At 48.4% G+C, this 138953-nt stretch overlaps 1 protein-coding gene across 1 annotated transcript; it reads left to right on the forward strand.

Annotated features, from left to right (window-relative positions):
- The first annotated feature begins 26810 nt into the window (after positions 1-26810).
- On the forward strand, positions 26811-114237 carry ANKRD33B (ankyrin repeat domain 33B). Its single transcript, XM_021675375.2, has 4 exons — positions 26811-27164; positions 81488-81617; positions 103025-103165; positions 113333-114237. Exons 1-4 carry the CDS (start codon positions 26811-26813, stop codon positions 114175-114177), a joined length of 1470 nt encoding a protein of 489 aa, XP_021531050.2. The 3' UTR covers positions 114178-114237.
- Positions 114238-138953: the final 24716 nt, after the last annotated feature.

Here is a 138953-nt window from a genome sequence, read left to right on the forward strand (position 1 = left end):
GGATGTGAGTGTGTCAGGGTGTGTGCATGCATGAGCATGAGAGAGACCGAGTATGTGCCTGAGTGAGGGTGAGGGTGTGAGAGTGTGGGAGTCAGTATGGGTGTGTGAACACACAGTGGGCATGAACCCACACTTCTGAATGAATTGTATGTATTCTGGCGGGCTCCTGGTGCCTTGGTCAGAGGTCAGGATCTCTGGCTGTCCCCACCTCCACCTGGAAGAACCAGCCTTCTTCCTGACACTTTTCTGGGCTTCTGAGCATGGGCTTGGCATGCTCTCTGCAGCCTCCGAGGCTGGGCTTGGTGTCCTCGCTGCAGCCTGTGAGCCTGGGTTTGGTGTCCTCTCTGCAGCCTTCGAACCTGGGCTTGGCATGGTCTCTGCAGGCAGCCATCTGTGGTGGGGAAGGGGCAGGCAGCATGGAGACAGAGTGGGTGGTGGGCGCCCTGACTCCATGCCACACCCGCTATGAAATACTGATTCTAAGCTGGGAATAAATTCCTTGCTAGAAGAACATGCTGTGCAAGGTGGAAAAGGAACAAATAGAACCTCCCCACGCCTCCCACATGCGTGGGGCTCTGGCAGGGAAAGGGATGACTGATCGCTGCAGCAGAAGCGCAGATGCCAGGAGCAGCCCGACCCACACCTCCACGGCACGGCAGGCTAATTAACGTTTCTTCATGATGTCTTCTGTTGTGCTACTTCCTAGGAGTCACTGTAAACACTCGCTGTAGGATGACTCCATTCCCCCTCCCCGTGTAACACACCCAAACATGTACGATAAGTCATTTCAAAATTAGGCTGATAACATCCAGACTGAAGGAGGACACCCGTGCAAGTCAGCTTAGGCTGGTTTTATAGACGTGTATTCTTGTGAAACAGGTCCAACTCCGTTGACCCTTTCCGCAGGGAGAATCTAGTGGAGGCACGCCTGGAGTTGAGGCGTTCGCAGGCGAGGCTGCCTCGTGCTCCGGTCCACCGGCTGGAGTCCCAGCCCCACTTCCCCAGGTGTCATCTTGACAACCTGTGCCCTTGCTACGATGCGATACATGTGGAGCTTTGCCTCTGTGATCTTCTCCCCAGTCAAACCCACAGCCCTCATCTCATCATGAGAAAAAATCAGGCAAATTCTGATAGAGGAGCGTCCTACGATACCCCTGATCGGCCCTCTTGAAAACCGTCAAGATCATCCCAAACCAGGAAAGTCAGAAACTGTCACAGCCAAGAGGGATCTAAAGACACATGATGACTAGATGTCATGTGGGATCCTGGATGGGATTCTGGAACAGACAATGGATATTGCATAAAAGCTGAGGAAATCTGAATAATCTAGGGACTTCTGTTAATAATAATATATCAATATCGGTTCATTAATTATAACAAATTAATAACCAAGTTTTCAACTACTAATGTTGAAAGCTTGCTGGGTATGTTGGGTTGACCTGGAAGCCCGGCTGCTGGGAACGCCCACAGCCCTACCTCGAAGCCCACTCCCAGGCCCTTCTGACCCCCTTCTTGGCTTCAGCTGGGTTGGTCAAGAGTGGACGAGCTCCCAACCCCAGAGAAACTCACGTGGCTGCCTGCGAAACACACAGACACAGAGAGTGCTGAACAGCAAGGGAAGGACTGGGCTGATCGGCTTCCTGGCTTTGAGAACTCATCAGGTTGGAACAAAAGTTAAAGCTGCAACATGGTCAGCAGGTGCATCAGAGGCCTCGAGCGATCCCAGGCTCCTCAGAGTTGTGTGAGTGGGAGGATTCAGTGAGTTAGAGAAAGCGCTAAGCCTGCGCAGTGGAGCACCAGAGAGAACACTGCTGTCTTGGTCAGCTGGGCTGCCATGGCAAAATACCACAGACTGGGCGGCTTACACAACAGGAGTTTATTTCTGGAGTCCAGGATTGAGGGTCCAGCTGATTTGGTTCCTGCTGAGAGCTGTCTTCCTGGCTTGGAGGTGACGGCCTTCTTGCCCTGTCCTCGTAAGGTGGAGAAAGAGAGAGTGCTCTAGAGTCTCTTCTTAAGAGGGCACTTGTTTTATCGTGGGGGCCCCAGACTCATGGCTTCATCTGGAGCTGATCACCTCCCAGAAGCCCCACCTCCTAATACATCGCATCGCGGGTTAGAGCTTCAACGCAGGAATTGGTCGGGAGACAAACATTCGGTCACATCAGCAGACGGGGAAGACCTGACCCATGGCACCCACCGCCCTAGTTTGTTCCACCGTGCTTTGCACCCACGGATTCCCAGTTCCAGTGCTGCCAAGGCCTGTCTCAGCCACATGTCAGGATCTTGGGCATTAGGAAGTTTGGTCACCTCCTAATTTATTGCCCCTGTGACAGTAAACTCCACTCTCTAACTTTCAACTCTTGGGGGAGTCTGTGTTCCTTGGGGAAAGAGAAAAAATCCAGGCTGGGGGCGGTGGCTCACACCTATAATCCTAGCACTTTGGGAGGCTGAGGCAGGTGGATCACTTGAGGTCAGGAGTTCAAGACCAGCCTGGCCAATGTGGTGAAACCCCCTCTCTACTAAAAAAATTAAAACATTAAAAATTGGCTGGGCGTGGTGGCGTGCATCTATAATCCCAGCTACTAGAGAGATTGAGGCAGGTGAATCACTTGAACCCAGGAGGCGAAGGTTGCAGTGAGCTGAGATTGTGCTACTGCACTCCAGCCTGGGCAACAGAGTGAGAAAAAGAAAAGAAAAAAGAAAAAGATCCCAGTTAAGTAAGTCAGCCTTCTGCCAAGTAGGTTTCTATTTTCTTTTTCTTTTTTCCTTCTTTAAATAATAGAGATGGGGTCTTGCTATGTTGCCCAGGCTAGTCTCAAAGGCCTGGCCTCAAGTGATCGTGCCACCTTTGCCTCCCAAAGTGCTAAAATTGCAGAGGTGAGCCACCACACCTGGCCCCAAGTAGGTGTTTAAAATGCAGACGGTACAGGGTCCAGATGAGAGCTCTTGGCCTGGCCACTGCTCTGGTAGGAGTATTCAGCCAGCTATGTCCCTCTCTGCCCTGGTGGCCCTCACCCTCACTCATCTACCAGTAGCTTGTGAATGATATTCATTAACTATTAGACATCCAGTTCTATTCAAAGTTTTTAGAGATTTTTTTAAAGGCCTACTGTGTGCAGGGTACCATGTGGGGTCCCCTGGAGGACACATGATTGATGGAGACACAATGCCAGCCTTCCATCAGGAGAAGCACAGAAAGAATTATCAAGAAGCCAGCAGGGAGGATAGCTGACAGGAGGTCCTGGAAGGCTCTGTTAGTGATTAAGGCAATTATCTTTTACATTCCTCCAATGGGAGACTCTGGAAATAGACGAAGTGAACCCCTGCAGTGCATAGTGACTGCCCTCCAAAGAGCACAGCATAGGCAGGAGGAGGGCAAAGAGCAGCACTGCCATGGAAAGACCTGACCATCGCTGCCCGTCACATGGTCAAGGTCAAGCGTTAGTCGTCTTGACCATGTGTGCCCTTGCTGCAATGTGATACACGTGGAGCTGTGCCTCTGTGATCTTCTCCTGGGTAAAACCCACAGCCCTCATCTAAAACCCACAGCCCTCATCTAAAACCCACAGCCCTCATCTCATTGTGAGAAAAAAATCAGGCAAATTCTAATAGAGGAGCATCCTACAGTATCCCTGACAGCCCTTCTGAAAACTGTCAATATCGTCCCAAACCAGGAAAGTCAGAAACTGTCACACTCCAGAGGGGTCTAAAGGCACATGATGACTAGATGTCGTGTGGGACCCTGGATGGGATTCTGGAACAGAAAATTAATATTATGTAAAAACTAAGGAAATCTAAATAATCTAGGGACTTTCATTAATAATAATAAATCAATATTGGTTCATTATAACAAAATTACTAATGTTAAATATTAATAATAGGGGCATGGCATGTGGCAACTCTGAACTATATGCTTAATGTATCTGTAAATCTAAAGCTATTCTTTTAAATAGCATCTTTTTTTTAAACCCTGCAGCAATGAGCTTTGGGATAGACAGGCTGTGAACAGAATCTCCATCTCTCCAGGAAATTCAGTGAGCTATTCAGCATATTTTAAATTTCTTTCTTGCTTAAACTAGCTGCAGTGAGAGTTCTGTTGTCTGCAACCAAGAATCTAGACTAATACAAGCATATAGTTATTTACATACAGTGTTTAAAAAAGAGAGAGCTGCAGGAGATTTGGTGTCATTTTCCATTTTGAGCTGCGATCATTTAAAAAAGGCAGGATAATGTGTGTAAGGTACCTGGGGATAGAGTCAGGACTAATGAGATAATATCTGCAAAATGCTTTGAGCTCCCTGGAGCTGCTGAGAGACAAGGAACATGCATTATCATCGTTAGAAAAAAACAAGCTTTGAAAACTTTGGCAGGAAGGCGTATATAAGTGGAAATCAGTTCAATTACTCACAGCTTTCAAAATAGACAAGTTCTATAAAAGTTAAAGTAATTTTTTTTGTAAATCAAATTCCTCTTCATTTTCTCTGTCAAACATTACTGCTCTATGATCTTTCAATTATTTTTGGTTGGACTCCCTTTGACAATGTATCTGAGCAGCTTTCGTTTCTCTGCTTCCAGATTCTCTGGCAGAATATTCTCCAACTTCAAATCTATCTCCATTTTGAGAAAATACTCAAAGCATATGTTTTCTTTTAATGCTACTTGAAATTTCAAAACAACATGGTGACCAAAACTAAACCAATACAATGATAGGAATAGAAGAAAATATTATTTTTATCTCTAACATTTTTTATTTTATTTATTTACCAATTTATGTATTTTTTGAGACAGAGTCTTGCTCTGTTGCCCAGGCTGGAGGGCAGTGGCACAATCACGGCCTCAGCCTCCCAAGTAGCTGGGACCACAGGTGTGCACCACCATAATTAACTAATGTTTTATTTATTTTTGTTTTTCTTAGAGATGGGGTCTCCATCGGTTATCTAGGCTGGTCTCAAACTCCCAGGCTCAAACAATTCTCCTGCCCCGGCCTCCCAAATTGCTGGAATTTACAGGCATGAAGCCACTGCACTCGGCCATCTTTAAAGATACATTTAAAACATTTGTCAGTTTATATATGAGTAAGCTTTTGCTTTTGCATCTCCTGAAGAGGAGGGAGAACAGAGCTCATCGTGACCCTTTCAACATCTAACCTAACGTGCTGTTTTGTGTTCAAAGTCCATAGGAAGGAAAAATCAAATATAGATGGGTAAAAATAGAAAAACGGTAAGAATGCTTTCTCTCTTGTTTTAAGGATGGCAATTCTCCAAAGCATCTGTATCATTAAGACTCAGTCATGGTGAACAGGGTTATCAGCTCTGATTCTACTTGGGCTACCTTTGACCCAAGCTGTTTATGTTTTCTTCTAAAACCTTATGGAAGATCACAAGAATTAGCTAACACATTCTAAAACATTTCCTACCAAGTCCCCTAAAACTGTCATGCTAGATAAATGACCTATTTCCTAAGATATAATTGAAGACAATTTAACCATTTTGCAAACATGTAATAAGAATTGCTCGTTTCAAAACTGGGCTAGAGGCATCCTCACTGTTCTCTGGGCAGTTCAGCTTGTTAGTGTTTATGATTTGCAACACTTACCTCCTGGCACCAAATTCAGATTTAGCAAAGATTCTTTATGTGGCAAGTAATTAGAAACCCAACTTAAACTGACTTAGACGACAAAGGAGATTCATTGGTTCCCATTATAGAAGTCCAGAGGTGGGCAGATTTCCGGGCAGGTTGATGCAATGACTCAGTTATGTAATCTAGGAAGCCCGTCTGTCCTTTTTCTATTCCTTTAGTAGAGACAGTTTTATCTAGAGACCCATTTCCTTTATGGACTTGTAAAAGTCAAAGCCAAGCCTGGCACAGTGGCTCACGCCTGTAATCCCAGCACTTTGGGAGGCTGAGGTGGGTGGATCACCTGAGGTCAGGAGTTCAAGACCAGCCTGGACAACATGACGAAACCTCATCTCTACTAAAAATACAAAAATTAGCTTGGCATGGGTACACACCTATAATACCAGCTACTTAGGAGGCTGAGGCAGGAGAATCACTTGAACCCGGAAGATGGAGATTGCAGTGAGCTGCAGAGACTGTGCTACTGCACTCCAGCCTGGGCGACAGAATGAGACTTGGTCTCAAAAAAAAAAAAAAACAAATTCTTCTTGGTGGTGTTTCCTGGTACAGATAGAATATTAGGAGGAAGAGATTTCTTGATAAGCTCTGAAATAGGATTTTTCAGCCATGACATCTAAAAAATAGTCCCCAATTCAGCTTAAGCACGCACTAGGTAAAAGTTTACTTTTCCAGGAAATTCTTTTAAGAACATTGTGTTTGAAAGTTTTATGTCGAATCAAATAGACAATTTTAGTAATGATTCCTGACATCTGTGAATTGATTTGAGCTCTAAATGTTTTAACAAGGGGAAGTTCATATTCAATCTTTAAAACATAGTTGTCTAATATGATAAGCTTTGCTGGGAGACCTTTTAAGGAGCTTCATTTCTCTAGTATCCCAAACACAGGATACCCACCTCAACCCGCAGGTAAAAATGCTTATTTTCCTTTGACAACCAAGCAAGTCCAGTGCCCGGTGGAGCAGTGCTTTCTGATTGGCATTCAGATCTTCATCCAGAGCAAAGCGCATCATCTGGGGGTTGACACACAGCTTTTCATTTCATTGATCATCTTTAGTTGAAGTTTCTTTATCATTCCTGGGCAGTTTTGAAAGATACCGCTGATGGTGCATGGCACAGCACACACCAGAAATGAGTGCTTTCCTTTGATCTTCATTCAGTATCTGCAAACCCAAGCATATCTGGAGCACTATCACGACAAAACCCCATTAGGACTTTTTTTTTTTTTTTTTTTTTTTTTTTTTTTTTGCTATTTGGCAAACTTACCTGGAAGAATTTTCATACAGTGTTAAAAATATAAGGGGCTTGGTGCAGTGGGTCCTGCCTGTAATCCTAGCACTTTGGGAGGCTGAGGCAGGTGGATTGTCTGAGCTCAGGGGTTTGAGATCAGTCTGGGCAACACAGTGAAACCCTGGGTCTACTAAAATACAAAAAAAAAAAAAAAAAAAAAAAAACCTAGCTGGGAATGGTGGTGCATGCCTGTAGTCTCAGCTACTTGGGAGGTTAAGGCATGAGAATTGTTTGAACCCGGGAGGTGGAGGTTGCAGGGAGATGAGATTGAGCCACTGCACTCCAGTCTGGGTGACAGAGAGAGACTCTGTCCATCTGTCTCTCTCTCTAAATATCATATATATATTTAGAGAGAGAGAGAGAGAGAGAGAGAGAGAGAGAGAGAGAGAGTGTAAGGTTTTATGAGGATCTCCAAGGTGCCAGAAACCACAATTCTTTTCCAACAGAATCTCGAGCCATTGTGCCTAGACAAATGATCATGCTCAATTTCCTTTGTTTATCATAAGTAACAGGGACAAGAGGGGTGTTACATCAATCTTTTGCAAAACTTGAAGTCTCATGTCCTAAGCCAATTCAGCTAATCATTGTTCAATTAAAAAGTGGGACTGGCTTAAACAGCAATCTGAAAAATTCTGTCAGATTATTCTCCAAAGAAAACATTGACAGCTGTCAGAATGCAAGTTGTCACACGAGTTCCACTGCCATGAAAGGTGAGCTTTTGTTGTTAGTGTTGTTTTAATCCTGATGATGGAAAAAGCTAATTCATACGAAATCTACAGCACCTTGTCAATTCCCGAGAGTATGGTTTTGTTCCGTCCAATCTTCTGTGCTACCGAAAATGCTCCCTTGCCGGAAAAACAAATGTATAAACATACAAAAATGCCTCTTAAAATATTTTGACTAAAATATTATTTAAATCAAGAATTTCTGGCATAATTACACAACATTTTTGGAAATGCAGCATGCTGAAAGAAATGCTCCATTCTTTTACATGAATCCATACATGACAGTAAACATTGTCAAAAATGTTGATGACATCTTCAACCCTCCCCACACAAAACTATACAAAAACGAAAGGTTTTAGCATAAACACTTGGTCCCACACTTGTAGAATGACAATATTGTATGGACTTGTTTAGAGAAAAACCAATCCATCTTCAAGTTTGGTTGCTAGGAGCAGGAAAGTCTAATATGATGAAGGAAATACATTTGCTTCAGCGGAAAACTGTGCATTTTCTTAGTAGCTAGACCTCCAGGGTGTCTGATTTTAGCCTTTCATTGTCTTTGAGCTATTTCATATCTCAGTAAGTTGTAGGTAACTGTGTTAGTTACTTAGGGCTATTGTAACACAGTGCCACAAATTAGGTAACTCAGCACAACAGAAATTGATCACTGCACACAGTTCCAGAGGCTAGAAATCTGCAACTGAAGTATCAGCAAAGCCACGCCCTCTCTAACCGCTCTAGGAGAGGTTCCTTCCCGCCCTCCCCCAGCTGCTGGCAGTTGCTGTCAACGCTTGGTGCTTCCTGGCTTGTAGATCCATCATTCTAATTTCTGCCTGCATCTTCACATCGCCTTCTCCACTGTGTGTCTGCGTCTCTGGGTCCAAATTGCCCTCTTCTTCTAAAGATACTAGCCGTATTAGATTAGAGTCTACTTTTCCCCGGGATGACCTCACTTAACATTATTACACCTGCAAAACCCAATCTCCAAATAAGGTCACAGTCACAGGTTCTGGGTGGACAGGAGTTATCAGCGGACACTATTCAACCTACTACAGTAACTGATACCAATGAGAAATAATTATTGTTTATAGATAGGCAAATTCTGTCCTATTCAGAAGAGCTTCAATTGACTTCTTGCCCAGCCACCTTGGAAAACCAGTTTTGCCTGAATTTGCACAATCATTTCCATATTCCTGATCTAGAAACACATCTGCTCTTCAGCTTCTCTTTAAATTGGATGGAACACCTGCCTGCTTCCTTCATTTATGAAAGAAAATCTTTAATAAGCATTCATTTTTGTATCTGTAAGCGAGTCATGATTGTCCTTCGTTTTTTTTTTTCAATTATCTTTTAATAGTGAAAAGGGGAGGAAACAGGAAGCACAAGGGAATTCCCTTCCCTCCTCATGGGCCAGGGCCAGGTCTTAGCAAAGTGTGGCAGAAGGGCGAAGGTATCCTGAGCAACCTTGACCTCCTCCTCAATACCTGCTCCAGGCTGGGTGTGGTGTCATCCCAGCGCTTTGGGAGGTCGAGGCAGGAGGATCCCATGAGGCCAGGAGTTCCAGACCAGCCTAGGCAACGCAGTGAGACCTCCTCTGTACAACAAATAAAAAATTAGCCAGGCGTGGTGCTGCATGCCCGTAATCCCAGCTACTTGAGAGGCTGATGCGGGAGGATGCTTGAGCCCAGGAGGTGGAGGCTGCAGTGAGCTGTGATTGTGCCACTGTTCTTCAGCCTGGGCCAACACACACACACACACACACACACATGCACGCACACACGAAATGAACAAATCTGCTCTAATCTCCCAGTTCATCTTCTTGGGTTCTACGTCCTTCATCTCAAGTGGTTTGGGTCCTCACTTGGGGCCTGAGTCAAAGACTTTCTCCTGAATCGAACCCCCCATCCCCCATCCAAACGCTCACCGTCCCCCATCCAAACGCTCACCGTCCCCCATCCAAACGCTCACCGTCCCCATGGCTCCTCTGTGAGCCACAGTTGGAGATGTCTGACCCCTTTTTTCCGCCACACTCCCCCAGCACGCTGCTGCTGACCCAATTTCACCACTGCTCAGTGTGACTTCTAGTAATGAATAATAATTAGACTCTGCGTCTGTGTTCCTTCCCTTGCTTCATCCCGTGTAGCCTCTGAACTCATGTGATATGGAAACCTTTTTCTTTTTCTCTTTTTTGAGATGGGGTCTTACCATGTTGGCCAGGATGGTTTCAAACCCCTGATCTCAGGTGATCCACCTGCCTCGGCCTCCCAAAGTGCTGGGATTACAGGCATGAGCCACCGCGCCTGGCCAAAACCTTTCTTTTTTCTTAAACAATTTCGTCCTCTGGCATACCAACATAGAGATAGATAGAAAGCTCTGTAAATTGAGAAACTTTTCAAATAAATCATTATTTGTCTTTTTTGTCATTTATTTTTTTGAAATGGGCAAATTATTTGTTTAAAATGTGTCTTATTTGTACAGTTTTTCTTATTTGTCTCTTTAGTAGGCGATTTTTCCTAAGTTTTCAAAAGTATTTCAAAGATCTATGGAGCCAGGTATGGTGGCTTGCACCCGCAGTCCCAGCTACTCAGGAGGCCGAGGCAAGAGGATTGCTTGAGCCCAGGAGTTCGAGGCCAGCCTAGGCAACATAATGAGACCCTAAAACAAACAAACAAACAAACACAAAGCACAGGAACAACAAAGAGATACAAGAAAACTTTGAGAGGTGACGGGTATGTTTATCACCTCGGTTATGGTAACATGAGGATGTTTATATGGCCAGACTCACCAAGTTGTTTATATTAATTAGGTACAGTTTTTCATATACCAATTATGCATCAATAAAGCTGGAAAAATATATAAATAATTCTACTTATATAGAAATAATTATAAGCATATAAAAGACAGTTGAAAGCTGGGTGTGGTGACTCATGCCTGTAATCCCAGCACTTTGGGAGGCCAAGGTGGGCAGATCACGAGGTCAGGAGATTGAGACCATCCTGGATAACATGGTGAAACCCCGTCTCTACTACAAATACAAAAAATTAGCCGGTCTTGGTGGCATGCGCCTGTAATCCTAGCACTTTGGGAGGCCTAGGCAGGTGGATCCTGAGGTCAGGAGTTCAAGGTCAGCCTGGCCAATATGGTGAAACCTGGTCTCTACTAAAAATACAAAAATTAGCTGGGCATGGTGGTGCACACTTGTAATCCCAGTTACTGAGGAGGCTGAGGCAGAAGAATGGCTTGAACCCAGGAGGCGGAGGTTGCAGTGAGCCAAGATCGAGCCATTGCACTCCAGCCTGGGCGACAGAGCGAGACTCCGTCTCAAAAAAAAAAAAGTCTGCAGATGTGTGTGTTAGCATGTGTGTTGTTATTATGTGTGTTACCATGTGTGTTGTTACCATGTGTTGCCATGTGGGTTAGCGTGTGTGTTGTTAACATGTCAGCATGTGTTAGAATGTATTAGTATGTATGTTGTTAGTGTGTGTTAACATGTGTTGTTAGCATGTGTGCCAGCATGCATATCATGTGTGTTAGTGTGTGCACCAGCGTGTGTTATCATGTGTGTTGTTAGTGTGTGCTAGCATGTGTGTTGTTGGCATGTGTGGTGGCATGTGTGGAGCATGTGTGTTGTTAGCATGTGTGCCAGCATGTGTTAGCATGTGTGTTAAGTGTGCACCCGCATGTGTTAGCATGTGTGTTGTTAGTGTGTTGTTAGCATGTGTGTTGGTTTGCTAGGGCTGCCATAACAAAGTCTCAGAAACCAGGTATCTTAAAGCAATAGAAATGAGCAGTCTCACCGCCCTAAAGGCTAGAAGTTTGCAATCAAGGTATCTGCAGGGCAATGCAGGGGAGACTCCTTCCTGCCTCTTCCCACCTCTGGCGGCTCTCGGCAATCCTTGGTGTTCATTAGCTTCAAGCGGCATCACGTCAACCTCTGCCTGCATCTTCACACGTTCACACGGCCTTCTTTCTGTGTGTCTCTCTCATTCGCCTCCTCCTTCTTCTTCTCCTTCTCCTTCTCTTCTTCTTCTGACAGAGTTTCATTCTTGTCATCCAGGCTGGAGTGCAATGGCACGATCTCAGCTCACTGCAACTTCTGCCTCCCAGGTTCAAGCGATTCTCCTGCCTCAGCCTCCCAAGCAGCTGGGATTACAGGCCCCCATCACCACACCAGGCTAGTTTTGTATTTTTAGTAGATTTGGTCTTTCCCCATGTTGGTCAGGCTGCCCTTGAACTCTTGACCTCAGGTGATCCACCTGCCTCGGCCTCCTAAAGTGCTGGGATTACAGGCGTGAGCCACCGCGCCCCTCCCAAAGTGCTGGGATTACAGGTGTGAGCCACCGCGCCCCTCCCAAAGTGCTGGGATTACAGGCGTGAGCCACCGCGCCCCTCCCAAAGTGCTAGGATTACAGGCGTGAGCCACCGCACCCCGCCTTGCTTAGGTCCTTGCTTGCTTTCTGACTTCAGGGCTGGGAAGCAGCCACTCTGGTGGGAAAGATTAGCCCCTCCCATAGGAGAGACTGGCAGGAAATGGAGAAACCTTCCAGAAAAGGGAGAAGTCAATGGGTTTTCCAGGTGTTATGGTGAAAGGAGCTGGCAACTCGAGACCAGGCCTGTGGTTGCAGAAATCTGTGAGGTTCTGGAAACGCTTCCATGCTTGTTATATTTGTGCTCCTGTCCTGGGCCACAAGGAAAGAAGGCAGTCAGAGTGGAGGTGGCTGCATCCTACTACACAGCTAGAGAAGGGCTCAGGCGTGGCTGAGGAAGGAGGAAGTGCTGGAGGAAAAGGTCCCCGCAGCTGCTGAGACGCTGGACGGCGGCCCTGGTCTTGGCCGGGGGTGGGGGGTGGCCCCAAGCTGACTCTGCAGTGCCTCACCGTTTGGCACCTGGGGCATTGGAGGTGTGGACATGATATTGATGACCTCTCTGCCTGAGCCCTTCACCATCTTTCTCTGCTGCCATTTTTAATCTTCCAGTATTGCACCCAGCTCTCAAGTGGCTGGTACCCTTGCCAAGCTGCCATTGGCTTCTCCAGTGTGTCTTCTGGACTCTGGTATGATTCGAGGCTGCATGGAGCTGGGAGGACCCCACACGGCCCCAGGACACTTCAGCTGGAGAAGCGATGAGCTACGCTCTACCCACAACAGCAGGAAGGCCAACCCCAATGCTTACGCAATGCTTCTTATGTGCCAGGCACTGTTTTAAGAATTTTACATAAATTAGCTTATTTAATCCTCACAAAAAAACTCTGAGAGAGGCTTTATTCTCACTCCCAGCTTTATAGTTAGGAAAATAACCCTTTATTGAAGGGTTGCAAACATTCAGAAAAATCTCAAGTGTATGACTTGAGCATGAAGCATAAAGAGGTTAGACAGTAGCTGAAAGACTATTCTACTTGTCAAGAGAAGCTCATGCATTTCCTGAGCCTGGGGTGTCAAAATGACCCCCAGAAAAAGCCCATCTGAAAGCCAGTGCTTTTGTTTATTTGAGACAGAGCTTCACTCTTGTCACCCAGGCTGAAGTGCTGTGGCGTGATCTCTGCTCACTGCAACCTCTGCCTCCTGGGTTCAAGTGATTCTCCTATCTCAGCCTCCCAAATAGCTGGGATTACAGGTGCGTGCCACCATGCCCAGCTAATTTTTGTATTTTTAGTAGAGACAAGGTTTCACTCTTTTAGCAAGGCTGGTCTCAAACTCCTGACCTGCCCGCCTCAGCCTCCCAAAGTGCTGGGATTATAGGTGTGAGCCATAAGACCAGTGTTTATTTCTGATCTTGTGGTCTGGGAGCTAACGAGCACCTTCTTCATCATCAGTGGCACTCTCCGGACTAAAACATGCAGCAGTAGGTCTGAGGACACATGGGGTGGGCATTCCTAACCAGTGATCTGGCTCTGGGGAATTTGGGGTAAACAATGATATGAATCATAGTCAAGCTCAAGATCCAACAAGAAATGACTGAACTGTGAGTAGTACTACAAAGGATCCGATCCTGAAGTCCAACGGGCTGCTTGGAATCCCTTCCCTGAGGGGGTCTGGAACTGGGCCGAGGCCTTCCCCTCAGGGAGCAGGGCTAGGAATTCCATTCTCAGCGAGAGGCTGGAGGGCCCGGGGCACTAGCACAGAGGTGATTCCCAGGAGGGTCTTACAGGGGAGGGCCTACGGGAATCGAGGGCATTTCCGGGATGGGGAGAGAGCTGGGGCAGTGGGTTTAGCTTCCTTCCATATTTACTCAGGGCTAATTCATAACAATAGCTAATAGTAAGTGAGTGCTTGCTCAGTTACAGGCTCCACACTAGGTGTTTCTCATGCGTTGCTTTTCTCTGTCTTCCATTACACCTTATGAGGCAGGTGTGGTATTCCTGGAGAGGGATAAATAACTTACCCAACCTAAAAAGAGCTGAGTTTTTTTTTTTTTTTTTTTTTTAAAAAGGACTGGGCATGGTGGCTCATGGCTATTATCCCAGCACTTTGAGAGGTCCAGGCAGGAGGACTCTCTACCAAAAAAAATAATAATAATTATTGAAGGGTTGCAAACATTCGGAAAAGTCTTGTGTCTAGATTGATGAAACTATGTTAAAATGACTTCATCAGGACAACAGATAGGACATTCCTAGTGCCCCCCAAACCTCTCTTGTCGGTAAGATCTTTTAGGCCACCTGACTGCACCATCAATGGCATGATGACCTCTGTGACCTGCACGTACACTCCAGATGAGTTCCTAGAACTAGAAAGTCTGAAGGAACTGGAAGACCACAAAAGGAGAAGAAAGGATCAACCCCTGCACCACCTAATTAACTTTGAGACATTCTTCTGTTGTTCTTTATTCCTGCCTCAACTGATAAGGCAACCGGACTTTGTAACTGACCTTGGTCAACTCCAGGCCCTACTGGCCCCTCCCAGCTTGCAAAAACTGCCTGAACTGTAACTTCTGTAACTTTCCACTTCCTACCCCAAACCTATCAAAACGACTCCCATCCCACCATCCTCCGCTGACTCTCTTTGGATTCAGCCCACCCACACCCCAGTGAATAAACAGCCATGTTGCTCACACAAAGCCTGTTTGGGGGGTCTCTTCATTCAGAGTGTGCGTTTCAACATTGTCCCCTTCCGAATCACTACCCCCTCTTTCTCCCCAAAGATAGACACTACCCTGATTTCCCAACACTGGCTATTAGTTCAGCCTGACTTCTCGGCTTTCTATCAGTTGGACCGTACGGAATGTGCTCTTCCGTGCTTGGTTCCTTTTGGTCAACGCTACGTGGGCGACGCTCCTGTGTGTTGTTGCCGGCAGCTCACCTGCTTTCACTGCTGTACGGTGCTGCATTGACGGATGTACCACAACTGCTCTATCCAACCTACTGTCGGGGAACATTTGTTTCCTCTCTTTCTGTTTTTTTGTTTTTCTTTTCTTTTTTTTTTACTTAAGACAATGGCCTTCAGTTTCATCCACGTTGCTGCAAAAGTTATGATTTTATTCTTTTTTAGTTGAACAAGTAAATCTTCGGGAGATAAAATTGACAATGGGATGACTTCTTTTTTTTTTTTACATTTTTAAAAAAAATTTATTTTACTTTAGGTGCATACTATATCTGGCATTTCTCCCCATGTTATCCCTCCCAATCCTCCCCTCCCTCTCCACCCCCCCACTGTCTCTCCCCTACCCCCGCAACTGCCCCCAGTGTGTGATGCTCCTCTCCCTGAGTCCATGTGTTCTCGTTGTTCAACACCCACCTGTTAGTGAGAACATATGGTGTTTGCTTTTCTGTTCTTGTGTCAGTTTGCTGAGAATGACGGTTTCCAGATTCATCCAAGTCCCTACAAAGGACATGAACTCATCGTTTTTTATGGCTGCCTAGTATTCCATGGTGTATATGTGCCACATTTTCTTTGTCCAGTCTATCATTGATGGGCATTTGGGTTGTTCTTTTTCTTTTTTTTTGAGAAGGCGTCTCTCTCTGTTGCCAGGCTCGAGTGCAGTGGTGCAATCTGGGCTCACTGTTTCAAGTGATTCTCCTGCCTCAGCCTCCCGCGTAGCTGGGACTACAGGCGCACACCATCACGCACGCTCAGCTAATTTTTGTACTTTTAGTTGAGACCGAGTTTCACCATGTTGGCCAGCATGGTCTCGATCTCCTCACCTCGTGATCCGCCCTCCTCAGCCTCCCAAAGTGCTGGGATTACAGGCGTGAGCCACCGTACCTGGCCAACATTCTATATTTCTAGCTACTGAGTCTGGCATCTCTACCCACTGGGAAGCCTTCTACCCACCGTGGGTAAGAGTGATCCCAGTTCAGGGGGTGGAATTAAACGTGTGCATGATGGACAGTGGCCCCCCGTGGCCCTCTGATTGTGCAGTGATGTCTGGGAAGTCTGAGAATCAAGTCAGGGTGGAGTGAACTGGACGGATGGATGAGAGGCTGGGTTGGTGGGAAAGTGCAAGAGGAAGAAGTCGTGGGAAGAAGCTGCCAGGTGTTGGAGGCAGCGTGAGCGAAGCAGAGGGAGGGGCCCCCACAGAGTGCCCAAAGCAAGGGTCCCTGGAGTGCTGGAGTGGGGAAGAGGAAGCGTGTTCAGCTGAAGATATCATTAGGGCTTAGGAAAAAAGGACTTAAAAAAATACACTGATCGAGTCAGACACCTTCTTCAAAGCCTGGATGATCTGAACCTAAGGGATAGGTGAGATTTGGTTCCATTCCTCTGACAACATGGGGAAGGGCAATTTGGGCCCCAGAATCTGGAACTTAAAGAGAGAGAGTAGAGATTGAGTTGAGGTGCAGTAAAAAAATCATACGTAAGAGAGAGAAAGAGGCTGGACACAGGGATCACATCTGTGTTCCCTGCACTTAGGGAGGCCGAGGCGATCACCTGAGGTCAGGAGTTCAAGACCAGCTGGTCAACATGGTGAAACGCTGTCTCTACTATAAACATAAAAATTATCTGGGTGTGGTAGTGGGCGCCTGTAATCCCAGCTACTTGGGAGGCTGAGGCAGGAGAATCGTTTGAACCCAGAGGCAGAGGTTGCAGTGAACCGAGATTGTGCCACTGCACTCCAGCCTGGTCAATTAGAGTAAAATTCTGTCAAAAAAAAAAAAAAAAGAAAAGAAAAGAGAGAGAGAGAAAGAATTCTTTTTTTTTTTTTTTTTTAGATGGGGTCTTGCTCTGTCGCCAGGATGGAGTGCAGTGGCACAATCTCTGCTCACTGCAACCTCTGCCTCCCGGGTTCCAGCGATTCCTCTGCCTCAGCATCCCAAGTAGCTGGGACTATAGGCATGCACCACCACGCCAGGCTAGTTTTTTATATTTTAGTAGCGATGGGGTTTTACCACGTTGGCCAGGATAGTCTTGATCTCTTGACCTCGTGATCCACCCGCCTCAGACTCCCAAGAGGCTAGGATTACAGGTGTAAGCCACCATGCCTAGCCAGAAAGAATTCTTCTATGAAGTCAGAACTGGCTCTGTGCTCTGTCCTCTGAGGCGTGTGTCTGTGTGTGTGTGTGTGTGTGCGCGCGCGTACCAAGTCCCACACTGAAGCACTTCTGTTGAGAGGACCTGTGTGGGGTGGGGAGGGAAATCCCACTAGCCCCTATGCGACAGCCACAGTCAGAATGCCAACAGCCAGCTTCCCCTGTGCCCCACCCCCATCATCCTGATGCGCGCGTGCGCACACACACATTGTTAGGCTCTAAAGAAGACTGCAACGGGTTGAGCGACTGACTTTTATCTGCTCTTTCTGTTGTATTCAACTAGTCAGCAAGAGTTAGCCTTTGTCCACCCACCCTGCCTTGTGTTTGGGTCCTGAAGACTCCAGTCTGGTCTCCTCCCCTCAACAGACTATGCTTTCTGCTCCTGTTCTTTTTGGTGACATCCACCTCTTCGGCAACCCCTTCCCACCCTTGCAGTTGGAGCGCTCTGTAGCTGCACACCCTGTGAACAGGCTGCACACACAGGCATCTCATCAGTATGAATAACCGTAACCAGGACCGCGCCGGCTCCTCTTCTCTCTCTCCCAATGCCTGCAGTGGTGTCTGGACTACATATGAAAGCGATAAATCAGTACTTAGGAGATACTATTGAGGAAAACATTTGCAAGGGCTGGGAGGGGAAGAGGTCTATGCCAACAGAGACCAGAAGCCAGGTCTCAAAGGGGGCCAAGCCCTGAGGAGGGCGTTCTGGCAGGTCCTGGCTGTTGACACAGGGAACGTGTGCATGAGTCACGGGCGGGGGGGCTCTGAGGAGGAAATCCATGGCAAAATGTGCATATTGAGAAGCAGAGTGTGCATCTGCCGCACTCAGAAGCCAGTTGACTGAATAACTCCAGATTAGGAGGGAGAATAGAATTTGGGAATTTTTATCATTATAAACTTGAGATAGTTTTGGTTCTAAAAATAAAATACCAAAATGTTCTGGTGAATTGAGAAAATCTATACCCCATGCCTATCCAGCCATGGAACCAGGGGCAGTTGTATTCAAGGGCAAAAAAAAAAAGCATGCTAGTGAAAAGTAGTAAACACGGGTGCAGTGGCTTGCACCTGTAATCCCAGCGCTTTGGGAGGCCAAGCAGGAGGATCACTTGAGCCCAGGAGTTCAAAACCAGCCTAGGCAACATAGAGAGACCCTATCTCTACAAAAAATAAAAAAGTTAGCCGAGTATGATGATGCATGCCTGTGGTCCCAGCTACTTGGGAGGCTGAGATGGGAGGATTGCTTGAGCCCAGGAGTTGGAGACTGCAGTGAGTTATAACTGTATCACTGCATCCCAGTCTGGGCGATAGAGCAAGACCCTGAAAGAAAGAAAGAAAGAAAGAAAGAAAGAAGGAAAGAAAGAAAGAGAGAGAAGGCCGGGCATAGTGGTTCACGCCTGTAATCCCAGCACTTTGGGAGGCCGAGGTGGATGGATCACGAGATCAAGAGATCGAGACCATCCTGGCCAACACGGTGAAACCCTGTCTCTACTAAAAACACAAAAATTAGCTGGGTGTGGTGGTGCACGCCTATAGTCCCAGCTACTCCGGAGGCTGAGGCAGGAGAATTACTTGAATCCAGCAGGTGGAGGTTGCAGTGAGCCGAGATCACGCCACTGCACTCCAGACTAGCGCCTGGCAACCAAGCAAGACTCTGTCTCAATTAAAAAAAAAAAAAAAGAGAGAGAGAGAGAGAGAGAAAAGGCCAGGCAGGGTGGCTCACACCTGCAGTCCCAGCACTTTGGGAGGCTGAAGTGGGCAGATCACCTGAGGTCAGGAGTTTGAGACCAGCCTGGCCAACATGGTGAAAACCGTCTCTACTAAAAATACAAAAATTAGCAGGGTGTGGTGGTGCGCCCCTGTAATCCCAGATACTTGGGAGGCTGAGACAGGGGAAGCACTTGAACCAAGGAGGCAGAGGTTGCAGTGAGCTGAGATGGTGCCACTACATTCCAACCTGGGAGACAAAACAAGATTCCATCTCCAAAGAAAAAAAAAATGTAAAGTAGTAACCATCAGCTCCACTGCAGTCCACGTGTTAGGAGCATGGATTTTGTTGCCACACACTTTGTGCCAGGGTTGAGCTGAGCTTTGGCACTGCTAAGCACATTGCTTCCGGGGTAGGTAAGTGGAGTGGGTGGTTTTAGGTTTAGGGTCACAGGAGAGCGGGGCTGGCTCAGCCATCCCTCCTTCACTTAGTCATTGAACATGTTTCCCAGGCACTTAGGGCCTCGAGGTGCTTTAGGATACCACAGGGAACAGTCTCTGCTCCGGAGAATTCACAGTCCTCAGCCTTCCCCCTTTGCAAAGCTGTGAGCAGAACTCCAGGCTCCTCCCCCTTCCTGTGGCCTCAGGACTGCCAGGGGCGAGGAGTATGGGGACCCCTATTTTCCAGCTCTGTTAACAGTGCTAGGTTGACCACAGTATGGACAGCTGAAGGCAACCCAGAGGACCGTGTCTGTATTTTCTGGAGATGATCAGTGTTCAGGCAAAGTATGGGGCTCATGTAGTCATCGAATATGGCTCAGAGCTGGAAATGTCCACTGAATTTCACAGGAAAGAAACCCTTGTGGGATCCTTGGGGAAGCCAGGGACAGTGGGATGCGCGGGACAGGAGCAGATGGCAGCAATTCAAAGAGCAACAAGAGGAAATGAAAGTAAAGATGTTACCTTCTTTTAAAATATTTTATTTTATTTTATTTTTTGAGACAGGGTGTTGCTCTGTTACCCAGGTTGGAGTGCAGCGGTGTGATCATAGTTCACTATAGCCTCGACCTCTCAGGTTCAAGCTATCCTCCTTCCTCAGCCTCCCAAGTAGCTGGATGACAGGCGCAGCCCCCATGCCCGGCTGACGCTGCCTTCTTATTGTATAAAGCATAATGTCTGGGGGTTTTCCCAAGAAGCGTGGATTGCTTTTGTAATTTGCAATGATATGTATATACATACGTTAAATGAAGAAATGGAAGATGGAAAGTGCAGCTTGTGCAGATCTGTCTTGTAGAAGGTTCAGCTGTGAGCTGAGCTGGTGGCGCGGCGCGGGAGCGTGCGGTGGCGTAGAGTCTGCTGTGGAGATTTGAGTGGGCTGTGGATGCAGAAGCAGGTGCCACGCCATGACAGGAGGACCTCAGGAAGGGTGGGAGGATCCAGAGTCCCTGGGAAGGAGGGCTCAGGGTTCAGCTGCAGGGGAGGGGCCCCTTCTGCGTTACCAGAGATAAGAATGACAAGGTCAGGGATGCAGATGGCTGCGCCTCCTGCCATGCCGTCCCTGCTCAGCCTGAATTCTCCCTGCCTCTAACTTTGTCCCCATGTGCATATTTTGACCTGAAACCGATCCAAGAGAGAATAAGCTGAGTGACAAGGGTAAGCCAAACTGTGTGATTCACCACGGTAGTTTAAAATCCTGATTTAGGCTTTGCACTGCAGACTGAATTTATGCTCAGTTAGGGAGAGGGTGGGGTGGCAACTTGTAGACCTGGCATTAGGCACACTGTCCCCAGCTGAGAGTCGGGTGTGACACCCCGCCCCATCCCTCCTGCACACTGGTCCCAGCTGAGAGCCGCGGGACGCTCCCGTCCCTCCTGGTTCAAAAGGTGCTGCCTCTATTAGCACCGGCCCCCTTGCTCGGTGCCCCTGAAGTCTGAGTCTGGCAGTTACATGTGCTCAGCCATGAATCCAGCTTTACAGAGGGCTGCTGATCCTCAGAAGCGGACACAGAATCTGAATATTCCCCTGGGTCCCACATCTACCTACCTGTGGCAGGAGGTTTTTTAAAAAAAAATCCTGAAGATACAAAGGCTTTGAGGTGTAAGAGGCTAAAGAAAGCTCAGGTTCCTGGGGATGAGCGGCTCTGTGCTGACCTTGTGTACCTTCAGAAGGCTCCAAAATGCAGCAGGGCCGGGTCTAGCAGGCATCGCCTTCTCTTGTTTAACACGTTTTCGGCCACAAAGGCAGAGAACTTCCTTAAAAGAAGCTGAAGTTCTGAAATGGTCACATGAATTGAGATGATAACAGGAAGGATCTAATTGCTGTCAATGGAATGGAGCAAGGCCCAAACAGTAACTAATCTCATTAATAGAGAGATTCAGAAATACACAGAGACCTTTCTGTACATTCCTAAGCTGATCAGAAAGGTAATCTGGCTCAGCGATTTCGCGGATTGACTTCAGGACACTCTAGGCTGCTCCCACGAGAATGAGAATCAACTTAGGGAAATGTGCAAAAACTCCGAAACAAGTCATTCTGGTTTTTAGAAACCTGAGTGTTTTAAAACTGTTTCTAAAAAACGAGTGACTAAGAGATGTCTTGTTCCCCACTCACTTCTACTCTCGTAGGCAGTGGGAGAGCTGGAGGAGCCTGTTACAAACCTCAGCTCGTGAGCATCTCCCAGCTCGGTCTTTTGAGAAGATGATTGAGAGGAAGGTGGTATTGGGAAAACAAAGCACCCAGCCTTCGTGAAGCCAAGCCTGAAAGTCACTCTCCAGCCCAGGCGGGCCCCAGACCCTCGTTTTCTTCTCTGGCGTCCAACTCCAAGGATTGGCCCAATTCCCTTTAACCATAGCTACCACTCAGCCCGCTGCCCCAAGAAAGCAGGGCCCACGCCTCCCTGGCACAGTTTCCCCTCCGCCACCCAAGGGAAGCAAGAGAGTCTTTTTCATTGTAATGAGCTGTATTTCTCTCACTATGAACAACAGGGGCTAAACAAATTAATAAATATGCTCAGCTTTTCCTTCTTGATTTGTGAGTTCTCTCTGCATTTTGGCTATCATCCTACCACTTGTCACAAGTGGCATAATTAATGTTTTTTTCCTGCAATTAATGTTTTTCCCCAATTAGCTTTTTCCTTTCTTTTTTGGGTGCTGGGATTACAGGCATAAGCCACCACGCCCAGCCGAGCTTTTTTTCTTAACCTGCTGTTTTGTTGAATTGAGTTTTAGTTGCTAGTAACAGAAACCAACTGTGGAAAGCTTTAGTCAATGACAATGAAAACGACAGCAGCAAAAGAAAAGATCAGACGGTTGTTACCTCACGAGATCACTTCAGATCAGTGTTGTCTTGCTCCCCTCCAAGAATTCACTCAGGAATTTGGTCATGTCATTTCTAGAACAGTATGAGATGAGAAGGATCTCTACAGCCTAGTCTTCCTATCTGAGATCGAGGTGTTGCATTCCAAGTCTCACTCATTGAGAACAATTTTTACACGTTATACTGGGGCTGAAAAAGCTCAAGCCACTTGAGGTGGGACATTTTCCTAATGAAATACCTGGACAAGGGTGCATTTGTGTACACTAAGGAAAATGCTGGAAATACCCTAAACAGCAAGAAAAGGAGATCGGTACCCCCACAGTTACAGACATTCAAAATCTAGAACTGTATCATTGTAACTTATCAGTGGCAAAGCCATAATTGGAACCAGTCTGTCTGACATCACTATCTGGTCTTTACCCCAAGCTGCTGCCTTTTTTTTTTTTTTTGAGACGGAGTCTTGCACTGTCGCCTGGGCTGGAGTGCAATGACTTGATATTGGCTCATTGCAACCTCTGCCTCCTGGGTTCACGTGATTTTCCTGCCTCAGCCTCCCAAGTACCTGGGATTACAGGCACACACCACCACACCCAGCTCTTTTTTTTTTTTTTTCCATTTTTAGTAGAGATGGGTTTTCACTATGTTGGCCAGACTGATCTTGAACTCCTGACCTTGTGATCCACCTGCCTTGGCCTCCCAAAGTGCTGGGATTGCAGGCATGAGCCACCGCACCTGGCCACTGCTGTCTTCTATATGCATACATAAATATATACGTACATATATATATATATTTTTTTTTTTTTTTGAGTCGGCGTTTTGCTCTTGTTGCCTAGGCTGGAGTGCAATGGTGCGACCTTGGCTCACCGAAACCTCCGCCTCCCGGGTTTAAGCGACTCTCCTGCCTCAGCTTCCCAAGTAGCTGGGATTACAGGTATGTGCCACCATGCATGACTAATCTTGTATTTTTAGTAGAGATGGGGTTTCTCTGTTAGTCAGGCTGGTCTCGAACTCCTGACCTCAGATGATCCACCTGCCTCGGCCTCCCAAAGTGCTGGGATTACAGGCGTGAGCCACCGTGTGCAGCCTTCTATACACATTTCTCATTCACTTCATGTGAGCCAGTTCTCTCTGCAAATAAGGCAACGAATCTGGAGAAGCAGCTCCTACAGAACAATTTACATCAAGGTGAATGGATACTTTGATTTTCGTAATAAAAGAAGTTAACACTGTTGCTAGACTCCAGACCATGTGGGAAGGTTTTAAACCACTCTCTGGGTCAGTCATCCATTTAGCCTTGGGAGATAGGAGCTGGTTATTTTATTTTTGGGGTGGATAGTCTCGCTGAGTGCAGTGGCGCAATCTCGGCTCACTGCAATCTCCACCTGCCAGGTTCAAGCTATTCTCTTGCCTCAGCCTCCCTAGTAGCGGTGACTACAGGTGTGCGCCACCACACCTGGCTAATTTTTTGTATTTTTAGTAGAGTCGGGGGTTTCACCATGTTGGCCAGGCTGGTCTCGAACTCCTGATCTCAGGTGATCTGCCCACCTCAGCCTCCCAAAGTGCTGGAGCTGGTTACTTTATGAAGACTGTGGTGCACTGTGTGCTCCACCATTAGGTTTTCCCTGCCTCCCTCCTTCCAAACCAAGGTGGGGCAGGCACTATCAGTGCATGCAGTTTTCTCTCTCTTCAAGATAAACACATTGCTTGTAATTTTGAAAGGCATGTTACAGAAATATAACTGAGGTAGTGCTGAATTTTTTTAAATGGTCCAAAGGCAAATTATTCAACTAAATGAACAAATTGTATAATTGCTATGCGTATCTTTCAAAATCATAACAAAATAATTTATTGGAACTCGACAGTTGGATAAAATGCAGTTTCTCAGAGTTTTTCTTTTTGTTTTGAGGTAGGGCTTACTGCAGTCTTGACCTCTCAGGCTCAGGTGATCCTCCCACCTCATCCTCCCAAGTAGCTGGCACTGCAGGCGCACACCACCATGCTAGGCTATTTTTTGTACTTTTTGCAGACATGGGGTTTCACCATGCTGTCCAGACTGGTCTTGAACTCCTGGGACTCAAGGGATCCGCTAGACTCAACCTCCCGAAGTGTTGGAATTACAGGCGTGAGCCTGGCCTCAGAATGCTATTAATTTAAAAGTTATCCTGAGTGAGTCGGCAGTTTTGATAAGCTTCTTTCTCCTTCCTATGCAGATTTTGTGCATATAATAAATGTTGGCTTTACTAAAAATGCCTATGCCTGGTTTTGTGTTTCTTTTAGCCCATCTTATAGAAATGTCCAGACTCTACTGTCTTTGTTGTAAAAGGAGAATATTTTATTTTTTACTTATTGTTTCTTCTTAGTGGTTTATTTTTAAAAGACAGGAAAATGATCAGCTTGCATCCTGAATCGGACCACAACGACATTTTAGCTTATATTTAAGGGGAAACACATTCAAATGCTATTTGGACTCAAATTTCTAAGAAAGAAAAGAAGGAACTGGTAAACTCTGAAGATAGAGCCTCAATTCCCTTGCTGAGTGATGCGGTCAACGAGTACCGCTTGCCTGTAGGGGCCCAGAAAAGGCTGTGTGGTGCTCCCCTCTCAGGGCTCAAGACTGTCTGTCAACCTGGGCCCTGGCGAGGCGCAGCGGGGGGCTCTTGCTGTAAAGTGACGTAGTGCTCTCCCAGGGAGGACAGTGGGTCCAGGAAACCCACTTCGGCCCTCAGGGGGCACTTGAACTTGTAAATACCCCAGGCCTTTGGAAACAACCCTCAACCTTGAAAGGGGAAATTCCCAGTGGGAATCGATGCAAACTGTGGTCAGTTACACAAAAAGGTTGAGGGTAAACCGTAATCTTGGGGCTATTTTTGCTTTCAGAAAGAATCCCGAGTAGAGAAGGAGGCCAGCGAAGCTCAGTTCGCTGCTTGCTCAGAGCCGCTCAGGTGCGAGGGCGTCATCACCGGGAATCGCTGTTCTTGGGCGCCCAACCCTCCGGGGCGCGCAGATGCCAGGGTCCTGGGAGGGTCCTGGGCCGGAACCAGGCCCTTCCGATCCTGCTGGAGTCACTGGAGGACCAGGCCACCAGGACAGCGGGTCAGGCCAGTGCGGTGTGACTCCGGGGCTGGAGCGCCTTCGCAGTTTACACCTGTACGCAGCCCACACCTCTCATGGCTGTTTTGGATGCGGTGCTCTCCTGCCCCTCAGCTTGCCCAGCGGCACGTGGGCCACAAGCCTTGTCCCTAGCGGCCGCGCCCGCCTAGCTGTGTTCACCTTGGGGCCGCTAGGGCCTACCACCGGTGGCACCAGGTGGACGCACTGTCAACATCAGGGAAAGGAAGGAAGGAAGGAGGCTAGAGGGACACAGAGCTGGTGGCCTCCGCAGCCTCTGACCTGCGGTGGGCGCGCGCGGACCACCGCGCCTTTGCGCACAGACTTTCCCCAGAGATTGGCTCACGACGTCTCCCACCCCGAAGTCAAGGGCTCCCCGTGGCAAATCCCCGCACGCCCTCCTCCTCTCCATCAGTCCGCGGCGCCTGGACAGATGGGGAGAGGACAAGGCCGGGATGGAGGGGCGCTGGGCCTGAACTGCCGCTGTCGCCCGCGGTCCTGCTCTTTTGGGCAGCCAGCCGCGGGGTCAACGCCCGGTCGCAAACTCCGGGGGTGAATCCGCAGATCCCAGCACGAGACACAGGCTCCTCGCCGCTGGGGCTCCAGCAGTCCGTTCCCAGCCAGAGGCTCCCCCGAGGTTCCGGGACACCCTAATCCCAAGCCCAGGGTCCCATGAACCCGCAAGCCACAGCCGGCCCGGGTTCCGCGTGTCCGGGGGACTCTGAGGATCGTCCTTCCCTCCGGACTGGGACTCCCCCACGGCAGCGGACAGCCCCGCAGCGCTCCCTGGCCCCGGTCCCAGGTGAACGGATCCACTCCCGCGCCCGCCTCCTCTGCCAGCCGAGCGAGCGCCCCGGGGATTCCCCGGCCTCAAATCGGCCGCGGCCGAGTAGAGTCCGCCCCAGAGCCTGGGATCCCCCCGAGGTGAGAAAATCCGTTCGGCGCCTCCGAAGCGGCGGGAGAAACTGGCCCCATCCCGGCCCGACGCCCTCGGCAGGAGCCGGCTCCAGGGGTCCGAGGTTCCCGAAGCTGGAGGCCGGCTCCGCCCCGGCGCTCCTCCGCCGCCACATCCGCCCCCATCCCGCGGGTCGGCGAAGTGGGGGTGCTGGGCCGCTTGCCACCCACGACTCGAGTTCGGCTTCTTTAGAGATTTTGCTTCTGCTTCTCTTGAGCGAGCTGTCCGCAGCTCTGGGGTAACGCTGCCAGGTGCCCCGTGCCGGTGCTCGGGAGAGCGGACTGCGCCTGCCTGGCTCTCAACTCTGGCTAGGAACGGGCCCCCCGGGAGGCCCCTGAGGAGGCCCCGGGGGAGGGCGTGTCGCCGCGCCCCGCCCCGCCCCGCCCCGCGCCGCCTCGGAAAGCCCCCGCGGTCCCGCCCACCCCAGGGACTCGCTCAGCCTCCGCTGACTTTTTTCGCTGAGCGCAGCCGCCTGGCGCCGGTTTCCGCCAGGCTGGAGCGCGCGGGCCACGGCTTCTCTGGGGACGCAGCAGCGAGAAGTGGGGACCTCGGCGCGCGCCCCGCGCCCAGCTCTCCCGGCCCGCGCCCCGGCCCCCGGCCCGCGCCCCGGCCGCAGGCATGGTGCTGCTGGCCGGGACCGGGCCGGAGGGCGGCGGGGCGCGCTGCATGACCCCGCCACCGCCGTCCCCACCGCGGGGCGCGCAGGTCGAGGAGGACCCCGCTGACTACGAAGAGTTTGAGGACTTCTCGAGTCTGCCCGACACCCGCAGCATCGCCTCGGACGACTCTTTCTACCCTTTCGAGGACGAGGAGGAGCAAGGCGTCGAGAGCGCGGAGAGCGTCCCGGAGGGCGTCCCGGAGGCGGCGAGCCTCCTGCGCGCCGCCTGCGCCAACGACGTGGGGCTCCTGCGGGCACTGGTGCGGCGCGGGGTGAGCGTCGAGGAGGCGCAGGAGACAGACCGCAACGGCCGGGTAAGCGGACGGCCCCGCAGGATCTGAGTCCCCCCACTGCCCCTGCTCCCCTCCTCCCCACCACATCCCCGATCCTCGCAGGTCCTGGCTCTGGACTGGTCCCTCGGTCACTCTGCAGCGCCCCGGAGCGCCTTTTCCTGGCTGTTAGGGAGCGCTGTGCGCGGGGAGCCCTGTGCGGCCTCTCTGTCCCAGGCTGGGGGACGCGGTGCGGGGAGGGGGCAGTTTAAAATGCCCGATGTGGCAGCGCAGCAGGAAACGCTGCCAGTCCGGCATCCTCACCGCGTCCCCTCCTCGTTTACTGGCCCCCAGGGACCTCCTGACTCAGAATTCGCGCTGGCGGCTACCGCTGCAATCCAAGATTGGCTTCTTGTGGGGTCTCTTCAACCCGGTCCCCTCCTGACCGTTACCTTTTCCCGGGCCCCTGGCAGGGCACCATTACTCCTGGCCTACAGGCGACAACCCCTCCTGCCAGCTCCGCATTTGTCCCCTGGGCCCCCCGCGCCACCCTTGCCCTAACACGCCAGGGCACAGATGGGCTCCTCCAGCCGCGATGATTTGGAAGCAACAGTTTCCTCCCTCCCCACGACTGCTTGGTCCCCTGCCCACCTGCACTGAGCCTTGCGGCCCGCGGGCTGCGACCAGCCAACCTGATCTCTGGCTCTTCTGTCTGCACGGTCACCTCCGCGAGCCAGTGCTAGCCAGGGCTCCCCAGAGGCAGGGCCTGGGAGAGCAGCAGAGCCGCGGGCCTTTTCCCCGGGTAGGGCAGGCCGCGTGGAGGGAGGCACAGGCTATCCATCGGTTATGACAAGACTCAGAGAAAGCAAGAGATGTTTAGAAAAGGAAAGAAAAAGTTGGCCTAAGAAGGCTTGAGAAGGACTGGCTGGTGGAACACACGCCACCGAGCAAAGAGCTTCGAGGGGAAACTGCAGATGTCCACGGGGGCCAAGTCCCCTTTAGTCTGTGCTCAGTGGGCAAATGACAGCGTTCTCACCTGACTTTTATACTCCCCAATGTCCATGGTATCTGCAGAGGCAGCCTAGCAGAAAAGCAAATGCTTTGCTCAGGAGCCTGCAGCTGACAGAAAACATATGCTTTGACTTGGGAACCCGGGTGACCTTGTGACTTTGGCTTATCCTGTAGTGGGTGGGGCAGGTGGTCTGGGCTGCGCTTAGATGAACGGGAAGCCCTCGAATGTCACTTTCCTCTTGTACTACCTTGCCCCTGTGATTCGGTTACCTCCCACCGGGTCCCTCTCACAACACGTGGGAATTCCAGATGAGATTTGGGTGGAGACACAGCCAAGCCGTATCGCATAGCATGTGAATTTGGAGGAAGGGTCTGTGCTTGTCACGTTAAGCAGTGAGACCTGAGGTGGGGTCCCCGTGGGTAGCATCACCTGGAGTCCTTCTTCTTGCAGTACCCCCTCCCCCAGCCCAGGCCACAGATGCCCTGGCTGGCATGTGATTAGGGCTTGGAGTCCTCCCGAGGTCCTAGGGGCTGTTTCTTGAGTCCTACATTCGGTTGAACTGTGAGTTTTCAGGCCCAGGTGTGTATGTCAGAAACCTTGCTTTCTGAAAGCTGGTATGGGGGCCAGCTTTAAAGGAACCCCCACCAAGTTCAAGTTCATAAAGGGATAGGTGGGGTAGGTCTCTCCCCCTGTCCTGGGCAGCCTGGTGTTCTCCAGTGGGCTGGAATGGGCACAGGAGGGGCCTGGCTTGCCCAATCCCCACTCCAGGGCACCACTGGGCTCAGCTTTGTATGGTATTTCCTTTAGGGGCAAAACATAAATGTTTGAAAACAGCAGAGAGGCAGAGGGGGCTGTGGCACAGGAGGCTAGCTCCAGCCTCTCAGCAGCTTTCTGCCTCGGGTTCGTGGTCTGTAAAACAGGAATAACGGCAGCCGCTGCCTCCTAGGATGTGAGCGTAAACTGGCTTAGTGCACACACGGCTCTGAGAAGGCCTGGCCCAGGCCTGCGTGTGCCGTCTTGTCTAGTTTCTCATTCACCTGCCTTCTTCTCTTGGCTTAGAAGAGCGCACCTTCCACTTTTAGTTCTGTTTTGTTTTGTCTTCTGCCAGGCAAGGCTTTTTCTCTCTCTGCTTTTCTTCCCCCTTGATTACAGCAGAAATGAAGACTTTTTTGTTACTCTGTGTCACATAAAATAATGATGTAGCCCGGACGTAGGCTGCTAACTTCAAGACCCCTGGATTCTTTCATCTTTGGATCAGACTGAGCATGGCCTGTGTTCTATTCTCTGGGGGGCCAGAGCAGGGAGTGAGGCAGGAGCCTCCATTCTTTTCATTAGCTTCTCAAGGCTGTTGATCAAACAGCCTCTATCTTCCTGAAAAACAGCTGAAAGAATCAATGTGGCAAAACCCAAATGCCCCGCTCTGTGGTAAATGGAGTGAGTCATTGCCAAAGTGTTTACCGAAGACCTACCGTGCTCCTGCTAGGTACTTTAGCAGACTCAAAGCTGAATCCAGCAGTCCCTGCCTTTGAGAGTCCTAGCGTTTTTGTTTTTTTTTTTTTTTTTGAGATGGAGTCTTTCTGTTGCCCAGGCTGGAGTGCAATGGCACAATCTTGGCTCACTGCAACTTCTGTTTCCTGGAGTCAAGTGATTCTCCTGCTTTAGCTGAGACTACAGGCGTGTGCCACGATGCCTGGCAGATTTTTTTGTATTTTTAGTAGAGTCGGAGTTTCACCATGTTAGCCAGGATGTTTTCGATCTCCTGACCTCATGATTCGCATGCTTCGGCCTCCCAAAGTCCTGTGTTTACAGGCGTGAGACCTAGGAAATTGGGAAGCAGACTGCTCTCCGCAGGACGGTGTCCAGACTCCTTGATGGCAGCAAGCTACCCTCTCACGGCCTGCAGGATCCTGTTTTAAGGGCACCTTCCCTGGGAGGCTTCTGTGTCCCCTTGTCCAAGCCTACAGAACCTGGAGCCGAGCAAGGAGAATGCAGGCATTCAGATATTGAGAGCTGAAATTATAAGTAGGATGGTCATTTAGAGAGCAGGTGACGTTTGAGCAGAGAAGGTATCTGGGGGAAATAGCAGTTAGAAGGAACTGCTTGTGCAAAGACCCTGGGGCGGGAACCTTGCTGGAGCCTGGTCTCCAAGCTTGTCATGATTAGTGACAGTGCAAACCTTAAAGAAGGCCTGAGAGCTTTGGTGCAGTTGGAGGGGTGATTGCATTAATGACAGAATACCAGCTCATGGGTACCACCCACAGCCGGCTTTCCGGGAGGAAAATATCTCTAAAGAAGTCTAAACTTTTCTGGGACGTGCTTGTTGAGCTGTTCATCTCCGTGCATTTAAGAAGGGAGCTTTGCCTGAGCTAACAGGCTTTCCATTTGGTCTGGGTAACTAAGGGTCAGATGTGTTTTGTTTAAGAAAATGCATTCTCTCCTGCCTCATGAGATCGGTAGAATGTTGGATGTGGCTCAGCACACCATTTTCGTTCTCAAATATTTATTGCTCTAAAAGCGTTGTGTGATTTAATATGCAACATGTAAATATTTGTCAGATAATTGCTCTGTAATATTCAAAGGCTGCTCCTGATGCCTCCTGGATTTATGGTTGTTTTGTTCGCTCTGACTTGAGGCAGTGAAAGCTACCATAATTCTTTTTCTGAATTCTTCTGTTGCACTCATTATCACCTGAAGTTCACCTTTATGGCCTTGGTGGCTCTTGAGATGACAGTGAAAACAAAGAAAGTGTTTCTGCTGTTTTAATTGTCACAGAAGGGCAGTGTAAATGTCAGGCAGCTCTTGGACTGAATTAGGCCCAAGTATGTGCTACATTTAAAATACTGTACTCCTGTCTTGATGGGATTCTGCTTCTGCATGTTTGTGTTTGTTGGTTTGGGTTTTTTTGTTTGTTTGTTTGTTTGTTTGTTTTTTTGAGATTGAGTTTTGCTCTGTCGCCAGGCTGGAGTGCAGTTGCAAGAACTCTGCTCACTGCAACCTTCGCCTCCCGGGTTCAAGTGATTCTCCTGCTTCAGCCTCCCGAGTAGCTGGGACTACAGGTACACACCACCACGCCTGGCTAATTTTTGTATTTTTAGTAGAGATGGTTTCACCATGTTGTCCAGGATGGTCTCTATCTCTTGACCTCGTGATCCACCCTCCTCGGCCTCCCAAAGTGCTGGGATTACTGGTGTGAGCCACCGAGCCTGGCCATATATCAGGACTTTATCTTTGAAATGTACTTGAGAGAATTTTGTGGGTTTTTAATTTTTTTAAATGGTTCAGAAAGATTTATAAACTTCAGAATTACTTTTCCCCTAAAATGAGAATTGAGTAATTGAAACAGCCCTCCATCTTTACTGGGTTTTGTGTGCACAAAAACGGGACTGATTAGCATAGAAAGTGACTTCTCTGGTTCTTGTTACTTACTATAGAAAGTGAATTCTGGCCTCAGGCCTCTGTGTGCTTGTGGAGGGCCTTCAAGCACAAGAGGGAGGTTTGCTTTGCTTCTTAGAAATGTATGTTAGGCCGGACACAGTGGCTCACGCCTGTAATCCCAGCACTTTGGGAGGCCGAGGCAGGCAGATCACTTGAGTTTAGGTGTTTGAGAACAGCCTGGGCAACATGGTGAAACCCTGTCTCTACAAAAAAATAGCTGGGCATGGTGGTGGATGCCTGTAGTCCCAGCTACTAGGGAGACTGAGGCAGGAGAATTGCTTAAGCCCAAGAGGTAGAGACTGTAGTGAGCTGAGATCACGCCACCGCACTTCAGCCTGGGTGACAGAATGAGGCCTGTGTTTGCAAATAAATAAATAAAGGTATGTATACTAGTATTTTAGTTTCATCTCTGAATTCTGAACTGTGGGAAAGGGCTTAGAAGGGTGAATTGAGCAGAACGCTAGACCGGGAGTTGGAGGGGCTGGAGTCGGAGGAGGAGTCAGCTGAAGTGGGCTTGGCAGCGGGCAGGCTGGCAGATATCTGCCTCTTCCTCTTCTACTCACCATGGTCGGGGCACTCTGGGTCTAGCAGCAGTAGAGAGAACCATGTGTTTTTTGTTTGTTTTGTTTTGAGATGGAGTCTCGCTCTGTCACCCAGGCTGGAGTACAGTGGTGCAGTCTCAGCTCACTGCAGCCTCCACCTCCCAGTTTCAAGTGATTCTCCTGCCTCAGCCTCCTGAGTAGCTGCGACTACAGGCACACGCTACCATGCCCGGCTAATTTTTGTGTTTTTAGTAGAGATGGGGTTTCACCATGTTGGCCAGGCTGGTCTCGAACTCCTGAGCTCAAGTGATCCATCCGCTTCGGCCTCCCAAAGTGCTGGGATTACAGGCATGAGCCCCTGTGCCTGGTCCCCATGTGTTTTTGATGTAAGTGTGGCCTCAGTCATCTGTGGCCACAATCATGCTGCCTAACAAATAACTACAAAACCTCACGGGTGTTTGCAACTGTAAATGTTTTGCTGGGCTGGCCTGGCTCAGCTGATCGAGGCTGGTTTTGCTCATTCATCTGCATTCAGCTGGTGGTCAGCTGCGAGTGGCTGGAGGAAAATGGTCTTAACTGCGACGACTCATTGCTGCTCCGTTTGGTCTCTCATCCTCCAGCAGGCTGGCCCGGCTTGTTTTCCATGGCAGGGGCAGGTTCCAGGAAAGGAGGCTGAGCAAATAGGGCCTCATGATGCTTCAGCTTGGCTGAGGTTCAGCGTCACTTCTCCTGTAGCCAGCCGCAAGGCCAAGCCCAGATTCAAGGGGCAGGAAAATAGACTCTTCTCAATGCAAAGTCACATAACAAGAGGTGTGGAGAGAGGAAGGGAGGTGAACTGTGGCCATTTTTGCAGTCCATCTGCCAGAATAAGAATGAGACTTTGACAGGAATTCCCTGATGAGCTCTCCCCTGGGGCATCTCTAGCTGAACATGAGGACTGCAGTGTGCTTAGAGCTTTTGAGCTAGGGCTGGGGAGCTGGGGAGCCCCTGGAGAAGAGCCTGAGGTCTGAAGGAGCCAGTAGGTTTGCAGGAGTTTTCTGGCTGATGCAGTGTGGCTGCTTTGTCAGGTATTTCTTCCTTATTTTATTTTATATTATTTTGAGATAGGGTCTCACTCTGTTGCCCAGGCTGGAGTGCAGTGGCACAATCCTGCGCCTTGACCTCCTGGGCACAAATAAGCCTCCCACCTCAGCCTCTTGAGTAGCTGGGACTATAGGTGCATACCACCACACCAGTCCAATTTTTATTTATTTTTTGTAGAGATAAGATCTTGTTATGTTGCCCAGGCTGGTCTCGAACTCCTGGCCTCAAGCAGTCTTCCTGCTTCGGCCTCCCAAGGCACTGGGATTTTAGGCATGAGCTACTATGCCTGGCCTCCTTTATTCATCTTAATGAGATTCTTTAACAACGTGACTCAACCATCTTTTTTTTTTTCGGTCAGGATTCATTAAAGAAGAGAAAACAGGCATTGAGTTTTAAAAAAATCCTTGATATAAGTGTGTTTGTGTTTATAATATTATAATGATAATTATTATTGGTCAGCCGCCAACATGAAAACAAGCAGAGCAGTTAGAATAATCCGCTTGAAGCTGAACTTCCGGTGCTGCTTTCCCTCATAGTCTGTGACTTCGCCCCGATCTTCAGTCTGAAATGGAGAAGGGGGCTCTGCTGTGTTTTGGTTTCTTATTTATTTTAAAATTTTATTTTTATTTTTAAATTAAATTAAATTTTATTTTATTTTTTGAGACTGAGTCTTGCTGTGTGTCACCCAGGCTGGAATGCAATGGTATGATCTTGGCTCACTGTAACCTCCGCCTCCTGGGTTCAAGAAATTCTCCTGCCTCAGCCTCCCGAGTAGCTGTGATTACAGGTGTCTGCCACCCCACCTAGCTAATTTTTGTATTTTTAGTGGAGGTGGGGTTTCACCATGTTGGCCAGGCTGGTCTCGAACTCCTGACCTTGTTATCTGACTGCCTGGGCCTCCCAAAGTGCTGGGATTACAGGCGTGAACCACTGTGCCTGGCCTTATTTATTTTTTTGAGACAGATCTTGCTCTGTTGCCCAGGCTGGAGTGCAGTGGTGCGATCTCAGTCCATTGCAACTTCCACCTCCCAGGTTCAAACGATTCTCCTGCCTCAGCCTCCTGAGTAGCTGGGACTATAGGCATGCACCATGATGCCCAGCTAAATTTTGAATTTTGAGTAGAGACAGGGTTTCACCATGTTGACCAGGCTGGTCTCAAACTCCTGACCTCAGGTGATCTGCCCGCCTTTGCGAGGCAAAGTGCTGGAATTACAGGCATGAGCCACCACGCCCGGCCTCTTATTTATTTGAGCCAACAGATGTCCACACTGGGGCTTGTGCCTGGACCCGAGTGTGCTTTTGTTTCCTAGTCCTGATCTCCAGCTCGATTTTTTAGATTAAGGAAATATCCATCACTTCAAGGGGTTAATAGTTTTCTGAAACATTAAAAAAACACAATTTGGATGAATTTAAACAACAACGACAAAGTTTGAAAAAATGTGAGTCCAGATTTCTGAGATGTTTTGCACCAGGTAGTCTCCCAAAGGTGCTGGTTCCCAGCTTGGACTGTACATTAGAACCATCTGGAAAGTTCTATAAAAATCTAAGTACCCAGTCCGTATCTCAGAATTAAGTGAGAATCTCAGGGTGAGATAAAGCATCAGTATTTTCTAAAGCTCCCAGAGTCATTCCAATGTGCAGCCAATATTGACAACCACTGGTGCAGACTCTTGAACTCAGAGTGGGGTCCTCAGACCTGGAGCAGGGGGTTCCCGCTGGGGAACTTGTTAGGAATGCAGAATCCCAGCCCTCCTCCACCACACCTGCCCAGTCAGGGCCTCCTTTTCAGCAAAACCGCCAGGGGCTTTGGAGGCAATGGAGGCTTTGAGAAGCCTTAGCTCGGAGCATCTCATTCGACCCTTGGAGCCCTGTGATGTGGGTGTGGGTGTCTGTGGTTAGTGGATGAAGTCGCAGGTTCAGGGATGTGCCATAGGTGCTCCCGTGGCGGAGCCAGGAGGTAGTTCCAGTGCAGTCTGAGTCTGAAACTTACCATCCCCACAACACATGGCTTCATCCACTGCCCAGGCCACAGCGTTTGCATCAGGCAGCCCTATCTGGGCCTGTTCCCCAAGTGGACACTGGAATGAGACTTGTCTTTCCTTGTCTCAGAAAAAGTGTGCCACTATGAATGCATTTACCACCCTTCACTGGCACCTCTGCTGAGCACAGTTACGCCTGCCTCTTCCTGGGCTGCCTATGCCTCTAGCAGCTGGAAGGTCCCTTGCCGGAGGTGTGGGTCCTAATTCAAGAGCCAGATAAGCATCCCAGAAACAGAGGCCAGAGAGAAATGCTTCATTCTTCAATCCCATCCCATCAGATGACTACTTCTGGTCTGAGTGTCTTCAGACCTGACATAAATATGCCTCTGGAAGCATATATTGTAGTTTCTCTGTTCCTTTGAAATTGCTCTCAAAGACCACACTCCAATTCAGTCAGTTGCCGCTGAGCCAACTCTGACATGGGATTTCACTTCCACTTCAATTTCTGTATCTATGACGAGTAGAAATAAGTAAAATTCACCTTCAACTGTCCTTTATATTTTATTTATTTATTTTTGAGATAGAGTGTCAATCTGTCACCCAGGCTGGAGTGCAGTGTTATAATCTCAGCTCACTGCAACATCCGCCTCCTGGGTTCAAGCAATTCTCCTGCCTCAGCCTCCCAAGTAGCTGGGATTACAGATGCCTGCCACCATGCCTGGCTAATTTTTGTATTTTTAGTAGAGAAGGGGTTTCACCAGGTTGGCCAGACTGGTCTCAAACTCCTGACCTCGTGATCGACCCACCTCGGCCTCCAAAGTGGTGGGATTACAGGTGTGAGCCACCGCACCTGGCCAACTGTCCTTTAAATTCAGGCACATCATTTTAAAATAATCTCTTCCATTTCTTTTATAGACACACATACTGTATTAGTCTGTTTTCACACTGCTATAAAGAACTGCCTGGGACTGGGTAATTCATAAGAAAAGAGGTATAATTGGCTCACAGTTCCACATGGCTGGGGAGGCCTCAGGAAATTTACAGTCAAGGCAAAAGGCGAAGGGGAAACAAGGCATGTCTTACATGGCAGCAGGAGAGACAGCGAGCGAGGAGGGACGTGCCACATGAAAACCATCAGCTCTTGTGAGATGGTTCTCACTATCGTGAGAACAGCAAGGGGGAAATCCAACTCCGTGAGCCAATTGGCTCCCACCAGGCCCCCCTCTGATATGTGGGGATTACAGTTCAAGATGGGATTTGCGTGGGGACACAGAGGAAAACCATATCACATACTTAATGACTCAAGGATTCCTGAGACCTACTTCATCTTAAAATCTGGTATCATCAGATGTACAAACAGGTACCACCATCATGCACCTCCGCTCCTCATCACAGCTAAAAGGGGCATCTTCTCCGTCATACTGTTCACGTCTGTGTGGCTGCCATCAACCCCCTCCTTGCCCATGAGCTTTTATACACATGCACAAACATGTGTGCACACGTGTACACACACACACACACACACACACACACACACACATCATTCCACTGGCTGTCTGAAAGATTTCCAACTTTTATGAATGAAACATTTTCTTTCTTCACATATTTTAACAACTTCTCTACATTCTTATTTCTTTTAATTAAAAAGATTTATGTGTTCTTTTACATATGGAATTGTCTTGACTTAATTTGGAGAAATAATGTCACATGGTTATGATTTAGAATTATTGGCCCAGTAGGCTGTAACGTCAAGCTCAAGAAAGTTCAAAAAAGTGGTGTTATAAACAGCATGTTCTCTGAATTCAGTTCATTTTTTTTCTAAATGAAGCTTAAAAATATATTTTAAAATTTAACACAATTCTAAATAACTCCATAAAAGGGAAATCATAATGTAAATTAGAACTGACAAGTAATAAAAATACTACATATCAAAATGTGTGGGGAAAAGCAAAAGTGGCATCTTGAAGGAAAATTACAGGTAAAATAAAACTCAAGAAAGGAAATAATAAAATGAAAAGCAGAAGTTGTTGAAACGATGAAGATTATAGATCCAGGACAAAAACTGATTCTTTGAAAATAATAAAATAGATATTTTTGACAATAGTTGTCACAAGAAAGAGAAATAGCACAAATTTGAAAATACAGACTAACAGGTTATAGCACAATTATAGCAAAGGTTAAAAAGGATCCCTTTAAGAATGTCACCCTATAAAATTTTAAAACTGGCCAGGTGCAGTGGCTCATGCCTGTAATCCCAGCACTTTGGGAGGCCGAATCAAGAGGATTGCTTAAGGCCAGGAGCTCAAGACCAGTCTGGGCAACATAGCAAGACTATCTCTACAAAAAAAAAAAATTAAAACTTAGTCGGGTGTGGTGGCACATGCCTGTAGTCTCAGCTACTGGGAAGGCTGAGGTGGGAGGATCACTTGAGCCCCGGAATTCAAGGCTGTAGTGAGCTAGGATGGTGCCACTGCACTCAGCCTGGATGACACAATGAAACCCTGTTTCCAAAACAAAAACAAAACAACCAATTCCCACTTAAGAGTCTCGCTGGATTTATTACTCCTTCCCCATAGTCCTAATTCTGTGCCATCATTGGGCCTTACCTTTATGAATAAGTAAACAGGGCCTGGCAAACGGAACGAGTTTTCTGCCCTTTAGAGCTAGAGCTAAGGGTAAATGCGGCAGGCAGAGTCCCTTTCCTGTAAGTTCCCAGAGTATGGCCAGCACCATATCCAGAGCCCTTCTGCTGCACATCCAGGCACTTCCAGGCCACTGCTTCCCTTCACAGGGACACTGACTAACCCTTGCTGATTTAAAAGCAAAGGGAATGACACTGAGTAAAAAAGCCAGTCTCGGAAGGTGATAGGCTGTATGGTTCCATTGACGTCACAGGCTTGCAATAATGCAGTTTTGGAGATGAAGAACTGATTAGAGGCGGGTGGGGCCGCGGTGGGGAGGGGAGAGGGTTACTCTAAAGGGTAGCTGGAGGGGGCCTTTCAGTGCTGGAACCATTCTGCATCTTGATTGTGGTGGTTACAGGAAGCTACGTGGGGGTTAAAATTGCATAGACATATGTGTGTGCATGCAGGCACGCGCGTGCGCGCGCGCACACACACACTGGTGCAATCTGAATAAGCTCTGTGGATTGCAGCAATGTCAAGTTTATAGAATTGTTATTGTATGGTCATTGTGCAAGATGCCACCTTTGGGGAGGACAGGTGAAGGGTATGAGTTTTTGTGGGTCTGTAACTATTTCAAAATAAAAAGTTGAATGAGGCCAGGCACAGCGGCTCACGCCTGTAATCCCAGCACTTTGGGAGGCCGAGGCAGGTGGATCATGAGGTCAGGAGATCGAAACCATCCTGGCTAATGTGGTAAAACCCTGTCTCTAATAAAAATACAAAAAATTAATGTGCCTGTTGTCCCAGCTACTCAGGAAGCTGAGGCAGGAGAATCGCTTGAACCGGGGAGGCGAAGGTTGCCGTGAGCCAAGATGGTGCCACTGTACTCCAGCCTGGGCAACAGAGCAAGACTCTGTCTCAAAAAAAAAATGTTGAATGAATGTGAAAGTCTGCATTGATGACCTTTTTTCTATAACCTTACTTCCATGAATCAATCGGATTTTGGACATGAAAGCAGGCTCAGACCTAGTTACTCATAGGTAGGAAGAGGACTAACCAGAAATATTGGGCATCAGAACCTGGCTACTTTTATTTTGAGATGGAGTCTTGCTCTGTTGCCAGGCTGGAGTGCAGTGGCACCATCTCAGTTCACTGCATCTCTGCCTCCAGGGTTCAAGTGATTCCCCTGCCTCAGCCTCCTGAGTAGCTGGGACTACAGGTACGTGCCATAACACCCAGCTAAATTTTTTTTTTTTTTTGTATTTTTGGTAGAGATGGGGTTTTACCATGTTGTCCAGGATGGTCTTGATTTCCTAACCTCATGATCCACATGCCTCGACCTCCCAAAGTGCTGGGATTACAGGCGTGAGCCACCGCCCGGCCCAGAACCTGGCTACCTTAACTGTGGTTCATGGGCCAGCAGCATTGGCATCGCCTGGGAGCTTCTCCCAAATGCAGGATCTCAGGCCCCTGAGAATTTGCATTTTAAAGTCCTGAGATGATTTGCATGTACATTTAGGTTTCAAGAGCTCTGGAACTTTTCTTAAGAGTAGAAATTCAGTTCGGTGGTCAAAGATGCAGGCTTAGGTTGGTTACCTGATCCTGAGCAAGTCCCATGATCTTTCAATCTTCAATTTCCTTTAGATCCCTGTCTGGAAAACGGGACGCTTATTATGAGGATGATAACACCTCCTAGAGGTTCTAGGCAGAATTAACGCGTAAGTCACATAGAAAGTGCGTGTGCCATAATAGACACTCAGTAAACAGAGCTGTTGTTTCTATGGGCAAATGAATCTCCAGATGGTTTTCCAGTACTGCTAGTTCCATTTTAGCCAAGGGGAAAAGTGGAAGCAAAGTGAATGTTTAACCAAAGAGGAGTAGCTAAGAAAATAGCACGTCCACATGGTGAGGCCTCTTTTGTAACTGTTAGAAGTGGCAGCCGGTGCGGTAGGGAGAAGCCCAGAAGGGAGCAGAGGAGGGTGCTGGGGCTTCTGGCGTGTCTTGTGGGCACTTCTGATGACGCGAGGGTGGAAGTGGAACAGAAGCCTATTGCGGGTGGGAGGAGAATTGGAAGCAGCATAAGGAGAGGGTTTCAAGGACGGGGAGGAAGCTCGTTGTGCCAGGAATGGTCACAAGCCTTTCCCTTTCCTTTTCTTTTTTTTTGAGATGGAATCTCGCTCTGTCGCCCAGGCTGGAGTACAATGGTGCAGTCTCGGCTCACAGGAGTACAGTGGCGCAGTCTTGGCCACCTCTGCCTCCTGGGCTCAGGAGATTCTCCTGCCTCAGCCTTCCCAGTAGCTGGGACTACAGGCACCCACCACCACACCTGGCTAATTTTTGTATTTTTAGTAGAGATGGGGTTTTACCATGTTGGCTGGGCTTGTCTCGAACTCCTGACCTGAAGTGAACCACCTACCTCAGCCTCCCAAAGTGCTGGGATTACAGGCGCCCACCAGCACACCTGGCTAATTTTTATATTTTTAGTAGAGAAGGGATTTCACCATGTTGGCCAGGCTGGTCTCGAATTCCTGACCTCAGGTGATTTGCTCACCTCGGCCTCCCAAAGTGCTGGGATTACAGGTGTGAGCCACTGCGCCGGCCGCCTTTTCTCTTTTCTTCAGCATTTCCCTTGAGTACCGGTTACTGCAGAGACCCCCGGAGTCGGGGCCGTCCTGGGTCTTGGAGGGACTGATTGTGTCCAGTGCTGGGCTGTGCGCAGGCGGCTGTGGTGGAGTCCCAGGTTCTCCCCACAGCTGCTTCCCTTTAACTCTGACAAGGCAGCCATCCAAAGGGCCTGGCCTGCTCCACTTGTAGCGGGAGGGTCAGTCTGTATCACTTCCTTCTAGACCTTGCAGCTTTTGTATTTTAAAACTCTAGGGACAATAGTCATCTCCTAAAAATAGCAGCAGTGACATAGCTCTGCAGTCAGTTTTGCTGGCACTGGGACTTCAGCTTTTGTCTCTGGTGTTAGATAATGGGCAAGTTTCTAGGAAATGAATTCCATGTACAGTAGAGCCAGGTTCAGTTGACCTCACTGGAGACCTTGAGCCCGGCTCACTGCGCTTCGGGGTCCTTTAGTCATCTCTCAGCTGACCTCCACGCTTTGGAGGGTCCAGGTCTTTGGGGGACGTGTTTCCTTGGAAGCGCAAAGGCCCTAGGTGCATAAGAGTCACGTTTGAGGAAGCTGGCACTGGCTGTGATGGCCCCTGAGGAGTGGGGGATGGGGTAGTGCCTTGTCACCTGTATGTCCTTTGTTGAAGAGCGAGCTGCACCAGGCCATCTCTGAGGTCGTTCTCACACCGTGATGGGGGGAAGGCCACTCTCAGCTGGAAGTACAGGCCCTACAGGCGATCAGCTCATTCTGGTTTGCCTGGGACTTTCCAGTTTTTTGATTTTAGCACTGAAAGTCCTGCATCCTGGGAAACCCCTCTGTCCCCAGCAAACTGGGACGGTTAGTCACCTGACCTATGAACAAGACCCCCTGAGGCTGAGGCTGAGGCTGCATGCAGAGTGTTGCCTAAGAGAAGCTGAAGGACCCACCAACCGCAGAATTTTTCCTTTAGCACTATCTGGCCCCTGACTTTGGAGGAAAGCAGTGTGTTAAGTTCCATTATCTGGAAGGAAGCACTGGACTAAGCTTAGCCCCTTATACTGGGTTCTTTTATCACACAAGAAGGCCATCACCCAGCCAGGGGCAGGGCCCGCGTGGGGACACAGGACAGATAGATCTTCTTGGGGGGATTCTGGGAGATAGGAGATCCCATTGATCAGAGAGGCCCTGTGGAGTGGAGGGTGGGGGCTGGATTGGAGTTGGGGAAATGTAGATTAAATGCATTTCTTGAAAAAATTCACTTACTTAAAATACACTAGGGAAGCTACGACCAATTTCTTTTTAATAGAAATAATCATTTTTAAATTTTCTCTAGTGTAAATAAATCTGAACCACTGGGTCCGTTTGTGAGGCACAAATGTATTGAGTTGATTTTTCTTTTCTTTCTTTTTTTTTTTTTTAAGAGACAGGGTTTCACCATATTGATGTCAGGCTGGTCTTGAACTCCTGACCTCAGGTGATCCACCCGCCTTGGCCTCCCAAAGTGCTGGGATTACAGGCGTGAGCCACTGCGCCCAGCCGAGTTAATTTTTCAAAACCCCAAACCTATCTCATTTGTTAGAGGTAGTGACTTACAGTGACTCTATTAATAATTGTATTGGGTCTAAGAGTAACTAAGATACTCTTGGCTGGGCACAGTGGCTCATGCCTGCAATCCCTCAGCGCTTTAGCGGGCTGAGGTGGGTGGATTCCCTGAGCCCAGGAGTTCAATACTGGCCTGGGCAAGATGGCAAAACCCCATCTCTACAAAAAAGTACAAACATTTGCTGGTCATAGTGGCATGCACCTGTAATCCCAGCCACACAGGAGGCTGAGATTGCAGAATCACCTGAGCCCAGGAAGTTGAGGCTGCAGTGAGCCATTGTATTCTAGTCTAGTCTGGGCAAGGGAAGTGATAGTGTCTCCAGATAAAAAAATAAGTCTCAATTTTTTTTTTTTATTCAATGATTTTAATCTGGTAGAGGGACCTTGAAAATACTTAAATGCTCATATCATTCTTGTGGATTGGTTTGGGTGTGTGAGTTCTAACAGACAGCAAGGCTGTGTTTCCTATGGTAACATCCAACAAGCCTGTTAAGTAATGTTTTTTTCTGGAAAAGAATAGATTTTCCTGAACTTTATTAAAACACAGTATCAGGTGCTGAAGGGATAATTTTGAGATTCTGTATTTTTCCACTTACAGAAGAGGTATGGAGTTTTTTTAAATTTCTGAATGGAACTACTTGTGCATGACTTTGAAAAAGTCACTTGCACTCAAAAAATCCCAGAATCTTTACCTGGAAAATTAATTGATGCACCTATAAATAATTTCTAGCTCTAAAAATTGCTGGAATTCTATCTTGTGATTTAAAAAAATTAAATGAGTAGAATTAAATGATTAAAATACAGTAGTCACGGGATTACTAGGAACAGAGATTTTTTTTTAAAGAAACCTAATGAAAAAGGTCAAAGTAGTGGGAAATCCCCAAAAAGCATAAAGAGAAGCAATTTGCAAGGGAAAGTCAAGAAAAAGGAACCTTTTAAATAACAGCTGTATTGATATAGAATTCACATACTATACGATTCAACTGTTTAATGTCTACCAATCAGTAGTTTTTTTAGTATATTCACAGATTTGTGCAATTATCCCCACGGTTAATTTCAGAACGTTTTCATCAATTCAGAAAGAACTGCGTACCTTTCAGCTTTTACCCTCTACTCCCCAGCCTCTATAACCCTAAGCAACCATTAGTCTACTCTGTGTGCCTGTTTACGTGATTTATGGGAGGATTTTTATGAAAGAACTAGATCCTTGTAACTTTATGTCACCCTATCTTGACAATTTCCTCAGTGAGTGAGTAGGGCATTCACCCCCCCACCAGGAGTGGCTGCCACATGCAAGACATATGTGGGCTCTGTCTGCAAGACTCTCACCATAAATTACCTATCAATTACAGTGGAGGATGAGGGGCTGAGTTTTTAAAGTATGCAAAGCTCTAAGTCTGACTCATTACGTGTTGAGCGTTGGGCCGCGCTGTCTGCTCCCTGTCGCTGCAGAGGTCCTCAGAGTGTGTGGCCCCCGACCAGCGTGACCTGGGACCTCACCCTACATCCCTTGGATCCCAGGCGCTGGGGCAGGATCAGCACTCAGCGTTCAGCAAACCCTCCAGTGGATTCTGTTGTCTGCTCACCTTTGAGCACCGTGGATGGGCTGCTTTTAGGACATGGTCTGTTTTGATGTTTCTTACCCCCCCACCGGCCACCCCACCAGGTTTTCTCTTTCCACCTCAGCTTGTCCTGCATTCTTTTCTGAAGGGAAGGTTGCAGTGGGTTTCTTTTGGTGGTCTTGTCTGTTCCCTCCCTCTCTTTTCTTGCTCCTGTCTCGGCGGGATCGGGGGCAGCAGCTCTGCGGAGAGTAGGCTAGTTGGCTTTGCCCTTGGTGCAGTGTCTGGGGGCTTGGGAGGGGCTCGGGAGTGGACAGATGCTGACGGACATCTGCTTCTGCCAGTGGCCTTAGTCTGGACTCGCCCTGGACCAGGTCTTGTCAGTGGTCTCCTCCCACTGCTTCCTCCATCCTTCCCTCTTTGCTGCCTCCTCCATCTTTCCCTTCTTTTCATAAACATATTTGGATCCCTCCCGTCATAAAAACAAAAACAACCAAAAACCCCAAACTCACTTGCCAGTGGGTTGGGCTTCGGCAGGTCCTCAAAGTCTTCTGCTTCCCAAGGCCAAAGGCTGCCAGCCGGTGGGTCCCATGTCCTCATCCTGCCTCCAGCCTTGGGGTGGCTGGTTCTGCCCTTGCCAGCCCAGGGCTCCTGCCTTCTAGGCTGCTTGTCCTCAGTGTGTGCTTTATTGGTGGGCGTCATGAAAGCATCCGTGCCAGGGGCCTGGCCCTACCTCTGGAGTCCTCATCCCACCCACTGAAATTTCTCATGACCCTGGCAGGGCTGCCTCCTCCTCCCCAGAGCTTTGGGCACTATTGTCAGAATCGGAACATGACGGCAAACCTGCCTCAGGGGCTGGGATGCAAGGGCAGAGCCTCAGATTCCCTCGGCCCCGTGCCTCTCTGCCAGGTGTGCTGGGTGTGCGCAGCTTGTTCCAGGCACACGGTAGCCTGGCCTCTGGGGTCACCAACACTGTGGCTCCCAGGAACTGCTCTGCACCTGGGATCCTGCCACCACAGCCTGCACCCCGGACCCCTGGGAACCTCTCTTTGCTTCTTTACACTGCTCATTTGTTGGTCTCCCCTGCAGTTAGGGGAGATGGTCTGGTGTCCCTTCCTTTTTCCATGAGGCCCTTCTCACGGGCTGGCCTCTTTACTCCCTGTCATGGTTAGTTTCATGAGTCAGCTGGGCTAGGCTGCAGTATTCCATCCAACACTGGTCTAGGCATTTCTGTGCAGGTATTTTGTGGCTATGGTTAACATCTACAATTAGTTGACTTTAAGTCAAGGAGATTACTCTCTGTAATTTGGGTGGACCTCATCCAATCAACTGAACAAAAACGGAGGTTTCCTGGAGGAGAAGAAATTCTGCCTCAAAGCTTTAGCCTCAACTCCAGCCTGAGTTTCCAGCCTCCCTGCCTGCCCTGTCGATTTTGGACTTGCCAGCCCCCACAATCTGTGAGCCAGTTCCTTAAAATAAATCTCTTTATATCTGAGTCTCCTCTTGGTTCTGTCTCTCCAGAGAGCCCTGACTGATGCATTCCCCTAGGAACACTGTCTGCTGGCAGAGCTTCCCCGGGCTCGTGCAGCTGGTGCCAGCTCTCAGCCCTGTACCACTTTCCTGAGAGTCACATGTGCATTCAGGCTCACGTGCAGACTTCCTCCTGCCAGTCTTCTCCCAGCTTCTCCTTCTTAACGTGTTCCTGTTGCCTCCAGGGCCAGCTTCCTGGGCATACAGCCTGTGCAGTCCACAGGTCTGTGCTTAAAAGGGCCCCGTGTCTGGTGGAATGCTGTGCTGTTACTGTTTTGAAATTCTTAATGGTTTTGAAACAGAGCCTGCATTTTCATTTTGCACTGGGGCTCCAAAGTACAGAGCCGGTCCTGGCTGCCCCTGCGTTTCTGGCTACCCATATTTACAATCCTACGGTCAGCCTGGCCTTCCTTGTCTTCTGTATACAGTCACTTCCCAAGCAGGGGGAAGTCCACCACCATGGTCTCCCACGCTTCACTGGGGTCTCACTTAAACAAGTGCTGCACCTCACCCCGCAAGACTCTCACCAGTCTATTCTGCTGCTGCTTCTAGATTTATCTTCATGTGTGTGGCTTTTTTATTTTCTTTCTTTCTTTTTCTTTGAGACAGAGTTTTGCTCTTGTTTAGGCTAGTGTGCAGTGGCGCAGTCTCAGCTCACTGCCACCTCCGACTCTTTGGTTCAAGCGATTCTCCTGCCTCAGCCTCCCAAGTAGCTGGGATTACAGGCACACGCCTGTACACCACCACACCCAGCTAATTTTTGTATTTTTAGTAGAGACGGAGTTTCACCATGTTGGCCAGGATGGTCTCGATCTCCTGACCTTGTGATCCGCCCACTTTAGCCTCCCAAAGTGCTGGGATTACAGGTGCCATAGCCACTGCTCCCAGCCTTTTCTTTTTTACAGCAGTCAGCAGTATTGTCTTTGGAAACACTCCCTGCAGAGACCCTCACAGCAGTTCTCAGATGCTTCCCTCTCTGTCACAGAAGCTGGTGACTTGCTGTCCCCCAGCTGTTCACTGTGCTGCCTGCTCCCTGATCCACCGTGGTGGATCCTTCTTCCCCATGGAACACACATCTGTTCCTCCTTGGACTGCAGGGCCACTCAGGGGTCCCCTCCCGTGAACTTCCCATGGGCCCCTTTGCTGCATGGCTTCCCCAACTTCAGACCCTCATCACAGTTTGCAGCTTGGTACAGACTCCTTTCATTCTGCTTTATTTCATACCGATTGGTGGATATTTTCTCCTGAAGCTTGATCAGCTCCATGAGGGAGATGCTCAGCCTCATTTAGCTTCTGCCCTGTGCAGTTGGGCAGTTTGTTGCACATGGTTGGTGGATTGTCCCTGCTTGGTCCGCCAGGCTGGAGTGCAGTGCGGGGATCTCAGCTCACTGCAACCTCCGCCTCCAGGGTTCAAGCGATTATCCTGCCTCAGCCACCTGAATAGCTGCAACTACAGGCATGCATTACCATGCCTCGCTAATTTTTTGGTATTTTTAGTAGAGACGGTGTTTCCCCATGTTGGCCAGGCTGGTCTTGAACTTCTGACCTCAGGTGATCTGTCCGCTTCGGCCTCCCAAAGTGCTGGGATTACAGGTTCAAGCCACCATGCCCGGCTGTCCCTGCTTTTTGAATATGATTCGAGTACTGTGCCCTATTGACAGTTACCTACGTTATTTTGAAAATTCTTAAAAATAGGGCAGATCTCAGCACTGTGGACGTTTCGGTTCCAATAATCCTTTGCTGTGCGTGGCAAAGTGCTTAGTAGCATCCCTGGCCCCTGCCCACTGGATGCCAGCACCAGTGCCTTCCCCTCTGTGATGACCAAAGTCTTCAGACATTGCCAGTTTCCCCTGGGGGCACAGTCACCCCTGGTTGAAATCACTGGAATAGAGATGGAAAGGAGTAAGATCGTTGGAGTTATAAACCTGGGCGCCTTCTTTCCTGGAAGAATCTGTGGTATTTGGCATGCTTTGCTGCTCTCTCCTGCCTCTTTCTCACCAAGAGTTTTTTCAGGTATTTTTCACAGTTAAAGAATTGCTTTGGGGCTGGATGGGGTGGCTCATGCCTGTAATCCCAGAACTTTGGGAAGCCAAGGTGGGCGGATCACTTGAGGTCAGGAGTTCGAAACATGCTTGGCCAACATGGTGAAACTCCATCTCAACTAAAAATACGAAACAATTAGCTGGGCGTGGTAGCACGAACCTGTAATGCCAGCTACTTGGGAGGCTGAGGCAGGAGAACTGCTTGAACCCAGGATGTGGAGGTTGCAGCGAGCTGAGATTGTGCCACTGCACTCCAGCCTGGGCAACAGAGCAAGACGCCATCTCAAGAAAAAAAAAAAAAGAATTTACCTACTTTGTTAGGAAAATTGTATTTACCAGCTCCTCCACGGTGCACTTCTATTCTGTAAAATGGAAAATACCATAATTAGAGTTCCGGCTCTGAAACGCCTCTCTGGTTGTTATTTGGAGTGTTTGTTGTTGTTTGAATCTTAGCATTTGACCGGATTTTCCTCTTGGAGTCGTAATAGGACAAAGGAGCTTTTAAAAGTGTGATCTCAGGAGATTAGCCCCAGGAGGCAGGAAGCATCCCTCCGAAGTTCACGGTCGGTCTTTCGAGGACATCCATCACGTTTATCCAGTGCCCAGTGTGAGCAGCCTAGAGGACAAGTGAGGCCGCTGCCACCTGCCTGGTGAAAATGTAATTGACAGGAAGTTAATGAGGGGCAGAGACAACTGTTTTATGCCTAACAGAACCGCATGACACATGTTTTACCAAGAAACCATGCACTTGGCTTTGATTTTCAAAGTGATTTTTATGAACTAATAACACTTCAAGCAGGCACTTTCTGTGTTGGAATTCTCCCTTTGAAAAGAACTCTCAGCTGGGAGTGGGGGCTCATGCATGTAATTCCAGCACTTTGGGAGGCTGAGGCAGGCTGATCACTTGAGCTTGGGAGTTCGAGACCAGTCTGGGCAATATGGTGAGACCCTTGTCTCTACAAAACATGCAAAAATTATCCAGATGTGGTGGTGGATGCCTATAGTCCCAGCTACTTTGGAGGCTGAGGCAGGAGGATCATTTGAGCTGGAAAGCTGAAGCTGCCATGAGCCGTGATCAGGCCACTGCACCCCAGCCTGGGAGACAGAGCAAGACCCTATCTCAGAAAAATAAAAAAATAAGAATAAAATAAAAAGAAATGTCACAAAACAATTTGCATTAAATATACCTCTTGATTCAGTGTGAAGTTGCCTCTTTTTCAGTTTAATGTGTGTATTTATTTAGCAGATATTCACTGGACATGCGTACCTGTGCCAGGTGCTGTTCTAGGGGACAGAAATGGAGATTGCTGCAGAAATGGAGCTTGCGTGACTTTAGGGGAGAGAAACGATGACAAGCTCAAATACATGCAGCCCTTCTCAGGGGAGGGAGCAAGTGCTCAGAAGATGCGGTAAGGCAGGCAGGAAAGGGCTTTGCAGCACTGGGCTGATGCTGAAAATTTCTCTCCTCGCCAGGGAAGGAACCTTTGAGTAAAGACCTGGAAGGAAGTGAAAGTCTTGCTGTTTGGAGGTCTAGGAAAGAGGCTTCCAGGCTGGTGGAGCAGGTGGTAGAGCCTGGAATGTTCTAGAAGAGCCAGGAGGCCGGACGGGCTAGAGCAACGTGGGGAGAGGGCAGGAGATGAGGTCAGAAGCGACTGATGCTTAACTCACAGAGACGGGCAGACTCCGGTAAGGAGAGCTGGAGGCGAAGGAAGAAAACCCGACTCCAGGTGTAAGTGAGAGCTTTGCTAGCGTCCTGCTCAAGTTTGGTCCTCTTTCGAGTGGACGGTCTTCCAGGGCAGTCTTCTCAGGCACCGGTTGTGCTGAGCTTGTTTCTTACATTGTGCTTAATTAGATCAATGCCTTTTCAAAGTTTGTTTAACTGAATCAACAAGTGTTTTCCTGGATGCATACAGAGCTGGAAACTGAGGTCCCCTAAACATTGTCCTTGATGGACAAATCCATATTTGGGATGCTGATCTGTGGTCCTTAGCTTAGGGGTTTTAGGTCTGACTTTGAATCTTGGCGGTCATTTCCATTTGACAGAGGAGTTTAAGCTTGTGATTATATGGGGTCTGTTGAGCGTGTGACTTTGCTTGTTCAGGTGAAAAGAAACGCACTGAGAAACGCCTGAATTAGCAAGCACTTCCTGGGTGTTTGTGACTTCTTCTATCGGCCCCTGAGACGAGGCTGCCCCAAGCCCTGTGTGGCTAATAGACGTGCTGGCGACGTCTGGGTTGTAGCCTTGTTGGGCACCTGCATGAGAGACGAGGCCCTGGGCCCAGGTGTTCGATGGGTTGCCATGCTGGGTGAGGGTGCTGTGCCAACGGGCCTGTGTAAAGCAGAGCTGTGGGCCTAGGGTCCAACAGACGGGACTCACCGCAGGGCACCTCCTCTCTATCTTCATCTGAAGCAGATGCATCCATCAGTCCTTCGCCCATCCCAGAGTTTTGGCGATGGCTTCTCCATGCCAGGCTTTCCACAGGAGATTGGAGGCCAAGACAAGAACAAGCCATGGGGCTCTATCCTCAAAGACCCAGCAAGCGGCAACGCAGGCTATGGGGAAGACCCTGAATTCTAGGTTCGTGTGGGTCTTGAGAGTTTCTCTGTTGTCTCTCTGCTTGATGCCAATTGCATAGCATTTCTTTCTTCTGTTACGTAACACCGAGAAATAGAGTCATCGTTCAGGACGCGTGAGGAATTCGTTCCAGAACTCTCCCACCTATACCCAAATCTGCATATACTCAAGTTGCACAGTCCGCTTTGTGGAGCCCCTGGAAACAAAGAGTCAGCCCTCTGTAGGAGGTGGATTTCACTTCCCACGATTTGGTTGAAAATAATCTACGTGTAAGTGGACTCTGACAGTTCCAGGGTTGTTTAAGGGTCACCTGTAACGCAGCCCTGTGTGAAGAAGAGAGCAAGCGCTGGTGTTAGTGCCGCAGCCCGTGGCTCTTCACTTGATTGGAAATTCTTGTGTAGACCTGATGGACTGTAAGAATACGACATGCATTGGGTTCTTGTAACTCTGCGTGTGCGTGTGTGTGAGTGTGTGTGTGTGTGTGTACTGCTTTCTTCTCTTTATTTTCCATACAGTTTATAAGAGGACATTTAGACCAACCAACAGTTCTCATCTGCAGTCTTTAAGTGCTGAACAAGTTTTGCCGTGTGGCCTCTTAATGCATCATTTAGGAAATTGCTATTGGTATCTTGTAGTCAATATAATGGGAGAAGGATCTTTCCAGTGCAAACACGGCCTTTTCCAATACGTTTACATATCCCAGGACGTTGCTCATTTGTTTCCTGGCTTTTAACTTAACAGCACTGCAAATATGGGCCTTTTCCAATACATTTACATGTACCGGGGCATCTATCATTCGTGTGTTTCCTGCCTTTTAACTCAGCAGCAGTATTTGCTTAGCTAAGAAGTTGGGAGAATCTTTCGCCTACTGAATTTAAAAAAGCAATGAAGTTGGTGGTATGTGAAGTTTTCATTGTGGGAGAATGTTTCAGATTTTAGTGATTTCATTTTATTTATTTATTTTTTTGAGATGGAATCTTGCTCTGTCACCCAAGTTGGGGTGCAGTGGTGTGATCTCGGCTCACTGCAACCTCTGCCTCCTGGGTTCAAGGAATTCTTCCGCCTCAGCCTCCCAAGTAGCTGAGTACAGATGCCTGCCACCATGTCTGGCTAATTTTTATGCTTTTAGTAGGGATGGGGTTTCATCATGTTGGCCAGGTTGGTCTTGAACTCCTGACCTCGAGTGGTCTGCCTGCCTCAGCCTCCCAAAGTGCTGGGCTTACAAGTGTGAGCCTCTGCGCCCAGCGGATATGTTCATTTCTTTAACCTGTGACTTCCTAGTGGACATTGAGGTTATTTCTAGTTTGCAGTTTACACAGAGATTTGCACATCTTCATACAACAACCTACTGACTCTTAGGAAATTGTTAGATTTTGTTTGGATCTGTGTAGTAAGTTCTCTTATTTTTGAAAGTCAATCTGCCTTTCCCTGGGGTAGGATTAGACTTCCCTCCCTGTAACATCACACTTGACCACGTCGCTTGCTCTGGCCAAGTCAGTGAGAAGTGACTTGTGTAACTTTTGGCCAGAAGTTTGGAAATCCAGCATATGATTTGCTTTATCCTTTTCCCCTCTTGCAGAGCGGGAAACCCTCTGGAACCCACAATTTTCCAGGTAGAGTCTCCTCCATCAGCCTGAGTCCTGGAAGGGCAAACAATGTGGGAAAGAGCTGCGTGCCAACCATGTGACATGTGCAGGAAGCAGACATTCGTCATGTGCCACTGGGCTGTGGGGATTGCTTGTTCTCCTGCACAGCCTAACTTACCCTGACCCACCGAATGCATATTAGCCAGTGGCCCCCGAGTGAACCTGCTTATGGTCATCACTCAGGCATTTGAATATCGATGTCCATCTCTTGTCCTGTCCCTGGCTTGTCACCCTTGACTAACATACTCTGAGGCAGTCTTCACCTCAGATGTATGTATGTGATAGAAAATAGAAAACAGTTTCCTGTTTTCATATTCTAGGGAGATAAGGCCCCATACCCTGAGCTGCTTGACCACATGACTTCTGCTTTAAGCCTGGGGAACCCGATAGGGTTACCCCCGAGTTCCTGTGGTGAGTCTCATGCTCCCTTCAGATTAACTAATCCAACCGCACTGTGGGAAACCCACCTAGGTAACCCAATAAAGGATCCAACCCACAGGCCCCTCCGTTTCTCTCTTGTTCCCCACCTGCTGATGGAGGGAGCAGGTCCTGGATGGGTCCTCCCCTCTTCTCTTTGGTCCTGCCAGGGGTGCTGGCATCTTCTTTCCAGACCTGTGAGTAGTAAACTTCACTGTTTCATTTTCCGGTCTGAGTGTCCCGCACTGTGCTGCACCTGACTACATCAAGCCTCACCACCCCACTTAACAGATCATAACACTTCAGCTTACTAGTGAGGTAGGGGAGTACATTTCCTTCCATACTCTTGCCAACACCAATTAATTTGACTCTTTTTACTCTTTTACAACTTGTCAAAAAATGGTACCTCACTTTTATTTGTGTATTTTTGTTGATTAGTGAGGCTGAGACATGTTTCATATCACATTTACTAGCCCTTTGTATTTCTTTCTTTGAACTACTTTGCCAATTCCTTTGTCAATTTTTTGATTAATCTGTCTTGTCTTCTTGAGGTCCAAGGATGTTTTTTATATATGCTGAAGTTACTATATTCTGTCTTCTTTTTCTTTCTTTCTTTTTCTTTTTCTTTTTGAGACAGAGTTTCACTCTTGTTGCCCAGGCTAGAGTGCAATGGCGAGATCTTGGCTCACTGCAACTTCCACCTCGCAGGTTCAAGCGATTCTCCTGCCTCAGCCTCCCAAGTAGCTGGGATTACAGGCGCATGCCACCACACCTGGCTAATTTTTGTATTTTCAGTAGAGACAGGGTTTCACCATGCTGATCAGCCTGGTCTCAAACTCCTGACCTCAGGTGATTCTCCCACCTCGGCCTCCCAAAGTGCTGGGATTAACAGGCATGAGCCACTGCGCCTGGCCTCTGCCTTCTTTTACTAATTTGTCATTAAAAAAAAATCCCGTTCAAGGTTTATAGAATTTCCTGAATATGTGGCTTGATATCTGTTGCCAGTTTTGGAAAATTCTCTGCCATTATCTTGTCAAATACTGTTTTCTTCCAGTTCCTTTTTCGCCCTATTCTGTGACACCAAATTCACACACACCAGACCCTTTACACCATGCTGCCTGCATATTTTATGCTTTTCTTCCTGTCTTTTAAATCTTTTTAAAAAAAATTCTGGGCACTTTTGATTAAACTTATCTTTTGATTCACTAATTATATCTTTACCCTAATCTACTATTTGTTTTTTACATTCTTAATTTCAGTTATGTTGTATTTCTAAAATTTTTATTTGATTCTAGTTCTCTGATAAATTTCTTCGTTTGTCATTATTTGCTTTTACATATTAGTTATTTTAAAGTCTGATAATTCTAATGTCTGGATCCTCTGGGGATGTTTTCTGTTGCCTGTTCTGCTCTTGACCCCGTCTCCTGATACATCTGGTGAGTTTTGGAACGCTAGACCTTGTGTATGAAAATTGAAGTAGCATTAGATTGTGTTATCTTGTCCAGGGAGTATTTAATTTGCTTCTGGCAGACAGAGTGGGACAGAAGATTACAGTCTAGGCCGCAGTTTTTATAAGATCTGGTGTCTTTCCGACCTGTCTTGTAGGGGATAGCCCTTTTGGCTTCCTCTGAATATATGCCCTGGGAAGACTATGAATGCCACTTTTGTCTCCTTAAGCCAAGCTCATTCCTGTGGCCCTCGGGCTGCATGGAATGGCTTTGAATGCCCAGGATGGCTTTGAATGCAGCCCAACACAAATTTGTAAACTTTCTTAAAATATTGTGTGTTTGTTTTAGCTCATCAGCTATTGTTAATGTTAGTATATTTTATGTGTAGCCCAAGACAATTCTTCCACTGTGGCCCAGGGAAGCCAAAATGTTGGATACCCGTCCCTGCAAACTCTTTGAGAGTGTAACAGACTCTGCTTAATTCTTCTTACCCTTCACTACTGCTCTGTGCTTGGTTTCTCAGCACCCAGCCTTGGGACTCAGGAAATGCCCTTAGGGAAAGCTCATCTCAGGACTTCTGCCTTCTTCCGGGGATACAGTCAGGCCGGCAAGTCCTGGTTGTCTTGGAAACTGGATGCCTCCAAACGGATATTTAGGGAAAAAAAGTATTCAGTTGTTCTTGGGGGAAACGCACCTCTGATTGAAGCCAGTTTCTCAGAGCTGAAAGTGAGAGTCCCTGTCATTTGCCTTTTTACTTTGATTACACTGTTGTTTTGCTGAGAAGGTTTAAATTTTTGTGTAGTCAGATGTATCTATTTCTTTATGGTTTCTGGCCTTGCTATATTGCTTCAAAATGCTGTTTCTAAGCCAAGTTTCTAGAAATAGCCATGTAAAATTTTTTTAGTGTTTTTTTCTTTTTTCTTTTGAGATGGAATCTCGCTCTGTTGTCCAGGCTGGAGTGCAGTGGCGCAATCTTGGCTCACTGCAATCTCTGCCTCCCAGGTTCAAGTGATTCTCCCGCCTCAGCCTCCTGAATGGCTGGGATTACATGTGCCCGCCACCACACTCAGCTAATTTTTTCTGTATTTTTAGTAGAGATGGGGGTTTCACCATATTGGCCAGGTTAGTCTTGAACTCCTGACCTCATGATCTGCCAGCCTCGGCCTCCTGGAGTGCTGGGATTACAGGCATGAGCCTGTATTTTTTGGTTATTATACTCATTTCTTACCCTTGAAAATTGTACTGTCGGTGCATTTATGCTGATATTTAATACAATATTTCCGTTGATATTTAAATCATCCTGTGAAATGCCATTAATCCTGATTGCTCTTTTTCCTTTTTCTTTCAATTTTACTTATGATTTTGATATGAGAATATTATATTTATGTAGTAAAGTACATTTACATATTTATTGTTATCTTATTCATTATTTTTAGCTTTTGAATCTCTTATCTCGATCAGTAAACTATTTTAGGATATAAGTATGTGTGTATGCACAGATTTAGGTTTGCCCTTAACATTTTAGTCCTCTCGTATTATCTTTTGATTTATGGTGTGTGTGCTTACTGCTCAGTAATCAACTTTTCCAGCAATGTTGGTGAGTCACCCATCAGTGCCCAGATTGCTTCTGTAACATATGTTCTCCTTTAAAGACAGGGTCTTATTTTGGGCCATCTGCTTTATTTTTTTCTCACTAATTTGTGGTAAAACTTTATTCTTGTTAGTATTCTACTTTTCTTGTCTCTCATTTCTGTTAAACAGAGCATGTATGTGATAGAAAATAGAATCCTGGCCGGGTGAGGTGGCTCATGCCTGTAATCCCAGAACTTTGGGAGGCCAAGGCAGGCGGATCTCCTGAGGTCAGGAGTTCGAGACCAGCCTCTCCAACATGGCGAAACCCCATCTCTACAAAAAACACAATAAAATAAAATAAAATAAAATAATAAGCTGGGCGTGGTGGCAGGCGCCTGTAATCTCAGGTACTTGGGAGGCTGAGCATGAGAATCGCTTGAACCTGGGAGGTGGACGTTGCAATGAGCCAAGATTGCACCACTGCACTCCAGCCTGGGTGACAAAAAAAAGAAAAGAAAAGAAAAGAAATGAAAAGAAAATAGAATCCTGCAGATGAGCTTGAAGTGAGAGACCCCAGGCCTCCTGGCCACCCGTCTGCTTCTCAATGCCATCACTTGCCACTGTTCCTGCTCTCATTTTGTCTGGCGATCCCCTCCCTGCTGACTGCCACCTGATCATCTGGTTAGTCTTGATTTGTCCATTTGAGGCAGTGGGGATGATTCTGTGCCATGGCAGGTAGAGATCTTTGCCAACCCACCCTTTCACCCCTCTGATCAGACCCATCCACCCATAATTTTTTATATGTATTCTTCTATTTTCGTGTGTGTGTGTGTGTGTGTTTCTTTTTTGAGATGGGAGTTTCACTCTTGTTGCCCAGGCCGGAGTGCAGTGGTGCGATCTTGGCTCACCACAACCTCTGCCTCCCCATTTCAAGCAATTCTCCTGCCTCACCCTCCTGAGTAGCTGGGATTACAGGCATGTGCCACCATGCCCAGCTAATTTTGTATTTTTAGTAGAGACGGGGTTTGACCATGTTGGTCAGGCTGGTCTCGAACTCGTGACCTCAGGTGATCCGCCCGCCTCGGCCTCCCAAAGTGCTGGGATTACAGGCGTGAGCCACTGTGCCCTGCTTTTATATATTTTATTTCAACCCCAGTTCCTTTTCCATCAATTCCAGCTGGTATTTCCTGACTTCTCTGTTAGGTAAGGACCTTCCTAACCTTTTCCCATCGCCCTGCATTCACCCCTCATATTGTCTTCACTAGCCTTCCACTTACGAAGCTAACATTTTCTTGGATCTTAATTATTATCTTAGTTATTTCAACTTTATCTATAGTTTGATTCTAAAAGCAGAAACAAAGTAACACTTACATCGTTATAACACTACAACTGTTATTATTTGAAAAGTCACCTGGCACGCTAAGACTACCTTTTCTTTCTGTGCAATAACATATTTTAAATTATTATAGCAGATAATATGTTTTATTCTGTGTTTACTTTTTTTTTTAAAAAAGCATTAACTATTAACTCTTTTAAGAAAAAACAAAATAAAGCAAAAACCTGTACCGTCAGTGAATGTACTACCCCATCTGCAATGAGCGAATACTTTCCTTCCCTTTAGACACCGACTGTACCTGGAGAGCTCCTCGTGTGCATGGAGAGCTCCTCGTGTGCCTCCTCCCTATCTCAGTCCACACCCGACCCTGCTCATCCCAGACCCATCCTGGCTCAGCCTCCTGCTCACCACAACTCCAGCCCAACTTCCTCAACCCTCGCTCACCTCCAGAGCCCTGAGTCCCTCTCCAGCCCCCCTCCAAGTCACTACCTCCCGGGTAGGGGGGCTCACTTGAGATCCTGACTCAATGCCCCACTTACTCCCCAACCCTCTCACCCTGGCTCAACTCCCCTGACCCCGGCTCACCTGGATCCCCATTCCGGCACAAACCCCCACCCCTCCCAACACAACCCCTCCCAAGTCACTCACCCTCACCTCCCATGAACCTCTCCCATTTAAAGAGAGTTCATCTTTTCTGCTACAAGGCTACTCTTGGCCTGTTGAGCTACAGTTTTTTCAGACCCAAGGCCTGTGCTGGCTCTGAGCTAAATTGTGGTCCTGGGGCAAGGCAGAACCTGCTCCGGAGTCTCTGCAGAGAGCAAAGCCCAGAGACTCAACAGCGGGGAGCAACCATGTGTGGGAGCTGTCAGCTCATGGGGATTTTTCTCTCCTCTCCAGGGTCAGGAATTCTTGTCATTGTCACAGATCTATTCCGTATTTAAAGCTTTTTCTCACTTCTTATTCGGTGGGGAATGTTTAAAGATATGATGTATTTATTTATTGATCTCCAATGCTGCAGAAAATATGCATTTTAAAAACACACATCCTTCTTTCTACTTGTTCCCTTCGTGTGTGCACTCATCCCTATGCTACCAAGGGCATGTGTTCTGGAAGGTTCTGGGAGCCACCAGAGGTTCATGGCCTCAAAATTGAAGCCCTTAGAGGGTATTTGACCCATTAGGTGGGGTACGATGGGAACCTAAGGAGAATGACTCCTTGGCAGAAAATGAGGTAACAGGAGAGGAAGTCACTGATACATGCCAGGAACCCAGAGCTGCTTGTGACGTGGGTGGGATTCTGCATTGGGAAACCTGGCATGGGGACCTTAGGGGAAAGTAGGATTTGACTGCATGTGGGGGGATAGGAAAGTGCATTCCAGGTACGGGCAGCAGGAGTGGTGGTGGTCTTGGTAAAGGATGGGCGAACTGCAAATAGAGTTGAAGGAGCTGGGCTGAGCAGACGGGATTTCACTCCCCAGGTGATTGGTGGGACCCAGCAGGGCCAGTCCTGGGCTTTTCCTACGACAAGTCACTCAAGAGTTTCAGGAACGGATGTTTTTAAGCAGGAAGAAAACATCAAACATGGATCCCTGTCTCTAGATAGTGTGCCCTGTGAGTGTGGAGGGTGGAGGGGAGTCAGGCCAGAGGCAGGTGCCTGGTGGGGGCCAGCCCCGAGGGTGACGTCCTGAGCAGGAGAGGAGGGAGGAGGCCAGGTGGAGGACTGGCTTGCAGGACATGGGTGGTGTGGTGCTAGAGGAGGGGAGTCAGGCCAGAGGCAGGTGCCTGGTGGGGGCCAGCCCCGAGGGTGACGTCCTGAGCAGGAGAGGAGGGAGGAGGCCAGGTGGAGGACTGGCTTGCAGGACATGGGTAGTGTGGTGCTAGATGGGCAGCGGATTTTTTTCCTAAGGCTGCCGTGACAGATGACCACAAAGTAGACGGCTTAAATGTCAGAAATGGAGTCTCTCACAATTCTGGAGGCCAGATGTCTGAAGTCCAGGTGACGGCAGGGACTTGCTCCCTCTGCTGGAGCTGGGGATTCTGTGGTGTGTGGCAGCATTGCTCCAATCCCTGCCTCTGTCCTCATCTGTCCTCTCTGCACATCTGTGTCTCATCTCCAGGATGATCTCATCTTCACATCCTTAATTATGATCTGTAAAGATGCTGTTCCCCAACAGAGTCTCATTCACCGGGACTGGGGTTGGGATGTGGACATATCTTTTCTGGGGGATTCAGTTCCACCTACTACAGGCAGTTACTAGGTAACTGAAGGAGTGGGGCTCAGAATCCTCGAGTGGGGCCCGATGTGCAGAGGAGAGACCTGGACACCCCTTAAGAGACGAAACGAATCTTCAGAGGTTCAGTTGTTGCTTGCGATGCCATCTTCCTGGGCTCATCCCTGCATTGCAACCCTGGACATTTTCTCCGTCTTTTCTAGTGGCCGTCATCTGGATGATCATGACTCTGGAAATCTCTGTCCATCATCCATTTTTTGCCTCCTCTGTGAAGGAGCAGGTGTGATGGCTTGAAACCGGAGAGGGAGAAGGCTGAGTGTACCAGGGCAGGCGAAGCGCTTCCTGGAATTATGTGTCCCAGGACTCAAGTGAAACTGCCTTCGCTGACTCATGGAAAAGTTTGAAAAGATCATTTTCGCCTGTGCCTGGGGGATCTTAGTTTTTGGCATAAGCCGAACAGATTGTTCCAGTTCAGAAAAAAACCTAAGCCAAACCAAAACAACAGCATGACTTAATTATGTACCAGCACCATTTTAATTAATTATGCTTGCTTTCATTTTATTTCCTCAACTTTTAAGTTCTGAGTCACGTGCAGGATGTGCAGGTTTGGTACATAGGTGGTGTGCCAAGGCCATGGTGGTTTGCTGCACAGATCAACCCATCACCTAGGTATTAAGCCCAGCATTCTTGAGCCATTCTTCCTGATGCTCTCCCTCCCCCACCCCTGAATACTCCTGTGTGCATTCATCCTCCACTGTGTGTCCATGTGTTGTCATCATTCAGCTCCCATTTGTAAAGTGAGAACATAGAGTGTTTGTTTTTTTTTCCCTGCATTAGTTTACTGAGGATAATGACTTCCAGCGCCATCCATGTTCCTGCAAAGGACATGATCTTGTTCCTTTTTATGGCTGCATAGTATCCATGGTATATAGGATTATGTAAAGCGATTGAGCCTATAACTGACTGGGGTACCTGAAAGACATGGGAAGCATGGAACCAATTTGGAAAACATTCTTCAGGAAACCATCTGTGAGAACTTCCCCAGCCTAGCAAGACAGGCCAGTGTTCAAATTCAGGAAATGCAGAGAGACCCAGTAAGATGTCCCATGAGACAGTCAACCCCGAGACACATCATTATCAGATTCTCCCAGGCTGAAATGAAAGAAACAATGTTAAGGGCAGCCAGAGAGAAAGGCAAGGTTATCTACAAAGGGAAGCCCATTAGACTACAAGTGGATCTCTAAGCAGAAACCCCACAAGCCAGAAGAGATTGGGGGACAAGATTCAAGATTCCTAAAGAGAAAAAATTCCAACTCAGTTTCATATCCACCCAAACTAAGTATTCGTAAGTGAGGGAGAAATAAGATCCTTTTCAGACAAGCAAATGTTGAGGGAATTTGTCACATCAGGCCTGGATTGCGAGAGCTCCTGAAGGTAGCTCTTATGGAAAGGAAAAACCATTACCAGCCACCACAGAAACACACTGAAGTACACAGAGAAGTGACACTGTGAAGCAATGACATAAACAAGTCTGCAAATAACCAGCTGGCATCATGATGACAGGATCAAACTCACACATAGCAATACTAACCTTAAATGTAAATGGGCTAAATTCCCCAATTAAAAGACACGGAAGGCAAGCTGGATAAAGAGTCAAGACCCATGGCTCAAGCCTGTAATCCCAGCACTTTGGGAGGCCGAGGCGGGTGGATCACGAGGTCAAGAGATCGAGACCATCCTGGTCAACATGGTGAAACCCCGTCTCTACTAAAAATACAAAAATTAGTTGGGCATGGTGGCGCATGCCTGTAATCCCAGCTACTCAGGAGGCTGAGGCAGGAGAATTGCCTGAACCCAGGAGGTGGAGGTTGCGGTGAGCCGAGACCGCGCCATTGCACTCCAGCCTGGGTAACGAGACCGAAACTCCGTCTCAAAAAAAAAAAAAAAAAGAGTCAAGACCCATCAGTATGCTTACTTCAAGAGACCCACCTCACATGCACAGATGCACATAGGCTGAAAATAAAGGGATGGAGGAAAATTTACCAAGCAAATGAAAAACAGAAAAAAGCAGGGGCTGCAATTCTAGTTTCTGACAAAACAGGCTTTAAACCAACAAAGATCAAAAAAGACAAAGAAGGGCATTACATAATGGTAAAGGATTCAATTCAATAAGAAGACCTAACTATCCTAAATATATATGCACCCAACACAGAACACCCAGATTCATAAAGCAAGTTCTTAGAGACCTACAAAGAGAGTTAGACTTCCACACAATAAGAATGGGAGATTTTAACACCCCACTGACAATATTAGATCATCAAGACGGAAAATTAACAAATATTCAGGACGTGAACCCAGCTCTGGATCAAGCAGACCTGATAGATATCTACAGAATGCTCCACCCCAAAATTACAGAATATACATTTTTCTCATCACCACATGACACTTACTCTAAAATTGATCACATAATCAGGAGTAAAACACTCCTCAGCAAATGCAAAAAACTGAAATCATAACAGTCTCTCAGACAACAGCACAATCTAATTATGCTTTCTGATATGAACTTCTAATGCAAGTTGATTGTATCTTGTATATACATGTGATTTTTCTTTTAGTTTTGGATTTCCGGATCTTGACTTGTTTACCACTGCTAGACTTCTTGCTGTGTTCCTTTTCTTGGCATATGACTTTGATATCGTTTTGAGGGGCCCAAGTCAGAAGCCAATCACTACTACTTTTTCCTCCCGTCCCCCGCCCCAATCCAGGTGTCTCTTCTCCAGCCTCCATCTCTTCTAAGTTTGCTTTCTCCTCTCAGCACCTGGATGCAGCCACCCCATTTAGTGGTGTCATCTCTACCTGGTGACTCCTAGGAGGCTTCTGAGTACTTTCTGACTTCTAGCCTGCGCCTTCTGGCACTCTCAGTGCCTTGTTGCGTTTTAACCATATTTTACAGTGTTTTGTTTTGTTTTGTTTTTGAGGTGGAGTCTTGCTCTGTTGCCCAGGCTGGAGAACAATGGCACAATCTTGGCTCACTGCAACCTCTGCCTGTCTTCAGGTTCAAGCGATTCTTTTACCTCAGCCTCCCAAGTAGCTGGGATTACACGCATGCATTGCCACACCTGGCTAATTTTTGTATTTTTAGTAGAGATGGGGTTTCACCATGTTGGCCAGTCTGGTCTTGAACACCTGATCTCAGGTGATCTACCCGGCTCGGCCTCCCAAAGTGCTGGGATTACAGCCATGAGCCACTGCATCTGTCCACGGTTTTTATTTTTTTCAATTAAAAAAATTAAAAAACGTTTAGAGACAGAGTCCTACTATGTTGCACAGACTAGTTTCGGAACTCCTGGGCTCTGGCAATCCTCCTACCTCAGCCTCCCAAAGTTCTGGGATTACAGGCACGAGCCACTACACCTGGCCAATCATATTTTGTGTTAATGATACTTGGTTAGCCAGGCGTGGTAGCTCATGCTCATAATCCCAACACTTTGGGAGCCTGAGGTGGGTGAATCGCTTGAGTCCAGAAGTTTGAGAACAGCCTAAGCAACATGGAGAAATCCTGTCTTAAAGAAAAGGAAAAGAAAAAAAATACTTTGTTGAGGTATAATTGACATGTGATTAAGTACACAAATTCTAAATGACCACCTGTTTGATTTTGACAAATATATGCACCTGTGCAGTCATCCCCCCACTCAAGACATAGAGCATTTCCATCACCACAGTAAATTTCCCCTTGCCCCTTTCTACTCAGTCCCTGTCCCATGAGAGGCAAAGACCTGTTCAGATTTCTGTCACCATGGTTTAGTTTAGCCAGTGTTGAAACTTCGGTGGAATCACACGGTGTGTGCTCTGCAGCCTGGATCCTTTCACTCAACATAAAGGTTTTGGGATTTAGCCACGTTGTGTGTACCTCTAGGTTGCTTTTTTTCTGTCCATATTTAACAGCTTTATGGACGATTCATCCATTAAAGTATACAACTTGACAATTTGAGGCACATTCCATTATTAAGTTTAAAAATTGTGGTGAAATATATATAACATAAAACTGTTCATTTTAACCGTTGTAACCAGTGTACAATTCAGTGGCATTTGCAATGTTGTGCAAACGTTACCACTATTTCCAAAATGTTTTTATCATCCCTCTCCCTCTAGTTCCTCTTCCTCCTTCCCTTTTTCCCTCAGCCCCTGGCAACCTCTAACCTACCTTCTGTCTTTATGAATTTACCTATTCTAGATATTTGCATAAATAGAATCATAGAATATTTGTCTTTTTGTATCTGGGTTATATCACTTGGCATAATGTTCTCGGTGTTCATCTATGTTATAAAATGTATCAGCATTTTTCTTCTTCTTTAAAGGGTGAATAATGTTCCATCATATGTATACACCACATTTTGCTAATTCTTTTATCTGTTGATGGACATTTGGGTATTCCCTGTTTTCACTATTGGAGTGTACAAATCTCTGTTTCAGCCTCTGCTTTAAACTCATTTGGGAATATACCTAGGAGTGGAATTACTGGATCATATGGCAATTCTATGTTTAGCTTTCTGAGGAACAACCAAACTATTTTCCACAGTGGCTGCACCACATTAGACTCTGACCAGCAATTTACAAGGGTTTCAGTGTCTTCACATCCTTACCAAACACTTGTTATTTTCCGTGTATTGGTGTGTTGTAAATTGTAGCCATCCTAATGGGGTGAAGTGCATTTTCATCACCACCACAGGGGTGACGTGGTTTCTTATCTGGTTTAGATGAGCATTTTTCATGACTAAATGACTAATGATGTTGAACATTTTTTCATAGCCTTATTTACCATTTATGTATCTGCGTTGGCAAAGTTGCTTTTTCTGCTATCATTACTTCATTGAGAGATTGCATACAGTGAAATGTACAACTCTTAAGGGTATAGTTCAATGAATTTTCACAAATGAATAGGCACATGTAAATATCACTCAGATTAAGATATCATTCCATTACTCCAGAAAGTTCTCTTGTGCCACTTCCTAATAACCCTCTTCACTACTTTTTATTACCATGTACAGTATTAATCTTGCCTGTCCTTGGATTTCACTAAATGGAATCAAACAGCGTGCACTTTTTGGTGTTTAGGATATTTTGTTCAGTGTCATATGCGTGAGATTCACTGGTATTGCTGCGAGTATCAGGGTTTTGTTCTCCTTCTGCTGCTCCGTAGCATCCCAGGGTTGATTATAGCAGGCTTTGCTTAGCTAGTCTCTTGATGAATATTTGGGTTGTTTGCAATTTTTGGATGTTACAGATAAAGCTGTCCTGAACATTCTTGTGCACATCTTCATGTGGATATAGACTTTAATGTATTTTGAGAGTGTGTCTGTGAATGGAATTGCTGTGTTATAAGGTAGACATGTGTTAAACTTTAATAGAAACCACCAGTTTCCCAATGTGGTTCTTCCATTTTACACTCCCACCTGCTGGGAACATGAGAGTTCCACACCCTTGCCAACATTTGGCATTGTCAGTCTTTCTAATTTTAGCCATTCTGGTGGGTGTATGGTGGTATCTCATTGTGCGTTTAATTTGCATTTTTCTCTGACTAACAATGTCGAGCACTTTCACTTTTGGAAAAGGTTACAATTTAAATTTTGTACATTAAAAAAAATCAAGTTAGAAGACATCAATGAACACCTGCGAAATAGACGTCCCAAAGCCCAGAATGTCATGTGGAAGCCACCGCCTTGACAGCTATGAGTCAGACAGACAGATGTCAGTTTCAGTTACATCTTCAATCACAATGGGTTGCCAACTCAGTTTAAAAAGAATAGGGTCGGGGGGCATATATATATTTAAACAATGTTTTGAAAATAGAAGGAAATGGCAAGACTCTCTCCTCCCACACCAGCTCCCACCTGAGAGCCAGATATTTAGCAGGAAAATCCGATCACGATGCTTTCTAAGACCCTGCATGGCTCCCACCAGCTTTGGGTGCCCTTCAGCCTGCTCAGCCCTCTGTGGGAACCCATCATGACCCAGAATTCCCCACTTGTCAGCTCCACGCCTTTGCACACGCTTGCCTCCCGCCTGGGACACGGTCCCCACCCTCCCTGGCACTGTGGACCTCCTGCTGTTGTTTGGTTAAGAGGCTCAGCCTGGCTGGGTGCCAACTCCTCCCAGCCTGGGCCAGCCGCCAGTTGTCTGTGCTCTCACTGTCCCCTGGGCCGAGCCTGGCATCGTCATTGTTTACATCTCCGCCTCCTTCCCCAGACTGAATGTCCTGAGCAGAGGGACTCACATTTCAGCGGATCTTTGTATTTTCAGCACCCAGCCAGGGGCCAGTAAGCCTGCTGGATGGTGAATAATAAGTGCTCATGGGTGCTGACTACAGCCAACTGCAGGCTGTGCAGCCATCTCCCTGCAGGACACACTCTCCGTGGATGTGCTGGTTTAGTCACACATTTTAAGTGTGACCACACCTATATATGCTTAAATCTGTAAGACAAAGTACGAGTCACAATATCTCGAGATCTGCCCTTCTCCTTTTGGTCACTTCACCTCAGTCTATGTATGACAAGGAGCTGCCATGTCCCCCCGTGGGGCCAGGGATGATTCTCGGGTGGAGCACCCAGAGCTGGTGCAGATGAGAACAGACCAGTTAGGGGGCATGTGAGGAAGTGCTGTAGGCACCGAGGCCAGGACTAGGGAAGAATTTTTGGATTTGTGTATAGCAGAGACTGGGCGGGGCAAGAAGGAGGGTGCATTGCCCCACTGAGAGAAAGCCAATCAAATAAAAATGAACAAGAACACAAGCTGAGCTCTGTGTCCTGTGTTCCTAAGGGGAGACTGAGCAGCCTGGGCGCCTGGGTGTAGAGGTCACACCATCACTGCCCATCCCGGAGCGTCAGCACAGCGTGCTCACACTTTACGTCCTGCAGACAAAAGTAATTGCCGGCTCCCAGCCAGGAGCCTGGGCTGAGGCCTGAGATTCTGCATTTCTAACACGTTCCCAGGTGACACTGATGCCGCCGGTCCTGGGACTGTACTATATGGGGCTGAAGTCAAACCTGCGCCCAGCAGAAAATAGTAAACAGGTGGTTTGGCTCAATCATTAGCCAGGTTGTTAATTCTGCATCCATCGGGTTGGGTTGTACTAAATTGTGCCAGACGTTTTGTGAGGCAGGACCAGTATTTGTGCATAACAGGCCCAATATTTGGAAAACATTGCCTCGAAAATGGTTGGAGAGTTTTATTTCTCCTGAGTAGACCATGCTGTTGCCTGAGAGCCTGACGCAGAGCAGCGGGGCTGGGAGCCTCCGGAGTGGGAACCGCTCAGCAAAAAAAGGGTTTCAAATCTTTGAGTCTGAAATGAGTGAACAATTTAGACTCCTTTCTTGAAATTTCATGCAACGTTTGGCAAAGAACTTATAAAGCTGATCATAGTCTATAGATCCTGAAAGGCCCAATTTGCTTTTCATTGACTGCTTGTCATTTTTTTTTTTTGAGACAGTGTTTCAGTCTGTCACCCAGGTTGGAGTGCAGTGGCATGATCACAGCTCACTGCAGCCTTGACCTCCCAAACTCAAGCGATCCTCCTGATTGCTGGGACTGCAGGTGCACACCACCACACCTGGTTAATTTCATATTTTTAGTAGAGACGGGGTTTTGCCATGTTGGCCAGGCTGGTCTCAAAATTCTGACCTCGTGATTCACCCACCTCAGCCTCCAAAAGTGCTGGGATTACAGGTGTGAGCCACTGCACCTGGTTTTATTTTTTTATTTTTGTTTTTCAGACAGAGTCTTTCTCTGCTGCCCAGGCTGGAATGCAGTGGCACGATCTAGGCTCACTGCAACCTCTACTTCCTGGGTTCAAGCGATTCTCCTGCCTCAGCCTCCCAAGTAGCTGGGACTACAGACATGCACCACCATACCTGGCTAATTTTTGTACTTTTTGGTATAGATGGGGTTTCACTCTGTTGACCAGGCTGGCCTCAAACCCCTGACCTCAAGCGATCTGCTCACCTCAGCCTTCCAAAGTGCTGGGGTTCCAGGTGTGAGTCATTGCGCCCGGCCAAAAGAGAACATTTCTGAGAAAAATATAGCACTCTCCTGATGTCTTCTGGGAATATAGTAAAGCCAGAGAGGGATTTTCTTAGCTGATTTGTGGCATGAATTATATCTAATCTAGCTGCACCTAACATAACATCTAGTAGATGTCAATGGCTATAAAATCCTAATATGCTATATTATATATTTTCTTGTGTAAACATATATTCAACTTTAATGAATGATTCCATTCTCAAGACAGAAACATAGAATTATGTGTTAATATGACAGGCTTTGGAAGATTGTAACGGGAATTTGTCATTATTCTATCCTTATGACTTGTTGATATTTGTATTATCTAAAGCTACATTCATCACCCCAAAACATAGCGGCTTAAAATAATAATGATCATGTATTTTCTCTCACAGTGTCCATAGCTCTGGAATGTGGGAATGGCTCGGGAATGTGGGAACCTGGCTGGACAGTTCTGACTGAGGATTTCTCGTAAGTTGCAGTGGGATGCTGGCTATGCCTGTAGTTGTCTGAAGGCTTGACTGAGGCCAGAGGGTAGCCTTCCAAAGCGGCTCCTTCTCATGGCTGGCATATTGGTGCAGGCATTTGGCCGGGGGCCTCAGTTCCTCTCTCTGTGGGTCTCTCCACAGGGCTGCTCGAGTGTCCACAGGGCATGGCGGCCGGCTTCCTCAAGAGCCTGCAATCCAGGAGACAGGGTGAAAGCTGCAGGATCTCTTAGGATCTGGCCTTGGGAGGCACACACCATTACTCCTGCCATATGAGGCCAGCCCTGATTCAGCATGGGAGGTGATCACCAAGGGTGTGAATACCAGGAGGCAGCAAAGATCACTGGGGCCATCCAGGAGGCTGGCTAGTGCAATTGTGGTTGTGAATATTAAAAGTACAGGGTGTGGAATGAATAAGAAAAGTGTCCTCATGGCAGACATACATGGTACAAGGAAAGGGTCCATGCTTTTTGCTGTTGTAATTCATCCCCTGCATGAGCTCTTTCTCACTGAGTGACTTTCTTTCTTTCTTTCTCTCTTTTTTTTTTTTTTTTTTGAGATGGAGTTTCGCTCTTGTCGCTCAGGCTGGAGTGCAGTGGGCGATCTTGGCTCACCGCAACCTCCGCCTGCCGGGTTCAAGTGATTCTCCTGCCTCAGCCTCCCAAGTAGCTGGGATTATAGGCACCCATCACCATGCCTAGCTAATTTTTGTATTATTAGTAGCGACAGGGTTTCACCATGTTGGCCAGGCTGGTCCCAAACTCCTGACCTCAGGTGATCCACCCACCTTGGCCTCCCAAAGTGCTGGGATTACAGGCATGAGCCACCATGCCAGGCCGAGTGAGTTTCTATATTCTGCTCTTCTAGCCTTGCCATTTCCTTGAAGTTCTCTGCTGAGCTTTGTACATTCATTGTAAAAAATCCAAGCTTAATTTCAAAAAGATTAAATGAATCAATGGTCAGAAGAACATGTAATTGTTACTGACAGTCACTGCCTTCAGGTCAGCTGTTAATAGGCATAGTTTTCTTTCATCACAGAAAGCTTGTAAGATCACTGCATGGAAACCACTCCCAGTGTTGGGAAGATTAGACGGGCCTCTGAGATAGAAATAGATTAGGTATATACATGAACTTGGCAGAGGGAATACAGTTGAACAAAGTAGTAATTTCATACATTGCTAATCTAAAGTCATAAATCCAACATGTTATGTTGGTGAGAGCCACTGCGCCTGGCCTCCATAACATGTATTTCATTAGCCAGACATCTCTTGATGTATGTTTTATATTTGGGTGGTTTTTAGGCTTTGTGGTTACCAATCTTTATACGGATATAGATCTCTTGACCTCCTTTTCTTTTCTTTTTTTTTTTTTTTTTGAGACAGGGCGACAGGGCCTGTTGCCCAGGCTGGAGTGCAGTGGCATGATCATAGCTCACTGCAGCTCCCAACTCCTGGGCTCAAGTGATCCTCCCGCTTTAGCCTCCCAAATTGCTGGGAGTACACGTGTACACCATTGCACCTGGCTAGTTTTTAAAATTTTTTATAGAGATAAGTCTCATTGTGTTGTCCAGGCTGCTTTTGAAATCCTAGGCTCAAGCAATCTTGCTGCCTTGGCCTCCCAAAGCGCTGAGATTACAGGTGTGAGCTGCCACACCCAGCTTTTGGCATTGTTCATCCCCAGATCTGGGGGTGCCTACCGAGAGTGACACCATGCTGAAGGACAGCTGCTTCTTTGAGGTCCCTTGGGACGTGAAGTCATTTCCTGTCTTGACTGTAGAGGAAACACAAGCCCACATCACTGTGTGTCGGTCCTCAGTTCAGAGTAAACTGGGTACTATTCCGGGGCATGTGCCTTCATTCAGGAAATGCTTATTGAGTACCTTGTAGATGTCAGGTACTTGGGAAACAAAATTAAAAAGACACGATCTGCCGCCCCTTGGAGCTTATTGTTGAGTGTGGGCTGGTGTGTGAACGGCAGTCCCGTGACAGTGTGAGGAAATGGGCATTAAAGGGCTTGGCCCATACTGGCAGGAGACTCAGAAATGTGCAGGCCGACTCAGTGATGGGGCTGGGGCAGGGAGGAAGGGCATCCCAGGCGGAGGCCACTGCACCTGCAAAGGCTTGGAGGCCTGAAAACATGCAGCATGCACCAGGGAGAACCGAAGCCACCGGGAGCTGGTGTGGCCAAGAGGGAGTTGAGAAGCAATGGGTGCGGTACACAGGTGCTCAGTGGCGCCCAGGCTGCTGGGTTCACCTGGTATAAAATGGTTTTGGAATAGGTGGCATGACATAGTTGCCAAATTTTTGTTTTGCAAGCGAAGAAATAAATTAAAAAGTTATAAACTCATGTCCCCATCATTTTATTTATTTATTTAATTTTGAGACAGGGTCTCACTCTGTTCCCCAGGCTGGATTGGAGTTCAGGGCACGATCTCGGCTCACTGCAACCTCCACCTCCTGGGTTCAATCGATTCTCTGGCCTTAGCCTCCTGAGTAGCTAGGATTACAGGTGTGCGACACCACACCTGGCACTTTTTAAAATTTTTTTATTTTTGATGGAGACAGGATTTCGTCATGTTGGCCAGGCTGGTCTTGAACTCCTGACCTCAAGTGATCCACCCACCTTGGCCTCCCAAAGTGCTGGGGTTACAGGTGTGAGCCACCGCGCCCAGCCATTTTATGAGTACCTTTTGTGCCCAATCAAGTAGCAAAGAAATAATTTTAAAATAAAGGACAGTTCTTCCCAATGGAAAAAAAAACAACAGTAGGCAGCCATTGACACATGAATAGATGTACACTACTGTAACACACACACACACACACACACACACACACAGTCACTCAGAATAGACTGTGTTGCTGTGATAACCTACCACCTGAAGTCTCAGTGGCTTAAAATAACAAAGGTTTGCCTCTTGCTCATTCAGGCGCTTGTGCGCCGGCTGGAGGGGCAGGGCTCTGCTCTCTCTGTCCTCGCCTCAGAGGCCCAGGCTGAGAGCCATCGTCTCTGAGCTTCAAGGGCAGTCAAGGCAGAGAAAAGGGAAAGTGGCACATTGTACACTGTCTCTCAAAACTTCCTCCTGGAAGTGATACCTGCTATTTCACTTACATTTCATTACCCAAAGCAAGCCAGATGGTCAAGTCAGAATTCAGAAAGGGTGGGGAAATGCAATTTACCAAAAGGCAGGCGGAAATAGGTAATGGAAGAACGCCAGTGAGTACTGCAGGTGAATCCGGTGCAACTGAGTCGTCCTGGTTCAAACGATTAAAAAACACTTTGTGTGTGTGTGTGTCCGTTTACCAGCTTCTTCACAGACCGTCACCCATACTTGAATGACTCTTCCTCCCGGATGTGCTACTGTATAAGTGGAAGAGAAGGGAGGGTGTTGTCAGGGACATTTTGGGGGAATACTAAGGTCTACTTTGGACAGTGAAACACACTGGGCGATGAGCTTCCAGCTGCTTGTTTTCCTGCCGGACCCTCTGTAAGTTCTTCTTATTTATAGCTGCTTGCTTGTTGCTGAGTGCCTCCCAGCAGCGAATTCCTTTAGCCCTCTCTAGGATGAGCAGCAAATGCCTGTTCCTGGCAGCCTGAGAATAGCATCTTAGGTGTCCTCTGATGACCTGTGGTCTGGTGTTTTGCACAATCTTCTTTACCACTCCTTCTAGGAGGATTGAGAACTGAATTTGATTTTTAAAACAAAGCTTGATAATTAAGAACAGCCATGGCAGGCTGAGTGTCGTGGCTCATGCCTATAATCCCAGGACTTTGGGAGGGTGTGGTGGGCGGATCCTCTTAGGTCAGGAGTTCGAGACCAGCCTGACCAACGTGATGAAACCCCGTCTCTACTAAAAAAAATACAAAAAATAAAATAAAATTAGCTGAGCATGGTGGTGCTTGCCTGCAGTCCCAGCTACTCAGGAGGCTGAGGCAGGAGAATCACTTAAACCCAGGAGGCAGAGGTTGCAGTGAGCCGAGATGGTGCCACTGCATTCCAGCCTGGTGACAGAGCAAGACTTTGCCTCAAAAAGAAAAAAAAAAGAAAAAAAAAAAATAGCCACAGCAGTTCTAAACGGGAAAAGCAAGGAAGGTTTCTTCCCTGCAAAACACAGGGCTGCAGTAGGAATCAGGATTGCCTTGGGGCCAAGGCAGATTGCTAGACCAACGGAAGCAACTCTTAGGCGCGTTCATGTGTTTCTGGGAAGGTGGGACGGGCTTGAGCGTGGTGTGACTACCAGTGGGAAGGAATGGATGTGTTCATATAATTTCTATAATAAAAACCATGGTGGATTCAAGACCTCATTATGAAAAAATATATACTTTGAAACTTTTGGAATTAAATACAGAGGAATATCTTTATGGTTTCTGAATAGGATGGATTACTTAAACACCTGACAGAAAGCACTCCCGTAAAGGAAAACACAAATAGTATGACTGCATCGAAATGTGAAATGGGTGGTAAATGAAAAGCAGGTAGCGTAGAGAAAGCAATCGCAGCGCCCGTGACAGAGCCTCAGGTCCAGGGGCAGCATTTACAGAGCCACTGCCCTCTGCGGTGCCTGAGAGGGACTGCCGCTTTAAATTTGGTGCCCCAGGGCCTCCTTTGCCACATCTCAGTGCCAGCCTTGGGGGCCAGTGCCATCCTAGTGCCAGCTTTAGTGTCTAGGGTTGTGGTGCCCAGCAGTGTGGCCGGTAGCTCCAAGCGGCTGTTGAACACGGCGGCACTGAGGTTGCTGTAAGTGTAAAACATGCACTAGATTCATCCAAAAAAAGTAAAATGGCTCACTCACATTTTCCTATTGATTACATTTTGAAATGGTAATATTTTGGATATGTTGACTTAAATACAATATATTTATTAGGATTTCTTTTGGCTTTTATTAATTTGGCCACTAGAAAATTTCAAATTATCAGCCAGGGGCAGTAGCTCCTGCCTGTAATCTCTGTACTTTGGGAGGCAGAAGTGAGCAGATTGCTTGAGCCCTGGGTAACATGGCAAAACCCCATCTCTACAAAAATACAAAAATTAGCTGGATGTGGTGGTGCTCACCCATAGTCCCAGCTACTAGGGAGGCTGCTGGGGGAGGATTGTTTGAGCCTGGGAAGTGAAGGCTCCCGTGAGCCGTGATGCACTTCAGCCGGTCACAGACCAAGACCCTGTCTCCCCCCAAAATTTTTAAATTACATTTGTGCCTCCCCCTATATCCCCATTGGACAGCACTGACCTCGAGTATTATAAAGAATTCAAACTGGGCTGGGCACTGTGGCTCACTCCTGTAATCCCAGTACGTTGGGAGGCCGAGGCAGGTGGATCATTTGGAGTCAGGGGTTCGAGACCAGTCTGTCAGACATGGTGAAACCCCATCTCTATTAACAATACAAAAATTATCTGGGCATGGTGGCAGGCACCTCTAATCTCAGCTACTTGGGAGGCTGAGTGGGAGAATCGCTTGGACCTGGGAGATGGAGGCTGCAGTGAGCTGAGATTACGCCATTGCTCTCCAGCTTGGGTGACAGAGTGAGACTCCGTCTCACAAAAAAAAAAAAAAAAGAGAGAATTCAAACTGATCAATGAGTAGAAGACAAAGAAGCCAATGGGAAATGGACAAAGACAAAATTAAATCCTTTACCAAAGAGGAGATCCAGACGGCCAATAGATACGTGGGAAGACGGCCAGTCTTACTGGCAATCTGGAATGCGAAGTGAAAGCACAGTAACAGTGTTTACTCATCAGATTGGTGAAAATGAAAAGGTGTTGGGAATTGGTGGGACTGGACAGAAGCTGTTACTTTCGCCCATGGGTGGTGGAGTTGCAGCTGTAGCAGCCACTTCAGAGAGGACTTTGGCTCATGTTCTACCCCCAGCTTGTCCACTTAGAGCACCGGTTCTCTCCTGGGGCAATTTTGCTTCCCAGGGTGTATTTGGCAATGTCTGGAGGCATTTCGGGTTGTGATAAATGAGGGTAGAAGATGCTCCTGACATCTAATGGATAGAGGCCAGGGATTGTATAGTGCAGGGGACAGCCCCCCTCCAGAATAAAGAATTATCTGGCCCCACATGTCAATAGTGCTCTTTTTGAGAAACTGACGCAGATGAGGTTTCCAAGTAATTTCCAGTTCAGGTGCATCAGGAGATGCAGATCAAGGTTCTGATTTCAGTGCTTTGTATTTGTAATCACGGAACTTTGGAAACAGTATACATCAGTTTTAGGGGCGTGGATGAACATGCAGACACGCTATAGTAGTCACGATGCATTTGCCAGTGATTTGGCTAGATCACGTCCAGCACTGTGTGAATCAACCAAGTTTCAGGCTCATATGTACATGGAGAGCACTTTGTGTAAATATTTGAAATAGGAAATAATGCTGTCTATTCAATGTATTGCTTTTGGGCTGTGCATGGTGGCACACGTCTGTAATCCTGGCACTTTGGGAGGCCAATGCGGGTGGGTCACCTGAGGTCAGGAGTTTGAGACCAGCCTGGCCAAAAACCCCATCTCTACTAAAAATACAATAATTAGCTGGGCATGGTGGCGGGAGCCTGTAATCCCAGCTATCTGGGAGGCTGAGGCAGGAGAATCATTTGAACCTGAAGGGCGGAGGTTGCAGTGAACTGAGATTGTGCCACTGCACTCCAGCTTGGGCGGCAGAGCGCAACTCTGTTGCAAAAATAAATAAATAAATAAATAAAAATAAATACATTGCTTGTGGATACATGCATATGTAATAAAAATTCAAAAGCAAAATCAGAGCATGCACAGCAGCACCAAATAGTGACTGCCTCTGGGAGGGATGGGGAGGACAGCACAAAAAGGCATTTCAACTTTTTCTGTAATGTTGATTCCTTTAAGAAGTTTGAAGCAGTTGACCAGGCACGGTGGCTCATGTCTGTAATCCCAGCACTTTAAGAGGCCAAGGGGGGTGGATCACCTGAGGTCGAGAGTTCGAGACCAGCCTGGCCAACATGGAGAAACCTAGTCTGTACTAAAAATACAAAATTAGCCAGGCGTGGTGATGCATGCCTGTAATCCCAGCTACTCAGGACACTGAGGCAGGAGAATCACTTGAACTGGGGAGGCAGTCAGCTGAGATCTTGCCATTGCACTCCAACCTGGGCAACAAGAGCAAAACTCCGTCTCAAAAAAAAAAGTTTGAAGCAGTTATGACAAAAATATTGACCTTTGTTACTATAACCAATGAAGACATGGGTGTTTGTCTTTCTATTTTACTTTTCTCTCTATTTGGAATTTTTTTCGTAATAAACACTCACACGTGCATACCAAAGGGCCCTTGGAACAGGCGCTGCCTGAGTCCAAGCAGCTCAGTGGGGGTTGTCCCTGTTTCTCTGTGGTTCACCTGCTTTACCCAACACTGATCCTGGGTAAGAGTTTGGTACATGGAACGTTTCATGGGATTCTTTATTCTGAGCTGGCTTTGGAGAGGCAGTGAGTGAGGAGGTGGTGTGCGGCCTGCGGTGCTGGGGCCACACCTGTGGCCACTGACCCTGGGGCTGCCTCCTGCCCAGGTAGTCCTCTCCCCTGGCCACTTGCCACCCCTCTGCACTAGACCTGGACCTGACCTTTACCCTCCAAACTTCTAATGACACACCCCAGAAAGTGTCTGGTTTCAGATACTAAAACTCACACTTAGGGAGTGTATTTAAAGGAAAATGGATGTCATATCATATAAATTTCAGACAAATCTGAATTCCTGGGGAGACCCTTCAGGAAAAAAGTTTGCTGCTGGGCTTTGTGCTGAGTGCATTTGACAGACCTGAGACTTGATCGGGAAGGGTTTGCCTTGGATGCGTCGCGTGGTGTAGAATTTACGGCCAGCTGCGGCGGCTGATGTGCACACTTTGTCTTCTCTACAGGCCGCATGTGTTGAAGAGTCCCTGCCTTCCTGGGGTCTCCCTCTCATGCTCTTTCATTCATTTTAGGCCCAAGGAAAGGCTTCCTGCCTGTGGCACTGGGCTAGAGGCTACAGTACTCACCGTTTTCCTATGATACATTGAAGCAATGAACTGCTGTTGTGGGATCTTACAAATTTTTTGTTTTTTTTTTTTTGAGACGGAGTCTCTCTCTGTTGCTAGGCTGGAGTGCAGTAGCATGATCTCGGCTCACTGCAACCTCCACCTCCCAGGTTCAAGCGATTTTCCTACCTGAGCCTCCTGAGTAGCTGTGACTACAGGCATGTGCCACCACGCCCAGCTAATTTTTGTATTTTTTTTTTTAAGTAGAGACGGAGTTTCACCATGTTGGCCAGGATGGTCCCGATCTCTTGACCTCGTGATCCACCCGCCTCAGCCTCCCAAAGTGCTGGGATTACAGGTGTGAGCCACAGCGTCCAGCCAGATCTTAGAATTTTAAAGACTTGTGTGAAATATCCTTTCCCTTGGAACCCTGTTTGGTAGATAGTTTAATTAGATGATGTCTTAATTCATTCAGGCTGCTAGAGCGAAATAAGATAAACTAGGTGGCTCATAAACAATGGAAATTTACTTCTCAGCGTTCTGGAGGCCGGGATGTCCAAGATGAAGGGCCTGCTTTCTGGTTCCTAGACCACACCTTCTCACTGGGTCCCCACAGGGTGGAAAGGGCAAGCCGGCTCTCTGGATCTTCTTGTGTAAGGGCACCAATCCCATTTGTGCGGGCTCTGCCCTTATGACCTGGCTACCTCCCAGCGGTCCCATCCCCTAATACCATCCCCGCGAGGGCTGGGATTTCAACATGTGAATTTTGAAGGGACAGAAACGTTCAGTCCATGGCAGATAGTAAGGCTCAGTCTCCAGAAGACATTCAGAATGGAACATTTGAGTCAGTCTTCCCTTCACGCTGCCCGAGGATTCCTGCGTTACCTGTATAACTGAACCCGGAAGTCAGCCCCTCACGGGGAATTCATCTCTCTTGTGGCATCGCAGCTGCTGCGATCAAATGCTATCATTTATGTTTATCCTGGATGCCCACCCCTGTCCCCAGCACAAGAGTCACAAGATTCTTTTCTTATTGATGATTTTAATCTGCATTGTCTTCATACATCCTGAGATCATTGAAACTTGCCTAAAATAGTTTACCCGACAACCCACACATGTGTTAGCAGGGGCTCATGGCTGCCTTTTAGAAATATAGTCGCTCTTTAGAGGCCAGAATTCTTGCATTCTTTCAAAAAGCCTCATAGACATCTCCCCCGACCTATTGGTGGTATTATTCTGGGGTTTTACAGAAATCGATTTTTAAGCATCTGAACCATAATCTCTTGGTTCTTGGATTTTTTTTCTCACACTGGAGCTTGGTTACGTCCTTTTTCTCCCGGGTCATCAGGATGATGGCCCCCCTACTGTGGCTCTGGGGCTCCCTGGGGCTCTGGTGCCTCAGTCCCTCCCCCGGCTCTTGTCAGCTCCTGTTTCTTCTGCCGCAGACTGTGCTGGGCCTCACGCAGCATCTGGCCCTCCTTTTTCCTTCACAGACAGCTCTTGTTTTCATTTGTTTACAGTGGTTATTGTAAAACTATTTCTTAATGAGGATGTTATTAATGTAAACATTGTGTTTGCTTACTTTTTTCAATATTAATTAAAATGATATAATTTCCTCATGAATACAGATTCCTTTTATAAAAGAATTCTAACTGCACAGAATCATATGGGGTAAAGAGTGAAAGTAGTAGTGGGCAGGCACGGTGGCTCACGCCTGTAATCCCAGCACTTTGGGAGGCCGAGGTAGGCAGATCACCTGAGGTCGGGAGTTCGAGACCAGCCTAACCAACATGGAGAAAAGTGTCTCTACTAAAAATACAAAATTAGCTGGGTGAGGTGGCGCATGCCTGTAATCCCAGCTACTTGGGAGGCTGAGGCAGGAGAATGGCTTGAACCTGGGAGGCAGAGGTTACAGTAAGCCAAGATCTCACCATTGCACTCCAGCCTGGGCAACAAGAGCAAAACTCCGTCTCAAAATAAATATATGAATGAATGAATGAATGTGGTTCTTCCAAAGTGCTCCTTCCCCACCCCATCCACCCTGGATTAGTCAGGGGTCTCCAGAGAAAGAGTGTGTGTGTGTGTGTGTTTGTATGTGTGTGTGTGTGTGTGTGTGTGTGTGTGTACATATACGTAGAGAAAGAGAGAGATTTGTTTTAATGAATTGGAATGCATGATTGTAGGGGCTGGCAAGTTCAAAACCTGGAGATCTGGGGAAGAGTTGCAGTTTGACTCTGAAGGTAGCCCCGCTGGTCAAGTTTCTTCTTTCCAGGGTGTGGGGAGGCCAGCCTTTTTTCTAAGGTCTTCAACTGATTGGATGAGGCCCACTCACATGACAGAGGGCATCTACTCTACTCAAAGTCTGTGGATTTAAATATCAGTCTCATTTAAAGAATACCTTCACAGAAATATCTAGAATAATGTTTAACCAAATATCTAGGTACTGTGGCCTAGCCAAGTTGATACATGAAATTAATCATCACACGCCTCCCATTCATCTTCCTTCTGTTCTTAACACTTTGGTGTGGTTTTTCTAGATGTTTTCTGTGCACTTCCCTGTGTGTGCATGTGTATGTGTTGAGAGCTTTAATGCACTTAGATAATGATAACCTTCCCCCACCCCCAACTTTTTTTTGAGACAGGGTCTTGCTTTGTCACCCAGGCTGGAGTTCAGTGGCATGATCTCTGCTCACTGCAGCCTTGACCTCCCAGGCATGAACAATCCTCCCATCTCAGCCTGCTGAGTGGCTGGGGCTACAGATATGTGCTACCATGTCTGGCTAATTAAAAAAAATTTTTTTTGTAGAGATGGGGTCTCACTGTCTTGCTCAAGCTGGTCTCAAACTCCTGGCCTCAAGTGGTCCTCCCATCTTGGCCTCCCAAAGTACTGGAATTATAGACGTGAGCCACCACACCCGACCTGCCTCCCTCATTTAATTTGTTAAAATATTAAGTGATGTTCTGGCCAGGCACCATGGCTCACACGTATAATCCCAGCACTTTGGGAAGCTGAGGTGGGTGTATTATTCTAGGTCAGGAGTTCGAGATCAGCCTGGCCAACATGGTGAAACCCTGTCTCTACTAAAAATACAAAAATTAGCTGATCTTGGTAGTGGGGGTGCCTGTAGTCCAAGCTACTCTGGAGGCTGAGGAAGGAGAATCACTTGAACCTGGGAGGCGGAGGCTGCAGTGAGCCAAGATGGCACCACTGCACACCAGCCTGGGCAACAGAGCAAAACTCTGTCTCAAAAAAAAAAAAGTGATGTTCTAAATATTGTATCAGCCTTCCGAGGTTGCTGTCAGCAGGTGCCTGCTGCACATTTTGGGAAGTTTTACCTTAGGAAGCTGGAGGAGTGTGGGGGTGAGAAGGAGGGGCTCTATGTCCAGAGCAGAATCCTTCACCACTTGGGGTGAGAGGAGGGGAGGGGAGGGTATTCCTGAAAGAGACTTAATTCAGGAGCCAGATACTTCCGGAGCCCTGAGAGCATCGCTCCTGTACCCACCGAGGGAAGACATTCCTTTTAACCCAAGCCCTTTAAGTGCAGGTTGGATGTCAGGGCTGGCAAAGGCAGATGCCATCTGGAACCTTCCTGATGCGCAGGTTTGCGATATATGCTGAAAGCTTTCAAAACACCTATCTCCTTTAATCCAGAAATACGGCTCTTACAATGTCTCCTGAGAAAACAAGAAACAAAATACACAAAGCCTTAGCTCTAGGGGTTTTCATTGCCGGTTTTACTCGTAAGAAAGAAAAGTGAGAAACAGATCATCTGAGTGTCCAAGAATAGGGATTTGTTAAATAACGACAATTCTACCCCACATAGAATAGAGTACTCTGTATCTACCAGAAATTTTCACAAAGAGTTACTCTTATGGATGTGAAGATATTGGTGATACATTCCTAAGACATATAGCAAATGGTCTTGTTTTCATTTAAAGAAAAATGTGTGCGTGTGTGTGTCTGGTCTATAACATTTTTTCTTTGATTTTTGGATCTTTTTCTGCAATAAATATGAGCTACTTGTGTAATTATATGCAAAGGAAGATGTTACATTATGTTCAATGTATTTTATTCATAAGTCAGGAAACTAGAATACTAGAGCAATATCTCCATCCAAAGAAGTTAAAAATGATTTTTGGGCACTCCCTGGGTGGACTTACAAGTTTTCCGGTGCATTGATGCGAAAGCAGGCGGATAGGTTAGCTGGGAGGTTGGAGGTGGCAGCAGACTCTCCATTCCCAGAAAGCTGAAAACCTCAGCGGCTTCTAAGTAGAGCCTGCCTGCAACCTCCTCTTTTCTCTTTAAAATTAGATAATTGTGAAACATTTCACTGTATAGCTGGAATGACCTATTTCAAAGGATGCATAAGCTAGAGTATATTAAAGAGCCTTTACCATAGTCAACAGTTATTGAGTTGATTATGCCATAGTATGGATGTCGGGGTTAGAAAATCAATGGTATTCTGTAGAACTTTAAAAATGTTAATATTTGTGATTTAATAGTCCTCTGGGGGGACAACCAGCAGCCTTATTAAGTGGGCAGGGCTACTTGAGTCCTCTCGTTGTTCCATGAAAAATTATATTCTTATTAAAAATTGGCTGATGCAGTGGCTCACATCTGTAATCCCAACACTTTGGGAGACCGAGGTGGGTGGATCACCTGAGGTTAGAAGTTTGAAACCAGTCTGACCAACATGATGAAACTCTGTCTCTACTAAAAATACGAAATTAGCTGGGCATGGTGGCGCATGCCTTTAATCCCAGCTACTTGAGAGACTGAGGCAAGAGACTCGCTTGAACCCAGGAGGCGGAGGTTGCAGTGAGCTGAGATCGCATCATTGCACTCCAGTCTGGGCAATGAGAACAAAACTCCATCTCAAAAACAAACAAACAAAAAATCTGGTAGAAATTGGGCTGAGCTGCTGTGGAGTTGCTCTCAATGTAAACTGTGTGCCCCACGTGAAGTGGTGGTGTCGCCGGCAGTGCCAAGAGTGAAAATTGATTAGCTCCTACCCTGGGTTGATTTTAGCATCTCACTGTATCTGCGTGTGTGAGGTGGTGAACCTGAGGCTGCGCTGTTTTCCTTTGTTACGAGGTCTCTTCATCAGCTCGGGCTGCTGCAATGAAACACCAGAATGGAAGTTGATTCCTCACAGTTCAGGGAGCTGGAAGTCCAAGATCTTATACAGAATGGAAATTTATCTCTCACAGTTCTGGAGGCTGGAAGCCCAAGATCAGGGCGCCAGCATGGTGGGATTCGGCCCGGGTCCTCTTCCAGGGTGCAGACTGCAGACTTCTCTGTGTGTCCTCACATGGAGGAAAAAGGCACAAGAGTGCTCTTGAGGTCCTTTTATGGGACACTGATTCCATTTACGGGGGCTCCACCCTTGTGATCTAATCACCCCACCAAAGCCCCGCTTCCTAGCACCACCCCACAGGGAGCTAGGATTTTAACATTTGGTGATAGTTAATTACTAGATCTCCATCGCTTCTCGGCCTTTTGGCTAAGATCGAGTGTAATTACTAGATCTCCAAAGTCAACCCTCAGTGTATCTCTCCAGCTTGCTTCTCTCTCCATGACTTCACGCGCTATCTCTCTCTACCTGACGTCTCCACTGGGTTGTCCAGAGACAGTCTCATATAGTGCACTGAGGTCTGCATGCCATCTGTCCCCACGCCAGCTCTGTCCCACGTCCTGTCCCTCTCATTTGATGGAACTGCATCCTCTCAGCTGCTATGGCCGAAACTTTGGGGTTATCCTGGACTCTTTTTCTCTCCAACCTCAACTCCATTCTAACAGCAAATCTTCCTTTCCAGAATCCAAATTTGCCTCCCCACTGCTGCCCCTACCCTGATGTGACACCATTGTCACCTGCCTGGCCCCACAGTGGCCTCCCACCAGCCCCCGATCTCCACCCTGTTCTTCCAGAGCCTGTTTCCTGCCCAGCAGCCGGAGTGGATGTAGATGATTGGCAGTGGACCGCTTAGGATGCTCCCCCTACTCACGGGGTCCCCAGGGCCCTGTCCACGGCTTCTGAGGCCCCCTGTTGCCGCCTGGACCCAGGTCACTCCTCTTCTCGCTCACTCCTCTTCTTGCTCACTCACTCTGCTCTAACCCCGCTGGCCGCAGGGCTACTCCCTGGATGGAGCAGGCACGGTCCTGACTTGGGGCCTTTGCTTGAGCTGTTTCCTCCACTGGGGCGTTTCCCTCTCTCTGTATCCCTGTGGCCCATTGCCTTGCCTCTTTCACACATGGGCCCCAGCATCACCTCTGGCAAGCCCAGCCTGACCATCCTATTCCCTAAAGAGCTGCCCCACATTGCGCATGCTCCTTTCTCTACGTTTATTTCCCTGTGAGCCCTGTAGTTGGTGCGTTTCCTTCTCTGGGGAAAGCACGCCCCGGGAGGGCTGAGATCTACGCCTAGGCCCTCACTCAAGTCAGTCCTCAACACACATTTGAGAAGGAATGAGTGGCTGGCTCGCTCTAAACCATCTCTGAGATTTGGGACTCCGGGTCCCCGTCACTGCCTGTCCAGCCCCCTGGAGGGTAGTGGGTGCCCCTCGAGGTCCCTGGTGCTGACCGCCATGCTCCGGCTCTGCCCCTCTGACCCGCTTCCCCTCTTCATTTCTAGACCGGCCTTATTGTCGCCTGCTACCACGGCTTTGTGGATACCGTGGTGGCCTTAGCAGAGTGCCCCCACGTTGACGTCAACTGGCAGGACAGCGAGGGGAACACAGCCCTAATCACAGCTGCACAGGCAGGTAAGAGCGGGCTTTCCCTTCCCTCCCGGAGCCGTGGCCAGAGCACACCAGCAGGCGGCCTGGGCTCCCGGTGCGATGCATCAGGATGGAAACGATCAGAAACCATGTCCTGCTACCAAGGGGTGCCAGGGAAGGGCTGATCGCTGAGAGGGCACATGCTATGCATTTGGGACACTCAATGCATTTACCCACTTGTTCAGAATTCGGTACAGGTAGGTCAAGTTCTGATGCGGGCCGAAGGTTTTGAATATGAATCTGCACCAGAAGGCCACCCTTGTCACCGCTTCGCCTGAAGCCTCACACTCCGTCCTGCTCCCGAAGACTAGGGGTGGCACGAGGCTGGCAGACCCACCAGTGGAAGAGACACAATCCTGTGTCTCAGTGATAGTTAATCATGAAAGTAGACACATGTAGAAGATGACCTTGCACTTTACCTGCAGAGTTAAAGAAACGCCAGGAAGTGTTTCTGAGAGCTGTTAGAATATCCATGTAACAAGATGAGACCAAATTAGTGGGAGCGTCTTGTGAGCGGGTATCCGAGCATGTGGCCTTCAGCCCGTCATAGTCATCGAGAGGACGGCACTTATATCAACATTGGCAAGTGCATTGTGACTCTCCTCTTTGGACATTTTTTAAAGGACAGACATGAAAGCTATGCTTGCCTCTTCATAATTACACTTCATTTGGAACTGTGGCCTTGGCCAGGTTTAGCACTGACCCCTTTTAGATTTCTTGGCCTCCAAAGATTCTGTTTCATCGGTCAAGTTCTCAGTTGCAAGCAAAGAAGCTGCCTGAGGCCAAGCCAGGAAGAACAGGCACTTGTGTGTTGAGGGAAGGAGGGGAAGCTCCCACGATTGTCAGGGGTTGTTGAGAATTCCACTCAGGGCCTGGAAGCTGGAGGAAATGCTCCAGGCCACGCTGGATGTTGCTTCTGGTTGGGAAATGGCTGTTGCTGTCACCAAAGGGAGACCTCCTTGTCCCTTCAAAGCCAGCCTGGGTGGATCTGATGGGCGAGGAGCCAGGGAAGCTGGAAAAAACAGTCTGGCAGTTTCATCCTCCATGGTGGGAATGGTCTGTGCACCCCACTTTTCAGTCAAGATGAATAGAGTGGAGAGCTCTCCAAACTTAGAAAGGGCCATGGGCTGTGCTAACATGTTTTCACCTCCTCAGGTTTCAGAGCGTGAGGCATCACCTCCATGGAGGATTCCAGGCTTTGAAACCCCAGCAAGAGTGTGAAAGGGCTTTGTAAGGCATTCAGTGATCATGTCTCATCATTCATTTCCTCTCATGGGCCAGCTGCCATATCAGGGACCAAGGATACAGAAGCGTATGGCAGCCTTATCCTTGAGTAATTCTGCGGCTCACGGGCCAGAGAAACAGACACAACGCCCAGCATCATCTGTCTGCCAAAGCTCGGTGCTGTGGGATGAGAGTACTCCATCTAGCCTGAAGTTCAGGATGAGGTCTTGCAGGAAGGGGGTGTCAGCTGGAAAAGTCTGAGGCAGGCCACTTCAGGCAATGCATCGCAAGGCCATGGGGCTGAGAGGGAGAGCCAGGCAGTTCTCAGAAATGGCGAGTCTTAGGGACAGTGTACGTGGACATGGTTGTAGGATGACGTGTGTCTAGGAGAAATGAGGGGAGGATGGGGACCAGGTCATTAAGGGTCTAAGCACAATGGAAGAAAATGCATTTCAGTAGCGTGAGGCTGCATGAGTGGTGACAGGGGTGGGAGGATCCTGGGGGCTTAGCAGAGGGCTCAAAGCACAGGAAGGCCAGGAGCTATGTGGCTAGAAGCACAGGTGGTGGTGGTGGTGATGTGGGACATGGAGGAGAGCTGGGGTCTAGGGTGGCTTTGGGCTTTGGGACTGGGGATAACACCAACTGCAAAGGGCATGTAAGTCAAAGAAGAGGGGCCGGGCACGGTGGCTCACACCCGTAATCCCAGCACTTTGGGAGGCCGAGGCGGGTAGATCATGAGGTCAGGAGTTTGAGACAAGTTTGGCCAATATGGTGAAACCCTGTCTCTGCCTAAAAACAAAAACAAAAACGAAAAACACTAGCCAGGCGTGGTGGCACGTGCCTGTAGTCCCAGCTACTTGGGAGGCTGAGGCAGGAAAATCACTTGAACCCAGGAGGCGGAGGTTGCAGTGAGCCAATATTGCGCCACTGCACTCCAGCCTGGGCAAAAGAGGGAGACTCTATCTCAAAACAAAAAAAAAGAAAAATGGGAGGAACATTGGTTCTGAGCTGGCTGTCAAGACTGAAATGCTCTGAGACCTCTAAGTAAAGAGGTCTCCATGGCAAGACAAGAAGAGAATGGAACTCCAAAATCTCGTCCCTGCTGGAAATACAGATGGGGACAGGTGTTGCTGGTGAGAGCTAGGACATAGATTAGGCCATGATGGTATGAGAATGCCCGATAAGAAGGGATTTCTGTTCTTGTTGATCTGCCAGAGTTCTTTGTGTGTTGTTTTGATTTTGTGTTCACTCATGATTGTTTCTTCAGAGTTAGGTGCACATTGTATGTTTTTGGCAAGAATACGGCATTGGCCATGATGTGTTATTGGCGTGTCCTATCAGGAGCACATACTGCCAGTTTGTCCTGGTGTGAGCAATGCTAAATTTAACGAACTGCTCACAGTGATAGTCACCACATTTCTCCATTTTAAAGGCAGATATTTCACCTCTGTAATTAATAAGTAATCTGCACATTGATACAGGGAGATTGTATGAATACCCTGTTTCCCCACCAATTTTTGCCATTGATAATCCTTGTCTGGATCATTTATTATACACTTATTATCTGATATTTTTCTATAAAGAAGAGCTTTCCTTTAGCTTTGCCCTTTTTTTCAGTACCGTTACTCATTTTTAAAAATTTCGTGTGTTCTACTTCAATAATGCCTTTGTTCTTTTCAGTGCTGAAGTTATCCCAAACCCAGCCAGTGGGAAATCCCGGAGACGGCTCCAGGGTCCTTTTGTCATATTTCTGTTAGTTTTGAGTACTTTCTTGATTCTGGCACAGCAGAGTGTTTCACATTCTCCCTGGACTTTCCTAGTCTCCTCTGCGACCAGCCATCATGTTGTACCAGAGCGAGCATAGAAAGTCAACACCAAGACAAAAGTATGCCAAACTGCAGAGTCTTTATTGCCGGCGGCCACAGAGGACTCACGTCTCTCCAACCTGTGGCCCCGAAAGGAGGGTGTCAAGACCTTTTATGCTTGTAAACCACCTCCTGGGCAGGGGTGGGGGCAAGGGGCTTTGGACATTCCGAGGGCCAGTGGACTTTGGACATTCTGTAAACCACTTCCTGGGCAGGGGTGAGGGTGAGGGGCTTCGGACATTCTGATTGTTACTTAAGTGGTTCACAGAAGTCAAGATAAGCATTAGTGAGACGTGAGTCCTCCGTGGCCGCCAGCAATAAAGACCCTGCAATGTGGCCTACTTTTGTCTTGGTGTTGACTTTCAATGCTCTCTCTGGTACAATAATATCTTCAAGGAATGATAGTTCTTTCTTTAGCGGGTAATGGTATTTAGAAATCAAAATCTGGGCTCTAGCTGTGCCCATTGACACTAGGTGTTATTGCTTCCAGGTGTTTCAGTGAGCAGAGTTAGAAAAAAAAAATTGTTAAATAAGGATACCTCCAATCCAAATGCAGCACCATAGTCTTCCTCCTCTTCACCCTTTCCATGTGCTTCTTCCCATTCTTTGTCAGCAGAAACCTGGTTCCAGCAATCACAATGTATTCACCCATTTTCCTTTCCTACAATAAATGTGCACAAAGTCATGATACTAAAGGATAATTTTCAGAAGCTAAAAAATTTGACCCTTAGGTGGATATAAAGTGAAAACTCATTCATTAGTGATGAGCTAGTAATTAGTTAAGGCCAGTTCAAAGGAAATTTGAAGAACAGACACAGAGAGAAGCAATCACAAATGCTGAAATACATCTGCTAATAGATGCAAAACTGGTTAATATTTATAAGGCAATACAGTATAGTGTTTTGGGTTATCTTTTCTATAAGGTGAAGTTGTGGACTGAATGTTTACATCCTCCCCGTCACATTCATGTGTTGAAGCCCCAACCCCCAATATGATGGTATTAGAAGGTGGGGATCTGAGGAAGTAATTACGTTTAGATGAGATCATGAGGGTAGGGCCACTGGGATGGGATTAGTGTCCTTAGGAAGAGGAAGAGACCAGAGCTCACTCCTTCCCCACCATGTGAGGACACAGTGAGAAGACAGCTGCCTGCAAACCAGCAGGAGGATCCTCATCAGCCATGGAATCTGTTGGTGCCTTGTTCTTGGACTTCACAGCCTCCAGAACTGTGGGAAATAAATGTCTGCTGTTTAAGCCACCCAGTTTATGGTATTTTGTTATAGCAGCCTGAGCTATAACAGGAAGTGAGCCAGACATCCCTCTACCAGATACGATGCAGTTGATATTGATATCTAAATATTCAGCTTTTCTTGTTGAAGATTTATACATAATTGAAATAATTTCTTAAGGGAGGTTTTGTTTAAAGCATATTAAGAGGAAATTGTGTATAAGATATTTAATGAAATAAGAAATTCAACAAGAATGATTAAGTCACTTCCCAAGTGGTTGTCATTTGATAAACCCTGGTTTACCTGTCTTGCTATTACGACATTTCATTTGGAAGGTGTTTGTGTTGTAGCTGTTTAAGTCTGGTGCTGACTGCTGTTCTAAGCCTTTACAAAACGCTCAATTTGTGTAACTGAAACTTCCTGCTGTTATCTGGAAATAGCAGGAAAGCACAGCTTTGTATATTGTTTCCTAAAGTATATTAAAATTAAAAAAAGAAACTATTGCTACTAAAAAAAAAAAAGAATCTCTACCAGACATCTCTACTAGATACGATGCAGTTGCCTTGCTGCGGATAGTCAGTTTTACAGCTTAACTTCTACCCCTGTAGAATTGTAGAGCAGCCTAGGAACTAAATACTCCCCGAGCGTTCCCCGGACGGCACCCAGCACACAGCACCCAGCACCCAGCACCAGCACTTACCTGGAGTGAGAAGAGACCCAGTCACCTCATTAGTCCAGTTTTCAGCTATGGACAGTTTTGTTTTGTTTTGTTTGTTTTTAACCGAAGAGCCAGAAATTAGAATACCACCACGGCTACCAACATCAGACCTGCTAAGTAAAAGCCCACATTTCTTTGTAGTTGATTTCTTCCAAGATGTTCTACCAAAAGTTATTTGTCTTATACCACCATCTTCAAAAACACAGTTACATTTTTTTCACTTTACGCCGTCTCTCCAGATTTCAAATCGCTTCCCTTTCCACAAATGCTTACTTATATCACTGAGTCAGTGACCTATTGAATTTTTCCAAGAATATGGATTGCTAAAATTTGAAACATTTTCTTTTGCTTCTTGCAGTAAACCAATTTCATTTTTTAAATTGTTTCCTAGGCAGCAGACAACCAGGGAGCAATAAATCTGTTTGAGATGAAGATGCTGGCCTGATCCTCTAGCCCAGCCCCCTTCCGTTTGAATCTCACTGTCTTTACACTGATCTTTTTTTATTTTATTTTTTTTCCGGCTTGCTCATCCTTCTTCGGGGACTGCGCTCATCCTGCTCTGGTTTATTTTAAGTCAAGGATGACACAGGTCCTCTTGGAGACTGGAGGGCGCTCCGGCAAAGGGAGGAGGAAAGGGCTTCAGCTGCTTTCCAGACTTAGCGCCCAGCAGCCTGGGGAGTGGTGGGAAGAATTCGGGGCCAGGTGCAGCCCTCTCTGCTTGTATAGTTTTACTTCCAAGTTGACTGTGGCAGGGCAGCCTGTAACAACCAAGGAGGAGCCCCCACCCTTTGCCTGGTGGCACCTCGGGAAGGTGGCATAGGGAGCCTAGTGCCCTACCTGGCCTCGTGTGTTTGGGGTGTTGAAAAATGGCATCGGTGGGTCTCAAACATCCCCATAGACCACCTCTCCTTTGCTGCCCTTTTACCTGTGGGCGTTGCTGGAATTTTGCAGGGTTCACGGAATTGGGTGTAATACCCCAATCCTCCCCATCGACAGTGGCCTCTGCCATCTTCCTTAAGGAACAGAAATGGGTGGTGTCCCTCGATGGTTCTCATCACACTCCTGGCCTCTCCCTGTCGCCTTTGGTCACAGATGGTGTCTTTATCTGCTCAGGAAATTGGGAGCTCTCTGGGGCCTCCTTTGTGAGGGCACTAATCCCACCACTAGGACCCTTCCCTCAGGACCTAATCACCTCCCAAAGCCACCCCCTGTAGCATCACCTTGGAGGTAGGATTTTCGCACAGGAATTTTGGAGGACAAAAACATTCAGACTGTGGCAGGTGGGACGCTGGGATAGGAGTGAAGATTCCTGTGTTCTCAGCTGTCCTGGGAGCTGGCCCGCTCAGGGGGAGCCGTGCTGCCAGGCAGAGCTGGAGTCCAAGTCAGGCAGCAGGATCGGATGCCGGGGTTTGTACAAGGGTCTGGGCTGTCCTGAGGTCAGTGTCACAGCTGGGAACCTGCCTGGGTGGGCAGGAGGAGGCAGGCAGAGGCCTCAGCAGTCTTCCTGCTTCCTCTACTTGGCCTGGCTGATGTTCTCGGAGGCTGATTTAAAAATACAATACACAGTGTTTGGGGGGAATATAACCCCACATGAGCAAGAAAATTATGGGTGAATATCTCTTCCACCTCACTCTCAGCCCTCTCTCTAGTTCTGCTCTCTGGAGATAACTGTTGCTGATGATCTGATGCCTAGATGGGTTTGCTCTGCCTTTTAAATTTAAATAAAATCATTATTATAATGTATTTCTTCTTTTTTTTTTTTTTTTTTGAGACTGAGTCTTGCTCTATCACCCAGGTTGGGGGTTACAGTGGCATGATCTCAGCTCACTGCAACTTTCACTTCCCGGGTTCAAGTGATTCTCCTGCCTCAGCCTCCCGAGTAGCTGGAATTACAGGCTCCAGTCACCATGCCCAGCTAATTTTTGTATTTTCAGTAGAGATGGGTTTCACCATGTTGGCCAGACTGGTCTCAAACTCCTGACCTCAAGTGATCCACCCACCTTGACCTCCCACAGTGCTGGGATTACAGGCGTGGGCCACCAAGCCCGGCCTTTTTTTCCCTTTATTACTGGCTTTTGTTATCTTCCCCTACTTACTGATTTACTTAAGCTCTCTGTGGCCACCTCCATGTGCACCCACCCTCTGGCCTGGGCTCTGACCCCTGGACACCCAGCCTAGGTCACTGCCTGAGGCTTTGGGACTGAGTTGAGTTCGCATAGGGAGACGGAGGGGAGAGGGATTTTACATCATTTAAACAAACAAACATAGATTAAAACGCTTCCTTGTGTGTCTTAATTGCCTCAGTGTGCGGAAGAGATTTTTCCTGATTTCTTTCTGAACCTCCAGGGCTGCCCGTGTCCCCACAGGCACAGTTGCCTTAGACACTGGCTCTTAACCTTGAGCCTCTGGAGTCAGCATCACCTGGCTGGTTCATGCGAGCTTTAACACAGATCTGGTGTAAACACAGACTGCCAGCCTCTGCCCCTGGAGTCTTTGAACAGGCCTGGGGTGGTGTCTGAGAATGAGCGGATCAACAGGTTTCCCAGTGATGCTGATGCCGCTGGCCCAGGGACACCACGTTGAGGACGGAGGGCTTTGAAGTTTTCATGCCTGATGATGGTAAAGGACCCCTCTCCGTGGGCATTGAAGACCAGCAGAATCACAAACTCCAGGAGAGATGTTGTCAGACAGACACAGAGGCGTCATGGAACTAAAGTGAACATGAAGAAAGCAGCTGAGCCTTGTTCATGACTTTCCTGTGCTATTTTGCCAAAGAGACTGTTCAGGCCCAATCAGGTGATGGCCCATTTTAATCAATTTCATAACCAGTTTTATTTATATGATGATTTAATTCCAAAAGTTGTCTATGTATATGTGCCTACAGCAAAAAATGACTACAAAAGTCTTAACAGGAAGGAAGAAAAAGATCCCTTCTCAATCTCCCAAACATTCCAGGTCCCTTATCAGCACTCAGGAGTCACCTTTTCAGACCTCATTAAGTCCTTTCCAAATACATGCATAAGTACATATGCTTTTTATTCACATGAGTAGGCTAGCTCTATTCAGATTGTGTTTTCAGTGGTTTTGTTCACGTAGTAATGAATCTAGGAACTCCTGCTGCATCGGTGCCCCTAAGCCCTGCCTGGCGCCCGGAGCCCTGCCTTCCTGCGCTGGATGTGTGGCTCAGGCCCGGTTCCCCGTCAAGTCTTCACGTTTGGGAGGCCGTGTTATGAGTTCTTTCGCTCTCTGCGGTGGATCTGGCTCTTAGGCCAGTCCTTGAACATGAAGTACTTGCTTCCTAAATATTTGTTTGGAGAGAGGATATTGTGTAAAATGCATGAACCATGGTATGCTTAACTGGCCCAGTTATCGGACAGGTGGCTTTTGAATTACCCGATGGCAGCAAGGCTGTCATGAAGTCCTTTGGGTCTGGGGTGCAGCTCTGAGGACGGCATGTTTAGGGTCCTGGCAGGAAGCATGTCAAGCCACAGGTGTGTTCAGAGAGCTGAACAGAGGAATTGATGAGGGCCTGTCAATTACGGGGGCAGGGGTGGAGTTAAGGGGACCAACATTGAAAGGATTAAGGGGAGGGGCTCTGCAGAGAGTGACCCAGGCCCAGAAGATGGAACCCGAGAGGCGGCCTCAGCCTAGAGCCCCAGCCAAGAGCCCCAGCCAGGGGCTGGAATGTGGGGCAGGGCTGGAAACCTCGCTCCTCCATCCCAGTCCCCTGCCGAGCCAACCCAGAAACTTCAGTGGGCCGGGAACCAGGCAGGTGCAGTTGGTGTAGGTCAACTTCCTAGGCCGAAAGCAGGGCAAGGAAGGGAAGCAGTGTGCAGCCAGACTCTCAGAACAGAATCGCTTCAGCAGGGGGCATGCCTGTTTTAAGCTAACACAGCTGCCAAGTGGCCTTAGAAAGCTGTGGCAATTTCTCCTTTACCCCAAGTGTCCAAGAGTGTTCTTGCCAGCCCTGGCTGAGATCAATCTTTTCAGGATTTCCTCAAAATGAACCAAAACTCTGGTTTTCAGTTGTACTTCCCCAACTCTCTTTTGAGCCCGATACCTGTTAGGATGCTTTTGGCTTCAACAGTGAGGACACTGCCTTCTCTTGCAACACAAGATGCTGCAGGCGACAGTTGCAGGGTTGCCACACTGAGTATCTGGGTGATGCTAGGACCTAGAGCCGCTTCTCAGAAATACTCTCGCCTTTCCCTCCCTCGTGGTCCCAAAGTGGCCCCAGCCGCTAGAAGCGCCACGGGGATTCACGTTGTAACACTCAGAGACGGCAAAGAAGGGGGCAACTCCCTGTCGGCGTTTCCTTTTATAAGACAGCAAAACATTTCCAGAAGGCTCCAGCAAAGTGTCATTGCCGTCTCAGCAACCAGGGTTGCGTCACAAGCCCGTGCCAAAACAGTGATGGAGAATGGCTTGTGTAGACAGCAGTCGCGCTAAGCGGAACCAGCATTGTGAAGCAGCATCTTAAAGCTACCATATGTTTATGTGATTCGCGATGGCAACTGGGTTGGTTTGAGAGCTGGTAGCTCTGGCTTTCTAGAGGACGCAGCATTTGTGAGTACAAATTCGGATGCAAGTGCCTTCATCTGCCTTTTGAGTGTTCTCTAAAAAGTCTAATTTCCTCGGCTATTTAATGCATAATGAAAATACAGCCAAATCTGTACTAGGTCTGTAAATGGAGAGAATGTATGAAAATAAATCCTCGTGTAATCCCTAAATCTCATTTAGCTAGTCATTTCAACTTTTACCACCTCCCCTCTAACAAAAATAAAATAACCAAAGACATGAATAGGAAGTCCCGTGGATGGAGTTGTGTGTTTATTTTGTTTTCTTGTTGTGCCTTAACAGAACAGCACGAACGTGGTGAAGTGAGGAGATGCCAGGGATCTCCTTGAGCTGGTGATGGGATAGAGCCCGTGGAGCTTGTTTTGGATATAAGGAACCCCTGATAGGTGCTTGCAGCTTGTTATTTCTTACATTTACTGGTAAATTTCTGAAGGCTATATGCCGACAGCCAGCCTGGCAGGATTGCTGTTGCATGGTGCCCGGGTCGGGGACAGATCGGCCGAGATTCTGAGGGGTGGCTGTGGGTTTGGGCTGCCGAGGAGGCCTGGCTCCTGAGCTGAATGAGGGAGAGTCCCAGTTCAGAGGAGAATTTAAGACTTGGTCAGCTCCCAGGAACAATGCCTGTTCGTGTTATTTATCTTATTAGCCGTGTATGTGATCATGATCTCAGTGTGACCTCTTTGTGATGTCCATGTTGTTTTGAGTGCTTTTTTTTTTTCTCAATTTGTGCCGTTTCAAATGAGAGATTCGAACTTGACGAGTCTCGAGTCTCGGTTTCCTAACGTTGCCTTATCTTTTCCCTTGAGGTTTTCTGAGGTCTTCTGATTGGCTATGGCAGTGCCACACCCTGCCCACTGGCCAGGCGGGAGGGCCCCTCAGCCAGCTTGGGGGTTGCCAGGTTCCTCCATCAGACCCCGGCCTGCCCTGCAAAGAGCAGGGATGCTGCCCTCTCCTACTAAACCTGAACCTCCACCTGCATGCTAAATGCCTTATGCTAAGAATTCCTGGAGTCTGTTCCTGCCGCGTGGCTGGTGTGATGTTGTATTTCCAAAGCCCGCAGCCCCCTCTACTGGTCTGGTCTGCAGAACTGCATTTGAGAGTCCAGAGTCAGTCAAGTCTCAGACAACAAAATTCTGTGACATTTTCCCATTTTGGAGCAGCTTATGTTTATTGCCATTTTTTTGACAGAGTTTCGTTCTTGTTGCCCAGGCTGTAGTGCAGTGGCACGATCTCGGTTCACTGCAACTTTCCCCTCCTGGGTTCAAGTGATTCTTCTGCCTCAGCCTCCCAAATAGTTGGAATTACAGTCACCGCTACCATACCCAGCTAATTTTTATATTTTTAGTAGAGGCGGGGTTTCACCATGTTGGTCTTGATCTCTTGACCTCGTGATCCACCCGCCTCGGCCTCCCAAAGTGCTAGGATTATAGGCGTGAACCATCGCGCCTGGCCTTTTAAAAATTTTTTTTGAGGTAGTGTCCCACTCTTACCCAGGCTGGAGAGCAGGGCTGTGATCTTGGCTCACTGTAACTTCTGCATCCCAGGCTCAAGCAGTCCTCCCATCTCAGTCCCAAGTAGCTGGAACTACAGGTGCGCATCACCATGTCCAGCTAATTTTTTGTATTTTTTGTGGAGATGGGGTTTCACCACGTCAGCCAGGCTGGTCTCGAACTCCTGATCTCAGGTGATCCACCCACCTCAGCCTCCCAAAGTGCTGGAATTACAGGCATGAGCCACTGTGCCTGGCCAGCCCAGCTAATTTTAAATTTTTTTTTTTTTTTGAGATGAGATCTTGCCATGTTGCCCAGGCTTGTATCGAACTCGTAGGCTCAAGTGATCCTCTAGCCTCAGCCTCCCCGGCTTCTTCTGGCATCAGCCTCTCTGCTGGGATTACAAGCGTGAGCCACCTTGCCCACTCTGACACTTTAAATAAATAAACTTTTCCCAAGGAGAATTAGGAATGTTTCAGCCTTTTCATGTAATGCATATTTATTGAGCAGCCCAGAGCGTGCAGTCGGTTGGAAGTTGTAGGCTTGTGAGCTGGGTAACAAGGGCTGTGGCGGCTGTGGGAACCCACATGTGCATGGGAATGTGGACGATGAGACACTGTGGGGTCAAGGGCACTAGGGAAGACCCGGCGTTGGAAGGGATGGCTCATCAGGTCACCAGGTAAAAAGAGGAGGCAGAATAATCCAGGTAGAGGGACTCCTTGTGCAGAGGCCACTAGATTAGAGGAAGCCTGGCTCGTGGGTGAATCACACGGAGGGCTGGCTGTGTAAGCACGAAGTGGATTGGGAAGGCACTGGCGGCGAGAGCTGGCGGTGAAGAGGTAAAAACCAGCTCATTGAAGAGATGGGACCTCATCTAAAGAGCAGAACCCATGGAGAGTTTTACATGAGTAGTGGGATGGTCAGAGGCCCTTCCTGGTGTCACCGTGCTGCTGGTTGGAGAATGGATGGGTGCAGAAGTGGGACCAGGGAGCCTAGTTAGGAGGGGAGCTGTGGCCCTGTGGGGATGTGTGGCCCAGGTCAGGGATGGAGAAACAAGGACAGATTTGGGAAATGTTAAATTGTTTTGTAGAGATGGGGTCTCACCATGCTGCCCTGGCTGGTCTCAAACTCCCAGCCTCAAGTGATGTCAGAGGTGCAGTTGGCAGAACGTGACGATTGCTTGGGTCGGGGGGAGGGATGTGGAGGGCTTGAGACTGAGCCCAGATGTCTGGCTTGGGTGATGGGGAGACTGCTGGCGTTCATCACTGAATAGGGGTTTGGGCGAGGAGCAGCTTCAGAGGAAAGATGTTTTGGGTTTGATGCATTGAGTTTGGTCTGCTTGTAGGAAACCCATGATGAAATACTCAGTAGACAGTCTCAGGCGAAACACTCAAGAGAAGAGATAGGACTGGAGAGAGTCGATATGGAAGCTTTAGAGCTGAAACTTGGACCCACGGGAGTGTAAGGATCACCAAAGGAGAATGAACGAGAGGAGGAGGGGGCTTAGCAGGCAGCCGAGGAACAGCAGCGTTTCAGGAAGGAGAGAACAGGAGCTCAGAAAGCAAGCTGAGAAGGCGGAAAATCAGAAGAGTCCATGGGAAGAGTGTGTTTCTTTCTTTTCTTTCTTTCTTTTTCTTTTGAGACAGAGTCCCTCTCTGTTGGCCAGGCTGGAGTGCAGTGGCGCAGTCTCAGCTCACTGTAACCTCTGCCTCAGCCTCCTGAGAAGCTGGGATTACAGGTGCCTGCCATCACGCCCAGCTAATTTTTGTGTTTTTAGTAGAGATGGGGTTTCATCATGATTGCCAGGCTGGTCTTGAACTTCTGACCTCATGATCCACCCGCCTCGGCCTCCCAAAGTGTTGGGATTACAGGCGTGAGCCACTGCGCCCGGCTAAGAGCATGTTTCAGAAAGGATGAAAGAGGACTGAGTGGGAAACGCTGTGGAGATGTTGCGCGTGATGGGAACTGACAAATCACCATGGTGTCTCATTGCGAGAAGGTCACTGGGGACTGCTGGGGGCGCTTTCAGGAAAACCAGAGAGTGTCGGTAGCAAGAGTGAGTAGATGGCTCTGGAGGTGGACTGAAGAGGAGTTGAATGATTGATGAAGGGTGACGGGAACAGGAAGACGGGCCCACAGGGGCTTCTGTGAGTCACATATGCTTTTAAGGTGAGAGACCCTTGAGCATGCATGCATGTCAGCTAGTTGCTGCTGTGTAACAATCCCACACTCTGGGATATTTTTCTTGCTCCTGCATCTGTGGGTGGGCTGGGGATCCGTTGATCTAAAGTGTCCTTGCTCACATCTGTGGACAGGCCGGGGACCCGTTCTTGGGCACTTTGGCTGGGGCAGCTCTGCTGTGTGCGTTACTCATCCTCTTCCTGGGAGCAGTGAGCCAGCCTGGGCGTGTTCTTCTTAGGGAGACAGCTGAGGCACAAACATGCGTGAAAATCTGGATAAGAACATTTCAACCTTCTGCTTCTATCATGCCTGCAAACCTCCCATCGGCCAGTGGTCTGCTAGACAGAAAAGCTGGGAAGTCACTTAGCAAAGGGCAATATGAAGAATGTGAGCCATTCGTGCATTGTAGGAACTAAAAGCCTTCTGAGGGTTCACTGATAAATCAACTTGCAAAAGGCAGGTGAATAAGAGAAGAGGCATACAAATGTATTTAACATGTGGACATGGGTGCCTTTGGAATGAAGACACACAAAGATACCGGAGAAATTTTCCATTTTTCTACTTAGGTTCAACAAAGTGTGGACAGTCATGTAGAAATACAGTTGGACATGCCGGGCGTGGTGGCTCATGCCTGGAATCCCAGCACTTTGGGAGGCCGAGGTGGGCCCCTCGGCTGGATCATTCGGGGTCAGGAGTTGGAGATGAGCCTGACCAACATGGTAAAACCTCGTCTCTACTAAAAATACAAAAATTAGCCGAGCATGGTGGTGCATGCCTATAGTCCCAGCACTCTGGGAGGCCAAGGTTGGCGGATGTTCACCATGCCAATTGTGAACTCAGCTACTCAGGAGGCTGAGGCAGGAGAATTGCTTGAGCCCAGGAGGCGGAGGTTGCAGTGAACCGAGATCATGCCACTGCACTCCAGCCTGGGGTACAGAGTGAGACTCCATCTCAAAAAAAAAAAAAAAAAGAAAAGAAAGAAAAAAGAAGAACTATAATGCTAATAGATGGAGTGGGGAAACCGCAGGCCCACCTGTCTAGATGCTTCCCGTTTCCTCTCAGCAGCATCCTTTCTTCTGGGAATGACCCTCCCTGTAGAGGGGGTGTTGGGACCTGCAGTCAGACAAGGCAGATCCATATGTTAGAGCAGGATTTGTAGGTTTTATGACTGGCTTTAGGGGAAAGAGGGCCTGGTTCCAAACATCTGCCTTGGGGAGGAGGGATTCCAGTTTCCATGGCCTGCTGCAGGGAAGAAGGAACTGAGAGACAGGAGGGTGGAGAGAAACCTTTGCTTCTGAGGCCTTCATTGTGGGGTATTGTTTTCCGAGCCACAACGGCATTCTGAGGGGAGTGCGTCTTCCAGGAGGGAGAGTTGAAGAGAAGCGGGAGGGATATAATACAGAAACATTCCCTATCAGTGGGCAGGGAGTGGCCATCGGCACAGGAGGGGAGGAGCAGGGACAAGCCTCTTTCAGCAAGAGGAGAATCCCCTGCATTTTCCTTTCTTTTTCTTTTTTTTTTCCTTCTTTTTTTTTTTGAGACAGTGAGCAGAGATCGCCCAGGCTGGCCTATAGTGGCGCCATCTCTGCTCACTGCAACCCTCTGCCTCCTGGGTTCGAATGATTCTCCTGCCTCAGCCTCCCGAGTAGCTGGGGTTACTGAGGGCACACCACCATGCCGGGGTAATTTTTGTATTTTTAGTAGAAACGAGGTTTCACCATGTTTGTTAGGCTGGTCTTGAACTCCTGACCTCACGATCTGTCCGACTCGGCCTCCCAAAGTGTTGGGATTACAGGCATGAGCCACCGTGCTCAGCCATCCCCTGCCTTTTCAATAGAAAATGTCAACTGGGAATGACGAGGTTCATAAACTTGGAAAGAAGAGCTTTCTCCTCATAAAGGGGTGCAGGCTGCCGGGCGGCCATTGTGACAGGCTGGGAAGCAGAGCCTCCGGCCAGAAGCCAGAAACAGACCCTTGCAGGGCAGAAGAACAAGACAGAAATGTATGCTGGACGAGGTGGCCCAAAACACATGCTCTATTGGGGAAGCATGGAATATTGATGAGACGAGAAAAACACACGTGTGCAATGGAGCTCCGTGCCTGTCCCTGGGACCTGTGTTCAAAACGCTACAGCATTAGCACCATCTGGAAGGGTGGAGTTTGCAGGCCTCTGACGTCAAAAGGTGAAGCAGGGGACGTGGAAGCCCGCACTGTGCAGCCTCCGTGGACCTCCCGGCCCCACCCGAAGCCATGGCGGGTGTCTCTCATGAGGAAGGAATGCTGGTCGGTTGTTTTGTCCAAATCGCAGAAGGGTGGGGCAGCATCAGGCGGTGGAGTCTTTAGGACGGGCTGGGTTCTGTTCAGCCTTAGGAAATTGAGCCCCACGGTGGTCAGCAAGGAAAGGGTGTAACGCGGTGCCTCGCCCTTCCATCCTGCCAGAGCCGGGACCCAGTTTTCAAGGGTTCTCTGGGGTCCCCTTGGCCAGGAGGGGGTCGGTTCAGTCAGTTGGAGGGCTCAGGGTTTCACTTTTCCTTCTCAGAGGCCTGCGAATGTGGGCGGTATGTGGGGGGACGGGGGAAAGCCGAGGGGATTCCCTTCTGGTGGTTTCTGTTCCCTCTGTGAGCATGAAGGTGAGTCACCCAGGAGGGGTCTGTGTGAGGGAGGTGACTTCCATGTGAAGAGTTTAACATTTGCCCCGTAGGGCCTGGGGAAGCGTCAGCCCAGAACTGCAGGAGCGCTGTTGGGCCAGACTGTTGGCGGGGGTGGCGGGGGTGTCCGCCTCCATGTGTCTCCCGACCAAGGCGCCTCGTCATCCCTGCAGGACAGAGCCGGGGTGTGGGGGGCCAGGCAGCATGGCCGGCTTTCCTCTTTCGCATGCCCCAGACCTGTCCATTCAAGCACTCCTCTCCCTCCTCCTGCCTGCCTGGGATGGGGGGCCGGGCTCCGTCTCTGCCTCCTGAAGGCTCCCGTGGCTTCCTGGTGTGGTCCCCTCCACTGGGAGAGCCTCGGCCCGGGGGTGGAGAGGCCCCACACCAGGCCGAACAGCCAGCTGTGAATCATTGTCTCTACCTTGCACTCGTTTTGAATGGCTCTGTGCTATTTCTCCCCTTTTTAATTTTAATTTTAATTTTTGTTTGTTTATTTTGAGATGGAGTCTTGCTCTGTTACCCAGGCTGGAGTACAATGGCATGATCTTGGCTCACTGCAACCTCTGCCTCCTGGGTTCAAGTGATTCTCCTGCCTCAGACTCCTGAGTAGCTGGGATTACAGTCGCCTGCTAATTTTTGTTTTTGCAGTAGAGACAGGGTTTCCCCATGTTGGCCAGGCTGGTCTTAAACTCCCGACTTCAGGTGATCTGCCCACCTCGGCCTTTTAAAGTGCTGGGATTACATGCATAAGCCACCACACCCGGCCAGTTCTCCTCTGTTTTAAAATAAACTTTTGATTTGAGAACAGTTTATACTTACAGAGAAACGGCAAACACTGTACAGAGAATGCCTGTGTGCCTTGCACCGTTTCCCTCTGTTGTTAAGATCTGACATTCGTGATGTGCTGGACACAGTGAATGGACTGCTATCAATGCACCACTGTTAACTGAAGTCCAGTCTTTATTCAGATTTCCTTCTTCTGTGGCAGGATTGCACGTGGCATGTAGCTCTCATGGCTCCTCAGGCTCCCTTGGCTGTGCTGTGAGTGTCTCAGACTTCTCTTGTTTTTCATGACCTTGACAGTTTTGAGGAGGACTGGTTGGGTACTTTGTAGAATGTTCCTTAATTTGGATGTGTCTGATGCTTTTCTTGTGATGAGACTGGAGTTCTGAGTTTTTGGAGGAAGACCCTGATGTAAAGGGCTATTCCCAGCACGTGGCACCAGGAGACCCGCTACCAAGCTGACCCATCATTGATGACGCTGGCCTTGGTCACCTGGCTGAGGTCATGTTAGTAGGTTTCTCCACTGTGAAGGTCTCTCTCCTCCCCCGTTTCCACGTAATACTCTTTGACGGGAAGTCATTGCGCACAGCCCGCGGGTTAAGGAGTGGGGAACTATATTCTAGCTCCGTGAGAGTGGAGTGCCTGCCTAGATTACTTAGAATTTTTCTTCCAGGAGATTTTTCTATTCTGCTGGGCATGTTTTACACACATTATCTCCTGTAATTTTCACAACTGGGAGGTTGATACTATCTCTTATCTTATAAATGTGGAAAAGTTGACTTCCAAAAGCCACCCAGATTGTGAGTGGCAGGCCTGGGCCTTGAACCACGCTGTTCCCAGAGCCGGCTCTCTTCATTACTGAGCTCATTGTCTACACTGTGTCCCAGTGACACGATTTCATTCAATTGCACTTCCTCCCTGGGGCACTTGTGATCCTCTCTTAAGCAGGGTAGGGCTCATTGTGGGTGAGGGGGTGTTCTGGGGTTCTCTAGGTGAGCCTACCCTTTAAAAGGGCTTATCTCAGGATTTCAGGAACCAAGCCTGATTCACAATGTCCAAGTTGGACTGGGCTCAAAGTAGACAGGGTCTCACTCTCACCCAGGCTGGGGTACAGTGGTGGGATCTCGGCTCACTGCAACCTCCACCTCCCAGGTTCAGGCAATTCTCCCGCCTCAACCTCCCGAGTAGCTGGGAATACAGGCATGCACCATCATGCCCAGCTAATTTTTGTATTTTTAGTAGAGACAGGGAGGGCTTCACCATGTTGCCCAGGCTGGTGGCCTCAAGTGATCTGCCTGCCTCAGCCTCCCAAAGTGCTGGGATTATAGGAGTGAGCCACTATGCCCGGCCTCAAACCAGATTTCAATATGGCTTGTGTTTGGGTTTCCTTGTGCATGGAAGGCTGTGTATCTCATATATGTGTGTGTGTGTGTGTGTATATATATATTTTAATATATTTTATATATTTAGGGAAAACTCCCTTTGGTTAGTCATCATGGTTTTTAAAGAAGAAAGGTTAATATTTATACATTCTTAGAAGTATTGGGTCCACCTTCGATTTCCATTGAATGGGGTCATCTGTGTGATAAGAGGTATCATTCTGCCATCCTGGGAAAGCCCGTGGGAAGCAGGGTGTGATTTCTGGGATCATGGGAAGCTCAGGCTGAGAGTCAGAACAAGTCGGCTGCACGTTGGTCTTTGTGAACTCAACATAACATGCAGAACAGGTGTGTATAATGGGCGGTTTGCCTTGTGGACTTTCAGTTTTTCCTCTTTCCACCTGTTCGAAGCGCTTAGGATATATCAGTGCAAAGGAACATCCTGCTGAAGACTGTGACAGACACGCAGTTTCACAGTTTAAAAAAATGGCTCCAAACGAATTGCAGTTGGTTTCACTATGACCCTGGCTAAATCTAACTGACAGGTGCCATCCAGCATTTAACTGGACCTTAAACCAAACTGAGATCAAAGGATGCCCCCACCTTCCCGCACCACCCAGGTGAGAGTCATTCCTCAGCTCTGGGCGCCTGACTGCTGGCCTTACCCCTCCCCCGTCCTGTAAAAGACGAGGGAGGACGATGTGGTGTAAACCAGTCAGAAAAGCACCGGAGGCGGTCTGTGAGTCACACAGCCAGGGGGTCGCTCCCTTTGTTTCCTGCTAGTTAAGGTCCTAATGCTGTTATATACGTCAGGGCTTCTCTTTCAAAAAGATACATGTTCTGCTTTTCACATGTGTGGCGAGCTCAGGAGATGGGCTGAGGTCAGTGGTAAGGTGCCGCCGTGCCCGGCAGGAGGGTTCACCCCTGATTGTGGCTGCCTGTTGGTTCTTCACTTGGATTGATGAAGAGCAAATCCACAGCAAATCACATGGGTGGGGCAGCAGCCTCGAGTGGCCCTCAAAGGAGGAAGCTGGGCTCCGGCCCCGGCAGTGTTATCCCTCGGAGGTTGGCTGGGGAGACAGGGCCGCTTGATGGATCGGAGGGTTTCATATTGGATTTACTGAACTGAAGGGGCTGGGGGAGCAGAGGCCAAGGGCACCCAGCCCTGCCTGCTGGAGATCTGAGCTGCAGCGGGGAATTCTGGAAGCTGCCGCAACCTCAGGCTGGCTTGGTATTCTCAGTCTGCGGAGGTGGGCTGGGCTCGGGAGGCAACTCAGGTCTCATGGCTGCCCGACACCAGAGCAATGTCCTTGCAGCCTCTCTCCCATCCCAAATCTTAGGCAGTGCCACCCATTGGAAGTTTCTGTGCAAACCAGATGCTAGTGGGGATTCTGGGCCCCCGGGCCTGGCTTCTCCATGATTCAGGGGCTCCTGGGGGGAGGTAATACCGAGTTAAGGAGGGAGTACATAGGAATGGCCACGAGGCCCCCGCAGCCCCGACAGTCGGGGCTGGAAGGAACATGCTTGAGTCGGAATGAATGAGTGGGGATTTCTGAGTGCTGCATCATCAGTGCTTAAGAATGGGACCTGTGTCCAAGCACGGTGGCTCACACCTGTAATCCCAGCACTTTGGGAGGCTGAGGCAGGAGGACTGCTTGAATGGAGGAGTTTGAGACCAGCCTTGGCAACATTGGGAGATCCCATCTCTACAAAAATTTTTTAAAAGAATTAGCTGGGTGTGATGGTGCTTGCCTGTGAGCCCAGTTACTTGGAAGGCTCAGGAGGGAGGATCTCTTGAGCCCGGGAGGTCCACACTACAGTGAGCTCTGATCATGCTCCTGCACTCCAGTCTGGGTGACAGAGAGAGACTCCATCTCTTAAACAAACAAAAAGGATGGGAACTGGGTACGCTGCACCTCCCCTGGGATTCAGGAAGAGAGACTCTGGCAGACAGCTCACATTCCCAAGGGCTTCAGACTCATCAGCTGGGGCCTGCCAGAGGTGACAGCTAAGGGGAGGGTGCAGCGGAAGGGAGAAGAAGCTCTTTCCACCAGGTGTGGTCGTCACGAAGGAGTGAAATCTGAGATTTCACTCTGGGATAGTGGTTCTCAGCTGGGGTGTTCTTGCGCCACCAATGGCGATTTGGCAGTGTCTGGACACCGTTTTAATTGTCACAACCTGTGCAGGAGTGGGGATGGTTGCGACTGGCGTCTAATGGGTAGAGAGCAGGGATCTGCCCTGCAGTGCACAGGGCAGTCCCCACAACCAAGAGTCATGCACCGCCCCCATGCCGACTGTGCCGACTGTGCTGAGGCTGGGACCCTGCTCCAGGGCGCTGAAGGCGGGGAGGGTGGGGTGTACTCACACAAGGACTTAGGGGCTAGCTGACGCGGGGCGGCATGGACAGTTGACCCAAGGGGATGCTCTCCTAGACCATTTTGGCTTTGCATGGTGAATGCTGGAAACAGCAGTGTTGCTGTGATGTTGTTGCTGTGATGTTGCTGTGATGTTCTCATTCACCATTTACCGAGAGCACCGTGGGCGCGTCTGGGAATGAGCAGAAAGGCAGATACTTTTTGGAGGTACAAGTTGACAAAGGGGAGAAATCTGTGTCCTCTAAGAAATCTCCTTACCCACTTTGCTTTATAGCCAAGAACCTTGTTTGCGACACTCTGTGGGATGTATGTAGGGGTAGGGAGACAGAGAGAGAGAAGCGGGGCGGGGGCGGGGCCGGGGGTGGGGGAGAGAGAGAGAGGCTGACTGCAGGCGGGAGCGGGGCACAGGTAGAGAGAGAGACTCCTGCTTCTGGGTGGGAACTGGCACTGTCCTATTGCTATGATGATGGCTTTTTCCTCCCTGCAGCTCCAGAGCACTTGGAAGTGGTTCTGAAGCTCATTTGCAGCTTTTGCATCTGTTTGCATGGGCGCCTCCTGCTGGGAGTTGAGGCTTCCTGCCTGCATTTGGTGCCTGGGGCTGCGCTCCCTACCTGCGGGCAGCCTCCCTGCTCCCCACATCCACCCCGGCAGTGTGATGGGGCAGCTCCTCCCCAGAGTGCTTTGCTGAAGGGAATCCGCATGAATCCCAAACAGCAGCGCTGCAGCCAGGGCAGCGCCCTCTGCTTTCCTCCGTTTCCTGGGCTCCAGGAGAATTCTATCTTGGAGTCCCAGGAAAACTCACACAGCAGACCGGCTGGTCCAGGGCTGACTTGGCGTCTCTTTCTCTTTCTAGGAAGGCCTGGCTGGATGGGCACATTTTGTGGAAGTGGGAACCAATACACGTGTACGCTTCTCTTTACAGGGCACGTGATCATCACCAACTACTTGTTGAACTATTTCCCCGGTCTGGACCTTGAAAGGAGGAACGCATTTGGGTTCACTGCCCTGATGAAAGCCGCCATGCAGGGTCGAACCGACTGCATCCGAGCCCTGATGCTGGCAGGTATGTCCCCTGTCCCGTGCAGCCTGCAGGGGCCCCGGGGCGCCAGGGTTGCTCCTTTACAGAATATGTTTTGAGAGTAATCACTCCCATAGAAACAAAGCCTAGTCGTTGCAATAAAGAATAGATTCATCACTGAGGTGTACTGCTGTCATTATCTGAGTTTTTTAAAAAGCCAGAAGCAAGTGCTTTCAGGATCACGGAGAGAAGTCATGGCATTGGTTCCTGTCAGGATGCCCCTTTCTGCTCCCTGCTGAGCTTGGCAGTGGATGGCATCTTCCCTCACCCCCTATTTTCCTCCTGCCCACCCATTCTACTCTCCAAGCCCTGTCTTGTTCCTCCTCAGAAAGGGGTGATGTCTTGACTGTAAATGGCAAGACTGTGCTGCTGAAGGTGGGCATAGGGACCGTGGGAATGGCCCAGGCAGTCCTAGCTCCCTGCTTGCTGGTGGGTGACATTGCATAGTAACAGTAAGAGGTGATGTGGAATTGCATGGTGACGTCAGGAGGTGACGTGGGGTTGCATGGTGGTGTTAGGAGGTGACATGGAATTGCATGGTGACGTCAGGAGGTGACGGGTTGCATGGTGGTGTTAGGAGGTGACGTGGAATTGCATGGTGACGTTAGGAGGTGACGTGGGGTTGCGTGGTGGTGTTAGGAGGTGACGTGGAATTGCATGGTGACGTTAGGAGGTGACGTGGGGTTGCATGGTGGTGTTAGGAGGTGACGTGGAATTGCATGGTGACGTTAGGAGGTGACGTGGGGTTGCGTGGTGGGGTTAGGAGGTGACGTGGAATTGCATGGTGACGTTAGGAGGTGACGTGGGGTTGCGTGGTGGGGTTAGGAGGTGACGTGGAGTTGCTTGGTGATTTTAGGAGGTGACGTGGGGTTGCGTGGTGGGGTTAGGAAGTGACGTGGAGTTGCTTGGTGATTTTAGGAGGTGATATGGTATTTCTGGTGATGTGTGTGGCAATTTCCTTTTTCTATGTTGTATCATAGAGTGGAAAGTTCTCAGGCTATCAACCTGGATCAACCTCCCTTTGTCTTTTGTACCATCTTGGAGAAAGCACTTTCCTGTCCACATCTGTGAAATGGGAGTAATGACCTCTTTTCTCCTCTTTTACCTCCGTGAGGCTGAAATATGACAATACTTTATACACTCCTAAGGGCTCTCCAGCTTCAATGAGCTACTACACTAAATGACACACAACTAATAGCTTTAATTCTTGTCTTCTCTCTGAAATAGAATTGACGATCACCCTTCATGCAACCTCATCGGGTTGAGAATTAAATGAGAAAATGTGTGTCAAGCACACGTTGCGTTAGATTTAATTAGCAGCTTACATCTCAGTGAATGTGCGATGCTGCTTTCACTGTTCCTTAATTCTGTTATTTTGTATTTATTTTTGTTCGTGGCACTGAGTTCAGCCAGTCCTGCTTGGCTCTGCAAGTTCCTGAAGAAGTGGATTTCCTCTCTTAGTTGTTCTGCTGCTATAACAAAATACCTCACCTGGGTAATTTGTAAACTGTAGAAATTTATTGCTTGCACCTGAGGAGGCTGAGTCGTCCAAGATCAAGGTACTAGCAGGTTCAGTGTCTGGTGACGCCCATTCCTTCTTGCTGTCTCCTCTCATGGAGGAGGGGACATTGAGGCACCCTCAAGGCCTCCTTCATAAGGCACTAGTTTGATTCAGGAGGGCAGAGCCCAATAATCTAATCACCCCCTAAAGGCCTCACCTCTTAATACCATCCCAGTGGGTCTGAAGTTCCAGCATAGGAATTTTGGAGGATCGTCAGCATTCAGACCACAGCACCACCCCTGCCCGCCCTTGGTTATCCTGAGGGTGCATCAGAGTTTTCCCAGGCATCAGTGCTTCCACTAATGTCCCTTTTCTGTTCCAGGACCCCTGCTGGGCTCCCACATTTATTTGTCCTCTCCTTAGTTGTCCCAGTCTTCTTCTTCTTTTTTATTTTGAGACTGTTTTACTCTGTCGCCCAGGCTGGAATGCGGTGGCATGATCTCAGCTCACTGCAACCTCCACCTCCTGGGTTCAAGCAATTCGCCTGCCTCACCCTAGCAAGTAGCTGATATCACAGGCGTGCACCACTACACCCGGCTAATTTTTGTACTTTTAGTAAAGATAGAGTTTCATCATGTTGACCAGGCTAGACTCAAACTCCTGACCTCAGGTGATCCGCCCGCTTCAGCCTCCCAGAGTGTTGGTATTACAGGCCTGAGTCCCCGCGCCCTGCCCCCAATCTTCTTTTGTCTGAAGTTTCTGTCATAACCTGTTGTTCATGACCGGACAGTCTTATCCCAGCCAGTGTGCAGTGCTGCCCAGTCTGAGCCCGTCTGTTGATTTTCTCGAGATTAATCTGGAGTTAGAGGATTCACAACTGCTTCAGATTTATTTTCCCTTCTGGTTTAACCTTAGGGGATTCTTTAGTCTTAGGGGATGCTATAAAAAAATAAGTTCAGTGAATGAGAATAGAGGCTTCAAAGATGGAAATTTTCTTGGAAATAAAAAAATTTTAATTAAAATGAGTCCCATCAATGGTACTTTTGATTCAGAGACGATAGTTTCATCTTTATAGAACGAGATTATCAGTTTCAACAGAATTTCGGCCCTGCCTGTCCTTATCAATGAGAAATGGTTCCTTCTAATTAAATGGTGATTATGCGGTGCTTTGTGTTTGGCAGGAGCTTCAGACACTTTTACTATTTCTGGATCTAGTTATAATTGAGTGTAGATCTTTAGTAATTTACTTTTTCAAGTGAACATTTATGATGTCAGTGACATCAGTGCACTTTCCCATTGAGTTAATTTGAGTTCACTACAAACCTTTTTTAGGTCAGTTGCCTTCTAATCACTCTGCTTGATTGCCATGCTTTCTTCCCTGGGTCTCCTGGGGGTTTCAGGTATGTGTGACAGCATTTAGAGGATTCCAGAAACACCTTAACACATCTCTTGGAACGATGAACCTGCTTGAGAGGGCAGTGGGTTTGCTGCTGACACTACTTTTCTCCCATAAGTTATTTGGATACAAACTTGGCATTCGATTTTATACTCTCCCTTCCCTGTTCCCCAATTTGCAAGCCCTATGCCCCAACACAGTCTAGAACAATCCACAGATTATTGTCTGCATCTACTGAGTCTTTCCCTGTCCTGTACGAAATACAACCCAGCAGCCAGGACCCAGCTTCAAATCCATCTTCTCCACTTTCCGTCTCTACACCTGCAGCCTGTCACTCACCTCACTGAACCTCAAGTTCCTCTTCTATAAAGTGAGGCTAATGATAGCACCTACCGCAGGAAGACGGGATGGGGACCAAGCAAGGTCACATCGGAACAGTCCCGCCCCAGGTGCAGGCTGGGCTTGGAGAAGCCTTCCCACTGTGTCGGTTGTGATTACTGTTATTATCATTATTGGTGAGTTTATGTGTTCAATAGTTATCTGTTAAATGAATGAAAAAATGTGGTTTATTTTTCCCTTTGAAAAATATCTTGTGAATGAGATAGTTAAGCTTTCTTAATGAGGGTAGTAAGCCCCTACCTCAGGGGTTTCTTAATTTCAGCACTACTGACATGCAGGGCTAGATAATTCTTTGTTGTGGGGCTTTCAAATTGTAATTTTTTTTTTTTTCCCTTTGGAAACAGAGTCTCACTCTGTCACCAGGCTGGAGTGCAGTGGCACAATCTCAGCTCACTGCAACCTCTGACTCCTTGGTTCAAGTGATTCTCCTGCCTCAGCCTCCCAGGTAGCTGGGATTACAGCTGGCACATGCCCCCACGCCTGACTAATTTTTGTATTTTTAGTAGAGACAGGGTTTCACCATGTTGGCCAGGCTGGTCTTGATCTCCTGACCTTGTGATAGCCTGCCTCAGCTTCCTAAAGTGCTGGGATTACAGGCGTGGGCCACGGCGCCTGGCCTCAAATTGCAGGATTTTTAGTGGCCTCCCTGGTCTCTATCCACAAGATGACTGTAGCATCTTCCCAGTTGTGACAACCAAAAACGTCTCTAGATGTTGCTAAAAGTCTCCCAAGTTGGGGGGAAAATTGCTTCCCTTTGAGCACCGCTGATGTAACTAATTTAAATGGGAATGGATGGATGAAGAGAGAAGAGGCATTTTCCCATCTGTGTGCTCTTCCTTGCTTGCTCTGTATTCCTCCCTCAAATAAAATGCGACATCTTGGCCGGGCACAGTGGCTCACACCTGTAATCCCAGCACTTTGGGAGGTTGAGGTGGGTGGATCACCTGAGGACAGGACTTTGAGATCAGCCTGGCCAGCACGGTGAAACCCCATTTCTACTAAAAATACAAAAACATTTAGCCGGGCATAGTAGCAGACGCCTGCAGCTACTTGGGAGGCTGAGGCAAGAGAATTGCTTGAACCTGGGAGGCAGAGGTTGCAGTGAGCCGAGATGGTGCTACTGCACTCCAGCCTGGCAACAGAGTAAGACTCTGTCTCAGAAACAAAAAAGGGACATTTTTTTTTTTTTAGGGAGCTTTTGAGCTGCCCGCTTAGGCTTTGGTTGTAGTGTTTAACTTCTAGAATATTTTCATCTTCTACTGTTAGTACTAAGTGAGCTTATAGTTCTCCCAAGAAAAGTGGGTTTTATTTTCCTTTTAAAGTAGATGTATGAGTATTAAAAAGAAAAGTGTTGAATTGTTGGGGTCTGTGAGAACGGCACGTCTGCCGGGGTCTCTTGACCTGCAAGAGGGTCCCAATACCTGGAAGAGAGAGGGTGCGCAGAAGAAAAGAGAGACAGAAAGCTGGAGTCTGGAGGGCTGGCCAGGCAATTGCCCAATTTAGCAATGCCTAAACCAGCAAACTTTATTGTGCACATAGTTAGTGTATATCTTTGCCCTATCTCATTCACAGAAACATTCTTTTGTCCCACCTCATTTACATAAGCATTCTTTGTCCCATCTCATTTACCGGAACAGATGTCATTATCTTATGAAAGGGAAGAGAAAGCCATCCGTCTACAAGCTTAGGCAGTGGAAAACACTCAATGGGTACAATCAAGTCATGCAGGTGGGTCTCATTATCAGGCTGGGGAAACCTATAGTTAAAATGTTAATGATCTATGCAAGGCACCAGAGAGGCGATAGACCCATTAACTTTGCAAATACCCTCAGCTCGACTGCCTCCAGGGGGGAGAAATGTGTCTGGGCTCAAGCTCCATTATGGCGGAGACACTTAGGGGTCTCTACGCTGGAGCGATCCCCACATTGACTTGCTTCCTGGGGTTAGCGGACAGCAATAAGGACAGCTCTTGACATATTTTTAAAATTCGCACAAATATGTTAACTCTTATTCTTTCCATTTAAATAGCCGATATTAAGAAAAATTAAACCATTTAAAGAAACTATTAGCCAGAGCCTTCTTTTAGATTGGCACTTCAGATTTTGGTAAAAAGTATAACCAGGTTATGAGAAGCTGATGGATCGCGTCTCTGGATTTGGCTTAGTAAGAAATAACGCACGCTCTGCTGAAGAGCATCACAAGGGGACCTGCAGAATCTTGTCAATTCACTGAAATGTGAATGCCCCACAGTGACAGGTCTATTTACACAGGTGGCTCTGAGAAGCGTATTGAGGATAGTATTTTTTTTTCTGAAGAGAGGCAGAATTTGTGGAGGTTAACAGGTTCCAGGCTTGCTTAAGAGAGCTCACTTAGGCCTGAAGTGTGGTGTAACTGCTGCAGCCTTCAGGAAGCAAAAACAAGCAGCAGTAACCTCAAATCCTGCTGTGATTTTAAGGAGCAAAGTGGATTTAAAGGACGGCAAGGAACAGAGATCAGAAATGCTCCCACTGTGGGTGGGAGGGTTGCTTTTGTCTTAGGCAAACCCTGATATCTCCTTCTGGAAAGCCAGATGATTTCCAACCAGATAGAGGTTTCTTTCTATTTGTAAGGAAAACATGAGTTTCCTTCTAAGTGTGAATTTGTCATATAGAATTGTTTGAAGTCATTAGCCAGGAAGCAATGAAAAGTCAAGCATTCTGTGTCACCCGAAAAGCAAACCCCGAGACAAGGACTTGGGGCAAGTAGTTTTGCGGGAAGGAGGCCCCAGGAAGTGGAGTGAGGGGGCGGGAAGTGAGATTGGGAAGAATGGAAGCTAAGAAGTGTGCACCAATGAGCAGGTTTCCTTTGTGGGCAGCTGGGACTCAGACCCCATGGACCCTCCAATATGAGGAAAAGATTTTGCAGAGATGCTGGGAAGTGTATCCTCCAGCTCCAGTCCCTCTTTGAGGGGAGATGAGGACTTTGAGCACACTTCCCACCTGCTGTGTGGTGGGGGTGGCTGTCCTCACTGCTGGGCTGGAGCACAAGCCCTTTCTTGGGACCCTGCATCCAGATTTGTCACCCCGATTATATCCACAGTGCCCAAGATATAGGCTGGAGGTGACACAAGAGGAGGCAGTGAGGGCTGGTCACAGTGTTCCCCTGTCGCCAGGAAAAGCCCCGTGGCAAGAGGGAGACCTGAGCTGGGGTTTGTAGGGTGGATAACAAGCGGCTGGGTGGGGGCTGGTGGAGAAACAGGAAAGGAAGTGACACATTCAGGGCTTCACGCTCCACCCACCTCCTGCTAGTCCTGGGCCTGGCCATGGCCCCCCTGGGGAAAGCATTCCCGAGAATGAGTGATGGACAGTATCCATTTTTTTCTCATTAGCATCTGTTTGGAATGCTTTTGACTGCAAGTAACAGAAATCCTGACTAGACAGTGGCTTAAAGAAAACAGGCTGCATTTCTCAGCTCCCTAGAACTCTGAGGTTGGCAGTCACCCTCCAGAACTGGCCCTGGACTCCATGAGGACAACACAGACCCCAGTGGCTTCCTCCTGTCCATTCGGCTCCCCTTAGCCTGTTGATCTGTCACATCTTGATTCCATGAGAATTACCCAACCCTTGTTTCAGACAGGAAGCTGCAGCAGCACCAACCACGCTGGTCCCTTTCATCAGGAGGCAAAACCCTCTTTAGGTCTCAGTGACCAGTGCTGGGAAGCTTGGCTACTTTTAGTCCTAAGGGAGGCTGGGAAAATGGGGAACAGGATTGCAGCCATTGGAATCGACTAGTGATTCTCAGCTGGAGGTAATGCTGCCCCAGGGGACATTTGGAGACATGTATCTGGAGACATTTTTGGTTGTCAGAACTGGCAGAGTGCCACTGGCATCTAGAAGAAGGTAGGGATCAGGGACGCTGTGAAACGTTCTCCAATGCACAGGACAGTCCACACCAAATAATCACCTGACCCAATATGTCAATAGTGCCGAGGTCCAGAAGTCCTGGGTTAGATTGATCATGATGCATTGCCAAGAACGGAGGATGTTGCTGCCTCAAGTGAAACAGAGGATTTTGTGTGGACTTAGAGCACTCAGCAGGACAGCGAATGGACTCGTGGGCAGCAGCCTCACTCCTGTCCGCCTGAGCAAACAACACTGGGTGGGAGGCGAGAATGCTGGGGGTCTCCTGGGGAGAAGATGGATACAGTGGTATTTCAGAAATCCTCTGTATTCTCTGGAAGGTATTTGTATAATGTTCATCCTCAGTACTTGTCTTTTGTAATTTAACTACTGTGTTCAGGTCATTCATGTGACCCTTCACACTCATTTTCAAGGCAGCAGATCCCTAATTTATAGCATGACTCAGATTCTAGGGCTCAATGGCCTTTGTTCCTTAGAGTGTTTATGTTTTCTGAGATCAGAAAAGGTAGGTGAACGTCAGGACAAAGAGTACAAAACTTTGGACAGCTCTTCCTCTAGTTTTCCATTAATTTGAAAAATGTCTCTTTCAGGCACTGTTCATTAAGATTTTAATTTTGCAGTTTGTTCCTTTTTTAAGTGACATGCAATTAATTAAGGTTTAATGTGTCATCTATTTTTTGCAATGACACTTTTACTGCCCCCTTTTCATTTTAGTCAGTTTATAAATTGTACTCTAGCTAATGAGTTCCATCCTGATCTCCAGTTCCAAATAATAACCACTCTTCTAATATGGCTATTCTTTAATGTGTCACAGAGTTAAGATCCTTACCAGACAAGCTCAGGTGAGCTAGGTCTGCCGGAGCCATGATGCCACTGCAGATGGCAGGGTAGGACAGCGGCTGGGGACCCCGCCTTCCTCACTTCGGCACATATTGATCAGCCATGGCTTGTCAGACACCTGGGTCTGTGTGGGAGTGTGGGATGTAAATGAAGAAGCGTCTGTCAGGCCTGGTCCCGGAGGGGCTCACAGACTAGATAATTGCCCTAATTCTCCATGTTGCTTTGCCTGTGGAGATTTGACTAATGGGACTTGAAATCCTCAATGATTTCTTTTTTTTGAGATGGAGTTTTGCTCTGTTGCCCAGGCTGGAGTGCAGTGGCACAATCTCAGCTCACTGCAACCTCCGCCTCCTAGGTTCAAGCAGTTCTCCCGTCTCAGCCTCCTGAGTAGTTGGGATTACAGGCACTTGCCACCAAGCCCAGCTAAATTTTTTTGTGTTTTTAATAGAGATGGGGTATCACCATGTTGGCTAGGCTGGTCTCGAACTCCTGACCTCAGGTGATCTGCCCAACTCGGCCTCCCAAAGTGCTGGAATTACAGGTGTTAGCCACCGCACCTGGCCCCTCAATGATTTTTAACAGTATGTGGGGCTGAGATTAGACCAAGATTAATTGAACAGCAAGTCCATCTTAATTTCCATACTTCAATGTTGAAATTTATGCAGATTTCATCAAGCTGAGTTCAAGTCTAACTTTGCAATATTTGGGGGCAGTGGGTGGCCTGGGGAGATTTATTAAGAGAGTGGCTGGGGAGACTGTGTAAGGGGACGTGTTAGTCAACCAATAGGATGTGGATATCAAGAGATTTATTTTAAGGAATTGGCTTGTGTGATTGTGGAGGTTGGTGAGTCTGAAGTTGGTGCAGTAGGCGTGAGAGCTGGAAACTCAGGCAGGAGTAAGTAGATGCTGCAGTCTTGAGGCAGAATTTCTTTTTCTTCAGGAAACCTCGCTCTTTGCTCTGAAGGCCCTCAACAGATTGGGTGAAGCCCACCCACATTGTGAAGGGTAATCTCCTTGACTTAAAGTCAACTGATTATAGATGTTAACCACAGCTGCACAATACCTTTGGGGCAACACCTAGATCCATGTTTGATTAAATCACTGGTATTCTAGCCTAGCCAAGTTGACATAGAAAACTAAAACTAACCATCACACCGGCCCTGCCAGCAGGTGGTAGGAAGTACGTTAGACTGAGGTCAGGACACCCAAGTCTTAGACCCTCTCTCTGTTACCATCTTGGTGGTCCCAGGCAGGTCCCACAGCCACTGTGACTGCCATTCATTTTGCAACAAGCCTTTTTAAAATTCACACCCCCTACCGACCAGCATGAGATGTACTGAGCAAACAAAAATGAATTTTTCTGTCCTGGAAAAACCCACCATCTGTTAAAGGTGGACAGAACCTGGCCAGCTAGGCCTCAGTGGGAGAAGCAAAGGACACCCATTTCCCACAGTCCAGAACCCATGGCAGTCTTCAGAGTGAGGCCACAGCTGGGGCACCGACCACTTTGCGAGTGACTGTTACTGGTTGTAGTTTTAGAACATTCTAGGCGCAGCATTCAAGTATCCAAGGCAGCTTTGTTATCTAGTCATCTCTCCATTGATGGACAGCTATAGGATCTTACTTCTTCAAAACATTCTGCAGTTTAGGTGCTGAATTCAGGTGGGGTTTTATTCAGGACAGATAATCAAACGGAGCACTTAAAAGGCAAGTTGGGCTGGGCACGGTGGCTCACACCTGTAATCCTAGCACTTTGGGAGGTGGAGGCGGGAGGATTGCTCCAGCCCAGGAGTTCAAAACCAGCCTGGGCAACATAGCAAGACCCTATCTCTACAGAAAATTAGCCGGGCGGTGGTATAGTCCCAGCTACTCAGGAGGCCGACTTAGGAGGATTGCTTGAGCCCGGGAGGTCGAGCCTGCAGTGGGCCGTGTTCCCACCACTGCACTCCAGGCCCACCTTCGGGCGCTCAGGTGTGCACGGGGTACACGGAGTGGCTGGGTCTATGGTGGAGTCCTAGGAGGTGGGGGGGCAGTTTTGCCTTTGCCCCAGGCTCTGCCTTGGGAGGAAGAGTCCTGGTTGCCGCCACCCACTCCTGTTTGTGTTTTGCGTTTTGCAGGGGCGGATGTTCACGCGAGGGACCCCCGCCGTGGGATGTCGCCGCAAGAGTGGGCCACTTACACGGGCCGCGTGGATGCCGTTCGCCTCATGCAGAGGCTGCTGGAGCGCCCCTGCCCGGAGCAGTTTGGGGAAAAGTACCGACCGGAGCTGCCGCCGCTCCCCGAGGCTGCGAGGAAGCCCGCGGGCTCCAAGAACTGCCTGCAGAGGCTCACGGACAGTGTGCTGTCTGCGCTCATGCCGCGCTCCGTGCGGGGCCCGGAGGACGGGGGCGCCCTGGATCACATGGTCAGGATGACCACCAGCCTCTACAGCCCCGCCGTGGCCATCGTGTGCCAGACCGTGTGTCCCGAGAGCCCCCCGTGCGTGGGGAAGCGGCGGCTGGCGGTGCAGGAGATCCTGGCGGCGCGGGGGCCCCGGGCGCATGAGGCGGAGGAGGCGGGGGGTGCGGGGCAGCGCGGGCAGACCGGCCCTTCAAACGCAGGCTCCCAGGAGGGCTTCCCGAGAGCCAGCCTCCCGCCCCCGCCGCCGCCGGGGTCCCGGGGCCCCGCCGCGCCCGCCCCGCGGAAGTCCAGCCTCCTGCCCCTGCAGCGCCTGCGGAGGAGCAGCGTGCGGCCCGGCGTGGTGGTGCCCCGGGTCCGCATCTCCAAGGCGCCCGCGCCCACGTTCCAGCCCGAGCGGCCGGCGCGTAAGGGCAGCACCAAGGACAGCGGCCACCTGCAGATCCCCAAGTGGAGGTACAAGGAAGCCAAGGAGGAGAAGCGCAAGGCGGAGGAGGCCGAGAAGAAGCGCCAGGCCGGTGCGCAGAAGGAGAAGCGCCCGCCGCCCTGGAAGAAGAGGACGTGAGGGCCTGTGTGCCCAGCGCGGGGTCCAGGGCCAGGGCGAGGCCGCGGGGCTGGGTGCGGAGGAGGAGGCGGCTCCGGGGCGCTGAGTGCTAGGAAAAGCACTGCTGCTCCCAGGACCACGGGGCCGCGCACGTTTCCAGGCTGTCTGTCCAGGCTGCTCCCAGGAGGGGGCTGGGGGAGCCACATCGATTCGCCTGTCACCAGCCCCCCGGCAATCAGTACACCCAGCGGGCATGTTGCCTAGAAGGCTCCTTTTAGAGAACCTCAATTAAGATTTTTTTTTAAAGATCAATTTATCAAAGGGCGTTTTCTGCGTAATTTTGTATTTTTAATCATTATTTATGAAATTTGCAACGTTTTACAAGTGATAGGGCCCTTTGTATCCAAGGCAGTTTTAATACACTTGCCCGAAGACCTTTTGTTTAAAATACTGTTTTTAGTGATAAATATTTATGGTATCTGTATGAGTTCACACAGAAATCCTGGGATTCTCCTTTTTTTGGCTGTTTGCTTTGGTGTTTTCTCCTCATCGTGGGTGCATGTGCACACTGAATGTTCTTTTTAATTAGATGAAGTGATACCAGATATTTCTATTTGATGGAGGCATTGACTCATTCAGACACATGATCAAGTGAGACAGAGAGATCAGATGTTATTGTATCTTTTAAAAACTCTTAATACAGTACTATATTGGGGAAAAGCATATATTGTCAAATTATAAAACAATTCAGAGATAAACTTGTATTTATTGCTAGAATTAAACTCATTTTAAGCAAGGGGTTTTAAATAAACTGGATAGAAAAATATTTAACACTAAAAATAGGAGAAAAAACTGTCATTTGATAAAAACGGGGGCAAATTTGGTAAATGATTATCAGAAATACAAAATTAAGCCATATGTGTTCTTAAGTAAATCGAATCCAGATATCCTTAAAATGTACGAAAGATGTAACAGAGTCAGGAGCCCAGAACGATGCAAATTACAGGAATGGGGAGGAGGTGGTTTTTAGAACAGGCGATGAGAATGGAATAGGAATTAAACTTGTTTTTGGCAAATTCTCCTGGAGTGGACTGGGGAGCCCCTCCTCCAGATTCAGTTCCAAAGAGTCCCTTGTGTGGTTATTTCTTTTATTTTTCCTTTGAGGACTGCACTTGGTATTGAGTTCGTCCTCATGCTAACCTCATAGAATTTCCAAGATGTGGAGCCTTGGGCAGGGCAGGGCTTGGGTGTGATTTGCCTTGGGCCGCAAGCTCTCGGTGAGAGTTTTATGTCCACATTTTTATCTCCAAAGTGACATGGAGATCACTTTTCTCAGTGATCCAATTAGAATTTATCAAAGAGCGTTTTCTGCATAATTTTGTATTTTTAATCATTATCAGATTTGCAGCATTCTAATTCGGCAGGGCAGGGTAGGAAAGCTGGAAGCTCAGGCAGGAGTTTCTAATTGTAATGACTCTCGCCACGTGGGTTGTAGAGTATCTGTCACATATGCACTTTATTTCAGTATTAATGTAAATACTTGGACGCACACGCTCACAGGCCTCTTTGGAGGCTCTGTACTATGACACCTAATAACTCTAGGTACGTCGTGATACGGGGTGTCTGTCTCAGGACACAGGCAGAGCTGGCGCAGGCTTCTCCGGGCTCCCTTCCTGCTGGCACCATCAGACATCGAGCAACTAGGAATCTTAAACTGGCCTCTCCAAAAGCTCCACTGAACAGGACTGCAGGCTGCACCCAGGCTAATGGGAGATTGGTGTGATGATGATACAGTGTTTAAGATCGGATTTCTTGCATGATCCCAAAAGGCGCTGTGATGAATGCAGAGGGGACTAGACCCTGTTTGAGAACTGCAGGTATTAGTTGACTGTGGGTCACCCTCATGACCAAGGAATTGGGATTGGCCATGTCCCCTTCAAGCAGGTGGGGACTGTGACTGACACCGGTTATCTTTGGGGGTTGTCTTTGCTGAATCCTCTGGCATTGCGGCACCTTCCTGCCGCATGTACATAATTCATAGCATTACCAAGTCACCACGAGCCCCACCCTCACCTCTGTCAACTGAGGACCCCGCCGGGCAGGACCACGTGGTCTCCCAGGCACGCTTCTCAACACCAGCTACCCCTGCTGTGAAAAGTTCTCAAGGCATTGGTTGGGGGAGCTGAGCCCTGGGCCTGTCCTGAAGCTCTGCAGGTGACTGCGCTCAGCCTGTATGGAGAACTGCAGCGCTAACACTGTGATTGTGAGGGGAGAGGACACCCATCCCGAGCTCCCACAAAGGGCTTTGCCTTCCCAAGAATGTCTCATTGTCATGGGAACTGCCAGGCTCAGGCAGCTTCTGTGTGGACTGATGTGGCGTCTAACCCTTGGAGGGTTGCCAGGCATCCTGCCTGTTTCCACTGTGGGAAGTTGGCACTGGGAATGGTATGGAGCCCCCACTTCTACCCTAAGCCTGGGTGTCTGCTGCTTCCATGTCAAAAATGGACATTTCTGGTCCTGCCCAGCTGCTACCTCACCACAACCCATCCTCAGAGTCTCCAAGGACAGCAAACGACTGGCGATTTCCCTAGGTCCCACGCTGTTCTGGAGTGGACACGTTGCGGCCCTGCCACTGATGTGTTCCAGCCTCATCCAGGTGCACAGGAGACCCTGGGGCCAGCACAGGCTTGTCCGGTCATGCTCCTGGCGTCCACAAAACAGATCTAGAGATACCTGCATTTTGAAAACCCTCCAGAGCCAGCAAGCGTGGGGCAGGACATGGATTCTTTTGGCAAATCTGAAGGCGAGCTGGCCACTTGCCTGATGAGGGGAAGCTGCTGTTACCTGGCCAGTGTTTGCAACTCAAGGGAAAATGACAGCTTCGTGGGGGGCTCTGGTGGGACTGGGAAGCCTCACCTCCCAGGCAGCTTTGGTGTGACCTCAGTGGGAAGATTGGATTTTGAAAACCCACCAGACCCAACTGAAAGAAGGGTCATTCCTGATTGAGTTGGAGACTCCTGGGTCCCTCTCTAGACTCGTTCTAGCCGTGCTCTGTCTGTGGTCAGCCCTTCCCTCTGGCGCATGAGGCAGGTCCAGGCAGCTTCTGCGGCTGTGCTCGTGGCAGCTGGCCCAGTTCTTCTCCTTTTTGCCATGTAGAAGCAGATTTGCTAGGAGAGGAATTTTCCAAGTCAAGGGACATGTCACCAAGCCTCTTTCCTCCACCTGTGGGAGCAGGGGGGGCCTTCTGCTCTTGTTTCCTCATTCTCTTTGGAGTGGGCATCAGAGGGGACAAGCAGGCCCCCCAGTCAAGCTCGGGGAGTGCAGGAGGCCAGGGAGGGAAGCCCAGACGATGGGGAAACGGAGCCACCTTGAGGGGGTGTTGTAGGGTCAGTGTCAGGGTGATCTGATGGACCAGTTTATACTTAAGCAACATTATTATGTTCACTTCTTTTGGGCAAGGGATTCCTCATGGGAGGTATGGTCATCTGGTCCCAGAGGTGGAGAGATATGCCCCCTCGTCTTCCTGAGCCATTTGGAAGCCCCTTCCTCTAGCTCTAGGTACTGGTAACATGGCCCCTCAGTCTTAGGATGTGGACGGGGCTGGAGGGTACAGGCTTCTTGTCCCTTCCCCACTCAGCACCATCGGCATCTGGCAGTCAGGGTCTTCCAGTGGCCATTCCAAAAACCTGGTGTCCTTGGAGAACATTTTTCCTGTTTGTCTATTTTCAGTGCTTTGAACAGCTGCATTCACTCACTGAGGGCTCGCCCTCCCTGCACCCACCATGTGGTTCAGGAAGGAGGGGACCGATGGGCACTGACCCCTTCTCCTCTCCTGTCAGTGGCCACCGCAGGGCCCCTTCTGGCTTTGTCACCACGTTCTCCCGCCCCTGTCACCTCGTCTCTTCTTCCTTATTTGCTTTTCCTTCCTTTGCCTGTTTTCTTCTCCATGTTGGTTAAGTTCTTGATCGTCCCTGGCACCACCTACCCTGAGGTCTACCAAGGACAGAAATGCCAGGACCTCTGTGAGGCAGTGTGGTGTCCCTGTGGGGTTACCATGGTGGGACCTCCTCGACCCCAGAGTGAATGAACGGTCGGCCAGCCAGTGTCTGTGCTGATGGCTTAGAATTACTACACAGCCCCTCCTCTTTGCTGGGAAGGGAGTCAGCCAAGCCCCTGCTGCGCACAGGGATAGGGCTCCCTGATGCTTATTAACTGTAGATAGTGAATTTCAAGTTGACAGGTACATTCTCAGGGATTTATATATAAATGTAGTTAGAGGAAAAGTTGAAGTCTATTTTACTACTTTTTAGTGTTTGAGTAAATTATGCTTTAACTGGACAGAAGAAATATTTCTCAGACAATGTCTATGCTGCTGATTACAACTGAGATGCCTGGAGCTCACCCCTTGAGGGAGACTTCCTTGGTGATTAGAGATTTGGGACTCTGGCAGCGGAAACGGCTTTGGGGTGGGTGTGAAGTCGCTTCATTCCCTCTGAGTTGCCCTTTGTGGATGGAATGTATGTGTCGACAACAATGAAATCCACCTCCATGTGCGTGGAGGCTGCTGATGAGAACAGACGGGCCAGTCCTCACTCTTCCCTCCAGAACCGGCCGCTCCGGTCTGACATTGGAGCATGTGAACTAACAGTGACCATTTTTTTCTACTTGCTTCTGTGAATAAAGTGTTCTACAGTCAGCCCAGCACTAAACTCACCAGAAGGGAGGAGGGCACGGCGTGGAGCCGCTCATCTGGAATTACCTTGGTGTGCAGAGGCTGTCCCTTGGCCGCGCTTGGAAAACGCAGTGGGAAACATTGTGGGCTTCTTTCTTCCTCAAGCTCCAGACTCCTGGCAGTACTGGGGACCTCAGGACTATGGAGATCAGAATTGCAGTGGCTTCATCTCAACGTGGCCACTCCTGAGACAAGAGGCTCCTCCTGGGAGCAGGAGAGAAGAAGTTCGTGATGTAGATTGGAAAACAGGATTTATGGACACAGGAGGAGGGGCTGTGCTGGGCCCCTCTGCCCACTTCTCTCCCTGCTGTCTGCGGTGATCAGGTTTCTGGAGTGGAGAAGAAGCTGTCGTGAGTGAAAGAGAAGCCCCTGGGGTAGGGCCAGACCCTGAAAAGGATGCAAACCTGCTGCTTTCAGGCTGTTGGGAAGAATGGTGGATACCAAGCGATGATGATGAAATGCATCCCAGAGAGGAAATGAATGGGCCTTAAGAAGTGGGCCTGACACGCCCCTGGTAGCCCTCCTGCAAGAACACTACACTGCCCCCAGCCTACCATCCACACTACGTGACGCGGGAAGGCTGTCTGTCCATCCTTACCCTGGGGAGCCACGCCTGCTTTGCGGAATGAGTCACAGCCCTGACGTGCGCCCTGTGTTACTCTCACCCCAGATGCGCCCAGAGACTCAGGCTTGCTCACTTGTGTCCTGATAGCTCGCTGTTCCCACGGTGGTCAGTCCCCCTGTGTCAGCTCCCAGACACCACTGGTCTTTCACATGCTACAGCGCGAGCACTTTTTCCGTTTCACAGTATTTGGGGAAATTCTAACGTACTCCCCGGGGATTTGCACAGGTCTCTCTGCCTCCCACGGTGGGTAGCTGTGTAGATTCTGCATCTGGCAGTCGGCGATCCCCCTCGGAAGCCACTGGGGGGCCTGGTTCTTTGGGCCTGGTCCTTGGCTTCTACCGCAGCCCCTTTCCGTCGGCACCTGCCGGGAGGGCCACGGTCTGGGGAAGGACAGGGAGGACGCTGAACATGACAGATCCGTCTGAAACAACAAAGTCACATGGAGGATGACAGCTGCAGTGGGGCGGATGCCAGTGCAGCAGGCATGCCAGGAGCTGCCGAGAGCTGACAACAAAAGCGGTTCCTGCCAAGGCGTGGCTTGCACCTCCCCCCACCCCGTGCCTCCCGGTGCGCATTTGGGACTTGCTTCTGCGTCGGTGTAACTCGAGTCAGCTGCTTTTTGTGCCCTTGCACTCACGGGTTCCTTCATTAACATTTTAAATAAGCGGCTAAAAAAAACTCCTCTGGAGGCTGTTGTTGAAAGAAACAGCATAAAGAAAAACACACACACTACCTGGGTTGATGTGACTAATTTTCGAGTGACTCGGTTGAAGGCCGGTGTTGCATACACGGTTTCCTCACGCTGACTCAGCCCAAAATAAGACTTGATAAAAGGCACAGCCCTCAGCAGCAGGCAGTGCCAACGTGGACGCCTACACTAAGGTGTGTTCGCGCAGGCAAGCACGCAGGTGAAATGAACTGAAAGGACACTCGGGCTTTGTGCTGGCAAAGGCGATGATGCTGCCGTTGCTTGGCTGTGGGCCCCAGGCAGGGGCAGATGGGACCTGCTTTGATGGCGTGCTGTTCAGTGGACTTGTGGGGTCTCGCATGGTCCCAGGACCCACTGTGAGCACCCTGCCCACTGTGGCACAGAACACAGCTGGAGTTGTCATAACACAGGTCTTTATTAAAAGGTGGTGTTGACCCAGGCGGCTCATCTAGAATGCCTTGGCTGCATGGAGACACTCAGATCCAAGGGCCCCAGGCCCAGGAGGGTTCTTTCCCTGCTGGAAGAGCTCCCCAGGCATTCAGCCGTTGGCATGTGGCTGCGGGTTACCCTCAGAATCAACATCTCCCTGAGGAAACCCTGGTATTTTCCCAGGTCTGCCTACGTATCAGATACTCTAATCAGTGCTAATACAGTTTGGTTTTTGAGGGAAATAGTTTTGTCATAATACTACATCCTTCTATTTTTTTTAAATAAAAAGGAGAAAAAATGAAGCTATCCATCAGGTAAAGCAATGGTCCACATTGGCCTGATGCTTTATGAAGTTTTGGGAGATAGGTTTGGAGGCACCTTAACACCAGTTTTTAAGCAAAAGTTCTAGAAGCTGGTTTAGAACTGCACAGCCATGGATACACCCGAAGAAAACTGCAAAAGGCGATGACAGGCCCAGGAATGTGACTAGCAATTATACCCCTTCAGATGAACAGTAAAAGCCACTGTGCTGGAATTCTCTTAATTCTGCCTGGCATTTGGGGGTGTCCAAGGACCTGTGTTTTTAACAAAGATGACTTTATGACCATTCTAAGGATTGAACAGATTCCTGCACAGGGTGCCAGGCTTCAGGTTAGGTCCTCTTAGTATAAGCTCTCTTCTGAATGTAAACCTATTTGCATTGTCATTTCTACAAATCCAGTAGGTTTCTGGATATTGTAAAGATACTGAGTACAGATACAATTGTGTAAATTTCATAGTGTTTTATTTTGAGGTGAGAGTTTTGTTAGAGTTTATAAAAGATATTTTCGTATTCAGACCTCAGGGCTATTTCCCAGCAGCTTCAATTTTTGATATTCAAAAAGTTAATAATCTTTAAATTAAATATAATGTGATATTATTCAGCAAAAAGGATGTTTTTCCCTTTTAACTTCTAACAAATTGTGTATCTGTTTAAAAAATATGGAAAAATTGTGATAATGTGAAAATGTGGGAGAATTGTGGCTAAAGAATACAGAAATCACTTGCTAAATAAAACACATTCTTATGGTCCGAAAGTATGATATTTGAATAAACTTAAGTGCATATAAAGTAGAGAATGAAACCATGAAATATGCCAGGATTTTTCATGTCATTCCTTCTTTTCATTGAAACAGATGTGCACTTTCTTATTGTGACAAACTTTCACTTTATTTTTCAAAGGTAAGATTTAAAACTTGTGAGTTCCCCACGAGTAGTTTGTCACATGATCTCTTTACAATTCGCTTCTTTCCGGAAGAAGCCATGGGCAGGTGAGCATCCTTCATGGCAGGGGTGTCGCCAAGAATTGACGTACAGACATAAAAACAAGAATATAGTTCCGTTTCTGTGTGTTCTTTTACCTAAATCATGCCTTGTACAGGTGGTCCGTCAGTTTCTTTACTTAAAATATGTCCCTAGAGAGCTTTTTAAAGAATTTAAATATTAGTTTTATTTTCTTTTGACAGCTATAAAAGTAATACACAAATATGGGAGAAGAAATTTAAACATTGTACAAAGCTCTCAGATGAAAAGTGACTTTACCTTCTCTGAGGACAGTCCCTCAGACTAGCTACTTGTACATCCTTCTAGAAATGTCTTTTTTTTTTTTTTTTTTTGAGACAGAGGTTTACTTTTATTGCCCAAGCTGGAGTGCAATGGCATGATCTTGGTTCACTGCAACCTCCACCTCCTGGGTTCAAGTGATTATCCTGCCTCAGCCTCCTGAATAGCTGGGATTATAGGCATGTGCCACCACACTCAGCTGATTTTATATGTTTTAGTAGCCACAGGGTTTCTCCATGTTGGTCTGGCTGGTTTCGAACTCCCGACCGCAGGTGATCCACTTGCCTCGGCCTCCCAAAGTGCTGGGATTATAGGCATGAGCCACTGTGCCCAGACTAGAAATATCTTTTTAATGTGTTCTTCCCTCTATGCTGTGCAAACAGGACCCCATGGGACACAGAGTCCCATTCACTCACTCACTGTGTTTTGGGGAGAGCTGTTGGCTCCCACTTTGTTCTTTTTCATTGCTGTGTAGTATTCCTCAGCAGAAGTGCACCATGGTTCATTTAACCATTTTTTTTCATGGACCAACTATTCAGATGGTCCCAGTTTTTACGATTTGCTAGTAATGAAGATCCTTGTACCTACCGAATTGTATACACAAATGGATGTCTTTTAATATAGGAGTGCAGAAACGAGATCTGCCGGATTTAAGAGAATCTGTGTTTTATTACTGTAGTCACTGCCATGGCGCCCTTTTCAAAGTTCTGCCGTGTGCCCAACCACCAGCAGGGGGCGAGAGAGGCCCTTCCCCATAGAAAATTGTATCTCGTTTTAATTTTCATTTTCCCAGTTGTTTTGAGGCTGAGCATCTTTTCACATGTTTTTCAACCATTTTAATTTCCTGTTTTTATACATTTCTTATTTATATCCATGTCTCATTTGGGTTTTTTTTCCTAAGGATGGCAGTGGGGGGTTGGAATTTTATTTAAAAAATTTTTTAAATAGTCTCTCTCTGTCACTCAGACTGGAGTGCAGGGGCACAATCTTGGCTTACTTCAGCCTCCGCCTCCCAGGTTCAAGTGATTCTCCTGCCTCAGCCTCTAGAGTAGTTGGGATTACAGGGCTAATTTGTGTAGTTTTAGTAGAGACGGGGTTTTGTCATGCTGACCAGGTTTGTCTCAAACCCCTGACCTCGATTGATCCACCTGCCTTGTCTCCTAAAGTGCTGGGATTACAGGTGTGAGCCACCACACCCCCCCCCTCAGTTGGTTTTTGTTTCACTTTTTGGTGTCACTTTTCGTGGAGGTTGATATGTATTTGGGATCATATTTCATTCATGTGGCATGCAGTTTCTCTTGTTTCATCACTTATTAAGATATCTTCTGTGGTGTAGAAGATTTAAATTATGACTTAGCCAGATCTGTCAAACTTTTCTCTCTTTTTTTTTTTTGATACTTGCATTGTGTGTTTTTTTTTTTTTTTGAGAAGGCCTTTCCGACCCCAAATGGACAATCTTTTTCTTCTGTATTTTCTTCTAATGACTTACAGATACTTCGTTTTTTCCTTTTAGCTGAGCGACATGCACGTGTATGCACAACTCGTTTAGGTTATATTTGATGAGACTGAAAATAACCAGCCCCTATTTATTTGGGAAGCTCCATTCTGAACATAGGAAATCTGAAGTCTAAATCATTAAATACCATAATCTTACATGATTATTAAGGGTCTAAGTAGGGAGTAAAATTTTATATGAAACTTTGTCCTAGGGCAAGATTGTTATTGGAGATTATTTGTGCTCACTTGTGAAAGAGCAAATGATGCGTCTGTGCTGGGTGAGATATTGAAAAGGAAGGTAACGCACAAGGGAGGATCGCCATAAGAAATCCCGAGAACTGAGGTGGGAAAAGGGAAGCGGGCTTGGGGAGGGCTGGGAGAAGGGTGGTCTTGTCGCCTTCATCTTCCTGACTGGAGGTGCTGGGGGCACGGGGCGCTGCATTCCCTCTCATGGAAGATGGGAGCACCTTCCCGGGAGCTTGCCCAGTCCAGCTGCCCCTGGGCTGTGCCTGCCTGCACTGGACTGAGTGGTGGAGAACCTCTGCTGAGGATTTTGCACACAGCCCCTTGTGCTTCTCCTTCACCAAGGCCCTTCACATGGACTTTGCTCCCAGCAGGTCGTGCCTGCCATTTTCTTTGCTGATGACCAGGCTGGTTTCCATCCAGGGACATGAAAGATGGCTGGGAAGCTTGCAGTCTCTCAACAACTTTGATGTGCAAATTGCTCAGGCAGAAATTGTCAGCTTGCCAGCCAGGGGCTTCCCTGTCCTGAAGGGTCACTGTTCCCCCAGCAGGGTGGCCTGGACAGGCATGGAGAAGGGGTGACAGCCCCGGGCAGGGTGACCACCCCCATCACTGGCTCACATTGCCTGCACTTCCAGCCTCAGGCTGCCCAAGCCCTTTACTGCTCTCCCTTAAAAAACCAACTGAAACGCAGCAAAAGGTTAGTAGGTTCTTTTGGCTAAAAATAATTAAATACATCAACTCAAAAGCACCTTGATATTCCAAAAGCAGTATTTAAAAAACAAGGAAATGGGCTGGGCGCGGTGGCTCACACCTGTAATCCCAGCACTCTGGGAGGCCGAGGCAGGCAGATCACCTGAGGTCAGGAGACCAGCCTGACCAACATGGAGAAACCTCGCCTCTACTAAAAATACAAAATTAGCAGGGCGTGGTGGCACATGCCTGTAATCACAGCACTCAAGAGGCTGAGGAAGGAGAATCGCTTGAACCTGGGAGGCAGAGTTTGCAGTGAGCTGAGATCAGGCCATTGCACTCCAGCCTGGGCAACAAGAATGAAACTCTGTCTCAAAAAAAAAGAAAAATCAAGAAATTGGTCAGCTGCAAGGAAAATATTTCACTTTTTTATTTGCTCTTATTTAAGAAAGAAGCCTTATTAATGGCCACAGCCTAGATGAGAAGCTAGACTGGAGGCTCCTCTCTGTGCCAAGGGAGACAGGAGGGGTCAGGTGCACCAACCCTGAGGGAAGTAGGTACCCTGTACTGAAAAAGGCTGTGGAATGTCCTTGCTCCCAGGACAAGGCGGGGCCTTGAGGAAGCCCCCCTCCAGCCTGGGCTGAAGATGCCGGTCTGTGTCCTGCAAAGAGGGCCTGGCCTGGTGTCCGCCCTGAGCACCCCAATGCCCCATCAGGGGCCCTGACCTCTCACAGTCCAGGGTGATCGTTTGAAGGTGCGGATGAGAAGTCCTGCCTCGCAGGCTCCATCTGAAAGGATCTCCCCGGTGCACATGGGCTTCTCTTGCCTTGATCTAAGCCCACGAGGTCTGCTGGAGGGTGAAGGGGGCAGGTCGGGGTGGGAGAGCCAGCGCCACCTGCCCTTTCTCCCTCTGCTTTGCAGGTGCCACCTGAGCATCTCCTCCACGTGTTCAGCCCCAGGCTGTGTTCCTCTAACTCCACACGCTGGTCCTCATCATAGACTCAGGGCCAGGTGACCTTAAGACGTTGTGACAACTCTTATGTTCTCGGCGATGAACTGCAGTTACCTGCACCACGGCTCTCCGAGGGCTGGCCTCAGACTGGTAACATCAGCACCACTGGGAAAACTGTCAGAAAGCCATGTTCTCCGGCCCCACCTATATGCCTTTCTTCGAGTTGCCTGAGCCAATTACCACAAACGTGAGTAGCTTGAAACAACAGAAATGTATTCTCTCAAAGCCCTGGAGGCCAGAAGTCCAAGGTCACGCGATGCTGGCCAGGCTGCGCTCCCCTTGAAGGCCCTGGGGGAATTCCTTCCCACCTCCTCCAGCCTCTGGTGGCTGCTGGTAACCCTTGGTGTTCCTTGGCTTGTGACAGCATCACTCCAGCCTCTGTCTCTGTCATCATGCGGCCATCTTCTATGTGTGTGTCTAGATGCTCCTGTTTCTGTAAGACCACCAGCCACTGGCTCATTGCTACCCTCATCCAGTGCGACCTCGTCTTAACTTGCTTGTATGTACAGAAATCCTATTTCCAAATAAGGTCACATTCACAGGGACACGGGGTTAGAACTTGAACGTATTTTGGTGGAGGGGACACAGACTCACAGCACTACCACAGACTGTGGAATCAGAGACGCCAGGAGCCTGGAAGGGGCCCTCACCCCACCACCCCAGCCACCTGCAAATCTGACTGCAACTTCTCCGTCTGCGAAAGGGAGAGATTTCCACCCCGGAGCATTGGATGGCTGCACACCCAACACCCGACACCAGACAGATGCGATCAACAGTGGTGTATTCATCACATACACTCACCGCCCGGGAGGAAGCCACTGCCAGCCACACAGGCCACGGGGGAACAGCGTGGACAGCCAGGGCCTGGAGGAGGCGGGCTTCATGGTCTCGAGAAGGTGGAATGCCCCCGACTCATCTCCACAGGAAGATGCAATTGGCTTGTTAGGAACCTGCTCCGCAGGGGCAAGGGGGCTGGGCCTGGTCCTGCCACAGGAGGGCGGGTTGGCCGGGACGGATCTGCCACAGCAGAGCGGGGAGCATAGCGCTGGGCTGGACCACTCCATTCTCTCCTGGGTTCATCGTGTCAGGAGCAAAACATCTTGAATTTTAATTTCAGGTTTTATATTGTATTATTTGTAAAGTAGACCTCAAATCCACCTGTTCTCGGCCACAGCGTAGCCTGGGCTACCATCGCACTCCTGATGACTGCCTCATTCCATGTTCATTTCCCCAAATCCATCCTTCCCGCAGTGGGCAGAAGGATCTGTTGAGAGTACGGATGCGATCCTGCCGCTGTCCTGCTCAGGACCTGCCAGCAGTCTTTGGTTGCACTTAGGACCCACCCCGTCCTGTGGCCTGGAGGCCTATGGGGTCTGGCCCTGCTTGCTTTCCCGTGTCCGTGACATCCGTGGCTGAGATGAGCAGCTTCTACCCTGCCGTTCCTCTTCCTGCCTTCCCTGCTCAGCCTTCAGCCCAGTGTCACTGCTCAGGTCCCTGCCAGGCTCCAGCTAAAGCTCCCCTTGGGACCTGCTGCCCCCCTCACTCTCCCCTTTCCTTGGTGGCATTTTCCATACTTTTTTGCCTGGCATCCATTCCCCATGAAGCATCTGTCTTAGCATTTGAACCCAGCTTGGCCCACGGGAGTTGCTCCCTGGTATTTGTGAGCTGAAAGAGAGGAGGGCCGGGGCCACTATTTGACTTGGGCCTGGCGACTGAGTGGGGCCATGAGCAGAGCCCGGCTCTCCACCCCCGGCAGCAGCCTGGGCCTTGGAGTCATGGCATAGCCTGTGGGTCCACTCAGCCTGCCTTGGCTGCCGGGCGTGGGCATGCTATTAAACTTCCGATGCCCCGCACCCTCATTCTCAAAGTGGGGATTGTGGGGTTTGCAAAACAATTGAATTAAATGGCAGAAATTCTGCTCAGATCTTTAACAAGGCTGCTGTAGAGTTGGAGGCCACCAAAAGGTGGATTCCTGTCTTCCTCCGTCCCACTTCAAACTGAATAACAGACAGCCACAAAACCCAGGACCACCCAGGGACATCCTCCTGAGGGCCAATCAGTGACACTGCAGGTGAGTTTCACCCCTCTCCCAACCCTTGTCTCCGACACTCACCCGCTCACTTTCCATCAGCTCTAAAAGCTTCTTGACTGTCCAGAGGCCACACCTGTGGCTGCCTGGGCTTTTCCATTCCTGAGACTAAAAGAATGTTCACAGCTGGAACCTGCAGTAAATTCACCCAGTGACCCCAGATGAAAGCCCCCTGCACCCCATAGAGAGGTCAGAGCAGAGAGAGGGCCCCACGTGGAGCGAGGGTCACTCCACGCTCCAGGGTCCAGAGCCACAGGTGACCTTGAGGGCCCAGCCTGGGTTTCCGGCTCCCCCCCACCCTCCGTTGGCACCTGTTCCCCTCTGCGTCTCCGGCGGTGACTTGTTCCCAGGGACGGAGCTGCCTTCCTGGTAGATGAGCAGAAGCTGGAGGAAGCTGGGAGTGAGGCTCGGGGCAGCAGTCCACCTCCTCACCCCATGTGGCCAGGGGTCAGAAAAGTGGCCTGCCAGAGCAGCCACCTATGGGCGTGTGTGGGTGGCTGTCCTCCCAGATGCTATGGGACAATGCCGATTAGGCTGCTTCAATGAGGGCATTTGACTAGGGGCGTATTAAATGACAATGGAAACCAGTGAAATCAGCCCTGCAGGACACAGCAACTCGGAAAGTACCTGCTGCGTGAGGCTCGGCTGGTGCTCCTCCCAGAAAGGCAGACGGGACGAAGGCACCAGGCCAGCTTAATGAAGCCCAGCAGCAGTCCACACATTCTAGGCTGTGCGAGGAGGGGCCTTCAGAGGCAGAGACAGGTTTCCAGCCCTGGCTACAGTTTCTCCAGCCTGCATGCATACTCTGTGTGTGACTCTGACCGTGTTTCTTATGTCCTAGAGAAGAGCGACTTTCTGAATTCGCTGTACACCCTGCCTGGGCAGTCCTGGACAGAGCGATGCTGGGGGCCACTCTGAGCACAGACTGTGCCCATCACCTCTACTGACAGTCCTCAGGGGCTCTCCACCTCTTCTCTGCCTCCACACCCTCCCAGTGATCGGAAACAGCTCTCAAGACCTCCCCACCCCCCAGCAATTCCTGCTGGAAGGTAGATCAGCATAATACAACCCGCAGGGGGTGGTGTTTTGTTTTGTTTTTTTAGAGTCTTGTTCTGTCACCAGGCTGAAATGCAGTGGTGTGATCTCGGATCACTGCAGCCTCCACCTTCCAGGTTCAAGAGATTCCCCTGCATCAGCCTCCCGAGTAGCTGGGACTAGAGGTGTGTGCCATGCCACCACACTTAGCTAATTTTTTTGTATTTTTAGTACAGACAAGGTTTCACCATGTTGGCCAGGATGGTCTCGATATCCTGACCTTGTGATCCACCCACCTCGGCCTCCCAAAGTGCTGGGATTACAGGTGTGAGCCACTGTGCCCAGCCGAGTGTGTTTTAAAGCAGGGGCCTCAACTCCCCGGCCAAGGCCTGGTCCTGGCAACAGCCACAGAGCAGGAGGTGAGCGGCTGGTGAATGGGCATTATCGCCTGGGCTCTGCCTCCTGTCAGATCAGCAGTGGCATTTGATTCTCACGGGAGCGTGAACCCTGGGAGAAGGTCCTGGGGGAATTCCTGTGAACTGTGCCGTGAGGGATCCAGCACGTACACTCCTTATGATAATCTTGTACCTGCTATCTGAGAGGGAATAGTTTCATTCTCAAACGATCCGCTGCTCCCTCTCCCCCCACCACTCCCACCCCCAGTACGTGAGAACATTGTCTTTCATGAAACCAGATCCTGGTGCCAAAAAGCTTGGGGAGAACCTGCTGTTTGAAAATCCTCCTGCATTCCCACGCCTTCCATGAAAGGTCTTCCTCCAGGAGAATCGGGCCGCAGGGGTTTGCCCCAGGCCTTGTGTGAGCCCTGGCTCTGGTGCACTGCCCTCCACTCTGGGTGGCCTTTCAGCAGATGAAGAGACCCCACTCCTTGCCCCGAGGCGAGGGCCGCACTGTCATCACCGTCTGGAAGACCCTGTGGTGTTCTCAGTACAAACAACAGCCTCCCAGACCATCTGAGCCCAAATCTTTCCAAGGGGGTCTTATTTGAAACTCCCTGCCCAGACCAAGCTCAGAGAGGGGCGTCCTCCTGACCCTTCCGAAGCAACTGCTCCCCAGAGAGAAGGGCCTTGGCCAGAGGCTGCTGCATAAAGAAATGGGGCTGGGGTGGCACGGGGTCATTTGATGCCCATGTCTGCATCTGTTTCCCAAAAAGATTATGGGTGCACCAGGCACCCAGACTGTGAGGTTTCAGGACACAGGTTCCAAGACTGCCCTCACTTCTGACAGCAACTGCAAGCTTGGAGGGTTCCCTAAGCTACTTCCCACTTTAAGAGTATGCTAAAGGATTCACGGAGCTCAGTGAAAGGTATTATACTCATTGAATACAGAGCAAGGGCACCAACAGAAATGAGCCAAAGGCAGAGAAGCATGCGGCAGTCGGGGAGGGTCTGAAATGTGAAACTTCCACTGTCCTAAGCATGCATCACCCTCCTGCCATGGATGTGTGACAGATACATGGAGTGTTATCAACCAAAGAAGCTCGCCAGAGCTTCAGTGTGCAGAATTTTTACTGGGGCCTCACTACTTAAGCATGAACGAATGATTGGTTGATTGATGACATGCATGATTGAAATCAGGCACCAAGGCCACTGATGTGTAACTTGAAGCCACCATGGTTGGTCTTTCCTGCATGGCTGGCTCTTATCTTGAGACTGTCAGACGTGGCTGGCCCTATGCTAAGGTTGCATGTGGCCAGCCTTTGGCATCGACAAAGGCATGCCTATCAGGTGTGCCATCAGTCACCTCCTAGAGCTAAAGGAAATGGTCAGACCCCTTTGTGGACAAGGCCACATTTTTTCCTACATACCTGGCTCTGGGCTGCACTGGTAACAAATCCCATGAGGCCTCCTGATGCCCAGCAGACACACTTGATACTGGGCCTGATTGCATCCCAAGGTCATGCTGTGAGAACAGACACAGAGAAGATGGCAGAACTTCAAAGAGAATCAGGATCCTGGCTTCCACAGCCAATGATGCAGAGCTTACCGAACAAAAGCTTAAGAGGAGGTGAAGGGTGAGTCAGTGCCAACAGGCCCCACCCAGGGGTCAATCTCGCCTACCCCCTGCTGGGCACCCGCACTCCCTCTGGGGCCTCAGCCTGGAGCTTTAGTCTCTGTACGTTTTCTTCCTTCCTTTTCCCCACACATCCTTGAAGAGGCTTTTTTATTGTCCGCAACTTGAATGCTGACTTAGCACAACTGAACCAGTGGTTGGCTAACTGGGTTATTTCCTGTTGCTCCAGTGTGCTCTGTCTTGAAAGTGGTCTCTGCTCTATTTTTCTGGAGACAGGGGCTGGCTCTGTCACTCAGGCTGGAGTGCAGTGGTGGGATCTTGCCTCACTGCAGTCTCAACCTCCCAGGCTCAAACCATCCCCCATCTCAGTTTCCCAAGTAGCTGGGACTACAGGTGTGTGCCACCATGCCTGGCTAGTTCACGTATTTTATGTAGAGTTGGTGTTTCACCATGTTTCTCAGGCTGGTCTTGAACATCTGGGTTCAACTGATCCTCCCACCTTGGCCTCCCAAAGTGCTAGGATCACAGGTGTGAGCCACCGCGCCTGGCCGGCCTCTGCGCTTCTGAGCTCATGGCTTCCCAGCGGAGCTACTGAAAGGTATTGAGTAATGTCTCTTCCTTTGTTCAAGAGAAAACCCACTCTGGCTTGGCCATTGTGAACACATGTACCAGCTTAGGTTTACCTGCATATAACAGAAAAAGTAACCATCATTGTCACTGTCATTGTCATCATCATCGTGATCATGGCCTATACATATAAAAGTGCCTGCTATGCATGCTACATGCCAGGCACGTAACAACGCCACAACATAGAGACCATTTCATGCTCCTTTTACAGACGGGGAAACAGATACAGAGAATTCAAGTAACCTATGTCCAACGTTAGTGAATCAGACATCTAGCCTTTGCTCTTTCTGTGATAGAAACGGATTTGTTGAGGGGCCGTGATAGGTAGGGATTATGCTAGCAGACAGGGACACAGGACAAGGCCAAATACCTGCCCTGAAGGAGATCTTTACCTACATGAGTTTCTTTTCATGCTGCTCTTCTGTGGAGACACACATTTCCCTCACAACTTTTCATCCCTTTGCCATGCACACTGAGGCATCTTAATGTCCAATGTCTAATCCAATGTCTTAGTGCTAGTTGTAAGGTTTGTTCTTGGGTTCTTGCCGAGTTTAAAAGAAAGAAACTGAGACCAACACAAGAAGATCCAATATGAAGGAATTTATTCAGGCTCCCGGGCAAGGTTCTGTGGTCCGACGGGAGGGGCCGGAGAAGTCGCACGGACTCCTCTCAGACGTGGGGTTTTATAGGGAGTGAAGGAGCTTGATTGGTTGTGGGAGAGCAGGACTACTATTGGGTAAGGTTACAACCCTTTGTTTGCATACAGGACTTGGCTGCTATTGGTTAGAATTACTCGGCTGCTATTGACTAGAAAGACTTGGTTACAATTGGCTAGAAAGACTTGGCTGCTCTTGGCTAGAAAGACTCGGCTGCTATTGGCTAGAATCACAAGACCCTGCTTGCATACTGGGTTCTTTAAGGGAAAGCCAGGCTGTGTGAGAAAGGGAGGGAGAAGGGAACATATCCGAGCATGTCCGAGCTTTCGGAAAAAAGAGAGGAGGGTGTGTGTGTCCGAGCTCCCGGCGAGGCAACCGGCCTTACACTAGTGAGTGAAGGTACTGAAATATAACCCAAGGTGTTCAGCTCCAAAATCTGTACTCTGAACTTTTCTATTACAACCAAGAAAACAGTGGCTTAAATACTTAAGGGTTTGTGTCTCCATAAGCAACTTCCAGAGAGGCAGACTGGGACAATCATGGTGGTGCCACTGTCATCAGGGACCCAGACTCCTTCTGTTCAGTCATCCTTTGAAGGAGCTGGCATTTCCTCATTGCCTCATGATCCAAAGTAGCTGCTGGAGGACAAGCCATCACACCTGTTTGCCAGGCAGGAGGAAGAAGTGAGGGGGGGAAAAACGGGCAAATCTTCTGGATGAGTCAGCTCCCTTTAAGACACCATCCTCTTATATAGTCTTTTCACCAGAACTCAGTCCGGAGCCGCACTTACCTGCCAGGTTGGAAAATGGAAGAGTAGAACTGGGCTAACTGCTGGCATGTATATAACAGGCTCCAGACCAAAGAAGCGGGGAGAGAATAGACACTGGGAAGCAGCAACCTGGCAGCAAAACCAAGAAAGTTTCTTAATTGTGTTCTCTTCCCTGAAACGTCTCCTGGGGGGCAAGAGGGAGGAATTCCCATCCTCCTCTCTGTCTGATTTTTGGAGCTCTTCACCATTCTAGACCTGCTCGCCTCACAGGACTTTGGCTTACAGTCCAGTTTCAGGCCCCCTGAAGACCAGCCCCTGCAGTGTGAGCATAGGCAGTCCTACTTGGTGCTGAGAGAGACAGGGTCTAGAGCGTAGAGTTGGATTTCCGCACAGTGAAAGCAGGACTGAAGTCTGGTCTTTAAGGATTTCCTCCTTTTCATGATATGGTCCTCTGTCATTGTCATTGTTATCACTGACAATGATGACATCTCTTCAAGAGGAATGGGTTTCAGGCTTAAAGTGTTACCATCCTGGGAACAGGCCTTGTGAGGCCCCAATTATTAACCTAGATGGTTGACAATTGGAGGACCTGGCTGTTCTCTAACTCTTGGGGTCCTACCTTCACCTGAATGATTGATGGTTCAATCAATCAAATTGTGAAAATGACAGTGGAGCTTTCTGTTCTTTAAAAGTTGGTGGTAGAGCCGGGCGCAGTGGCTCGTGCCTGTAGTCCCAGCTACTCGGGAGGCTGAGGTGGGAGGATCACTTGAGCCCAGGAGTTCTGGGCTGTAGTGCGCTGTGCCGATCGGGTGTCCGCACTAAGTTCAGCATCAATATAGTGACCTCCCGGGAGCCGGGGACCACCAGGTTGCCTAAGGAGGGGTGAACCGGCCCAGATCGGAAACGGAGCAGGTCAAAACTCCCGTGCTGATCAGTAGTGGGATCACGATGGTGAATAGCCACTGCACTCCCACCTGGGCAACATAGCGAGACCCCGTCTCTAAAAAACAAACAAACAAAAAAAAAGTTCGTGGTAGAAATCATCGCTGTCATATTGATCTTAGCTTTGCCACCTACTAGCTATGTGATTTGAGTAAGTTATTTTACCACACTAAGCCTCAGTTTCCTTATCTGTAAAACAGCAATGATGAAAATGTCTACCAGGTAGGATTGTTGGATCTAGCACATAGTATGTGTTCAATAAATGTGAGGAGGAAGAGGAGGAGGAGGATGATAGTGGTGATGGTGGTGATAGTGATGGTGGTGGTGATGGTTATGATCATCATGGTGGTGGTGATGATGGTGTTGACAAATGGTGGTGGTAATGATGGTGATAGCAGCAATAATGGTGATGACAGTGGTAATGATGGTGACAATGATGATGATGATAATGGTAATGATGATCATGATAGTAATTATGGTAATGGTGATGATGGCGATGATGGTGGAGATGATGGTAATTGTAATGGTGATGATGATGGTAATTATGGCAATGGTAATGACAATGATGGTGATGATGGTGATGGTGATGTTGGTGATGATGGTAATTACGGTAATGATGATGATGATGGCGATGATGGTGATGATGGTGCTGGTGATGGTGGTGATGATGATGGCAATGATCATGGAGATGATGGTAATCGTGGTAATGGTGATCATGATGATGGCAATGACGGTGGTGATGATGATGGTAATTATGGTAATGGTGATGATGATGGTGATGGTGGTGGAGATGATGGTAATTGTAATGGTGATGGTGATGGCAACGATGGTGGTGATGATGATAGTAATTATGGTAATGGTGATGATGATGGTGGAGATGATGGTAATTGTGGTAATGGTGGAGATGACGGTAATTATGGTAATGGTGATGACAATGATGGAGACGATGGTGATGATGGTGCTGGTGATGGTGGTGATGATGATGGTAATTACGGTAGTGGTGATGATGATGGCGATGATGGTGGAGATGATGGTAATTGTGGTAATGGTGATGATGATGGTGATGATGGTGGAGATGATGGTAATTATGGTAATGGTGATGATGATGGTGATGGTGGTGGAGATGATGGTAATTGTAATGGTGATGGTGATGGCAACGATGGTGGTGATGATGATAGTAATTACGGTAATGGTGATGATGATGGTGGAGATGATGGTAATTGTGGTAATGGTGGAGATGACGGTAATTATGGTAATGGTGATGACAATGATGGAGACGATGGTGATGATGGTGCTGGTGATGATGATGGTAATTACGGTAATGGTGATGATGATGGCGATGATGGTGGAGATGATGGTAATTGTGGTAATGGTGATGATGATGGTAATTATGGTAATGGTAATGGCAATGATGGAGATGATGGTGATGATGGTGCTGGTGACGTCGGTGGTGATGATGGTGATGCAGATCTTGATGATGGTGATTTAGGAACAGAATCTCCTTTAGTGGGAAATCTGTCTACTTCAACACTTTTGTGATTAATGAAAGAAATAACTCTGACTAAAGTTATATGGTTTAAACAAAGCATTAATAAATAAATGCCCATTTGTCATTGTCTTATTGTGTTCAGGTTATTTAACTGTCCTTGAAGAAAATGCTGGTTTAGTAAGCTAATGCTCTTTCTTAGACACTGCAGTAGTGTTGCACCTGAAAAGTAATGCTCTTTTGCTTTTGTTACTGTTTCCTAGGATAACTTTCTTTGGGATCCTTTTGCTATGCTAAGAGCATCTGTGAAGATAGCTGAATAATTATTAGGTTGAAAAAAATAGTATTAAGGCAGGAAAAATACTTTAGCTGTGAAACTAAACAATAAATATTTGAAGTCCTTAGCAGCACGTTAGGGCTGTTAAATATATGTGATGTGACATTACCAATAAATTTGAGATGATTTCCTTAGTATGCATGATGGAAACGTGACTTGTAATTACCTCAAACACTGTTTCGTAGATGTTGTTTTTATGCATGTATTAATTATGGCTGCGGTTGTTTTGTTTAGAGCTGCTTTGTACTCCAGTCTGTCTTCTTAGGCATAGCCTTGTCTGTGATGGGGCAAGTCTCAGGATGTGGGTTTCTTGCATTAGTCACTGGTTCCTTTGGGTGAGGATGGAGGCATCATTGCTATAGAAGGTAGGGAATTTTGTGATAAAGCTCTCATCTTTTGAAAAGTTTGGTTTTATCCAGTGCTCTGAAATTTGTCTTTTATATACGTGTGACGTAATCTAGTTGCACATGTTGCAGCTAAAAGCGGAACCAACTAATTGAACATTTTCAGAGTCTGACGGAAATGGTGGGTGCCAGCATTCCTAGTCTATCATCCAGCTAATTTGAAGGTTTGGGTAAGTGCCAGGGGTAAGAAACGACCAGTTTCTCCCAGAGCTCCCATGTAGCCTGGGAGCTCACATGCTGAGGGTCTGTGATAGGTAGCGATAGCAGACGGGGACACAGGACAAGGCCAAAGTCCCTGCCCTGAAGGAGATCTTTGCCTACACGAGTTTCTTTTCATGCTGCTCTTCTGTGGAGACACGCATTTCCCTCTCAGCTCTTCATCCCTTTGCCATGCACACTGATAACTGGGAGGTTCATCAGCTTGAGGTACACATGGTTCGTTTGGGAAAGCAGGCTGCAACTGTTTGTAAAGAGGTTTCTAGACCTCTTTTTGAGAATATTTAAATAGTTGAGCCAAAAGCCAGTGTGAATGGCTCAGTGTGACCTTCCTGCCCTAGGTGAGTGTGCCTGGAAGCCACTGAAGACATTGCTCTTGCTCCTCTTTGTATCAGTGAGTGAGAAAACAGCCATTACGCTGTAGAGCCACTGAACGCTCTCCCTGAAGGCAAAGATTTGCTTTATCTAAAATTTTCCATTGCGTCCAGGAACAAATCTGCATCATAGCAATTTACTATTTTCTGCTCCAGGAAGTGGAAAACACAAACAGGCCTGAGCTACTTTAGCTGCCTCCGCGAAACGCGCTGCCATCACTGAAACGCAGGGGGTTTTTTTGTTTGTTTTTTGTTTTTTCAGGATTCCAGGTTGAAGGAAATTTGCTTTTGATTGTTTAATTGCATTATTATAGACTTTTAGCGGCTTCTCTGGCCTCCAGCCACCAGCAACCTCCAGACACTGTCAAATGTCCTGGGGGGCGGGCAACATCACCACCCAGATGAAAATCATTGCTCTAGAAATAATGAGGATCATTATCAGTCCTCTAAACACATTCCTTGTTCTCAATACATCCCTATTTAAAGAATAACACAAGTGGGTTTCTGGTGATTTGCACAGGAAACTGAGTCCTTATGCTACAAAATGTTGGAGTCTTTCTTTTAAGTGACCCCTTGGCAGTGCAGAATGGCGAAGCTGAAATGTAATCAAAAGCTCATTCCAGCCTTCCAGGTAGAGTTCCAAATCCTCCAGATTATATTAGTTCATTATAGCAGACCATGCTGAGGCTTTTCCAGTTGACAAATTAGGTTTTTTTGAAAGCATGGCAGTTGGATTTATAATAATATTTAGGATTAAAGGGGAGGATGAGGGAAAATAATTTTCTCTTGTCACGAATGCCCTTAATTGAATTTCAGGAACTGTGTTTGGAAGAGCAAGGTGAATGCGAGACAGAAGGTTGTGAAGATGTGCAGACAGGTCAAAGTAAAAACACATCCAAGCCACTCTGAAGACCCAGAGAAAAATCAGCCACAGAGAACACTTACATTGGCTAATTTTATGTATCAACTCGCCTGGGTCACGATGCCCAGATATGTGGTCAGACATGATTCTCGATGTTTCCGTAGGGTGTTTTGGGATGAGACTAGCATTTAAATCTGGGGACTTTTTGAGTCAAGCAGATTGTCCTCCATAATGTGGGTGGGCCGCATCCAATCAGTTGAAGGTCTGAGTAGAAGAGAAGACTGAACTTCCTGGGCAAGAGGGAGTTCTGCCAGCAGATGGCCATCGGACTGGAACAGCGTCAGTTCTTCCTGGGTCTCCAGCTTGCTGCCGTCCCTGCAGATATGGGATTTGCCAGGCTCGATAATCTCATGAGCCAATTCCTTAAAATAAGTCTCTTCCTATATGTGTGTGTGTATGCATGGATAAACACGTGCATCTGTGCACACGCACGCACACACACACCCTATTGGTTCTATTTCTCTGGAGGATGTGGCTAATATAACTGTGATGAGGATGTCTTAAGCTCTCAAAGCCTCATGATTCGCCACCACCACCCACTCCCGCCTTCCCTGTTCTTCAGGCACATATGGCTGCAGGCACCTCCTGGGAGGGTTATGAAATGCATTTTTTGTTTTTGCTTTTATACTGCAGAGGCCAGCAGGATGCCAAGTCTTGGGGAAAAAGAAGTTTACTTTTGGGTTTGTAAAAAGAAGGATTTAACCAGCACAGCAGCTGTGAAGACAAGAAAAGCTGCAGAACAGTGGAACAGCATGGGCTGCTGAGGCAGAGGCAGGCGCCTCAACAATAACCAGTCAATTACAAACCCGCTGGGTCTGGCCGTATCTCCCCGGGGCTCTGCTCTCTCGCCCCCCGTCCCTGCTGTTTCTCAGGCTGCCTGCGTGGTGCTCATCCAGGCCTGGCGGTGCCCTCTGCTTGCCTGGTGGTCATTCCACAATCTCCTTGGCCAGGTTCCTGTCCAAGCCTGGGCATGTCGCACCCTGTAGCTTCACTTCCTGATACACACATGGGGGTTCACCAGGTGCCCATACCTAGTAAGTGGCAGGTGGCACCTGAACCTGAGCTCCGCCGGAGCTTCTGGGTTCTGCGGTCCTGGCACTAGCTCCATCAGGGGCTGGTTCTAGTTTGAGGAACTGGAGTGAAGGAGGTTCTTGAAATGGTGTTGAGTCGGCAGAACTCCAGGACACATTTGAATAGGGTCCCTGTTCTCCTTCCTCCCTGGACCCAGGAAGGAAAAGTTCCAGGGATTCTCTCCCTCCACGAGGGGCCTGTTGAGAGAGGGAGTGGCCCCAGGGACCTGCCTCTGGGTCAGGGCGGGGCAACAGGGATGTCCCAGAAGCACACTGTGGGTGTGGGGAGGGGCTGCT

This window comes from Aotus nancymaae, unplaced genomic scaffold (genome assembly GCF_030222135.1).
Source record: "Aotus nancymaae isolate 86718 unplaced genomic scaffold, 86718_ANA_hifiasm-v0.15.2.pri h1tg000014l, whole genome shotgun sequence".
Lineage (NCBI taxonomy): Eukaryota > Metazoa > Chordata > Mammalia > Primates > Aotidae > Aotus > Aotus nancymaae.

Excerpts from the sequence above, each read along its gene's own strand:
- ANKRD33B (XM_021675375.2), top strand. The coding sequence starts at position 26,811 with ATGGTGCTGCTGGCCGGGACCGGGCCGGAGGGCGGCGGGGCGCGCTGC. Across the intron at positions 81,618-103,024 it reads AATCACAGCTGCACAGGCAG|GGCACGTGATCATCACCAAC; the intron begins GTAAGAGCGGGC and ends TTCTCTTTACAG. Across the intron at positions 103,166-113,332 it reads CCGAGCCCTGATGCTGGCAG|GGGCGGATGTTCACGCGAGG; the intron begins GTATGTCCCCTG and ends TGCGTTTTGCAG.